We start from the raw sequence: 144,179 nt of genomic DNA on the forward strand, positions 1-144,179 counted from the left end.
ACTTTGTTTGTTTCCTTCAATATTGGTTTGGCTATTCTAGGTCTTTTGGCTACAGACTTTAGAATCAGTTAGTCAATACACACAGAATTTTTGAAATTGCATTGAATCTATACATCAAATTTGAAAGAAATGACATCTTGGCAGTATTGTTTTCCTACTCACAACATGGGATGTTTCTCCACTTTAGTTCTTTGATTTCTTTCATTAGAGTTAAATAACTTTCCTCATATAGATCTTGTATATATTTTGTTAGATTTATACATGAATATTTAATTTTGGGGGGTGCTAATGTAAACAGTATTTTAAATTTCAAATTCCACTAGTTCATTGTTGGCATATTGGAAAGTAACTTTTGTATACTAACCTAGAATCCTGTAATCTTGCTATTCACTTATTAATTCCATTCATTTTGTCAAGTCTTTTAGATTTTCTAGACTATCATGTCATCTGCAAAGACAGTTTTATCTTTTTTCCCCATCTGTATACCATTTATTTCATTTTCTTGTCTCACTGCATTAGCTAGGACTTCCAGTACAATGTTGAAAGGAATGGTAATAGAGGACATCCCTGTCTTATTCCTGATCTTACCTGGGAAGCTTTTAGTTTCTATTAAGTATGGTATTTAGGTGTAGGTTTTTGTAGAAATTCTTTATCAAGTTGGTCTCCTCTATTCCTACTTTGCTGCAAATATTTACCTTGAATTGGTGGATTTTCTCAAATGCTTTTTCTGTATCATGTTCTATGATCATATGATTTTTTTTCAGCTTTCATCTGTTGATGTGCCTGATTACACTGATTTTCTAATGTTAAACCAATCTAGCATACTTGAGATAAATTCCACTTGGTCATGGTATATGTCTTTTTATAAAGTGTTGGATTTGATTTGCTAATATTTTATTGAAGATTTTTATATCTATGTTCATGAGAGATAATTGGTTTTTTTTCCTTGTAAATGTCTTTGTCTGGTTTTATTGTTAGGGTAATGCTGGCCTCAGAAGAGTTAAATAGCATTCCCTCTGCTCCTATCATTTGGAAGAGATTATTTTAAAAATTGGTATCATTTCTTCCTTAAATGTTTTATAGAATTCACCAGTGAACCCATGTGGGCAGTTGTTCATCTTTTTATTGTTAAGTTATAAGAGTTCCCTATATACTCCCTATATAAGTACCTTAACATACATAATTTCCAAATATTTTACCCCAGTCTGTGAGTTGTCTTTTCACTTTCTAGATGGTGTCTTTTGAAGTGTGAATGTTTTTAATTTGATTAAGTCAAATTTATCAAATTTTTCTTCTATCATTTGTACTTTTGGTATTGTACCTAAGAAACCATTGCTTAACCAAGATCATGAAGATTTATTCCTGTTTTCTTCTAGCAGTTCTACATTTAGTTCTTACATTTAGATATGTGATATATTTTGAGTTGATTTTCATATAGTAACAAAGGTTCTGTGCATTTGAGAGTTGGAAAGTGAAAAAACAATAGAGCTGCTACTGAGGTCTCTCACCCCACCAAACTCCAAACACACACAGTAAGATGTTGATTTCATCCTCACACTCACTGAATGCTTATGGGGAACTGGTCCTGTACCAAGTAGTTCTGGGTACTGAGGACAGTGGTAAGCCAAGCATACACTGATCCCTTTCATACTTCCTCCGTTGCACCCCACTTCCCTTCCCCTGGGCTGGGCCAGAGCAGGGAAGGCTTTAGGCTCTGACACCAGACTCCCTGGCTTTGAGCTCAGGGTCCTCCATTAGTGATTTTGTTGGCCTTGTGCCTATTGCTACAAACTTGCCAGGGAGCAAAGGACATTATCAATAAAACAAAAAGGCATCCTGCAGTATGGGAGAATATATTTGTAAATGACATATCTGACAAGGGGTTGACATCCAAAATATATAAAGAACTTATACACCTCGGCACCCAAAGAGCAAATAACCCAATTAACAAATGGGCAGAGGATATGAAGAGACAGTTCTCCAAAGAAGAAATTCGGATGGCCAACAGACACATGAAAATATGCTCCACATCACTAATCATCAGGGAAATGCAAATTAAAACCACAATGAGATATCACCTCACACCAGTAAGGATGGCCAGCATCGAAAAGACTAACAACAAATGTTGGCAAAGATGCGGAGAAAGGGGAACCCTCCTACACTGCTGGTGGGAATGTAAGCTAGTTCAACCATTGTGGAAAGTGATATGGAGGTTCCTCAAAAAACTAAAAATAGAAATACCATTTGACCCTGGAATCCCACTCCTTGGAATATACCCAAAGAATACATCTCAGATTCAAAAAGACATATGCACCCCTATGTTTATCACAGAACTTTTTACAATAGCCAAGATATGGAAGCAACCTAAGTGTCCATCTGTAGATGAATGGATAAAGAAGATGTGGTACATATATACAATGGAATACTATTCAGCCATAAGAAAGAAACAAATCCTGCCATTTGCAACAACATGGATGGAGCTGGAAGACATTATGCTCAGTGAAATAAGCCAGGCAGAGAAAGACAAATGCCAAATGATTTCCCTCATTTGTGGAGTATAACAATGAGGCAAAACTGAAGGAACAAAATGGCAGCAGACTCAAGAGACTCCAAGAATGAACTAGTGGTTGCCAAAGGGGAGGGGTGTGGGAGGGTGGGTGGGGAGGGAGGGAGAAGGGGACTGAGGGGTGTTGTGTTTAGTACACATGGTGTAGGGGATCACAGGGAGAACAGTGTATCACAGAGAAGGGACATAGTGGATCTCTGGCAACTTGCTGCACTGACGGACAGTGACTGCATTGGGGTATGGGTAGGGACTTGATAATATGGGTAAATGTAGTAAGCACATTGTTTTTTCATGTGAAACCTTCATAAGAGTGTATATCAATCATACCTTAGTAAAAAAAAAAAAAAAACTTGCCAGGGAGGTATCATCAAGCCCACCTTACAGAGGAGCAAGGTGAAATACAATTATTTGCTAAGTCTGTTAACTTAGTATGTTTAATGAACTCACAACCATCTATGTGTGTAGCAATGAGGAGCTTTACAACTACCCCATAGTCGTTCTCAGGACTGAGGAATACTCTTTGTACTCCAAAAGAAGGATATCACTACTTCCTGCTAGTAGATACCAGAGTGATATCTTTAATCATAGTATATAACACAACCCAGACTTGTGGAGTATAACTGAGACCCTTCTCCCTAGAGCTGTGGTAAAGATACCAAGCCCACTTGCCAGATAGATATAGGAAAGGTCCCAAGGCTGTGTGGCTTTTAGGTGATGAGCACTTTGCAGCAAGTATGGTAACTATTTGGAAAATTCAAAATTACAGTTTTGGTTCTAAAACGTCCTGCTGCAAAGAGCTCAATCTCCCTAGAAAAGGGCTCTGAGTAAGCAGGACATAATTAATTCGGGTCTTACTCCTACCTGCATGGGGCCCTCGAGGCCCACCGGTGTCCATAGGCTACCTCCTCAGGATGCCTGGATACAGGTTAAAACAATCCAGACTCCTCAGGAAGATACAACTGAAGACAGGGTTCCTCAGCTTTTTTAAACTCATGCCTGCTTCTGAAAAATGAAAAGCAAGCCCTTCTCCTTACCTGAAATTTTGAAATTTCAAAATAAATTATAAATGAAAATTCCCCCAAACACAGTAATTTGAGAATGTTCTTTCACAACTCAGCCCCCACTCTGCATTAAGTACCACCTTTAAAGGACTGGTTAAGGGTTTGTCATAGTGCTAGCTCAGAGGAGGGCCAGAGAAGAAAGCACATCAACCAATGACTGCTCCAAGTATTGCGGCCACCAAGCCCAACTTGGGAAATGGCCCTGCCCCAATGCCAGGCAGAACTGGGGTGGGGCAGGGCAAGTCTAGGTGCATAGACTGTGGAGACAGGACCATCAGTCACCCGTGTGAACCCTGCTTGGATACTGATTCAAACAAATCAACTGTAAAAGGCATTTTTGAGACAATCTGGAAGATATGATTACATGTTGACTATTAGCTAACTCCAAAAATGTGTCCACCATGTTAGGTGAATAAAAGGCAACGAGGTTATATAAGAAAACATCCATGTTTTAGAAGCATCTACCTCAGTAGAGGTGAAATTATATGGTATCCGGGATTTACTTTAAAATATTTCAGCAAAGAAAAAAGGGTAAAGCAAATATGACAAAAATCTTTGTAAAACTACTGAATATGGGTGGGTGGGGTTTTGTTGCCTTATAATTAAAAAATGTAAAACAAAGAATCAGTTAAGGTGATCACTATATTCTTTGGCTCCTTGAAGTTAGGAGACAATTGCTTTGGCCACCTTTTGCAACACAAAATGCTTGACGTTCACATACAACAATCACAAGCTGATTTCCAGGTTTGGAAAATGTCACTTTCCTAATTTTACTTCTTGGGGTCATAATCCATTTTGTCGATAAAAATCTTTAAAAGGTATAAAACTCTTAGAAAAGGCATGGAGGGAGGGAGAGAAGAAAAGAAAAAGAAATTATGAAAGGGGACAAAAGTCCTAGTTGCTCACCCACAGCAGCATGGTCTGCTCGAACAGAAAACAGGCACACCACCCTCCCACGGAGGTGTGACACGTCCCCGTGCACAAAGGGGTTCCGGCTGGCCAGGAGGTCAGCTTCTAGAACAAAGCTCTTCACCGTGGTCCACACATCTCTGATACAAAAGTTTCAATGTGCACAGTCTTCTAGAGCGTGTTCAGCTCTCTTTGGATTCTCAAAGGGATCTGTGTCCCAAAAAGTTAAGAACTACTGCTCTTAATTTAAGAGAGTTTGAAAGCCAACTGATTACATTGAATTTATGGCCATGGATTGTTACAAGGAAAGATTTTTATTTGAGAACATCTGAGACTTTTGGAAATGTGCCTGCTGGATCCAAAAACACCTGATGGACCGTCCATGTGCACACCCACAGGTGCCAAACAGCTCCATCCTGCAGATGATGCAGGTTCTGTCCACGGTGGTGCTCCTCCACCACCCACACCTCCGTCCAGCAGCACTGTCTGCACAGCAGGTTGCTCAGCCACTCCAACCCCAGAGCTGCTTCACAGGCACAGGGAGAGCAGATTCTCTACCCCAGGCCAAAGCCCCTGGCGGGAGGTGCTACCAGCAGAACAGGTGAGGCAACATACAGACCAAACATTTAGTTTATTATTTTAACTGTGACCAAAATCAGTAACAGACAACAGAACCTCTGTGCCCCATAAGCCCTCCTGGATTCAATGAACAACTTTAACAGCTGGGAGAAGGGTTGGTATCCCTTTATGGAATCTTCTCCTGGTCTCTCATCTTCCCAGAACAGGAGGGTGCCTCTGGGCCACATGAATCTTTGATACCATCTCATTCTGTCATCCTTTAAGTTAGGACAGATTCCCTCCCCTCCCACAAAGCGTATCAGTGTAACTACTCTTTTATTCTTACAAACTGTCGGGTGGAAGGAGGACATGGCATCTTTCAGTTTTGGTTCACTGTGGAGTCCCAAGCTATGGCTGAAGAGAGGACTGGACAGTGATTTGCCAAAGGGCTGCTCATGCCTCATCCCACTGCCCAATGCTGTTCTCATCTCAGGTGAGAGAGGCGGAATGAAGGGCTAACTGCAGAGAAGATGAGAACACACAGTGAAAGGAGCAACTGCCTTTAGGTCCCCATGAAGCCCAGTCTGACAGCACGTGTCCTTCCGTGAAGAGTTGTATTCACATCAGCGTCGGAGCCTCAGGAAGAAGGCATGTTTACACTCTGTGCTCTCCAAGGGGTAATATTTGTCATAAAAATCTAAAACATACTCTTCAGTCTTGAATCCAAACTTCTGGTATAGCAGCATAGCGGGGTTGCTTGCCGAGACGTGAAGGGTTACATCCTTGCCCATGCAAGTCTGTCAGGAGTGGAAAAATACAAGATGAAAATGAAAAAGCCTGAGGGAAAATGAGTAGGTGAAGAAACTCTTTTAAGTGTAGGTAGCTAGTTATGGAAGCTGGAGAAATCAGGACCGGAGCTGAGACATTGCAACACCTAGCAACAGCTAGTAACTGAATGATATTCTGCTGATCCAAACAGTCACTAACATGCTCATCAAGACTAAGTTGATGGTATTCTGGGTGATTTTCTCTCTATGAAGCAAGGGCCAAGGGGGTATTTTATCGTCAACTGCATTATTTATAATGCAATTATGCTTAAATAAGTCAAACATATCAACACCAAGCACTATGGCAATCTTGAAGATACAGAACAAAATGAGAAGCTCTGCTTTTTAAACTGCATCCACAAACTTATAAAAATTCCCTCCGTAGACCTACTAAAAAAGATGATAAATTATGTGGCCAGATATGAAATATTATGACTTTTGCTTCATTATAATCCTGAAGAACCTGTATAGACCTTCTGAATCCTAAAGCTTAGCTTCCAACCGTCCAAACTGACATAATTAGCATCTCAAAACTGGGATTTCTGTATTTATCATTGATCTAATCCTAGGGGAAAGAGTAACAGTTCTATCAACACAGGTTCTTAGATTCTTTAATTACCTACACAGAATAAAGCACCCCCAAAGTCATATAAACTAAGAATTTGCTTTTTAATGAGGAAGGCACTGAATCTGAAGTGAATAGGGTCCTGGAGATTTTATAATCCATGGTTCCCGAAGGCCTCTATTTAAGGGGCCTCTGTCAAAGTTAAACAGCTACCTGCTTTTCTCTGCTTAATTTACATACTGCATCCAAAGGCATTTTCAGGACAACAAAAAAATACTAGTATACCTAGGACAAGAGTGTGTTTTGAGCGTATAAAATGCATTTCATGCAGTGACACTAATGTTCTTTACACTGCAGACATGCAGGGCCTGACCACGGCCATCACCGGGTGCCACTGCCTGAGCAGCACTGTGTCTTGGCTGGTTTGTGGTCTGGCTGGGGGCCAGGCACCGCATACACAGATGAGGCTCCACCACCCACATGGTGAGTGCTCAGGAAGGGCGACTCCTGCCTTGTATCATGCACACACATCAAAATGTCATCCCTGCCCTGCCCTCAGGCCCTTGCCGATGAAGGAAAAGGCAGAAATCCTGTGGCAATCCTGTGGGTGTTCTGATAGGCTGGAAGATGAACACAGGTCACTTCTGAGAGCCAGGGAGGGGTGGGACAGAGAAAGAGAGATGTCTGAATAACTGAGAAGGTCTCATCTGCAGACAACACAAGGTAGCACATATGTTAATTGGCAAGGGAGGAGACAAGAAAGCAATTTCAAGGAAAATGATTTTAAGGTTCTAACATTTGGGAATTGCTGAGCAAGTTTCTTTAAAAACTGGAGAAACAACATTTTGCCATCTTGATCCTCTGTTTGAAAGGAATCTTGTGCACATCACATAATCTTCCACAGCAAACAGTTTCTAAAGTTACCAGAAAATTCTGGGGGAGGCTGGGGAGGATCACTGCATGTTTTCCTGAGGTTAGTATATAAATATTTGGTGTATTTTCTTCAGGAGAAACAGATATATCAAAGGATGAATTATAATTCAGTATTAGAATCAAGTCTTAGCAAGTCCATAGGAGCTTATACAGTAATAGCAAAATTTAAAACAATCAGGAGTGACACTACATACCACTGATTGATACAGTTTCCCCACAATATTTAAAGCCTTTTTAATAACATGAATGGACATTGAGGGCATTATGAAAAGTGAAATAAGTCAGACAGAGAAAGACAAATACTGTATAATCTCATTTATATGTGGAATCTAAGACCAAAAAACAAAAATCTGAACTAATAGACTCAGACAACAGACTGGTGGTTGTCAGACACAGTGGGTGGGTGAAATGAGCAAAGGAGTTAAAAGGTATAAACTTCTATTCATAGAACCAGTCAGGGAGATGTAAACTATAGTCAATAATACTGTATTCCATACTTGAAAGCTGCTAAGAGAATGGATCTTAAAAGCTCTCATCACAAGAAAAGAAAATTTTTGTGTCTATTATGACAATGGATGTTAACTGGATTACCGTGGCGATCATTATGTGGTATATACAAATACCAAATAGTTATGTTGTACACTTAAAACTAGTAAAATGGTGTTGTCAGTCATAACTCAGTAAAAGCAAAAAACAAAACTAAAAATCAGAGTTCCACTTTCACTTCTCAGAGTCATGCTGTGGCAACTCTAAGAGCAGCTGCAGTTACCAAACAGACGGCACACGGTGCTTCTGGCTCTTGCTTTTGGGTATTTTTTCTCATTTTATCTACTACACATGTTCACCAACTGGTTTCTCTGAAACCTGAGTCTGATGGCAGTCCTATTTTAGAGGGGCAAAAGATTTCTGTCTCTGTGTTTTAATGGCCTCACGCATGATGGCAACTGGCTTTCTTTCATGTGGCTCGAGGCAACGCACACCACTGGGCTGTGCCTGGGAAGCCCAGTGGCTTCATCCCCTCTCCAGGTCTTCAGGGAGCTGAGGCAAACCGGGAGATGATGAGCATGGACGACTTACCTGAATCAGATGATAAATCATGAAAGTCGCGATCCCTGCTCTTCTCCATTCAGGATGGACAAACAGAAATGAAATGTAAGCTTCATTGTACTTCACATCAGGAACCATGAAGCCAAAGGCGATGATGACTTTCTTATACAGGACGACCACACTGAAGTCTGGGTACTGTAGGCACTCAGACAGGTCGACACCTGAGGAAAGAGACAGGGATTCAGAGCATGGCCTTTTGGGATTAATGAACACCGAGCGGTTCAGTTGGTACCTTCAGCTATACCTGTGGCCTAAAAACCAAAACTGAAGACAAAGATACTAGCATAGACACTTCAGATTCAGATCATAAAAATAAAAGTGAATTTTGGAAAATACCAAAATTATCATCTTTGCTAAGTATATATGTTAAAAGAAGAGACGCAGGATAGGGTGGGTAGCAGAGAGCAGCAGGCCCGGGACCAGACACACTGGCCTTGAACTCAGCCTGCACCGGCTGGCTCATTAAGAGTCTCAGCCTTGTAATTCCGCACTGTGTGAGATGAGAGCATACCAAGACTGCGGGGCGGGTAAAGAATCCGAGTGCCCTTATTATTGTGTTCTTTACCTCACACATGTACAATTTATAGGCTCTTTTGTAAAAATGCTACATTTTACAAAAAGGGGTAAATAAAGAGTGGACCCATGCATAATGTACGGAGGCACTTGGCCTAGGGGCAGGAAACAGGCACTCCACAGAATGTCCCTTTCCACTCCCGAAAGAACGAGCCCATCACCACCACCACATGCACTATTACGTGGTGTTCAGAGACAATAAAGATGACCCCGCTCCAATCCTAGGGAATCTCATCTAACATCTGGAAGACAGGCAATAATTCCTTTATTTTTCAAAGCAGGTGGAAAGCAGATCCACAAGGAACATGTTTATACTTAGCAAGGAAAATGTGTTCCTTTAACTGATAGTTTGGTCTTCAGAGAGACAATATAATAAGGCTGATAAAGTGACTCTTACCAGATTTACTTTTATTTTCAATCTGTGATAGGGGTATTTGGCTTTTTAAAAACATATTTGGGCTGTACCAACACTCACTAAGGACTAGCTAAATAAATAAGGCATACACAGTTATTAAGCAAAAATCAAGCACCCAAACACACCCAGGCTACCAGTCTGTATTATTGATAGACATTACCTGGTATCTAAATATATGCAGAAGCAAAACAGGATGAATCTTTTACTCTGGAAACAGAGACAAACAGGAAAGAGAAACAAACAAAAACACTGTTCATTACTTTAATTGTTGGCTTCCTCTTGATCTTAGGAAAGAAAGATGTGCTCATATTTTAATATTTCTTTGTTAGTAGAGACAAACTAAATGCAAACATATGAGTAAAGGGTTTAGAGTCACATGACATACTGTAACTCTAAAAATTATTTAAGTGAACTATACAGAAAACTGATCTGCTTAGTTTGGGAAGGGGAACATACCGGGCCAGAAAAACTCCTGACACATGGAGTTTATTGTGGGGATGTGGTTTGGCCGGACATAGCAGTAATCCAGAGGTGCGTCGGGCTCAGGCATCCAGTGGGGGTCACTCCTGTGCAGGTGGGAGCGGATCTCTGACAGGAGCTGCAGTTTGGGTGGCTTTGTTTCGTAATCACGCCTCCAGGACCACAGAAAGTAAACAAATTCAAGTTAAGAGAGATACCCAGTATTCTTCCCAGCCATATGATTCACACAAACTCTTTGAGATCTGCTTGAAATTTGAAACTAATTTGTGCTCCTTTATATGGCAGCTAGCTTGATAACAGCTACAATTCTTTTCTGGTATCAAATTTAAACTGTTCTAACTGTTCTAACATTCATCAGACCAAACTCGTCTGTACTGGCCAGGAACTCTGCCTGGGGTGGGGAGCCTCAACGAGCAGAGTGAGGACAGAGACAGCATCCCAGCTCAACCCTGAGTGCTCTGACCCGGGACAGAGCCCAGGACAGAAGGTCCAAAACGGCCATGGCAGCTGGAGAGCGCTAGGGACAAGGGGACCTGGAGCAGGGGCCCAGCTGCCTCCCTGTGTCTGCCCCAGAAGGCGGTACCAGGCAAGGGTACCATGGAGCTGCAGACAAGTCTGGTCAACGAGGACAACGTGCTCTCAGTCACAGTGGAAGACAGCACTGGGGCCTCCTAGCCAGCACTGCTTCCACGGCATTGCCTAGTTAACCACCCTCATTAGCCCAGATACTGGCCCTATTAAGACATCTCCAATCTTTTCATTTCAAAGAGACTGTTAAATATATAAACCTTAAATTTTAAAACAAAACAAAGAGTTTAATAATCATAATGAAATCTAACAGTTAACTTTTCCTTCTTTTTTTCATTCTTTTCAAAGGAACATCCTTTCTGCAAAAAAAAGGCAGTTGAAACAACCAAGCATGAGACTGGACAGAGAGCCCGCTCAGTCCTTGCCAATGTCCGCTCACAGGTTTTGAAATTAACTCAACAGGGGAACCAGGCACAGAAACCACGAACATTATTCCTCATCTCTTGACACACATGACATCGTGGCTCTTCCCCACATACCTGATGTAAGGTTTTAAGACCCGAGAAGTGTAAGGGCTGACGATACTCTGGTCCACAGCCGGATCTTCTGATCCCACCAAACGATACAGGAACTTAGTGGTCTGGTGCCGAAATCCTTTCCTGGACGGCAAGGCAGTCTACAAGAAAGAAACGCTGGTTATATAAAAATAAAATTACTCAAAGGATGGGTTTGATTTCCATTAATTAGTACTTATGACATTTTTTGGTATTAGAAAGCAGGTCTTTTTGTATTATTTGGAAAGTTCACGTTTCAAGAGAAGCTTCATAAGTATCTTCACATAAAATTAGCTATAAAAAAAGGGACTGATCCTAGTTTTAACAGTTTAAAAGCAAAATAACTTTAAAAATTTTAAGGCTTTTAAAAAAATTCATAAGTCATTTAAGTGAGTGAAATGCAGAATTGATCACTGGGTTTACAGCTTCCCTAGGTTTCATTTTGTCTATATTATACCTTCAATCCGTTCATCAAATACTAACCAGCACTAGTGTCAATGAGGTAACATACACATGGCCCATGCTTTATTAGTAGTCTCTGATCTCCACAAGATCATAGGAGCCAGTTATCACTACACCTGTGTATAGATTTATTAAAATGTCTCTATTCCAACGAGTAAACTGACAAAAGTAGGACTAATGTCAATTCTCACCCCTAAAACAAATCACGGTAGCAGAGAGACCCTGCCAGAGGTTCAGCGAGGAGGTGGTTTTTGTTCTTGAGGTGGGTGTCCTAACAGAAGGGTGCGTTTCACCCTGGGAGCCCGACGGGAAATGTCAGCACCAGAGAGTGCTGCTCCAGGGCCCTCAGTCATGTAGTAACAGAACAGGTGCAATTAGGGTTTTATAGCAAAGAGTTCGGATGGAAGATTAAAAATCACGTTTGTAAGTAGCTTGCCAAGGGTTGGATGGAGTTGAGAAACCTGAGTTGTTTTGTGGAATTAGTGTACTGGTAGCCTAGAAAGTAACTGTTGGAAGAAAAGCAAGAATTCCTTCTTTTATAATTTGCTTTCATTACTCTCCCAAACTGGACACCAAAACTTTCAAAGGACAACTTTGAAATTCTTCCTTGACTTTAAAGTAAGTTTCAAAGTGAAACTCAGAGCTGTGGTGTACAGTTTACAAATGTGGCCCATTCCTTCAATGCCTGTGGGTACACACGGCCCCTCATATCAACAAGCAGAGTTCACTTCTCCTCCCCTAGAATTGGCGCCAGGCCTGCGACAGGATCTGACCAACCAGAAAGTGGCAGACGTCATGTCTTGCCAATGGGTTTCAGCCCCAGGCAAGTTCACTATGGATTCAATGTGACCAAAGAAATGACGGCAGAACTGTTCCTGGGGAGAAAGGGTTTATTACCCGGCTTGTTCTCATGGCAGTAGGTCAAGCACTAGTGTCTCTGCCTCCGCCCAAAGCACTGGGCTGAGCTCTTTATAGAGTGACTCTGTTCATAATAGCTTATAGCCTATGGGTGTGGAAGCAGTAGCCTAGCAACAGGCCAGTTACATCATGAAGTGGTTTAGGTTCAGTGAGGATCCTGGCCATAGGAACCTTCACTTTCCCCGCACGTCACATTCTGGGACTTTTGAGCCCAGGCCGTAGAGAACAGGCAGCTTTTGCTTCTCCCTCTTCCAGTCTGGCTGCACGGTGTCCAGGCTAGACAGAAGAATGACTACAGGCAACATGGAGATGGCCTCTGCCAGAGAGAGGCCATCCTCCTCAGGCCAGTCCTGACCCTGTTCCCAGCTGAGGCAACCAAAAGCAACCCCAGCCTTCAGTGCATGGAGTAGAACTACTATGCACTTGAGCCTAGTCAACTCCCAGAATCAGAAGAAATATGAAATAGATACTGTTTTAAGTCGCTTAACTTTTGGGGTGGTTTGAAATATAGAAACAGACAACTGAAAAACCAACCCCTATGCCATTGGCTAATGACTCAAGGGCAGTTCTGTGGATGCCACAGATGTTGCACAGTACCCCAACTTCCTCCCCTCCCCGCTTTCATCCTACTCTAAACATGCTCGACCTCTGCCTGGACCACTGCCATTGGTCTCCCTGCTGCCACCCTCCCCCCATATCAGCCACTCTCCACTGACAGCTGGATTCCTTTCTTAAAAACAAATTCACTTCTCTTGATCACAACTTCTACTTGGCTTCTATATAGTTGACCCTTGAATAGCATGGGCTCAAGTGCACAGGTCCACTTCAATAAATATGTTGGAAAAATTTTTGGAGATTTGGGACAATTTTAAAACATGTTCTTTTCTCTGGCTTACTTTATTGTAAGTATACATATAAGACATACAACATACAAAACTTGTGAATCTACTGTTTATGTTACTGGTAAGGCTTCCCATCATCAGTAGACTATTAGTACAGTTTTTGAGGAGTCAATGGTTACATGTGGATTTCTGCCTATGTGGATGGTTGGTGTCCTAACCCCTCCATTGTTCAAGGGTCAACTGTATTCAGAATACAGTTCAAACTCTTTACCAGTAACCTGCAGGATCTGGCCCCCAGCACCTGTGTGGCCTCACCTTCCACCACCCACTATGCTCCAGCCCCAAACACCAAACCAACTCCTGCCTTAGGGCCTGGCTGGACTTCTGCCCTGAACCTTCTTCATCCTGGCTCCTCCTGTGGATCAGGACTTAGCTCAAGTGTTACCTCTACAGAAAGGCTGCCTTGACCACCCCAACCAGAATAGTACTGCTGTCCCCTACCCCCTTCAGTCCCCTAGACTCCCCTCGCAGGAAATGATCCTGCTGGTTCAATGAGTTAGTACTGTCATCTTGCTATTCATGGAGTCAGCTCTACAAGGCATGGGCATTTTAATTCACTGCTAATACAGTGCTTAGCACATATATATTAAGTACTCAACTTAGTTGTGTTGAGTGACAAAATGGTGGGGGGAAAAGCATTCCAAAGTCAAATAACTTTGAAAAATGTTAACTGAGTTTCTTCAAACTTCTACTTGTCAATGAAATGGAGTATTAGGTGGGTTGCTGGGTCTGTTGCTCACACCTAACTTGGGAGATGCCACAAAAATGAGAGTGAAGATGGAAACCCAAGGCTTAGAGAAGTCCCAAGGGAGACCAGATGCCTGGGAATAGGCGAGGCACAAAAGGGTGGCTAAAAGTAGAGGCAGGCTCTGCACCACAGATGGGGATGGGGGAGCTCCCTGGTTAGGCCACTTCCTCTCCCAACCTCTGTTCTGGGTAGATCTCTGCCAACTGACTTTGCCAGCAAGCATCAGCTAGAGGGGTAGTATTAAGAGCAGAGATGAAGCTTTCCTGTGGTGGAGGGTACATACCATGCACAGCCTCTGGGCACTCCATGACTTCAGGCAATAAGAGCAGAGGGAGGGAAAAAGTAGCACTGGGCCCAGAAGTCCTGAGAGGTGAACTTACCTGATTATGGGAAAAGGTGAGAGTGGGAAGTGGCTGAACCCAGAAGCTCACATTTTACAAAACTTGCCAAGAGGGTGAAAAGTAGGAACCAGGCTTTTGCCCTATTCCCACAGGTGTAAACTACAAGACTAAGGGACTATGTATTCACAGGGAAAGAAAATCAAGACTGTACATAAGAAACACAAAAAACAAAGATAACAAAGTAAACAAACTCTACTGGAAAAGGTAGAATTAATTTACCAGACAGCCAAGAATTTTTAAAAAGAACAATAAATAGGGGAGGTGGAACCAAGATGGTGGCATGAGTAGGGCAGTGGAAATCTCCTCCCAAAACCATATATATATTTGAAAATACAACAAATACAACTATTCCTAAAAAAGAAACCAGTGGATACAGTACAACAGCCAGGCTGCATCTATATCTCCAAGAAATCAGCATCTCATGAAGGGGGTAAGAAACAAGCCACAGCCCAGTGGGACCCAAGCACTCCCCCAACCCCAGCTCCCTGATGGGAGGAAAGGAGTTGGAGCGGGGAGAGAGTGAAAGCCCAGGACTGCTAAACAACTAGCTCTAGTAATTTGCACCGGGAACACAGACACACAGTGCACAGTGTGCTGGATATTAGAATGGAAAAGCAAAATCTGCAAGCGGGTCCCCCACAAACAGCTCCCCTGGGACAAAAGAAAAGTGAATGCTTTTTGAAAGTATTAAAGGGACAGGGACCTCACAGCTGGATGAAATCGTCTCGGCACACTCAGCCCAGCAATTGGGAACCCTGGGGAACTCCAGGCACCCTAACCCACTGGACAGCAGTGCAGCTCTGAAGCCCCTCACAGTGATAAGCAGCCTGCCAGTCATTCCCCCAGCCACGTGGACCCCGACACAGCGGCCCAGTAGCTTGAGAGTGGCCGCACGCCCTTGAGGTGGCGGCAGAGCGGCCCAGGAGTGGCTGCACGAGCCGGCGGTGGAGCGGCCTGGGAGCAGTGCCTGGCGGCCGAGGGGCCCGGGAGTGGCCGCGCCCCCAGCAGCTGCCCAGAATCTCCTCCCAGCATGCAGCTACCCAGGCCAGACCCAAAGGCTGCTACCAGTATGCAGCTGCCCAGTGCAGGCAGAAGAAACTGGGGCAAGGTGCGAAGGGGTGCCGCTCTTGAAGGAGAGCATACCCGGCACGCCTGCCACTCCCCACAGGGCTCTGGGCTACCCTGACGGCAACCCCGCCCACGGCAGCATAGGGGATTAATCCAGAGGCTGTTCCATGAGTGCGGGTAACTGACACAGGCAGCAGAGAAGGGCAAGGCGACCAGCAAAACAGGAAAGGACTTTGTTCTCCCAGCTGACACACGTGCTACCTGCCTACAGCTACCTCTATCGCCATGGAAAGACAGAAGAATTTGGTCCAGTCCAGAATTACCCAGGCAACCCCTGAGAGAGGGCCTGGGGAGATACACTTAACAAATCTTCCTGAAAAAGAATTCAAAATAAAGGTCATAACCACACTGATGGAGTTGCACAGAAATATACAATATGTAAAGGACCAAGTAGGGAGGGAGAATACAGAAATAAAACAATCTCTGGAAGGACTTAAGAGAAGACTGGATGAGGTGCAAGAGGCCGTTAATGGAATAGAAATCAGAGAACAGGAATACAGAGAAGCTGAGGAAGAGAGAGATAAAAGGATCTCCAGGAATGAAAAAATATTAAGAGAACTGTGCGACTAATCCAAACAGAACAATATTCGCATTATAGGAGTACCAGAAGAAGAAGAGAAACAAAAAGGAACAGAAAGTGTCTTTGAAATAATAATTGCTGAAAACTTCCCCAAACTGGGGGAGGAAATAGTCTCTCAGACCATGGAGGCCCAAAGAACTCCCAACACAAGGGTCCCAAGGAGGACAACACCAAGACATATCATTATTAAAATGGCAAAGATCAAAGACAAGGACAGAATATTAAAGGCAGCCAGAGAGAGAAAAAAGGTCACCTACAAAGGAAAACCCATCAGGCTATCATCATTCTTCTTAACAGAAACATTACAGGCCAGAAGAGAATGGCATGATATATTTAATGCAATGAAACAGAAGGACCTCGAACCAAGAATATTTGTATCCAGCACGATTACCGTTTAAATATGAAGGAGGGATTAAACAATTTCCAGACAAACAGAAGGTGAGGGAATTTGCCTCCCACAAACCACTTCTATAGGTTATTTTAAAGGGACTGCTCTAGATGGAAGCACTCCTAAGGCTAAATAGATGTCAACAGAGAAAATAAAATCACACCAAAGAAAGCAGACCAACCAAATACTAACTAAAGGCAAAAAATAAAATCAACTACCCACAAAATCAAAGGACACACAAAAGAGTACAGAATAGAACACCTAACATATAAAGAATGGAGGAGGAGGAAGAAGAAGGGAGGGAAATAAAGAATCATCAGACTGTGTTTATAATAGCTTAATAAGAGAGTTAAGTTAGATGGCTAGATAGTAATGAAGCTACCCTTGAACCTCTGGTAACCACAAACCTAAAGCCTGCAATGGCAATAAGTACATATCTTTCAATAATCACCCTAAATGTAAATGGACTGAATGCGCCAATCAAAAGACACAGAGTAACAGAATGGATAAGAAACCAAGACCCATCTATATGCTGCTTACAAGAGACTCACCTCAAACCCAAAGACATACACAGACTAAAAGTCAAGGGATGGAAAAAGATATTTCATGCAAAAAATAGGGAGAAAAAAGCAGGTGTTGCAGTACTTTTATGAGACAAAATAAGACTTCAAAACAAAAAAGTAATAAGAGATAAAGAAGGACATTACATAATGATAAAGGGGTCAGTCCAACAAGAGGATATAACCATTATAAATATATATGCACCCAATACAGGAGCACCAACATATGTGAAACAAATACTAACAGAATTAAAGGAGGAAATAGAATGCAATGCATTCATTCTAGGAGACTTCAACACACCATTCACTCCAAAGGACAGATCCACAAGATGGAAAATAAGTAAGGACAAAGAAGCACTGAACAACAAACTAGAACACATGGACTTAACAGACATCTACAGAACTCTACACCCAAAAGCAGCAGGATACACATTCTTCTCAAGTGCACATGGAACATTCTCCAGAACAGACCACATACTAGGCCACAAAAAGAGCCTCAGTAAATTAAAAAAGACTGAAATTCTACTAACCAACTTCTCAGACCACAAAGGCAAAAAACTAGAAATAAATTGTACAAAGAAAACAAAAAGCCCCACAAACACATGGAGGCTTAACAACACGCTTCTAAATAATCAATGGATCAATGACCAAATTAAAACAGAGATCAAGCAATATATGGGGACAAATGACAATGACAGCATAAAGCCCCAACTTCTGTGGGATGCAGCAAAGGCAGTTCTAAGAGGAAAGTATATAGCAATCCAGGCCTATTTAAAGAAGGAAAAACAATACCAAATGAATAGTCTAAAGTCGCAATTAGAAACTGGAAAAAGAAGAACAAATGAGGCCCAAAGTCAGCAGAAGGAGGGATAAAATAAAGATGAGAGAAAATGAAGAACTAACAGAAAGAGAAATCAGGAAAACAATTCCATTCATAACTGCATCAAAAAGAATAAAATACCTAGGAATAAATCTAACCAAGGAGTGAAAGTCCTATACCATGAAAACTATAAGACACTCTTAAGAGAAATTAAAGAGGACACTAACAAATGGAAACTCATCCCATGCTCTTGGATAGGAAGAATTAATATTGTCAAAATGGCCATCCTGCCTAAAGCAATCTACAGATTCAATGCAATGCTTATCAAAATACCAATAACATTATTCAACAAACTGAAACAAATAGTTTTAAAATTCATATGGAACCGCAAAAGACCCTGAATAGCCAAGGCAATCCTGAGAAGGAAGAATAAAGCAGGGGGCATCTCGCTTCCCAACTTCAAGCTCTACTACAAAGCCACAGTAATCAAGACAATTTGGTAAAGGCACAAGAACAGACCCACAGACAATTGGAACAGAATAGAGACTCCAAACATTAACCCAAACATATACAGTCAATTAATATATGATAAAGGAGCCATGGACATACAATGGGGAAATGACAGCCTCTTCAACAGCTGGTGTTGGCAAAACTGGACAGCTACATGTAAGAGAATAAAACTGGATCATTGTCTAACCCCATACACAAAAGTAAATTTGAAATGGATCAAAGACCTGAATGTAAGTCATGGAACCATAAAACTCTTAGAAAAAAACATAGGCAAAAATCTCTTGGACATAAACATGAACAACTGCTTCATGAACGTATCTCCCGGAGCAAGGGAAACAAAAGCAAAAATGAACAAGTGGGACTATATCAAACTAAAAAGCTTCTATACAGCAAAGGACACATTAGTAGAACAAAAAGACATCTTAAAGTATGGGAGAATATATTCCTAAATGATATATCTCATAAGGGCTTGACATCCAAATTATATAAAGAGCTTACACACCTCAACAAACAAAAAGCAAATAATCCAATTAAAAAATGGGCAGAGGAGCTGAACAGACACTTCACCAAAGAAGAAATTCAGATGGCCAACAAATATATGAAAAGATCCTACACATTAATAGTCATCAGAGAAATACAAATTAAAACCACAATGAGATATCACCTACCAGTAAGGATCGCCACCATCCAAAAGACAAACAACAACTGTTGGCCAGGTTGTGGGGAAAGGGGAACCCTCCTACACTGCTGATGGGAATGTAAACTAGTTCAACCATTGTGGAAAGCAGTATGGAGCTTCCTCAAAAAGCTCAAAATAGAAAGACCATTTGACCCAGGAATCCCAGAATCCCACTTTCAGGAATTTACCCTAAGAATGCAGCAGCCCAGTTTGAAAAAGACATATGCACCCTTATGTTTATTGCAGCACTATTTACAATAGCCTAGAAATGAAAGCAACCTAAGTGTCCATCAGTAGTTGAATGGATAAAGAAGATGTGGTACATATACACAATGGAATATTATTCAGCCATAAGAAGTAAACAAATCCTACCATTTGCAACAACATGGATGGAGCTAGAGGGTATTACGCTCAGTGAAATAAGCCAGGTGAAGAAAGACAAGTACCAGATGATTTCACTCATCTGTGGAGTATAAGAACAAAGAAAAAACTGAAGGAACAAAACAGCAGCAGAATCACAGAACCCAAGAATGGACTAACAGTTACCAAAGGGAAAGGGACTGGGGAGGGTGGGTGGGAAGGGAGGGATAAGAGGGGAGAAAAAGAAAGGGGGCATTACGATTAGCATGTATAATGTGGGGGGAGAGCATGGGGTGGGCTGTGCAACACAGAGAAGACAAGTAGTGATTCTACAGCATCTCACTACGCTGATGGACAGTGACTGTAATGGGTTTGTTGGGGGGACTTGGTGAAGGGGGGAGTCTAGTAAACATAATGTTCCTCATGTAATTGTAGATTAATGATACCAAAAAAAGTATAATAAATTGTCATCAGGGAAATGCAAATCAAAACTGCAATGAGATACCATTTGACACCCACTAAGATGGCTATCATCAAAAAGACAGACAATAACAAGTATTGGTCAGGATGTGTGGAGAAATGAGAATCTTCATACAGTACTGGTGGGAATGCAAAATAGTGCAGCAATCATCCTGGAAAGCAGCTTTCAAGTAGTTAAACATTATGCTACCATTTGACTGGGCAAATTCCACTCTTAAGGATATACCCAACAGAAATGAAAACACATCCACACAAAAACTTGTACTTGAATGTTCACAGCAGTGTTATCCATAACAACCAACAGATAGAAAGAACCCAAATGTCCATAAGCTTACAAGCAGATAAACACAGTGTGGTATATCCATAATCAGGTATTATTTAGCAATAAAGAGAAATTAAGAATTAACACATGCTACAACAAGGCTGCATCCTAAAAACATTATGCTAACAGAGAGAAAGCAGTCAGAAAAAACCACATATTATGTTGATTCCATCTATGTGAAATGCCCAGAATAGGCAAATCTACAGAGACTGAAAGTAGATTAATGGGGTGGGCATGGGGGGTGGGGGGGTTGTGCAGGAACCACTGAACAGTTCACGATTTCTTTTGAGGGTGATGAAAAATGTTCTGAAATTGATTGTAGTGATGGTCACACAACCTGAATATACTAGAAACCACTTCATTGCACATTTTAAATGGGTAAAATGTATGGTACACGAAGTGTACCTCAATCAAACTGTTTTAAAAAAGACAAATAAATAAATACATAGGCTGTAAGGTAATAAGGGTGCCTGGAAACAAGACTGAGTCATTACAAAGCCTCTCATTTGTTACTAGATATTAAATACATGGTCACTTAAAGCACTGAATGAATGATGTTAGGGTCAGGTTGAAAATCTCTTCAAAAAGGCAAAGATAAAAGAAATAATGGTGTCAGGAGAGGAATATATTTGAAGAAGAAATGGAGAATTTCCCAAACTAAACAAGCATGTAAGAGGCCTTCCGGTTTCTAGTCTGGCATATAAGGAGTCTGGAAGTTGTCACTGCATCTTAACAAATAAAAAGCTGAACTGAAAATCAACAACTCTTCTTAGATGCAGCAGAGAACTGAAGTCACAGGGCAAACCACTACCCCAAAAACTGAGAGACAGACAGGCAGACACAGAAAATCATAATTTACTGGGATAGAAAACCATGAACACAAACTCCAAGGAATCAATGTTGAGGCAGGAAAACATAAACTGCAACTGACAGGGAGGCTCAGTGTGGGCCAGTCTGAGAGAAAACACTCCAGGGAACCCCACACTTCTGTTGAGCTTGACCTCCCAGAGCTCTACCAGGTTCTCATGATAAAGGGACAAGAAAAATCCCCTCAAGCTCCCAGCAGTGGGAGGGAACTAGCAGGCATTGTGAAATGTGCCAGAGCACTTCTGTTCTTAACAAGGCCTGCCCTCGGGGAAACTATTTGCTAGAGTCTAACATGCTGGGGTTTTATCAGAGCCTAACCAACATGTGGAAAGGCAAACACCTAACTTCAGCTCCCTCTAGTCATCCTGGCCCACCTCAGTGCAGGTTAACACTGGGAAGCACCTGTGAAGTTCCCAGCCCAGGGGCACAGATACTAAAGACTATCGGACATTTCCCACCACACCACAGAAGGCCTCCTCAGTTCCCTTAACCCAGTACACTGTGTCTAGCTTTCAACAAAAATGACAAGGCATAGTAAAACACAAAAAACACAGTGGGAAGAGACAAAGCAAACATCAGAACCAGACTCAGGCATGGCAGAGATGCTAGAATACTGGACAGGGAATTTAAAACAACTGTGATTAAAATGTTACGGTCTCAAATAGACAAAGCAGACCACATGTAAGAAGAGATGGGCAATTTAAGCAGACAGATGGAGAGTCTAATGAAGAATAAAAAAGAAATGCCAGAGATCAGAACAGTAATAGAAATGAAAAACTGTTTTGATAAATTCATTATTCAACTGGACAGAGCTGAGGAAAAAGTCTCTGAGCTTGAGGATATATTTATAGAAACTTCCAAAACTAAAAAGCAGAGAGAAAAAAAGAATAAATAACCAGAATGGAACAGAATATCCAGAAACAGTTACAACTACAAAAGGTTGATGTAACATATTCATAATGGGAATACCAGATGGGGAAGACAGGAACAGAAAAACTATCTGAAGCAATAATGACCTTCCTCAGTTTCCTCATTTTGAGGAAAAATTTCCTCAAATTAATTAGACACCAAACAAAAACCACAGATCCAGGAAACTCAGGGAACAAGTAGGATAAATGTCAAGAACACACAGGATACCCACAGTCCAAAATGAAAAGTTGTTAAGCAAGATAAATGAGAGCAAAAAACACTTTAAATGCACAAATATAATTAAAGACCAAAGACAAAGAGAAAATTCTGAAAGCATCACAGGCATGGGAGAATAAAAAAGAAGGCCACCTACAAAGAAACAAGAATGACACTGAGGCTCTCAGGAGCAGCACTATATGCAAGACAATAATGGAGCAATAATTTCAAAATGCTGAAAAGAAAACACTAAATTGCAATTTTATACCCAGCTATACTATCATTTAAGTGCAAGAGTGAAATGAAAATATTCATAGGCATACAGATCTTGAAAACTAACCTCAAAAAGACCATATTTTAAAGAACTCTTAGAAGTAGTAATCTAGAGGTCTGGAGCCAAGATGGTGGTGTGAGTAGAGCAGCAGAAATCTCCTCCCAAAACCACATATATCTATGAAAATATAACAAAGACAACTCTACCTAGAATAAAGACCAGAAGACACAGGACACCATCCAGACCACATCCACACCTGCGAGAACCCAGTGCCTCGTAAAGGGGGTAAGATACAAGCCCCGCCCCGCGGGACCCGAGCGCCCCTCCCCCCAGCCCTCGGCAGGAGAAGAGTAGGCAGAGCGGGAGGGAGACGGAGCCCAGGACTGCTGAACACCCAGCCCCAGCCATCCGGGCCAGAGTGCAGACACAGTGCGTGCGCGGGGGACCCTGGATACTAGGGAAACAGGGCAGCAAGAACAGTGAGAGGGTACCGGAGACCTGGCGCCAGAGGACATAAGAAAAGCGAGCGGCCATTTTTTTTTCTTTTTTTTGCTGTTTTGTTTTGGCGAGCGCTTTTTGGAAGTCTTAAAGGGATAGGGACCCCAATACAAGGGAAACAGGGCAGCAAGACCGGTGAGCAGATGCCTGAGGCTGGCGCCAGAGAACAAAGAAAAACGAGCAGCCATTTTTTATTTATATTTTTATTTTCTCAATTTTGAAAATTTTTTTTTTTTTTTTTTTGTGGTCGTTGTTTTGTTTTGGTGGGTGCTTTCTGGAAGTCTGAAAGGGGCAGGGCAGGACACTTAATCCAGAGGTAGAGAATCTGGGGATCTCTGGGCACCCTAATCCCCTGGGCTGCAGGGAGCTTGGAGGCCCCTTACGGAGATAAATGGCCTCCAGGCCGCTCCCCCTCCAACGGGACTCCACCATTTTGGAGCAGCAGACTGAGCCAGACCACGCTCACAGCAACAGCAGAGATAAACTCCATAGCAGCCGGGCAGGAAGCAGAAGCCCTGTCTGCGTGCAGCTGCCCAGCACAAGCCACTAGAGGTCGCTGTTCTCCTAGGAGAGGAGGGCCACAAACCAACAAAAAGGGAAGTTCTTCCAGCCGTCACTCGTCCCAGCTCTGCAAACTATTCCTATCACCATGAAAAGGCAAAACTACAGGCAAACAAAGATCACAGAGACAACACCAGAGAAGGAGACAGACCTAACAAGTCTTCCTGACAAAGAATTCAAAATAAGAATCATAAACATGCTGACAGAGATGCAGAGAAATACGCAAGAGATATGGGATGAAGTCTGGAGGGAGATCACAGATGCCAGAAAGGAGATCGCAGAAATGAAACAGACTCTGGAAGGGTTTATAAGCAGAATGGATAGGATGCAAGAGGCCATTGATGGAACTGAAACCAGAGAACAGGAACACATAGAAGCTGACAGAGAGAGAGATAAAAGGATCTACAGGAATGAAACAATGTTAAGAGAACTGTGTGACCAATCAAAAAGGAACAATATCCGTATTATAGGGGTACCAGAAGAAGAAGAGAGAGGAAAAGGGATGGAAAGTATCTTCGAAGAAATAATTGCTGGAAACTTCCCCACACTGGGGGAGGAAATAATCGAACAGACCACGGAAATACACAGAACCCCCAACAGAAAGGATCCAAGAAGGGCAACACCAAGACACATAATAATTAAAATGGCAAAGATCAAGGACAAGGAAAGAGTTTTAAAGGCAGGTAGAGAGAAAAAGGTCACCTATAAAGGAAAACCCATCAGGCTAACATCAGACTTCTTGACAGAAACCTTACAGGCCAGAAGAGAATGGCATGACATATTAAATGCAATGAAACAGAAGGGCCTTGAACCAAGGATACAGTATCCAGCAGGAGTATCATTCAAATATGATGGTGGGATTAAACAATTCCCAGACAAACAAAAGCTGAGGGAATTTGCTTCCCACAAACCACCTCTACAGGACATCTTACAGGGACTGCTCTAGATGGGAGCACTCCTAGAAAGAGCACAGAACAAAACACCCAACATATGAAGAATCGAGGAGGAGGAATAAGAAGGGAGAGAAGAAAAGAATCTCCAGACAGTGTATATAACAGCTCAATAAGCAAGCTAAGTTAGGCAGTAAGATACTAAAGAGGCTAACCTTGAACCTTTGGTAACCACAAATTTAAAGCCTGCAATGGCAATAAGTACATATCTCTCAATAGTCACCCTAAATGTTAATGGACTGAATGCACCAATCAAAAGACACAGAGTAATAGAATGGATAAAAAAGCAAGACCCGGAGGGGCGGAAGATGGCGGCGTGAGTAGAGCAGCGGAAATCTCCTCCCAAAACAACATATATCTATGAAAATATAACAAAGACAACCCTTCCTAGAATAAAGACCAGAGGACACAGGACAATATCCAGACCACATCCACACCTGAGAGAACCCAGCGCCTCGCGAAGGGGGTAAGATACAAGCCCCGGCCCCGCGGGAGCCGAGCGCCCCTCCCCCCAGCTCCCGGCGGGAGAAGAATAGGCAGAGCGGGAGGGAGACGGAGCCCAGGGCTGCCGAACACCCAGCCCCAGCCATCCGGGCCAGAGTGCAGGGCCCTCGATACTGGGAAAACAGGGCAGCAAGAACAGTGAGCGGGCACTGGAGGCTGGGCGACAGAGGACATAAGAAAAGCGCGCGACCATTTTTTTTTTTTTTTGCTTTTTTGCTGCTTTGTTTTGGCGAGCGCTTTTTGGAAGTCTTAAAGGGACAGGGACCCCAATATTAGGGAAACAGGGCAGAAAGACCGGTGAGCAGAGGCCTGAGGCTGGCACCGGAGAATAAAGAAAAACGAACGACCACCTTTTTTTTTTTTAATTAAAAAAATTTTTTTTTTTTTTTAATTAAAAAAATTTTTTTTTCTTGTTTTTTTTTTTGCGGTCATTGTTTTGTTTTGGCGGGTGCTTTTTGGAAGTCTTAAAGGGGCAGGGCGGGCCACTTAATCCAGAGGTAGGGAATCCGGGATCTCTGGGCACCCTAACCCCTGGGCTGCAGGGAGCAGGGAGGCCCCTTACGGAGATAAATAGCCTCCCAGCAGCTCCTGCTCCAACGCGACTCCACCATTTTGGAGAAGCTGCCCGAGCCAGGCCACGCCCACAGCAACAGCGGAGATTAACTCCATAGCAGCCGGGCAGGAAGCAGAAACCCTGTCTGCGCGCAGCTGCGCAGCACAAGCCACTAGAGGCCGCTGTTCTCCCAGGAGAGGAGGGCCACAAACCAACAAGAAAGGAAGTCCTTCCAGCCGTCACTCGTCCCAGCTCCACAAACTATTCCTATCACCATGAAAAGGCAAAGCTACAGGCAGACAAAGATCACAGAGACAACACCAGAGAAGGAGACAGACCTAACCAGTCTTCCTGACAAAGAATTCAAAATAAGAATCATAAACATGCTGACAGAGATGCAGAGAAATACGCAAGAAAAATGGGATGAAGTCCGGAAAGAGATCACAGATGCCAGAAAGGAGATCGCAGAAATGAAACAAACTCTGGAAGGGTTTATAAGCAGAATGGATAGAATGCAAGAGGCCATTGATGGAATTGAAATCAGAGAACAGGAACGCATGGAAGCTGACATAGAGAGAGACAAAAGGATCTCCAGGAATGAAACAATATTAAGAGAACTGTGTGACCAATCTAAAAGGAGCAATATCCGTATTATAGGGGTCCCAGAAGAAGAAGAGAGAGGCAAAGAGATGGAAAGTATCTTAGAAGAAATAATTGCTGAAAACTTCCCCACACTGGGGGAGGAAGTAATCAAACAGACCACGGAAATACACAGAACCCCCAACAGAAAGGATCCAAGAAGGGCAACACCAAGACACATAATAATTAAAATGGCAAAGATCAAGGACAAGGAAAGAGTGTTAAAGGCAGCTAGAGAGAAAAAGGTCACCTATAAAGGGAAACCCATCAGGCTAACGTCAGATTTCTCAACAGAAACCCTACAGGCCAGAAGAGAATGGCATGATATATTTAATACAATGAAACAGAAGGGCCTTGAACCAAGGATACTGTATCCAGCACGACTATCATTCAAATATGACTGTGGGATTAAACAATTCCCAGACAAACAAAAGCTGAGGGAATTTGCTTTCCACAAACCACCTCTACAGAACATCTTACAGGGACTGCTCTAGATGGGAGCACTCCTAGAAAGAGCACAGCACAAAACACCCAACATATGAAGAATCGAGGAGGAGGAACAAGAAGGGAGAGAAGAAAAGAATCTCCAGACAGTGTATATAACAGCTCAATAAGCGAGCTAAGTTAGGCAGTAAGATACTAAAGAGGCTAACCTTGAACCTTTGGTAACCACGAATTTAAAGCCTGCAATGGCAATAAGTACATATCTTTCAATAGTCACCCTAAATGTTAATGGGTTGAATGCACCAATCAAAAGACACAGAGTAACAGAATGGATAAAAAAGCAAGACCCATCTATATGCTGCTTACAAGAAACTCACCTCAAACCCAAAGACATGTACAGACTAAAAGTCAAGGGATGGAAAAACATATTTCAAGCAAACAACAGTGAGAAGAAAGCAGGGGTTGCAGTACTAATATCAGACAAAATAGACTTCAAAACAAAGAAAGTAACAAGAGATAAAGAAGGACACTACATAATGATAAAGGGCTCAGTCCAACAAGAGGATATAACCATTCTAAATATATATGCACCCAACACAGGAGCACCAGCATATGTGAAACAAATACTAACAGAACTAAAGGGGGATATAGACTGCAATGCATTCATTCTAGGAGACTTCAACACACCACTCACCCCAAAGGATAGATCCACTGGGCAGAAAATAAGTAAGGACACGGAAGCACTGAACAACACAGTAGAGCAGATGGACCTAATAGACATCTATAGAACTCTACATCCAAAAGCAGCGGGATATACATTCTTCTCAAGTGCACATGGAACATTCTCCAGAACAGACCACATACTAGGCCACAAAAAGAGCCTCAGAAAATTCCAAAAGATTGAAATCCTACCAACCAACTTTTCAGACCACAAAGGCATAAAACTAGAAATAAACTGTACAAAGAAAGCAAAGAGGCTCACAAACACATGGAGGCTTAACAACACGCTCCTAAATAATCAATGGATCAATGACCAAATCAAAATGGAGATCCAGCAATATATGGAAACAAATGACAACAACAACACTAAGCCCCAACTTCTGTGGGACACAGCAAAAGCAGTCTTAAGAGGAAAGTATATAGCAATCCAAGCATATTTAAAAAAGGAAGAGCAATCCCAAATGAATGGTCTAATGTCACAATTATCGAAATTGGAAAAAGAAGAACAGATGAGGCCTAAGGTCAGCAGAAGGAGAGACATAATAAAGATCAGAGAAGAAATAAATAAAATTGAGAAGAATAAAACAATAGAAAAAATCAATGAAACCAAGAGCTGGTTCTTCGAGAAAATAAACAAAATAGATAAGCCTCTAGCCAGACTTATTAAGAAGAAAAGAGAGTCAACACAAATCAACAGTATCAGAAACGAGAAAGGAAAAATCACGACGGACCCCACGGAAATGCAAAGAATTATTGGAGAATACTATGAAAACCTATATGCTAACAAGCTGGGAAACCTAGGAGAAATGGACAACTTCCTAGAAAAATACAACCTTCCAAGACTGACCCAGAAAGAAACAGAAAATCTAAACAGACCAATTACCAGCAACGAAATTGAAGAGGTAATCAAAAAACTACCAAAGAACAAAACCCCCGGGCCAGATGGATTTACCTCGGAATTTTATCAGACATACAGGGAAGACATAATACCCATTCTCCTTAAAGTTTTCCAAAAAAATAGAGGAGGAGGGGATACTCCCAAACTCATTCTATGAAGCTAACATCACCCTAATACCAAAACCAGGCAAAGACCCCACCAAAAAAGAAAACTACAGACCAATATCCCTGATGAACGTAGATGCAAAAATACTCAACAAAATATTAGCAAACCGAATTCAAAAATACATCAAAAGGATCATACACCATGACCAAGTGGGATTCATTCCAGGGATGCAAGGATGGTACAACATTCGAAAGTCCATCAACATCATCCACCACATCAACAAAAAGAAAGACAAAAACCACATGATCATCTCCATAGATGCTGAAAAAGCATTTGACAAAGTTCAACATCCATTCATGTTAAAAACTCTCAGCAAAATGGGAATAGAGGGCAAGTACCTCAACATAATAAAGGCCATCTATGATAAACCCACAGCCAACATTATATTGAACAGCGAGAAGCTGAAAGCATTTCCTCTGAGATCGGGAACTAGACAGGGATGCCCACTCTCTCCACTGTTATTTAACATAGTACTGGAGGTCCTAGCCACGGCAATCAGACAAAATAAAGAAATACAAGGAATCCAGATTGGTAAAGAAGAAGTTAAACTGTCACTATTTGCAGATGACATGATACTGTACATAAAAAACCCTAAAGACTCCACCCCAAAACTACTAGAACTGATATCGGAATACAGCAAAGTTGCAGGATACAAAATCAACACACAGAAATCTGTGGATTTCCTATATACTAACAATGAACCAACAGAGAGAGAAATCAGGAAAACAACTCCATTCACAATTGCATCAAAAAAAATAAAATACCTAGGAATAAACCTAACCAAAGAAGTGAAAGACTTATACTCTGAAAACTACAAGTCACTCTTAAGAGAAATTAAAGGGGACACTAACAGATGGAAACTCATCCCATGCTCGTGGCTAGGAAGAATTAATATCGTTAAAATGGCCATCCTGCCCAAAGCAATATACAGATTTGATGCAATCCCTATGAAACTACCAGCAACATTCTTCAATGAACTGGAACAAATAATTCAAAAATTCATATGGAAACACCAAAGACCCCGAATAGCCAAAGCAATCCTGAGAAAGAAGAATAAAGTAGGGGGGATCTCACTCCCCAACTTCAAGCTCTACTATAAAGCCATAGTAATCAAGACAATTTGGTACTGGCACAAGAGCAGAGCCACAGACCAATGGAACAGACTAGAGAATCCAGACATTAACCCAGACATATATGGTCAATTAATATTTGATAAAGGAGCCATGGACATACAATGGCGAAATGACAGTCTCTTCAACAGGTGGTGCTGGCAAAACTGGACAGCTACATGTAGGAGAATGAAACTGGACCATTGTCTAACCCCATATACAAAAGTAAACTCAAAATGGATCAAAGACCTGAATGTAAGCCATGAAACCATTAAAATCCTGGAAGAAAACATAGGCGAAAACCTCTTAGACATAAACATGAGTGACCTCTTCTTGAACATATCTCCCCGGGCAAGGAAAACAACAGCAAAAATGAGTAAGTGGGACTATATTAAGCTGAAAAGCTTCTGGACAGCAAAAGACACCATCAATAGAACAAGAAGGATCCCTACAGTATGGGAGAATATATTTGAAAATGACACATCCGATAAAGGCTTGACGTCCAGAATATATAAGGAGCTCACACGCCTCAACAAACAAAAAACAAATAAACCAATTAAAAAATGGGCAGAGGAACTGAACAGACAGTTCTCCAAAAAAGAAATACAGATGGCCAACAGACACATGAAAAGATGCTCCACATCGCTAATTATCAGAGAAATGCAAATTAAAACTACAATGAGGTATCACCTCACACCAGTAAGGATGGCTGCCATCCAAAAGACAAACAACAACAAATGTTGGCGAGGCTGTGGAGAAAGGGGAACCCTCCTACACTGCTGGTGGGAATGTAAGTTAGTTCAACCATTGTGGAAAGCAGTATGGAGGTACATCAAAATGCTCAAAACAGACTTACCATTTGACCCAGGAATTGCACTCCTAGGAATTTACCCTAAGAATGCAGCAATCAAGTTTGAGAAAGACAGATGCACCCCTATGTTTATTGCAGCACTATTTACAATAGCCAAGAATTGGAAGCAACCTAAATGTCCATCAATAGATGAATGGATAAAGAAGATGTGGTACATATACACAATGGAATACTACTCAGCTATAAGAAAAGGGCAAATCCAATCATTTGCAGCAACATGGATGGAGCTGGAGGGTATTATGCTCAGTGAAACAAGCCAAGCGGAGAAAGAGAAATACCAAATGATTTCACTTATCTGTGGAATATAAGAACAAAGGAAAAACTGAAGGAACAAAACAGCAGCAGAATCACAGAACTCAAGAATGGACTAACAGGTACCAAAGGGAAAGGGACTGGGGAGGATGGGTGGGTAGGGAGGGATAAGGGGGGGAGAAGTAGGGGGGTATTAAGATTAACATGCATGGGGGGGTAGGAGAAAAGGGAGGGCTGTACAACACAGAGAAGGCAAGTAGTGATTCTACAACATTTTGCTATGCTGATGGACACTGACTGTATAGGGGTTTATAGGGGAGACCTGGTATAGGGGAGAGCCTAGTAAACATAATATTCGTCATGTAAGTGTAGATTAGTGATAGCAAAAAAAAAAAAAAAAAAAAAGGGCAGTTCCTGTGTGGTAACCTCCAACGAGTTCTACACAAGGGTATAAAGGGCATATAAAAGTGTAGGCAAAGGGTCTGTTTGTGTTTATACAGAGGATCAAAGCCTAATTGGGCTACCCCGAAAATGAACTAAGATATGATATGAAAAAGAACTTCCAACATCTGCACCCTCTGGAAGACTCATGCCAGAAGATGATCATCAAAAAACCCCAACAAAGATCCACGCACTGCTACAGCTGTAGATGCACTCATCCCACCAGTTCCTGGACCTGCCATGGGAATGAGGAAGGAGATATCTAAGCTGGCCTGTGCATACAGTAAAACAACAAAATTGGACTGGATCTATACTGTTGGAACTCAACCAAGAATTTGGAGAAGTGCAAATTGTAGCGCTCCAAAGTCTTACAACTACAAACTATTTATTGTTAAAAGAACATATGGCATGTGAACAGTCCCCAGGAATGGGTTGTTTTAATTTGTCTGATTTCTCTCAGACTGTTCAAGTTCATTTGGACAATATCCACCATATCATAGATAAGTTTTCACAAATGCCTAAGGTGCCTAACTGGTTTTCTTGGTTTCACTGCAGATGGCTGGTAATTACAGATATGCTTTGGTTATGTAACTATACTCCTATTATGTTAATGTGTGTGTGCAATTTAAGTAGTAGCTTAAAACATATACATGCTGAAGTTACTCTACAAGAAGATATATCAAAGAAATAATCAATCTTCCCATGTTTTCTTCCGCCTGCTACTTCTATAGCTTTTCTTCTTCCTTCCTAATTACAACCCTTAAATAGAATTCGTGCCTCATATCAAATTTACCGAGTATCATAATTCTTCCAAGTGGTAAAGATACCTCAAGACAAATGCTGGGCATAGAAGCCACAGGGCATAAATATGCAAAGAAGTAAAAAGCTAACTTTTTCAAACAATAAGGCTTCTCTCTCACTTACCAACTTCACATTTCCCTGTATGGCCCCGGAAGATGACTGGTTAGCCAGAGACGGGTAAGATTCCTCAAGGGAGGAACAACCTAAGACAGGCACAGTCGCAGGGGGGCCATCAGGTGAGAAATTGGGGATCAACAGAGGTGAGGCTTAGAACCTCACCCCCCCGTTCTGAGAGAAATCTTCTGCATACGTGGATGTTTTATTGCCCTGGTCTAGCTTGGATTAACACATAGTCTACAGGCACACACCTGATCATCTACATGTGCTCTCTTACAACACTAAACTATGTTTTCTACCTTTATCTTGTATCTACCTACCACTTCAGCATTTTATTAAAAATAATAATAATAAAGAGAGAAATGTGGTATCCACATATAAATCAAGTATAAAAACCAAATCAGTATTCATATTTGAACTGACTGTTTATAGTTCATAATGTATGAGCAAAACCGAAAGTTTCTGTGATGACTGCCCTTGTACTGTTCACTATGTAACTTATTCATTATGTAAGAATTTGTTCTCCATGTAAAAACTTGTTTGTTATGCCTCAGAAGATTGGAGACTGACAAAAATTAGGCTTGGGGTGGAATAATGATTGTGCATTGAGCATTGACTCCCCTATACAGAATTTTATTGTCGTGAACAACCATTTGATCAATAAATAAGAGAGATGCCCTCACAAAAAAAAAAAAAAAAAAAAAAAAAAGGACAGACTTCCAATGGTAAAATAAATTAGTAACCGGGATGTAATGTATAGCATAAGGAATATAGTCAAGATATTGTAACAGCCTAGTAGGGTGATAGCTGGAACCTAGAATTATGTATATAAATGTTCTACCACTGTGTTGTACACTTGAAACTCATGTAATGTAATACTGTGTGTCAACTACCCTTCAATAAAAAATAATTATTAAAAAAAAAAAAAAAAAAAAAAAAAAAAAGCAAGACCCATCTATATGCTACTTACAAGAAACTCACCTCAAACCCAAAGACATGTACAGACTAAAAGTCAAGAGATGGAAAAACATATTTCAGGCAAACAACAGCGAGAAGAAACCAGGGGTTGCAGGACTACTATCAGACAAAATAGACATCAAAACAAAGAAAGTAACAAGAGATAAAGAAGGACACTACATAATGATAATGGGCTCAGTCCAACAAGAGGACATAACCATTCTAAATATATATGTACCCAACAAAGGAGCACCAGCATACGTGAAACAAATACTAACAGAACTAAAGGGGGAAATAGACTGCAATGCATTCATTCTAGGAGACTTCAACACACCACTCACCCCAAAGGATAGATTCACCGGGCAGAAAATAAGTAAGGACACAGAGGCACTGAACAACACACCAGAATAGATGGACCTAATAGACATACACAGAACTCTACATCCAAAAGCAACAGAATATACATTCTTCTCAAGTGCACATGGAACATTCTCCAGAACAGACCACATACTAGGCCACAAAAAGAGCCTCAGTAAATTCCAAAAGATTGAAATCCTACCAACCAACTTTTCAGACCACAAAGGCATAAAACTAGAAATAAACTGTACAAAGAAAGCAAAGAGGCTCACAAACACATGGAGGCTTAACAACACGCTCCTAAATAATCAATGGATCAATGACCAAATCAAAATAGAGATCCAGCAATATATGGAAACAAATGACAACAACAACACTAAGCCCCAACTTCTGTGGGACACAGCAAAAGCAGTCTTAAGAGGAAAGTATATAGCAATCCAAGCATATTTAAAAAAGGAAGAGCAATCCCAAATGAATGGTCTAATGTCACAATTATTGAAATTGGAAAAAGAAGAACAAATGAGGCCTAAGGTCAGCAGAAGGAGGGACATAATAAAGATCAGAGAAGAAATAAATAAATTTGAGAAGAATAAAACAATAGCAAAAATCAATGAAACCAAGAGCTGGTTCTTCGAGAAAATAAACAAAATAGATAAGCCTCTAGCCAGACTTATTAAGAAGAAAAGAGAGTCAACACAAATCAACAGTATCAGAAACAAGAAAGGAAAAATCACGACGGACCCCCACAGAAATACAAAGAATTATTAGAGAATACTATGAAAACCTATATGCTAACAAGCTGGGAAACCTAGGAGAAATGGACAACTTCCTAGAAAAATACAACCTTCCAAGACTGACCCAGAAAGAAACAGAAAATCTAAACAGACCAATTACCAGCAACGACATTGAAGCGGTAATCAAAAAACTACCAAAGAACAAAACCCCCGGGCCAGATGGATTTACCTCAGAATTTTATCAGACATACAGGGAAGACATAATACCCATTCTCCTTAAAGTTTTCCAAAAAATAGAAGAGGAGGGGATACTCCCAAACTCATTCTATGAAGCCAACATCACCCTAATACCAAAACCAGGCAAAGACCCCACCAAAAAAGAAAACTACAGACCAATATCCCTGATGAACATAGATGCAAAAAACTCAACAAAATATTAGCAAACCGAATTCAAAAATACATCAAAAGGATCGTACACCATGACCAAGTGGGATTCATCCCAGGGATGCAAGGATGGTACAACATTCGAAAGTCCATCAACATCATCCACCACATCAACAAAAAGAAAGACAAAAACCACATGATCATCTCCATAGATGCTGAAAAAGCATTTGACAAAGTTCAACATCCATTCATGATAAAAACTCTCAGCAAAATGGGAATAGAGGGCAAGTACCTCAACATAATAAAGGCCATCTATGATAAACCCACAGCCAACATTATATTGAACAGCGAGAAGCTGAAAGCATTTCCTCTGAGATCGAGAACTAGACAGGGATGCCCACTCTCCCCACTGTTATTTAACATAGTACTGGACGTCCTAGCCACGGCAATCAGACAAAACAAAAAAATACAAGGAATCCAGATTGGTAAAGAAGAAGTTAAACTGTCACTATTTGCAGATGACATGATACAGTACATAAAAAACCCTAAAGACTCCACCCCAAAACTACTAGAACTGATATCGGAATACAGCAAAGTTGCAGGATACAAAATCAACACACAGAAATCTGTGGCTTTCCTATACACTAGCAATGAACCAACAGAAAAGAAATCAGGAAAACAACTCCATTCACAATTGCATCAAAAAAAATAAAATACCTAGGAATAAACTTAACCAAAGAAGTGAAAGACTTATACTCTGAAAACTACAAGTCACCCTTAAGAGAAATTAAAGGGGACACTAACAGATGGAAACTCATCCCATGCTCGTGTCTAGGAAGAATTAATATTGTCAAAATGGCCATCCTGCCCAAAGCAATATACAGATTTGATGCAATCCCTATGAAACTACCAGCAACATTCTTCAATGAACTAGAACAAATAATTCAAAAATTCATATGGAAACACCAAAAACCCCGAATAGCCAAAGCAATCCTGAGAAAGAAGAATAAAGTAGGGGGGATCTCACTCCCCAACTTCAAGCTCTACTATAAAGCCACAGTATTCAAGACAATTTGGTACTGGCACAAGAACAGAGCCACAGACCAATGGAAAAGACTAGAGAATCCAGACATTAACCCAGACATATATGGTCAATTAATATTTGATAAAGGAGCCATGGACATAAAATGGCGAAATGACAGTCTCCTCAACAGATGGTGCTGGCAAAATTGGACAGCTACATGTAGGAGAATGAAACTGGACCATTGTCTAACCCCATATACAAAAGTAAACTCAAAATGGATCAAAGACCTGAATGTAAGCCATGAAACCATTAAACTCTTGGAAGAAAACATAGGCAAAAACCTCTTAGACATAAACATGAGTGACCTCTTCTTGAACATATCTCCCCGGGCAAGGAAAACAACAGCAAAAATGAACAAGTGGGACTATATTAGGCTGTAAAGCTTCTGTACAGCAAAAGACACCATCAATAGAACAAGAAGGATCCCTACAGTATGGGAGAATATATTTGAAAATGACAGATCCAATAAAGGCTTGACCTCCAGAATATATAAAGAGCTTACACGCCTCAACAAACAAAAAACAAATAACCCAATTAAAAAATGGGCAGAGGAACTGAACAGACAGTTCTCCAAAAAAGAAATACAGATGGCCAACAGACACATGAAAAGATGCTCCACATTGCTAATTATCAGAGAAATGCAAATTAAAACTACAATGAGGTATCACCTCACACCAGTAAGGATGGCTGCCATCCAAAAGACAAACAACAACAAATGTTGGCGAGGCTGTGGAGAAAGGGGAACCCTCCTACACTGCTGGTGGGAATGTAAACTAGTTCACCCATTGTGGAAAACAGTATGGAGGTTCATCAAAATGCTCAAAATAGACTTACCATTTGACCCAGGAATTCCACTCCTGGGAATTTACCCTAAGAACGCAGCAATCAAGTTTGAGAAAGACCAATGCACCCCTATGTTTATCGCAGCACTATTTACAATAGGCAAGAATTGGAAACAACCTAAATGTCCATCGGTAGATGAATGGATAAAGAAGATGTGGTACATATACACAATGGAATACTACTCAGCCATAAGAAGAGGGCAAATCCTACCATTTGCAGCAACATGGATGGAGCTGGAGGGTATTATGCTCAGTGAAACAAGCCAAGCGGAGAAAGAACACAGATATTCATCTGTGGAATAGAAGAACAAAGGAAAAACTGAAGGAACAAAACAGCAGCAGAATCACAGAACTCAAGAATGGACTAACAGGTACCAAAGGTAAAGGGACTGGGAAGATGGGTGGGTAGGGAGGGATAAGGAGGGGGAGAAGAAGGGGGGTATTAAGATTAGCATGCATGGAGGGGTGGGAGAAAGGGGAAGGCTGTACAACACAGAGAAGGCAAGTAGTGATTCTACATTTGTTATGCTAATGGACAGTGACTGTAAAGGGATTTATAGGGGGGACCTGGTATAGGGGAGAGCCTAGTAAACATAATATTTGCCATGTAAGTGTAGATTAATGACACCAAAAAAAAAAAAAAAAAAAAGGCAGTTCCTGTGTGGAGACCTCCAATGAGTTCTACACAAGGGTATAAAGGGCATATAAAAGTGTAGGCTAAGGGTCTGTTTGTGTTTATACAGAGGATCAAAGCCTAGTTGGGCTACCCCGAAAATGAACTAAGATACGATATGAAAAAGAACTTCCAACATCAGCACTCTCTGGAAGACTCATGCCAGAAGTTGATCATCAAAAAACCCCAACAAAGATCCAGGCACTGCTACAGCTGTAGATGCACTCATCCCACCAGTTCCTGGACTTGCCATGGGAATGAGGAAGGAGATATCTAAGCTGGCCTGTGCATACAGTAAAACAACAAATTTGACTGGATCTATACTGTTGGAACTCAACCAAGAATTAGGAGAAGTGCAAGTTGTAGCGCTCCAAAATCTTACAACTACAGACTATCTACTGTTAAAAGAACATATGGGATGTGAACAGTCCCCAGGAATGGGTTGTTTTAATTTGTCTGATTTCTCTCAGACTGTTCAAGTTCAGTTGGAGATTATCCACCATATCATAGATAAGTTTTCACAAATGCCTAAGGTGCCTAACTGGTTTTCTTGGTTTCACTGGAGATGGATGGTAATTACAGGTATGCTTTGGTTATGTAACTATACTCCTATTATGTTAATGTGTGTGTGCAATTTAATTAGTAGTTTAAAACCTATACATGCTGAAGTTACTCTACAAGAAGATATGTCAAAGAAATAATCAATCTTCCCATGTTTTCTTCCGCCTGCTACTTCTATAGCTTTTCTTCTTCCTTCCTAATTACAACCCTTAAATAGAATTCGTGCCTCATATCAAATTTACCGAGTATCATAATTCTTCCAAGTGGTAAAGACACCTCAAGACAAATGCTGGGCATAGAAGCCACAGGGCATAAATTTGCAAAGAAGTAAAAGGTTAACCTTTTCAAACAATAAGGCTTCTCTCTCACTTACCAACTTTACATTTCCCTGTATGACCCCGGAAGATGACTGGTTAGCCAGAGACGGGTAAGATTCCCCAAGGGAGGAACAACCTAAGACAGGCACAGTCGCAGGGGGGCCATCAGGTGAGAAAAAGGGGGATCAACAGAGGTGAGGCTTAGAACCTCACCCCCCCTGTTCTGAGAGAAATCTTCTGCATACGTGGATGTTTTATTGCCCTGGTCTAGCTTGGATTAACACATAGTCTACAGGCACACACCTGATCATCTACATTTGCTCTCTTACAACACTAAACTATGTTTTCTACCTTTATCTTGTATCTACCTACCACTTCAGCATTTTATTAAAAATAATAATAATAAAGAGAGAAATGTGGTATCCACATATAAATCAAGTATAAAAATCAAATGAGTATTCATATTTGAACTGACTGTTTATAGTTCATAATGCATGAGCAAAACCAAAAGTTTCTGTGATGACTGCCCTTGTACTGCTCACCACGTAACTTATTCAATATGTAAGAATTTGTTCTCCATGTAAGAACTTGTTCATTATGCTTCAGAAGATTGGAGACTGATGAAAATTAGGCTTGGGGTGGATTAATGATTGTGCATTGAGCATTGACTCCCCTATACAGAATTTTATTGTTGTTAACAACCATTTGATCAATAAATATGAGAGATGCCCTCACACACACACAAAAAAGTACACACTTCCAATTGTAAAATAAATAAGTAACTGGGATGTAATGTATAGCATAAGGAATATAGTCAAAATATGGTAACAACTTGGTATGGTGATAGCTGGTACCTAGAATTATCAGGTATATAAATGTTGAATCACTGTGTTGTCCACCTGAAACTAATGTAATGTAATACTGTGTGTCAACTACCCTTCAATAAAAAATAATTATCTACAAAAAAAAAAAAAAAAAAAAGTAGTAGTAATCTAGCAAAAAAATTAATCTTGGAAGAAACAATGGGAAACAAGAGTAAATAAATAATTTAGTGTGGTTAACTGTTCTCTAAATAAGCAACATAAATGAAAAAAGACAGATGAGCACATTACAAAGGTATTCTGTTTAGAGGGAAGACCACACAGTTATAATAAAAAATGAACAGAGAAAAAAATATATGTCTTAAGTTAGGACCTATAAAAAGACTAAAAACAGAATCAACATCATATATACTTATTTTCTCTGACCACAATATAATTTGACTATAAATTAAATGAATTACTAACAGATACCTTAAAAATTACTATATATCTAAAAACTAAAAAGTAGCACTAAATAACTGGTTAAAGAGGAAATAATTAGAAAAATTACAAAATGCTAAGTACTGACCAATAGTAAAATCACATCATTTCAAAAGTCGCCAGTTACAGTTAAAGCAGTACTATAGGGATGTTTACAGCTATTGACTATATTTATCAGAAAATAAGAAAGAGAATGGGTTGAACAAATGCATCTACAGCTGCTTCACTGTGTAACTGCATTAAAATGATACTAAAATTCCAGGTTAACACGGAGGATTAAACATCACATACAATTTTACTCCCTCCCCAAACCCACTGTAACTACAGAAATCAGACATAATGAGAAAAAAAAGCACAAAGGAACAGAAAGATCAGAAGAAACAACAGCAACTGGGAAGCAGATTGACAAATAGTTAATGATTTAAAGCCAAAATCCCAAGCGGTTTTTGGGTAAAGTGAGAACCAGCCCAATCTGCACTGTAGAATCCTCCTAAAATCCAGATGGCAGTGCCAGACTCCTCTGGAGCTGGGAATAAATGGGGCAGTATATAAGGGCCAAGTAAAAGCTGCAGCACAGCAGTGAGATCCCCAAATCCCACCTCAATTCCCTGAGGCCAGGTGGCTGCCCTCCCCACAGGTCTGGAGGCCTCATCTCCAGAGCAGGTGTAACAGGGGCTCTAGGGTGCCTCACATAGTGCTGAGCTGTGTTTTCGTACAAGGTGAAGGCTCAGGTCCCTTCCCCTATGTGGCAACCAGGGTTCTGAGACAGGAAGACTCCTCTAAAGGGTCTCTGAAGAGGACCACCTAGATGATGGTCTGTGTACAGAATGCCAGTTCAAGCTCATTTTCCCTCAGAATTTGAGCACACTGCTCCACTGTCTGCTTGCTTCAGTATTGCTGTTAAGTTGGCTCTGAGCTGTACCCAGTGCTGGCCTGGGATTCTGGCTGTAAGTTCAAGGCTTTTTCAGACACGTAAAGTCTCAAATTTTACTTCCCAGGGGGCTTTCCTCAGTAAGCCATTAAGGATGTGCTCCACTAAAACAATGGGGTACACCTACAAAAAGGTAAAGATGAGGCACAGGAAGCAGAAGGTTCAAAACTAAGGAGGCAGATGAGTCCTCAGTAAAGAGAGAGCTGAGGACAACTGCTGAGTATCACAGATGCAGAGCAGCTGGTACAGTGACGAGTGTCACTCAAGAGGCAGACATACTGAGGCTGTTATTAAGCCCAGGCCACACCATGCCATCTTTTAAACTCAGGCACTATGGCCTAGAATCTCATCTGTGCTCAGCTTAGCTTCCCCACCCACTCCAAGATCCTCTTACTCTCTCACCTGCTCCCTGGACCAGTTGAGAAGACCCACCCCACAAACAACTGCTCTGACTTCCAGCAACCTGGAGGGAAGGATGTCACCCCCGAGGCAAGAAGTAGAGGCCACCACTCCCCTTCCTGGATTTCTTCTACCCTGCCAGTATACACTGCAGCCCTGCCTGATGCACAGGAGGGCCGTGGTAAGCCTGTGTTTGCCAGGGACTCGCTAAGGACCTTGACCACTGACTTCCCCAAGAGGGGTAATGGACACTGAGGCCAGAACATGACCATAAGAGTTTCCTGGGGCTGCTGTATCAATGTTCCACAAACTGGGCAGCTTAAGACAACCAAAATGGATTCTTTCACAGTTCTACAGGCCAGAAGTCAGGCGTCAGCTGGGCTATGCTCTCTCTGAAGCTCCAGAGGAGAACACATTCCATGCTTTCTCTTGACTTCTGGTGTCACTGGCAATTGTTGGTATCCCCTAGTATATAGACACATCACTCTGATTGGTGCCTCAGTCTTCATGCAGTCTTCTCCTATGTGTCTCTGTGTCACTTCTTCTAAGGGCACCAGTCATATTGGAAGGGCCTACCCTACTCCAGTATGACCTCATCTTAAACTAAATACATCAGCCAAAGGTCCTATTTCCAAACGAGGTCATAGTCACAGGTACCACTATTATCTTTTTGAGGAACACAATTCAATCACAACAATGATCCAGAAAGACTGTCCAGCTTATCTTCTGGAAGCCTTCATCTAATAGTGGCGATTTCCTTACATAGCTAGATTTGTACTTCCTACTTAGTTTTTTAAAAAACTGAAAGTATATTACTTAGGGGAATAGACATAAAGTCAGACAGTGGATCCCTCTGGGGGAGTAGACAGTGCAGAGAACTTCTAACGTGTTTGTAATGCTCTGTTCCTTAACCCAAGAAACAGATACATAGGTATTTACTTTATTAATCTCTGAACTATATGCATATATTCTATGCATTCTTCTATAGTTATGAATCATTTCATAATTTAAAAAGGAAAGCATAGGGATTAAAAAGACAAACCCACAAGAACAAAGAACAAGTGAACAGACGACTGGAGCAAAAGCAGTTGAATAAACGGCAAACGGCTTAAACCAGAGAGCTGAACCTGAGCATGAGGAACAGGCCACGAGCAGGACGACTTACTCACCAGGGCCTCAGGAGCTACAGCAGTCAGAAGCATCAGGTCCTGGAGACAATGAAGGTGGGCAGGAAGACTAAGGAGTGAGACTCTTTATTTATGGGGTGAAAACCTTCAATTATACCTCCACTGCTCATACCCAGAAACAATAGTTTCCTCCATGGGCAGAAGACTCGACTGTTTAGAGACTCATCACAGAGGTTCTGGACACAGAGGCACCTCATAGAGTCAAGGATGAGAGTACTGTCCTGAAAACAACGGGATTCAGTGCAAGCTTACCAGCTAAATGGTTGGCTCCTGGGCCCTCTCCACATGCTCCTAGGATGCAGGCAGGCAGGTTATTACTTCCCAGGAAAGGCAAGATGGGAAATAGGAGAAAAAAAGAAAATTACTGGGAACCACCTAGAGTAGGGGTCCTTGGGAAACTATAGCCCACAGGCCAAACATGGCCTGTTTTAGTAAAAAGTGTTAGTGAAAGGTAGCCATGCCTGTTCATCATGACTTATCTAAGACTGCTTTCACATAACAGCAGAACTGAGTAGATGCAACTTAGACTGTGTGGCCTGCAAAGCTGAAACTATTTATTATCTAACCCTTACAGAAAAGGTTTGCCATCCCTTGGTCTATAAAGTCCAATTCAAATCACAGGGAGCCCTAAAAAGACAGAACAGAGAAAACAGAAGACAGGAAATTAAGACTCTCCAGACCTCAAGCAGGAGAGTTTTAAAACGAAAGGGCCCACACACCAAAGGTCCGGCACAATGAAAGTACACCATACCTCACACCTCATAGAATAATATCAGAACACTGGCAATAGAGAAAGGAGCCCACTAGTTTCCAAAGAAGAAGACAGAAAAATGTGCAGAGGATTCAGGCAATTCACAGACAGAGAAACTACCAAGAAACATGAAAAATGTAACCTTATCTGTAATCAAAGAAATGCAAATAAAAACCAAGATTTCACTTAACAGCCATCACATTAGCAAAACAGTTAGAAGCAAGTCAGCAAAGATACAGGGAACTAATAAGACCTCTTGTTCCTGCTGTGGGAAGGTGTATTCTGGCAGCTCTGACAGGAATTAATTGTTCCCAGGAGCACTCACAAATTTGGGTCCACTGAACACCCTTCAGTAACACTGACACCACAATGATCCCTTGGCTGCTATTTCTACGTGTCTCCTACCTACACAGAAGTTTACAAGTCTTTAGATCCTGCTCAGCACCAGGTCTGATGCAGTCTCAAATCTGACAATCAAAGCTATGACACAAAGCATGTACAGCTAATGCCAAGGACTAAGATACAGAGAAAATGTCTAGGTTCTGTCTTCAATGCCCTTCTCTCTTCCAAAACCACTTTCTCTCTCCCCAGATCACTTTTCTTCTCTCTCCCCAAATCACTCAGGTTTTTAAAAGTCACAGCACAACCGTGTTCCTTCCCTGCTGCTGTCTGCCCCAGCTCCACTCCACACCCAGGAGTCTGAGAACACAGCTAAGGCTCACCTGGTATCGGTCAAGGATTCTGAAGTCCTGACAGGTCGTTCTGTATGTAGCTTGTCCAGCTGGAAGCCTGGAAACTCCCCCTTCTTTGGCTCCATAAATTCCATCAACTAACAGAAGAGCAGCGTTGACAACCTGATCCAAGTCAAAGAGTGGTAATCCCCGATCCCTTTTCACTTGTCTGACAATCAGTTTCCGCTTCAGTCTCTGAGCTTCTGGTGTCATGGCCACAGCACTGGGACAAGCCTCCAGCCTCCTGAGCAGCAGCTTCTCCTCGTAGATGCTCACAGGTGTGTACCTGGGCCCTTTGGGTCGCCTGTCCTTCTCCAGCTGAGGTTTCCTCTTCTCTCGAGCCCTGGTTTGCAGAGATGTGTTGGAATCCGTGTCTTCGCTGTCAATGTCCATCCTGTCGGGTTTTTCCTCCTCGCTCTCCACCTCCTGCTTTATCTGTTCAGGGGCCCTGACCTTCTTTCTGCCCCCGACCACTGTTCCAGAAGTGGCTGAGCCCGCTGGGGGTGGGATGTACTCCATCCCTGGGTCTATGACTCCATCGCCTTCCATCTCCTCATCATCTGTGCAAAAGAGTGTAATCAAGACACAGGCTGGAATGCAGAGCATGCCACCCACAGGGTGACACACACACATATCTGGGCCCACAGGTAAAATAAGACCCCAGCGGGTCAGCCTTACCGTGAAACAAGGCTTGCGGTGGCATCAGGTCTGGGATCAGGTCAGCCTCTGAAAGCAGGCTAGGCGTGGCTGAGTGCGATGCTGGGGTCCCGGGGGCAGAGAAGTCCAGGGAAGGGGAAGGGGATGGGCTTGTCAGCGGGGTGCGGTCGGAGGAGCTCAGGGATGAAAAGTCAATCACCTCCCCTTTCTCTAGGATCACATCTGGCCTGCGGCCTCTGCTTAGGAACTTGACAGGGGTCGAGGACGTGCTCCTGTCCAGAAAGCCTGCTGCTTCCTTCTGGGCTCTTCTGATGTCTTTCGCTTCTTGAGTACGGCACCTTTTCTCTTTTAACTCCATGGCAGATTCCACGGGATTACGACCTGCCCGTTTTCTCAGTCCCTCAACCGTAATGATGGGATCTAAAGTTGGTTTTGAGGCTGCCAGAAAAGAATATGCAAATTTTAAAATAATTATTCAACTTGATTTTCTTTTGCTAATTTATTGTGTACCTACCACCATGCTCAAAATAGATAAATGTTTGATGAATGCCCTCAACTAGGATTTAGCACTCTCTTAAGAGAAAAGAGGTTACAATGCAAATTTCAACAATTAAGTACTATCTTTCACCTATCAGAATTGATAAACATTATAAAAGTCTGATAATACTCAGGAAAAGTATAGGGAAATGAATATTTTCATGCTTCTGTTAAGGGATATACATTTTATTATAACTTTTTGGGGGTAATTTGGCAATACCAATTAAATTTTTGAATTACTATACCCTTTGATACTACAGCCTGTTTCCAGGAATTTATCACAAAAAATTTGCACATATACACACATGTGTACAATTGCAGTATTGTTTAAAACAACAGAAAAAGGTTAAAAATAACCAAAATGTCCACCAACAGGGGACAGGATTAGTTATATTATCATAACATTCAATGGAATGCAATGAAATAAAAGAAAACAGCGTACATCTATATGTACTGCTATGGAAAGATGTCCAAGGTAGCCTGAAAGGTGAAAAGAAAGAAGATGTATTATAGTGTGAGTTCATTTATGTTGTTGTTTTAAGTAAAAATGTTTAAATATACAGAGATAATTTCTAAAAGCATTCACAAGAGACAACAGTAGTTACTCTGGGAGCAGAACTGCAGCAAGAGGGTGGGTTCAGTGGGGGAATTTACAGGCTTTGTACTTTTCAATACTATTTGATTTTTTTCTAATTGTATTTTTAAAAATTTAGAAGTGCATTCAAACTTTATAGACAAAAAAGTCAGATCAATGTTGATAATAAGGAGTTAGTTAATTTTTGTGAAATGTGAAAATAGCACCATGATCAGACTTAAAAAAAAAAGGAGTCCTTATCTCTCAGAAATACATACTGAGATACTTAGGAATGAAAGTTTGAAGCCTGGGATTTCCTTCTACATAATCCAAGGGAAAAAGGACTGGGGGAAAGTACCCAGGGAGGGGTCTAGATAAAATGAGATTGCAAGAAGTTAATTGCAAGAAGAAATGCCAAAAAAAAGCATTTCAAGCTAACTACACAAGAATGTATTTATAAAATGATATGTAAAGTGTTTTATGTTTTCAACAGGTTCCTGTTGAAAATTCTTTTAAAGGGAATTGTTCTATTTCCACCTTGAAAACACAAATTAATTGCTGAAGTGAAGTAAAAGGTAAATGGGGATTCACCATATTACCCTCTTCATATTTGTATGTTTAAAATTTTCCATAATAAAAAGTTTAAAAAGAAAATCAGATTGAAAATAAAGAACCTTTCTGATACCAAAGGAAATTCATAAAACTGGTAACTTGATTAGGAAATAGTATCTTTTGTATAGTATGTATTGATAGCACACTAAATTAAAAATACATCATGATAAAATTGACCAGCAGAACAGCTCCAGAGCAGCAGACAAGCTCTGCCTGGTAAGAGCAGGGCCATCCCCTAAGATCACGCTGCCTTGCCTTCCATCTGGCTAGCACCTCTTGTACTGACGCTCTCACAACAGTACCTTTTACTTTCAAAGTAGAGGCAGACAACTTCTCTCCTTCAGGTTTCATTGTTGGGGGCTTGTTGTGAACAAGTTTCCACCATCCTGGTTCTCCAAATTCCTGGGCACCTGAACGGAAGTACATCGGACTTCCCACGCTAAGGCAACCTGCTACAGTGCTCCACCAGGTCGAAGTCTTTTTTCTGAAGAGTCCAAGAATTTAAAAATTAATGGCTTTCCAGTTCTATCATTACACAGAAAAAACATTCTACATATACTCTGTGACTCCAAGCCTGTGATATGCTATGGAACTTCCAATCTTTAAAGGAACAGCCTGAGTTAATAGAGGCTCTGGAGTCTTGTCTGGCTTCAAACCCTGCCTCTACAACCTTCGAGCTGCCTCTGTTTCATCTTTAAAATCAGGATAAGAGCATTTACCTCACAACATTGATGTGGGAACTGAATTAAGTAATTCAAACAAAGTTCATAAAACCCTTCTCACAATAATGATTACAGAGTTCTGCAGGCTAATTTTAGTTGACTTGAGTTGTTTTCATATGTGAAAACAGCTCACAAGAAAGCAAGCAAGAGAATCATTAGCGCCCTGGTAAATAGTTCATTTTACCCAAGGAGTTGGAGGTATGCTCCTGTTTGCCTTTACATAGCAAAAGAGAGTTGAACCTTGGAGGAATAACCAACTTTGTCCAAAAAATAGCATTTCAAGATAACTACATGTGAAACCTTCATAAGAGTGTGTATCAATCATTTAATAAAAATTCAAAAAAAGATAACTACACAAGAATGTATTTATAAAATGATATGTAAAGTGTTTTATGCTTTCAACAGCTTCCTGTTGAAAATTCTTTTAAAGGGAATTGTTCTATTTCCACCTTGAAAACATAAATTATTACCAGAAATCCTAAAAAAACAGTCTTTCATAAGAAGTAAAGTCTAGCACAGTTGAAATATATCCCTAAGAAGGCAAAATAAAAAAGCATTTTTGAGGTAAAGATGTATTAGAAAACACAAATACAGAAAAATAAACAGACATCAAAACTGAGACTCCTGGGATGACACCTTAGCTTTCAACCCCAATGTCTAGGTCTCAGATTACCTCTACCACATTCTCCCCTTTTCTGACCTTTCCAAGCCCCACTCCTCTTGCCCAAAGAGTGTGACCAAGGGGGACCCTTCCACATGCTTTATCCTATCATGTGCATGTTGGTCTGGCTGACAGGGTCCCACAGGCCCCGCAGGCTCTGCTCACTTTTCTTCAATCTTTTCTTCTCTTCCTCATTGTAATTCCCACAGACTTATCCTCAAGTTCACTTAATCTTTCTCTGCCTGCTCAAATCTGCATTTGAATCTCTCTGATCAAGTTTTCCATTTGTTACTGTACTTTGCAATTCCAGGTTCTCCTTTGGTTTCTTTTTAAGTTTTCTATCTCTGTTGTTATTTCTGTTTTGTTCACACATCATTTTCTTGACTTTCTCCACATCTTGCCTATTTCTCTGGGCATCTTTAAGACAGTTGTTTTGAAGTCTTTGTCTAATAGATTCACCATTAGGTCTTTTCAGAGGTAGTTAGGGTTTTTGTTTTCCTTTGAATAGACCATACTTTCCTGTTCCTTTGTATGCCTTGTAATTTTTTTGTTGTTGAAAATTGAACATGTGAATTTAATGTAATAACTCTAGATATCAGATTATTTTCCTTCCCCAAGGTTTATAAGTTTTGCTTTTTTGATTGTTGCAGGCTATCTCTGTGCCAAAGATCAGCCTGAGGTATAAACCCAGTCTTCTCAGGTCATTTTTGAGCCTGTGCCTTCCCCTGGGAATGCACAGTGACTTTCTAATTTCCCCTTCCTTTAGAGTTCCTGGACCCAGTTCCAATGTATGTGTGTTGGGGTTGGGGTGGGGATGTTTCCCCATGCACAACACCAAGCAATTCTATTTCTTGGACACCAGTGGGGTGTTAGAGAATTCAACTCAATTCTGATACTATCTGCCAGAGACAGCATCAGATTGCCCAGGTTAAGGGCTCCACCCTACAAGCCTGCCCTCCACCACCCACTCCAGATGCTGATCACAAGCCCCAGGCTGGTCTTGTGCTTCTGACCCACCTACTGCACATAGGAAACCCAAAGACATCCTCTTGGATTTGATTAATTTGCTAGAGTAGCTCACAGAACTCAGGGAAATGTTTACATTTACCAGTTTAATAAAGGATACTATAAAGGATACAAGTCAACAGCCAGATAAAGAAATACACATGGTAAGGTCCCACATAAAGGAGTTTCTATCCTCATGCAGCTTGGGGCCTGCCTCAGTGGCATGTGGTGGAGTTCTGGCTCCTCAAATGTGGAAGCACTCCAAACAGGAAAACAAGATTAAAAAAATAGGGCCCAAATGCTGTTCTCATGGGTTTTTATGAAGGCTTCATTGAATAATCATGGTTGACCAGGTCACTGGCCATTGGCTGATTCAACTTCCAGCCCCCATTCCCTCTTCCCTCTGTGGAGGTTGAGGAGGTGGCGGCTGAAAGTTCCTACCCTCTAATGATGTGGTTGGTCCTCCTGGCAACAAGCCCTTGCCCTTGGGTTACCAAAAGTCACCTTATTAACATAACAAGACATCCATTTCACCTTTATGACTCTGAAGCATTTTCAGGAACTGCAGATGAAGACCAAATATATCACAGAAATACATTTTGGTTCTCTGAATGACCAAATATGTATTTCATATAAATCATTATTTTGTACCCTATATATGTCGTTCCTTTTGAATGTCTTAGTTTTCAATGTCTGGCTCCAAAAAAGGAGGCAAGGAGAATGAAGAAGGGGTTAGGAAAGTAGGGACCCTTTAAGTCCCCTTAATGTTATTTCAGCCAGAAGGGGAGAGACTTGCAACAGTACGTGGTGTGTGTGTGTACTTCTGTGTTCAGATGTGTGTGTGTGTGAACTTCTGTGTTCAGAGGCAGCCAGCAGTGATCAGAGTAGATTCCTGCTATTTGGAGGACAAGGCCCTCTTGTCTATCCTGGCTCCCATAGCTGTGTGCAAAGTGCTCAGGGAACATGGGCACAGCTGCCTGCTACCAAGCTGAAGGGAGTGGGACTAGCAGAAGCTACTGTGCTAGTGCTGAAATTGACCAAAATTAACTGCAATTTAACTTCTAAGCCTTCCCCCTGGAAGTTGAAAGCCTTCAGAAGACTCTAGAGATTCAAAATTATTACATCAAACAGATTCTGCCTTTGCAGTTATTGTCTAGGTAAGGAAACAGATTTCTGATTCTTCCTACTCTGCCATCTTCCTAGGATCCTTGTCATACAGTTAAAAAATTTTAAATACTATGAATGTGTTTTGTTATATTTTATCAAATGTAAGATCCACTGATATTAAGATAACCATTTTATGAACAAGAAAGAAAACTAGCTATCAATTAAATTATAACACACCATCACTTGCAAGTTGTATCCAGCCATCAGAGATGTCAAAATTTGAAAAACTGTCATCTTAAAGTCAATGAAATACGGTAATAGCCAAAAGTATTCAAACTATTCTTCACTAATCAAAGCTATACCTTCTGGAAGAATTCAAGGCCAGGATTATAAGGGCAGATTAAATGATCACACAGGCAAAGGCAATTAAACCACAGCAGTTAATTAAACTTTTATACACTCTTTAACTTGTTTCTACAGTAGGTACATAACATTATTTAGATTAGCCCTATGTAAACCTCCACAGGTCTAAACTTAAATAAAACATTAGAGGCAAAAAGAAAACCCTTAAAAAATCTGAAAGAAGATGTATTCAAATTTAGAACTTCATTACACAGTATAGCATTCTTAGATCCTGTGACAAATGAGAAATGGTTATCACTGTTAAGAATTTAAAGTCTGTTTTATGGAGAGCAGAATTAAAATCTACTAGCAATGAAAACAGTTTAACAGTGTGTGCTATTTGCAGGCCGCTTCTCTGGGATGTGGTGTGTCTGTGTATCTTCGTACAAGAGGTGTCTGAGCACAAGGTGACCACCTCAGGAGAGTGGTTTCAGGTGGCTTTTCTAAATCACTGATGTTTAAAGCAGTTCCCAAAGTGAAGATTAGCACTGAGGCAGGAAACTGAAGGACAAGGAGTCAAAGAATAATTTTTAATTTTATTTTGCTCCTTCTGGTCAGATAAAGGAGAAAGTTTGTTGCCCTAAATACTCATTAACACATGTAGTCCCCCTCTGTGATCAAGAAAGAGGGCCTTGGATTGCCTTCATAGGTCATAGGATTGGGCTGTAATTTATAGCATTGTTTTATTTAATTAATTAATTTATTTATTTTTATATCATTAATCTACAATTACATGAGGAACATTATGTTTACTAGACTCCCCCCATCACCAAGTTCCCCCCACATGCCCCATTACAGTCACTGTTCATCAGTGTAGTAAGATGTTGTAGAATCACTACTTGTCTTCTCTGTGTTGTACAGCCCTCCCTGTGCACCCCCCACATTATACATGCTAACCATAAGGTCCCCTTTCTTTTCTCCCCCCTCTTATCCCTCCCTTCCCACCCATCCTCCCCAGTCCCATTCCCTTTGGTAACTGTTAGTCCATTCTTGGGTTCTGTGAGTCTGCTGCTGTTTTGCTCCTTCAGTTTTTGCTTTGTTCTTATACTCCACAGATGAGTGAAATCATTTGGTACTTGTCTTTCTCCACCCAGCTTATTTCACTGAGCATAATACCCTCTAGCTCCATCCATGTTGTTGCAAATGGTAGGATTTGTTTTCTTCTTATGGCTGAATAATATTCCATTGTGTATAGGTACCACATCTTCTTTATCCATTCTTCTACTGATGGACACTTAGGTTGCATTGTTTTATTTTTAATGCACTTATTTCTATAGTTTAATTCTATTTATGGCAAATGATATGGATTTTCCATTTACCATGGTGGTGTGAAGTTTCTTTTTAAAATGAATGATTTTTTTTAAAGCGACGATTTAAGTAAGTAAATGATAATTCAAGTGATATACTAATATGGCCAAAACCCACTAGTTTAATGGTTAAAATTAAACTACATAAAAGCTGGAAAGTAATTAATGCCTTTCAGTAGAAGTATTAAAAAGAAAAGAGCCTTAGCTGATTATTCTCATAACATGCTCTGGAAATGAACAAATGAAACAACTGCACAACTTGTGTTAAAATACAGCAAAACCCTTAAAAATGGGCAACTTAAATCCAATTTCTTCCAGACAATCCACTAAACAGAACAGCACAGGGAGATCATTAAAACATTCCAAGATCTAATTTTATCAGTTTTTTCTCTTTCTTCTCCCTTATAAATGGGGTATAATAAGTTCTATAAATAGTGCTAAATCATTGCACTAAGACAACAGCTTTCCTTTCTTCAAGAAAATGAACCAGTTATACTGTCAATTCTTTTCTTAGTACCACTAAATAAATCAAGAACAAAAATAACCCTTTGTAAAAAAGCACTGAACTATCCTATTTATTCCTCACAGCCAGCCTTCAGAAGGTCACACCTCCTGTCCACTGTCCCTGAGCCCTCAGCATTGCTGGCAGAGCTGGGACTTGTCAGCACCCAAAGAAAGAGAGGCTGCCGTGAGTTCAGAGTGAGGACAGCCACAAACCCCCAGCTCTGACCCAACATGAGCAGAGCAGCAGCCAAGCCTGCAGCGTGCCTACACTGATGTAATGATGCAAGATTTATGAGCCTCACACAGGACTTCAGATGGCAACTAACACAACAATTAGAATCTCAAACAATTCACCAATGCAGCTGCAAACTCACGAATCCCTAATAGCAGTAAGAGTCATGTTAGATCCACATGGACCTTCAGTTAAAGCATATGGTCTCTATGGCTGTGCACTAGCATCCCAAAGTCTGATGAGCCAAAGAAGCTGCCAAAGAGGTGTGTTCAGCAGTAAAATCAAAACATTATCATGAAAAGAATGAATGAATAAGCCATCTGCATATTAATATGCCTATACTTTGCTAAGTACTATACTACCAAGAAGTAGGAAACGGTTTCTACCTTTCAGTTAATAAAAGAATGGGTGCAGTCAATAGCTGCCATTATTTTTCTTCCTCTGACCTTCTAAAAGGCACTCATTTTAAAATCCTATCTCCTCAAATTAAATAACTTACTCATCCTATTAGAACAGCCTCATTTAATCAAACTCTATTTCTTAACATTCCAAGAATCTCTTCAAAATCTTTTCATGCTCAGTAGAAACCAACCGTTTATTCTGGAAGTCAGAGGAGAGAACTAAGGAAACTAATATTTTAAAAGGAAACATTTCCACTTAGATTTTCCCTAAATTTTTTAACTTAAAAAAGTAACATTTTCTGGAATTAAAAAATTCTTTGTCATTGCCCCAAGTAAATACTCTAATTCTCTAAAGAGCTGTATTGAGCTGTCTTAAATGTCATGTACTTCATTCTTTACATCTTCACTCAAATACAAATTTTTTAAAAATCACATTACCTACTCCCTAGTAAAAAAGTCCAATGTTTCTCAATGAAAGCGCAGATATCTTCTTTCCACCTGAAATACCCTTGACGCCCACTTCCTTCCAGAGACAAGTTGTACATCGCCAACATGACCACCTGAAATACAAATGAACAAGGGCTGTGAGAAGAGCACGACTGGGGTGTTCACTTTTGGGGAAAAAGTTTGCTTTATATTCTAAGCAGGAATGGTGGGGAGCAGAGGGAAAAAGCAAGGATTGCATCTCACTGTATTTTCATATGGAGTTTTACTCCGTTTTTGCTCTTATTAGATGAATATCACGAACGAACTTAACTACATGCAGTTGTCCTTAAGCATCACACATACAGGGCTGATGTGTAGTTGAAACGATTGTGATAAATCACCACTTCCTAAGCAACCTATGCCCGGGTCCCAGGATCCACCCATCCCCACAATGCAGCACTAACTAAAGTATAACCTGTTGGTCATCAGGAGGCCTCCAGGGCCCACTGTAGGCATTTCCTGACTGAAGGTGCCTACCCTTTATTAGATATTTTGAAAGTCACCCTGCATATTTACTTTTCTAAGCTCTTTAGAGGGCAGAAACAAAAAACTCTCAGAATGTCAAAGCTAGAAGATATGTTAGATACCATCTACTCAGTGGTTAACCATTTTTAGCCCTGGAAACCCTTCTTTAAATGAAATCGGCATTAGACAAGGGGCAGGGAACTGGAAAGCCCATTCTCAGAGGGCTCCAACACACCTCCAACCGCTGCCCGTGAAAACCCCTAATCTAGTCCAATGTTGTTATTTTACAAGTAATGAAATCATGGCCCCAAATGAGGAAGTATTTTCTAGGCATATAAATAACACATGCTTACTGTAAGACATTACTAGTGAAGAGAAAAAGCAAAGGAGGTAAAAATCACTTTAAATCTACCATCGAGAAATAATCATTTGTAACATTTTCAGTGACTGTCCTTCCAGCCATTTTTTACATCTATGTGCAATTTTGTTATTTATAATTTTACGTAAATGGACAAAACTGTACAAGCTATGCAAGGCTGTATTTTCAACCTGATAAAAATAATGATTGATTTCAGGCCATTGAAAATGAGAAGGGGACAGAATAATTCTTTCCACAAGGAGTATCACAAAGGTTTATGGAATGCAGTAAACTGGATTCATGCCCCTACCAACTCCTGTGCTCAGTCAGAACTTTTGGTCCAATTGGAAACCTATGACTCAAAAGGGCCCATTAATTCTGATGACTCCACTACCCAAACTTCAATTTCCACCATCCTTAAACTTGTAAAACCTGTAGATGATCTACCAAACAAATGACCTCATCAACAGATTTTTCAAATTCCTCAACTTACTTTTGCACTGATTTGTATGTTTAAAAATAATTAAAATGATAAAATTTATGCTACTTATATTTAAACACTTTTAAAAGTTGTTTGAGAAATACTTTAAGACTGAAATGAGCTTCTGCCTACTCTCAGAGTCCTGAGGTTTCAATCTCAGGGGTAGATACATAAGTATCTGTTAATGCCAGTACCTTTTTGTGTATATGAAATACTTCATGACTTTAAAAAGTTAAGATTCACATATTTACTTGAAAACAACTTTTTCTATTATTAATACTTAATGAGCAAACTACAAATCCAGCTTCATGAAGGACATGGTTTTCTGCCTTTTCTTGAATTTGTGATCTAAAAGAATCTCCCACTACCAGACCAAGCCCATCAGAAGCAAGCCAGCTCTGTGAACCAGATGTGCCCCCAGGCCTAGCTCAGGGCTGGCCCAGCAGAGCAGGGACTTCCCAGGCAACTGTGGAAGAACACTTAGGAACCGAATGAGCACAGATCATGGTATATTTCTTTACACGCAATGTGAGAAAGAGCATCCAGGACAAGAATGTAAAAAATACCCTATCCTTCCCAAATGCATGAAGTTCTTCCTACATTTCAACTTGATCACAAGTCACTGAGGAGAGGACAGAGAAAGGGGCCTTGGAAGAAAGAGACCTTTTAGTCAGGAACCAGACCTCTTTGCTATTTGTATTTTGTAATACAACAAGCATGTCTACTTTTTACTTTGGTAAATTACCAAATACAAAATTAAAGATGTCGGGAGACAGAAACTCACATTTCAATATTTTAAGTATTTGGTGACATCAATGGAATCTATGCAAGACCAACTGATTGTCTTTCATGAGACTGAGTTTTTCAGATGCAACAAAAAACACTTGTCAGTACTTTTAACGAGAACCAGATGTATCAGATCTAAGTTATCACTTCATCACACCAGCGTATTATCCACCATTAATATATCTTTTGGAAGTGAAAAAATAATTTTCAAGTAGTGGTAGTCCATTAAATGTGCAAACTGAGCCAATATTACATATTCAGAGCAATATAATCAAAAGCCAGTTTTTCTACTAAAAAGAGCCTCCACACAAAACTCATATTCTTAAAAATAGATTATGTATTTTCTCTTCTTCCATTTTACAGCTTTATGAGAAACTGCTTGCAGGCAGAATGCAAACCTGCCTGTGTATGTATGCATCAGAATAATCTATTAATATTAACCTGACCTTGCCTAGACACAGTATATCCCATGTACACTTTGAGAAAAATAGCCCAATTACAACATTCGTTTCATTTTCTACTTGTTATCTTTCCAGGTAAGTCAAGAAAGGCCCCCTCAATTCACCACTGACAGATATCATTAGGACATCTCCTAATAAAGCATAGATAATTAAAATAATAGGCTGAGACTGCTAAAGCCACTATAATTTACACAAAACACCTTAAATGACTAAACTCGGATAATCTAAAATCTTCTTCTCATTACCCTGTTTATTTCCTTCATAACAAAAAAGTGCTATGGGTAACTAACTTGTTTACTTATCTGCTTATTGTCTAAAATAAATGTCTGGAAGGTCAGCTGCCTGGAGCTGGGGTCGTAACTGTTGTGTTCATCAGAGTAAATCTCTAGACCTGGATCAGTGCCTACTTCATCACAGACACTCATTTTTTGTTGAATAAATAAACACAAAAACTGAGTAATGTGTAATTCATTTTTAAAGACTGCATAAACATTAGTGCCATGTTATAGATATATTAATATAAAACAAAATTTAAAAATTAACGCAACCTGAAAATTGGTAAAAAGCTATTGTTCAGACTACACATGGCTTGGATGAAGGCACTGGTACTGGAGATGGTTAAATGTGGACACAAATATCCATCAAGCAGAAGATACTCAAACATGTCAGAGTTCAAAGGCAGAAAAGCTGGATTATGTTGGTTTCTGCAATTAACCACATCCTCCAAGTCTATTTCCAATGTGATCATCTTTACATTTTTGACAATGGTTTTATTATTCTATAAACAGCTGCTAGAAAAATGTGAGCCTCATTTTCAATGAAAATCAGTTTGGTATTATATATCAATGAAATCGTGTGTGTGAGAGTTTCAAGAATCTCAAACCCAATTCACTAAGTTAGTGAGTATTTTTACTCCTTTCTCCATATTTTCAGTATATAATTTTCACTGCAAAATAAAAAGTGACCCTCAGAACAACTCAAAAGCTCATACATAAGCTCCTCATTCTTCAGATATTTATTCCAATAAATTCCTTGGGGGCCCAACCTCAACAATTCTAGAGAAAGACCTTTTACTCACTTGCTGCCATGTCAGCTTCAGCCTTTCATACAGCTCCTTGCCATCTTCTGAGCAATCACAGCAAGTGAACCTAAAAAAATTATCACCCTTAAGGTAACTGAGCTGTTCCCTCAGCTGACCTAGGAGAGAAACAGAAACAAAATAATAGGTTTACTAGAGCACCCAAAGGTTTACTCAGATATCAACCAGATTTTCCAAGTTTCCCATGTGTTTTTCCTCTTTTTTGGCCAACCCAAGAGAGCATGGGGAGTAGAGGAGAGATTATTATTTTTCTAACAGCAAGTACATGCCCACTGTTCTATGGTCCCTTAGGAAAGAGACTGGGAAAGCAGGTATTGCTCTCATTGGATTTTCCAACTGTTAACATTCCTGACTCCTATAGGTCTCTTCAGTCTCTCAAAAAGTATCTGAGCTCTCATCACATAAGGCACTGAGCTAGGAACCAAGAATAGACTGCCCAAGACAGACTATGTCTGCTCTCAGCTGTTTATAGATTCTGAGAGCTAGGTATGAGGGAAAAAGTCACAACAGCACAGGGGTTTTCTATCCTCACTGTGTATCAATCACCAGGAAGTTTTTTAAAAATATGCCTGAGTACACCCACATGAAATGAACCAATCCCTGGAAGTGGGGCCTAGGTCTCTGCATTTTTTAAAGTTCCAGGTGCTGCTGATGCTCTGGGAGACATGACAATCACTGCGGAGAAATATGATGTGTGCCATAGATCAGTGTGAAGGTACGTAAAGGGTGCCCAGCCCCTATCAGAAAGGTAGGAAAGGGGACCTGAAGGGTATCTGGGATTGGCCAGGGAAGAGGGGTGCTTATGTGTATGGGAGAGGGTACAGTGGCCACAGAGGTACATATTCTAAAAAATTAAAATATGCAAAGACCCAGGGATAAAAAAAGAATTTGTGGAGGATTAAAATCTAACTGCAAAGCTCTGTTTATGTGTGTGGTTTAGGAAGACACTAAGAAGAGAGGCTGGAAAAGTTAGGAGGGCCTGATCATGGAGGAGAGTTTAAAATGCATCCTGCAAGAACAAGGGGAAAAACACTGAGATTTTCAGGCTGGACCCTGAATCAACAAGCAAAGAGACAGCCCAAAGCAAAAACTAGCTAGTACATAGTTAAGTTCTAGGTTTTGTTTTTTGTGAAAGTGTTACAGATTAATTTGTTAGTAGTAACCATTAATCTGAACAGTTGAATGTCTTAAAAACATTTGCACACACCAGTAAACAACCCACTTCATAATTATAAAATTATGTATAAATAAAAATTTCTCTGACCTAGTTACAAATCTCTTACACAAAGAATTCCTCCAGTATATATGTCTTCACTTTCCATTAGTCTCTGACTAATGGAAAATTCTTTGTTTTGATACACTCATGATGGCTGGCAAAGCATACCCCTTGAGAGCAAGGAAGCTGGCAGTTGAAAACACTGAACTGAAAGACTGAAATATCGCGGGGATATGTGTGTATGTATTTCTTGCTAGCAGATCAAGGAGGCCAGCAAGTAGAACACACGAACAGTCCTAGAAAGGGGGCACAGAACACTTCTAATCTGCTAATTCCAATTTACTTCAGCATATAACAGCAATAGTTTTCTGTGTAAGTTAAATATTAACAGAGTAATTTTTATGAACTTGAACTTTAATTCTACACTGGACAGAGTATTTGGTCCCAAATCCACAACATGATATTGGTAGAAAAACATGGCTAATTCTTTAAGGAACACAGGATTTCCAATTTTCTAATTTTTATTGTGTCAACACTAAAAACATTAATTTTACAACATGGCAGAGATTGACAGTAATTTTTATTAGCATAAATGTGTGTTTCATATAAATCTGTAATCAACTAAACTAATTAAAATATATAATAAATAGAATAATTATCTTTTTATCAAAGTCTATTTTACATTCATGATTCATTCACAGGTTAGAAAAACAAACCTTCACATAGCAATTGACAAATAAAGGAATCGAAAAACTCCTTACTGGCTGGTATCCACTTCTGGCACTTATCACAGAAGTAGGACAGCTGCTCCTCCATCCAGGACACATCGCCTTCATCACTGTTGAGGGAGTCTCCACTCTGATCATGAGACAAGTCCACAGATGCCTGGTCCTCCGATTCAACAATCAGGAGCGTCTCCCCCTCCACTTCACCCTCCTCCAGTCCTTCTGAGGCAGACGTTCTTGTGGCTTCATCATCATGTCGGCTTATCAAACTACTCAGGTGAATGTTACTATCCATCCTTTCTTTCTCACAGGGTCACAGTGCTTTTCAGTAATAATCCTAAACTCTGCACCAAGCTTGAAGAGGTTCCTATCAGGATCACACAAAAATAGAAACTCTTCAAAAGAGTGTGTGCCCACTTCTTCAGAAAGACACAAGAGACTTTTAAAGCAATAACTCAAGAGTATATGATTCACTGTCCTTTCATTTGTTCAGGTTTAAAAGGACAGTAACAAAACAAGTCTGAAAATCCCACTAAGCTATTCTCCATCAAAACACACACGCATACAGACTCAATACTATCTGTCCCACTGATATTTCACATTCACTTCAAGTCAACGTTTTAGAGATCCTTTTGCCAATAATGTCTTCTCTCTTTCTGCTTCAAGTTGCTCAGTCAAAATAATCTGTTCTCCCAAAAGACGAATGTTTTCTTTTTTCCGATTTTGCCTCTCAATGTCTCTGATCACTCCATCATGAAGCCTCTAAAAATGTAAGAAACAGATTTTAGGTAACTCCCAGAAAAGGCAGCTCCCATCCTTGGGCCATTCAAGTCTAACAGTGTTACCTACATATACTCAAAACTTTAAGATTCCAAATACCCAATTACTATTTTAACTTTCTGTATCAATGTAAAATATAATAAAGAAACCATCAAATTAATTTGGTAGTGTATTATAGTGTTATTACTAAAATGAATTCTTACCATACTCTTAAATTCCTGAAATTAAGCATAGAAAAGTTAATGGGAAATAACAATTAAAAAAGAAAAAACTCCCACTATGTTGAATTTTAAATTTAAATGACATATGGGAATCTAGTAACCACAATGTTGCTCATGTGACTGTATATTAATGATACCAAAATAAAAAATAAACAAAAGGCAAATAAATAAATAAATAGATTAATGGTGCTAACAAAGGTGAAAGCCAGTAAGCTATTTTTGGGAGCATGGCAAACAGTTTTCACGTTGTTGAAGGGTAGCATTACAAATATTTCTGAGAATCTTTTTATAGGCACTTGAGATGGCAAAAGTTCTTTCCTATCCTCATCCTGTTATAATATTGTTAAATTCAAGTAAGAATTTAGTAAATACAGTCAAAATGTGGAGAAAATAAAGCTCTATTTCTTTAAAAAAATTTTTTAATGACATATGAGGCTTTAAATACTTGACGAGTTACTATAGTAACACTATGAACAAACTACCATCCCTTTAGCAATTATCCTAGCTGAATAATAAACATCAAAGAGAAAAGATTACTAAAATATGAACAAACTGTAAAGATGCAAGAAAATAAGCTGGCTACTTCTGGTATGTAAAGAAAAAAAAGTAAAAATTATATACAGAACTACCAGTCAATTACATAATAGTAAGAGAAGGGAAAAAAGATGGCTACTACTAGAGGAAGAACTAAAGGCCCCATCTGTAGTCATTACTTGGATAAGCACAAAAGACAGAAAATTCCACACCGTGGAGTTGGCACCTAAGATGAGACTTTTTAAAGCAATCAACCCAGTCATTACTAATAATTAACATTTTATAGTTTATAGGTCACTAAATACTCTAGTAAGTTTTTAACAGTGGCCTTGTGAAGTAAAATTAATGGAAATGGGGGCCCAGAGCCTGGGTATTTTAAAAAATTTATTATTGTATCTATTTTAAAAACTCACCAAGTACCTAATTGCTGGACCTCCTCCAGGCCTAGAACTTTGTTTGCTATTATGAGGAAGTTGGGAAATTCAGGAGTCCTGGGATTGGTAACCCAACTGAAAACCAACTTTCCTGAACCCTGCACCCTTGGAAAGATCTCCAGAGGCAGAAATGGGGATGCTCATTCCTCTCCTCCCTCCCTAGCTGTTCCAGTCCTGCGTGCCTTACACCATGACACCCCTACACCATGACCCCACACCATCCCCTGGAACCACTCCTTCCACACCTGCTGAGATCCCACCTTTCCTTTCTCAGACTTCAGCACAGGTGGAGGGACTTGCTCTGCATCCATCACTGACTCTATCTCCAAGTTTCATGTTTATGCTGATTGCCTCACACATCCCTTCTGTAACTGTCTTCCTGACTAAACACCAAGACCTCTTCACTATCACAACTCTAACACCTAGACCCTAGCTCCTCGTGCAGTACTACTGGCTTTGCTGGATTTCTATGAGGACTAAAGACCATGTATATAAAGTGCCACGTACAGTCACTGGTACATGGTAGACAGTCAAGAAATGATGGGAAGCAATACTCTTTGCTTTATTTCTAACTACCTTGAACATTCAGAGACACCTGCCCTGTCAATCATTTGTTCTGTTTCTTTCCCACTGTTTCAAAGTAAGTCCAAAATGAATGATTGGATGTAAAATAAACAAGTTATTTTGGTCAACCCCTTCTTTATCTCTAATTTCCAAATATCTAAAGCTATCTGCTCTTCCACCCTAACACAATGATTCAATTCTCAACACTGGCAGCTTGTTAGAATCCCTTGAGTAGCTTTTAAAACATACCTAAGTCTGACTCCCCAACTAAGAGACTCTGATTTAATAGATCTGGAGTAGGGCCCAGACTGTTAAATTGCAAAACCTCCCAGGAGCATAAGATGGGTAGCTAGTGTTCAGAACCAAGCAAGCTCTTAACCATTCCTACCCCATACTCTGAAAATCTCTGCCTTCACTGACCTCAGAGCTACATCTGAGATACCACGCTCTACTCCATCTTAATTTTTTTCTGGATCACCATCTTTTCTTTCTCTTTCTTAGAGGAGTTAACTCTCGGGCCTCTATTCCAAAAGCTACCCCTGGGAACCCATACTTTATTCATCACTACCATGCCCTGTCATCATCAGTCATCCCACCCCACCCCCCAAAAATTTCTGTACCATCACACCTTCTCCAATTTCCACAGGTTGTGAACAAACACAAAGACCTCATCTGTTTCTTCTCTGTATACCGGGCACACAGCACAGTCCAAATGCAAGAAACCACTGTTACTGATCCACCCAGTTCCTTTCCTCCTTTGGCAAAATAGACTCAACCCTGCTACCTGCACCGACCTAGTTAACAGTTCTCACACTCAACATTCAGCATTAATGTGAATCAATTACAGATTCAGGAAGGGCTATGCTTCCTTATGTTTGTTTCTCAAAGTGCCTAGTGTGGGGCCTGGCACACAGATCAGTCATTAAACGTTTGCCAATTTGAGTAAGAAAGAGAACATGAACTGAGACAAAGAGCCGGCCGTTCGGTCCACTGATGAAGTAAATCACGGATATTTCCACAAATTAAAGCACCGAAAAAAGAAAATCTGGAGGCTGGTTTTCAGAATCCAGTTTCCAGAGCAACGAATTCCTCTCATTTAAAAAAAAGCATCCACCAAATTACCTTGGCCAGAGACACGAAATGAGTGCAGGGAAGCGTCCTTTATCCTGGGAGATAAAATCTCAGCATTTAAACACATTAGAATTGAGACCCAACCTTGGGCCTGGCGTTGTGGAGCGGTCAACTTGCTGGATGCACCCCAAGGAAACCCCTTCCCGCCTCCCCTTTCTAACGGCCAGGAGACATGCTGAGAGATCCTTGTCACCGCAAGGTGGCTGTGACTCGAAAACCGAACCGTGATCACCCCTGGGCGTGCGCTCGCGGGAGCCGGGCAACTGCCGCGCGGAGGGTCTTAGCCCCCCCGACCCCAGTTCACGCGGCGCGGGGACAGCGGCGCGGAGCCGCGGAGCGAGGGGAAAGACCATGGACCCACGCCGCGAGGGGCCACAGGGCTCAAGACGCCGCGCAGCCCCGAATGTGCGGTCACGTGACACCAACCTGCCGGTCCTGCCGCTGCTTCCGGTGCACGCCGGCCACGGTGGCCGCCGTCAGCACCACCGACAAACCCAGCACCGCCTTCGAGCTCCTCGACATCCCAGCGCCTGCCGAAGCGGCCGGCTCACGACCGCCAGGGGCCACCAACCGCCTCCGACCGCGCGCTTCTGCCTGCGCGGGCAGGCTCGACCCCTCGAGCTCAGAACCCTAGCCACCGGTTACACCGCCCGCCGCCGCCAGGCAGGAGCAGTCGAGAGCCGAGCAGCGAGCGGCATCACTACCCGGCCGACAGCGGGCGTCGCGCGCGCGCTCCCTGCCCTGCGGGCTTCAGGGCTAGAGCACCTCCAGTTTAATTTCTAAAGAGCCCGGGCCCGGAGCTGGCCCTAACACATTTCCAGGGTGGGGAGTTCCAAGCCGAACCTTGGCATTCTAACCCCCAAAACCCCAGGGGCGGGAGCGTCCCGGGGGTGGGATTCCCACTGCAGTGCTTTGCGGAGCGCTGTCTGGCACCTGCCTCTTCTGAGCGCGGTGCTGACCCGGTATTGACCAAAAAGAAAAAAAACAGCATGGAGGTTTGCTCCATACCAACTTCACTGAGCACAGCCCTCAGTGTCCCTTTGGCGGGGCAGGTGCCACCAGGAGATGGAGTTTTTGCTTGAAGATACACAACTAAACGTAGACACAGTCGCCGGCTTGTTTCTTGACGCCGTGGGATGCTTGGTCAGGCTCTGATTTTTCTTAGAATCGAAAAGCCTTTTGGCTTAAAGAGCATACAAACTAGGAAGCGACGCCTCTTTGTCTCTTGATAGGAAAGGCGCTGGTCAGCCTGATTCCCGTGTGATTGATCCTTAGATCACCTTCACATCCTGGACCCTCAGTTCCTGCATCAGTAAGATAGAATTCCTGATTCCCACGTTATTAGGAAAACACATGATAGAATGAAAAAGGCCGTCGGGAATAGCGAATAGCATTGTGCAAGGCGTAATTCTCACTTTTCCCTACGGGAGAAAGAGGTTTGACTTTTCCAGAAACTGTAAAGTATATAACAGAGCAGCCAGTGAAGAGGTGTTAATGGCAAACACTTAGCACGTTAAGGTGCTACACACATTTTAAAGCTGTTTATCCTTTGACGGACAGCTTGTCATCTCTCCCATTTCTAGCCCCTGTCAACCACCATTCCTCTCTCTGCTTCTGAGAATTCACCTTTTTTAGATTTCACATGTAAGTGAGATCATGCAGTATTTGTCTTTCAGTGTCTGGCTTATTTCACTTAGCATAATACCCTCCAGGTTCATCCATGTTGTCGAAAATAGCAGGATTTCCATCTTTGTTATGTCTGAATAATATTCTGTTGTGTATATGTGCCACATCTTTACCCATTCATCTGTCAATAGACATTTAGGTTATTCCCATGTCTTGGCTATTGTGAATAATGCTGCAATGAACATAGCGGTGCAGATACCTCTTCAAGACCCTGATTTCATTCCCTTTGGATATATACCCAGAAGTAGGATTGCTGGATCATGTGGTAGTTCTATCTTTAATATTTTGAGGGACCTCCATGCTGTTCTCTATAACAGCTGCACCAATTTACATTCCCACCAACAGTGACAAGGATTCCCCTTTCTCCACATCTTTGCCAACACTTGTTACCTCTTGTCTTTTTGATGACAGCCATTCTAACAAGTGTGAAGTGATAGCTCCTTGTGGTAGTGGTTTGTATTTCCCTTATGATTAGTGAGGTTGGGTACTTTTCATATACATGTTGATTATTTCAGTTGTAAGATGAGTAAGTTCTGGGATCTAATGTATAGCATGGTGACTACAGTTAATAATATTGTATTGTATACTTGAAACTTGTCAAGAGAGTAGATCTTAGTTGTTCTCCCCACACACAGAAAAAGTATTATGTCCATTTGTTGTTTGTTGTTTCAAAATACGAAGAATCTTCACTATGTGAAGTGATGGAGGTGTTAATTAGCTTGATTGTAGTAATTATTTCACAATGTAGAGGTTATCAAGTTATCGCATTGTACACCTGAAATATATACAGTTTTTATGTGTAAATTACGGTTCAAAATGCTAGAGAAAAAAGGCATCTTAGGAAAACTTTTTAAAGCACCAAGAATAAAAAATAAATTGTATACACATATACTCACACTCAAAAAAACCTGAAAATCCACAGAAGTGGAAGTAGTGATCCATGCTACAAACATGGCCAAACCTTAAAACCTTGAAAATGTTATAGTGAGTGTAAGAAGCTAGTCACAAAAGACCAGGTGTTGTATGGTTCCATTTACATAAAATGTTTAGCATAGAGACAGAAAGTGGATTACGTTTGCCAAGGGCTGGGGGCTGGGAAATGGGGAGTGACTGCTAACAAGTTTCTTTATGGGAAAATGAGAATGTTTAGAATTAGGTCATGGTAACAGGTGCATAACTCTGCATCTACTAAAACCCACTGAAGTGTACATTTTAAAAGGCTGAATTTTATGATATATTTATTATTTCAATAAAGTTATTAAAAGAAGGTAAAAAAAACTGTCTATATGTATCAACTCACTTCTTCACAATGACAGCATGAAATAGGTGCTGTTAGTATCCCCATTTTAGAGGTGAGTAATTTGCTCAGAGCCCACAGCCAGAAACTCACTGGGTGACCAAATTGGTTTTTAGTTTTCAAAAGACCTAAAAGATTAAATCCGCCTTATTTAAAAGTTTAAAACAGAACACATATCTTCAGTTAGATACAAGGCGAATGTGTATATCTAGAATCTTCCAATTCCATATGTTAGCTTCTTAAAAAAATGGGAGGAAAGAGACTAGCACGGGAGGGAGGAGAGGAAAGGGGAGGGAGTTATAACTAGACATAGATATGGGAGAGAGGGAAACACAAGGGAACAGAGAAATGGACAGGGACTTGAGTAGGTTCTGAGGTCTTAGCATTCACCTCACGGGGATGTTCACTTGGAAATGAACTTCTGAGAGAAATGCCCCACTCAGTGGCCCTTTGGAATTCTGTTTTTGGGTCTTCCATTCCTCCCTTTGATAGCGGAGCCCTGCAGCCCTCCAGTGGGGGATTGTTTGCAGAAGCTGGCCTTTGTGAACAAAGTTCTACAGCCATGAAGAGGTGAGAAGCAGGGATTCTGGCCTACACAGGGGACAGTCCCTTAGCTTTTGGGGCCTCAGTTGCCTCCTCTGTGCTTTGGAGGCAATGATGTGTCTGCTAGTTCCCTGGCTTTCTGGTGGAGACATTAGCTAGGAGCATGTAAATTAAAAGTCAGGCACTTGCCTATCATGCAAGTCGGAGCATCCCAGCCAGTGAGCCTCCAGGGGTCCCCTGTGAGTCATAAGACAGGGATCCCCTGGCCCTGGAGGGACAGGGAGGGCTCCTGTGACTGCTGCTGGCAGTGGCCCTGAATCCTCATCTTCACATATATAGGAAGGGTCTGTTCATTTGCAGCCCAGTGGGCCTTTCAGTGACATCCCAGCTGATGTCGCCTTGAGCATTCTCACCATGTGCCCAAGCTGTGGATTAGAGTTTGTTATTTGTTGTTTCAAAATACTAGGCATGATTGAGATTTTAGATTCAAAATCTAGTCACATTATCAGAAAAAAATGTCAATATTACCATTGTTCATGAAAGAACCGCTAGAATCTTTAAATATAATTTTAACTGCTGTAAATTTATGAATCATTGTTAAAAATAATGACACCACAAGTTGGCCAAGACATGGAACAGCTGGAGTGCTCTGCACTCCGGGTGGGACTGGGAAGTGGGACAACTGCAGCTGCAGCTGCTGGAGCTGAATGGTGTGAACCCCATGGCCAGCAAGTTCACCCCCCAGTGTAGATAGACCCAGCGGAATTGCATGTGTGTGGGCGCCAAATGACACATGCAAGTATCTGTACAAATCCCACTTGCAGAAGTTAGCGTAGCATGTTGGTTACTTTATTGGGAGGCTGGAGAGAATGTTTGCTGGGAGAAAACATGAATGGGCGTCTGGGAGGCTGGGTTCATGCTGTTTCTTGATCTGGTTGCTGTTACTGGGTGTTTGTGCAAATTAATCAAGTGGCACAGAGATTTTGTGCTCATGCATGACCTATTTCTATGCAAAATCTTCTGTGAAATTATGAACTTTATAAAAATGGCTTTATATTTTGTAAATCACATCACTTTTTGTACCAAGAAAGTTTTTTCTCCATGATGACTATCAAGAACTGAAAAGGTTATCATTTAAAATGTCTTGATTGGGAATCATTTTAAACACAAATTGATAAAAAAAAGTTAGACACAGAGAAGCAAGCTCTAGTTTTTTATTTTAAAAAATCACAGACATGTTATCAGGAAAGTGTATATAGATTCAATATTTAAATCTGCCCTAATACTTTGTTTTAATTTTCCTTCTCATAATTACATAGTGTCATAGATTTTTTATCCACAAAGCTCAAGTTGACCCCAGTGAGCTATACAAATATCCTTTTTTGTTTATTACAACGGAGAAAAGGGAAGTTTGGCTAATTTAATACTATTTGCTTTGTAGGTCAGGACTTTGGTTTTGATTTACATTTCCTTACTGAACCCTGTGTATCTGCCTTTATTCTGGTGTCTTGGTATCCTGAGATCATATCAGCTCCTGCCCCCTTAACTTGGGACTGACCCCACTGTGCCCAGAGGGACCACTGCTCTTCTGGAGGGGACGATCATCATTCAGCTCCTGTCCCTTCAGCATCAGCTCTGATGGGAGCTGGAGAAGGGGCTGGTGGTGACATTAAAACAGGAAACCGCAGGAGTAAATCAGCTCAAACTCAGGTATATTGGAAGATTGAGAGCTTCAAGATGCCCCACCCTCCCTGAGTTGTTTTCAAACCATGAAGTCCCTTTGAAGTTCATTGTTTGTACAATCAATCCTCCCATGTAAGATCTCTAGGAGACATAACCACTGCCATCAGATTGGACTTACTTTCTAAGACAAAACTTTGAATCTGACCTTACAACCTCTCAGCGGTTCCGCATTCCTATAGGATAAAGTTCCGAACTCTTTGGAATAGCATATTATCCTCTGCCCTCCCCTTCAGCCCTTTCTAAGTAAGAGGAAACAGCAAAAAGAAGTACAGTTGGAAATTAGGGGCTTGGAGAAGAACCAAGAAGTGAAAATTAATTGGAGGGGAGTACAGTCATCTCCACGTGTTTGAACAATGGGGTCACACAATGCTTGTTCCACCCGAACTCATAAAGGGGCGGGCTTTCAGAAAATGCCTTCACCACTGAGTGTGTAATTTGGCTTGTGTTATGTGGGCTTGAATCAGGGCCAGGTCCTCACAGCTATTATGGGAGAGCTGGATTTCCAAGCCACTTCTGTCTTAGGGAGTATTAATCATAGTTCTCTAGTGGAAGGTATTAACAAAGAGCCATAGGTGAAAAGTGGAATAGAGGCACACACATAACAGGGGAAGGCAGAGGCATAAGGCTGTGAGTTAGAAGGTTGTATGAGGCTAAGAGAGAAAGAGATAGGGAGGGAATGGTTTGTTTAGGAAGAAGGTGGAGGGTGTTGGCTGAATTGGCACTGGTGTCCTGCTTGTGTGTAAACGTTGCAATCTCATCACCAAATGATTGCGGAAACATGAAACACCTCACCATGTGGCACCCCATAAAGCACCACTGTGATTATTTAAAAAGTAAATGCAGAGCCCTGCCTCATGTATGGCCCTGTAGTGAGCTGTAACAGGTAGTTAATATCCCTGTTGGGAAAATATATATATATATATATATATATATATATCCCTGTTGGGCCCTATCTGCTCAAGGTTTAGGTTCTAAAATCAGCCATTAGCACGTAGGGCAAAAGGTAATCAAGTCAAAACTGCTTTTGCAAATTCCTTAGGAAGGTGACAACTGACTTTCTCCTATTTTTTCATAATGGCCATCTTAATGAGTTTGAAGTGCTTTCTCATTGGTTTTGATTTACATTTCCTTAATTATTAATGAAGTCACACAGAATTTTATGGTGCATACAAATTTTCAGTGTTAATCATGTCTAATTTATCTACTTTTTGTTTTGTTGTCACTTTTCTGTGCTTTTGATGTCACATATTCAGGAGATCATCACCAAATCCAATGTCATGAAGATTTTCCCGTAGGTTTTTTTTGAAGAATTTTTGCAATATTAGTTCTTACACTGAAGTCTTTAATCCATTTTGACTTAATTCTTGATTGTGATACAGGGTAATGTTACTACTTTATTCTTTTGCATGTGGATATCCAATATTCTCAGAATCTTTTGTTGAAAAGATTCTCCTTTCCCCCAATTTTCCCAACATCATTTGTTGTGAACTTGACACGCTTCTTCTTGAAAATCATTGACTGTATATGTGAGGGGTTACTTCTGAGTTCTCTATTCTATTCCATTGATCTATATGTCTGTCCTTATGCCAGCCATAACTGTTTTGATTAATGTAGGTTTATAGGGAGTTTTGAAATCAAAACATCTGAGCACTCCAACTTTGTTCTTCTTTTTCAATATTGTTTTGGCTGTTCCAGGTCCCTTGAGATCACACGTGAATATTAGGATTGGTGTTTCTATTTCTGCAAAGAATGTTACTGGATTTTGATGGAATTACATAGAATCTGCAGACCACTTTGGGTAATATCATTTTAACAATATTAGGTCTTCCAATTTATCGAGATGTTTTTCCATTTTTTTTAAATGTCCTCTTTAATTTATTTGGCAATGTTTTGAGTTTCCAGTGTACAAGATTTTCTCCTCCTTTGTTAAATTTCTTCCTAAATATTTGATTGTTTCTGATGCTATTGTAAATGGAATTGTTTTCTTAATTCCTTTATTGGATTGTTCATTGTTTGTGTATAGAAACTAACTGATTTTTGTACATTGATTTTGTATCTTACACCTTTGATGAATTTATTAGCTGTTTTATTATGTGTGGAATTTTTAGGGGCTTCTACATATAAAATTATGTTATCAGTAAATAGAGATAATTTTATTCCTTCCTTTCCATTTTAGGTGGCTTTTCTTTTCTTAATTGCTCTGGCCAGTAATTCAAAAGAATAGAAGTGGCAAAAGTGAACATCTTTGTCTTGTTTTCGATCTTAGGGGAAAAGCTTTCAGTTTTTCACCTTTGAGTATGATGTTATCTCTGGATTTTTCATATATGGGCTTTGTTTTGTTGAGGAAATGGCCTTCTATTCCTAGCATACTAAGTGTTTTTTTAAATCAACAAAAGGTGTTAAATTTTGTCAAGTGCTTTTTCTGTATCAGTTGAGTTGATCACGTTGGTTTTTCTTTCATTCTATTAATGTGGTGTGTTACATTGATTGATTTTTGCATATTGAACCAAGCTTTCATTTCCTGAATGAATCCCACTTGGTCAAAGTATATAATCTCTTTAAATACACTCCTGAATTCAGTTTGCTAATATTTTATTGGGAATTTTTACATTGATATTCATTAGGGATATTAGTCTGTAAATTTCTTTTCCTGTAATGTCTTTGTCTGGTTTTGGTATCATGATAATACTGGCCTCATAAAATGAGTTAGGAAGTGATCCCTCTTCAGTATTTAGAAGAGTTTGGGAAGAATTAGTGTTCATTCTTCTTTAAATATTTGATAGAATCCACCAGTTAAACTATTTGGTCCAGGTATTGCTTTGTTGGAAGGCTTTTGATTACTGATTAATCTCCTTTTTTAGGTTTATTCAGATTTTCTATTTCTTCATTACTTAGTTTTGTTAGATTGTGTGTTTCTTGGATTAGATTGTCCATTTCAGCTCGGTTAGGACATCTGATCAATTGTATATGAATATTCATAGTATTCTTTATAATCATTTTTATTTCTGTAAAATTTGTAGTAATGGCTCCACTTTCATTTCTAATTTTAGTGATTTGAGTCTTAGTCTGTCTAACTAAGGGTATGTCTATTTTGTTGACCTTTTTGAAGAACCAACTTTTGGTTTCATTGATTTTTTTGTATTGTTTTTCTGCTCTCTATCTTATCTATCTCTGCTCTAATCTTTATTATTTCCTTTTTTTCTGCTAGGTTTGGGTTTACTTTGCCCTTCTTTTTAATGTGAGTTTAGGTTATTAATTTGAGATCTTTCTTCTTTTTTAATGTATGCATTTACAGCTATAAATATACCTCTTTTTATTACTTTCACTCAATCTCACTTGTTTTGGCATGTTGTGTTTCTGTTTTCACTTGTCTCAAGGTATTTTCTTATTTCCCTTGTGATTTCTTCTTTCACCCATTGGTTAAGAGCATGTTGTTCCATATATACATATTTGTGAATTTTCCTGTTTTCCTTCTATTATTATTTCCTGCTTTATTCCATTATGACCAGAAAAGATATTTTATATGATTCCAATCTCTTAAAATTCATTAAGACTTGTTTTATAGCCTAATATATGGTATCCCTGGAGAATGTTCAGGAAGTCACTTGAGAAAAATGTGTATTCTGCTATTGTTGAGCGGAGTATTTTGTATATGTCTCTTAGGTCTAATTGATTCATGGCATTTTTGTAGTCATTTATTTCCTTATTGATCTATTGTTTTTAAAAGTTGAAGTCTCTTATTGTAGAAATGTCTCTTTCTCTCTAACCAATAATTTGTTCCAATATTTCCATCTTATATTTGGAAGTTTGGTGCACATATATTTATAACTGTTATGTTTTCTTGGAGAATTGAGCCTTTTATCATTATGTCCTTCTTTGTCTCTTGTAACAGTTTTTGACTTAAAATCTATCTTGTCTGACATTAATACAGCCACTACTGCTTTTTTTGGATATTATTTGCATCAAATATCTTTTTCCATTGTTATACTTTTAATTTATTTGTCTTTAGATCTAGAGTGAATCTCATAGACAGCATAGTTTGATTATGTCTTTTATCCATTTTGTCAACCTATGCCTTTTGATTTGAGTTTAATCCATTTACATTTAAAGTAATTACTGATAAGTAAGGGCTTACTTCTGTCATTTTGCTATTCATTTCCTGTGAGCCTCATAATTTTTTTCCTTAATTTCTTCAATTACTACCTTCTTTTTATGTTTAGTTAATTTTTTTGTGATTGTAATGACATATTTTTATTCCCTTTTTATTTCCTTTGGTGTATATTATATGAATATTTTCCTTGTGGTACCCTGGGGACTACATCATATACTTATAACTATTTAATTTGACTTGATACCAACTTAACCTAATTGCACATAAAATTTCTATTCCTATAAAGCTCTATCCCCCCTCTTTATGTTCTTGATATTACAAATTACATTTTTACATTATTTTATAACTATTAACATGGGTTTATAATTATTTTTATGCATTTGTCTCTTAAATTCTATAGAAAATAAAAACTGGAGTTATAGTATTATGATTATAAAACATGAAATACTATAGTTTAATATAATTATAAAATAGAACATATTGCACTATAATGCTAACTTTATATTTGCTCATGTATTTACCTATTCCATAAAATTTTCCCACCATTTAGAAGATGGCTTTTTCTTGATTGGATGTTTGCTGGGTTGCTGTTAACCTTTGATTGTTTTCTAGAGCTCCTATGAAGTTTATTCAGACAGCTTCTGGCTGTTTTCTCAATGTTTCTGTGGTTAAGTCAGATTCCTGAAGTAAGAAGTAAAATTCCTAAGGTAGAGCTTCCTAGTCTACCAATTTACTGATGTCAGTCTCTTCATTTTCTTTTGCTGTTTAATTATAGCCTCCTTAATCTCTTGTGGCTCTACTTTGTATTCTTAACTTTTAGAAGAGATTTCTTCATTGAGGGTTACAAGTCATGACAATATGAATGGTCAAATTTTCATCTACTCCTGGATAACATTTTTCTGGAGAGAGCTCTTCATCTGCCTTGTTGTTTTTTCTGTGATTTTCATCCTTTTTTCTTGTATTTGTGATCCTTTCTCATTTCTTCTTTTATTGTTATTAGTTTTAAGTTTTTCATTATTCATCTTTGAATGAAGTGAGTTCTCTGTGGTGGTATTTGTGGGAGAACTATATTGAAAAAGCATCAGGACATAATATTGGACATCAGGAGTTCTCATGACATGAGGATCATGGTTAGTGAACTGTTTGAGCTTTTTCCTCTCCTTAGATTGACACTGCTCACAAATGGGAGTCTTCATCCTCTCATATTTCCCAACCTCATGGATAGACTGATTCTACAAATAAGAATTCCCTGGTGATTTCCCACTCAGCCCTGACTTCATTCACTCACTCATTCATTCATTTATTCATTCAACAAATATTTGGTGCCACTATGTGCCAGGTACTGTTTTAGGTACTTGGGATATATGTATATGAGCAAAATAGATAAAAGTCTTGCCTTAAGGGACTCCTGTGGAGAAAAGAGACAATGCATATAGACATGAATAGAGAGCTTGCATTTTGTGTTTGAAAGTGATGGGAAAAGCAGAGCAGGGTAGGAGGATTAGGAATGACAGTGGGGAGAGGCACTCAGATCACAATCATCAATATGATTACCAGGGTTGCCTCATTGGGCATGTGATATTTGAGCAAAGATGTGAAAGAGCTAAGAGGAGCCCTATGGGCATCTGGGAAAAGAGTGTTCCAGACAGAGGAAACAGCAGTTACAAAGGCTTTGAGAAGGGCCTGATATGTTTGGAGCATAACAAGGAGGGCAGTGAGGCTAGGGTGGAGTGGTCAGGGTAGAGAATGAAAAGAAAGGGGATCAGAGAAGTAATGGTAGACCAAATCATGTGGTGCCCTGCAGAATACAGGAAGGATTTTGATTTTTACTCTGAATGGAATGGGATCCACTGCAAGGTTTTCAGAAGTGAGCTGGCACAATCTAATTTACCATTTAAAAGCATCACTCTGGCAGCGGGGTTGATACTAAACTGTAGGGGGCAAGGGTGGAAGCAAAAGCTGGGTCAGAAGGCTATTGCTGTAATCCAGACAAGAAACGGTGGTTGCTTGCTCTTGGGATGCAGCAGCAGAGATGATGAGATGTAGGTGAGTTCTAGGTAGGTTTTGAGGATGGAACCAACAAGATTTGCTGAAGGGTTAGGTTTGGGGTATAAGAGGAGGCCATCAAGTATGGCTCCTGGGTTTTTGCTTGAGCAATTGGATGAGGTCACCATTTAGTGAGATGGGAAAAGCTGTGGATACAGGACCTTGCAGGCAAAGGTCAGTGGTTCAGTTTGTACACAGTAAGATGAGGAATGTACTAGATAAATGGAGATGTTGAACAAACATTTGGAGACACAACTCTGGAATTTGACATTCAAATCTGTTTGGAGATATAAATTTGGGAATTTTTATATACATGGAGTTTGAGGTCAGTGATTGGATGCCATCAACAAGGAAATAAGTATAAATAAAGAAGACCGAGGACAGAGTCTTAGGACACTCCAGCAAAACATGGTTGAAGATGAAGAACCAGCAAAGGTGACTGAGAGACAATGGCCAATGAAGCAGAAAGGAAACCAGATGTCCCAAGGTGCAGTGAAGGAGAAGAGAGTGACCAGTTCAGCCCAATGTTAATAGTTCAAGGAAGAAAAGGACTAAGTCTGGGTTTCTCCATATGGAGGTTATATGGGCAATCACAAAAAGAATTGCATCCAGGGTTTTCTCTGGGGGTGTGAAAGTCAAATTGGAGTGGGTTCCAGAGAGAGTGAAGAAGGAGACAGATGATGGTAACACAGACAACCTATCAGAGGCGTCTAGCTGCTAAGTAAAGACAGGGTGGCAAGTAATGGTTAAAGTGCAATTAAGAGAAGTTTTTGTTTCATTTTGTTTTTAAAGGTGTGAGCAACAGCAGCTTCCTTGTGTCCAGATGAGAATGACCCACAGAGAGACATTGATGGTGTGGGAAGAAAGGGCAAAATTGTTTGGGTGATTTCTTTGGCTGAGCAAGAGAGGATGGGGTCTGATGTACAAGGCGGAGGGATTGGCCTTAGAGAAGAGCATGAAGAGTGATTGCAGCATCCATGGAAACAGAGTATGTGGGTGCAGACATAAATGTGGGTAGATGGGGCAGTAGGACAGTGTAGAAGCTACACTCTAAGATTCCTGAAGTAGGAAGCAAGGTGTCCATTGAGAGTGAAGATAGAGAAGGAGGGGTTGGCTGCGTGAGGAGAAAGGAGAAAGTGTGAATTAGCTACCTAGGAGAACAGGGGAGGGAACGGACAAGGAAAGGATAATAAGAATCCTGGGAAGCCTCAGGGATCCACCAGAAGCTCTTGACATGCATTTAAAGTGTTTTCCTTCAGCTTATTCGGCTCCACGGGCACAAACCAGAACAGGAAGAGAGGTGGATTTCATCAGTTTTGAGGTTTTTGCCAAATGAGTGTGATGAAGTTGAGGAGGGATATGGAGGAGAGGGTGTGATAATCATTACTGGTCATGAACAGTAAGCCAGATGGAGATTCAACAAAGGGTGAGAGATGGTGAAGAAGGGACAGGATTAATGGATTAGGGGCTCTGGTGGGTTAAATGATTGTTGGAGATATGATAGGGTTGGTAGTCAGAAATGGAATGCATGAAAGCAGAGACTATGTCACGGAAGCAGTTACTGGTAAGGACAAGGTCTAGGCAGGGCCTCTCAAGCCTGTGGTGATGGACCAGATCTTTTTTTCTTTCCCTTACCCAATATGTCACACACACACACACACACACACACACACTCTCTCTCTCTCTCTCTCTCTCTCTCTCTCTCTCTCTCTCTCTCTCTCTCTCTCCTAGAACAAATGGAAAAAATTTTGAAAACACATTGATCAAAAAGCACTGATCACGTGGTTGGATGTCACAGCCAGGTTAACATGCTATAGAATATTGGAATTCACCCACTAGCACTGGTCCATGACCCACCCTAAGAAGTGCTGGTTGAGGATGCGACCACAGGAAAAAAAGTGGCTGAAGTGGGATTAAAGGTCAAACTCACTGGAAAAGTTCAGGAAAGTGAAAGGCCAGAGGCTGGAAAGGTCATCTGCACGTGTATTGACATCACCCAGAATTAAGATAGAAATAATACTAGAGACAGTGATTCTGAGCCAAGAGCTAGAAGTGTCTAGAAATAAGGTGGCAGGGTGCTTCAGGGGGAATAGATGGTAATAACAGTGGGGTCATGGGTGACACAAACTCATAGAGGATATCTAAAGTTGAGGCTTTAGGAGGAGAGTGGAGAATGATCTGGAAGCAGCAAAGAGGAGCAGGGAGGACGCTTACCTCACCTCCAGCCCAGTGTAGGAGAAAGAACAGCCACTCTTAAGAGGGTTACAGGGGATACCATGTCCTCAGAGGAGAGTCAGATTTCCACCAGAGCAGGAAGGGAAGGACTGTTCACACACATTGAGAATACAGGGGAAGATAAGTTTCATGAGTGGCTGGGGAAAGAACAGAACAAGGGATGGGCAGAGTTTTTAAGAGATTGGAGTGCAGGAAATGAGGGGTGAGCTGGGCCCCTGGGGCTTCTTAACCATGAGGAAAGGGCACAGTGACCTAAGTCCTGGAATTGAGGCAGGTAGTCAAAGCATGGCTGAGTTTTGGGTCTAGATATGGATGGGGTCTGGGCATCTCTCCCAATCCCGGTCCATGGAGCCAAGGAGGTCTAAGGAAGGTGGATCCCCTCTTGATCCCCATGATGGGGATAAAAGGCCTAAGGAATATGACTCAAGACTTCTATCAAAAGGGTCTAGGCAAGCTGCCACCGGGAGTGGAGCCAAGATGGTGGCATGAATAGAACAGCAGAAATCTCCTCCCAAAAACATACATATTTTTGAAAATACAACAAATACAACTATTCTTAAAAGAGAGATCAGAAGATCCAGGACAACAGCCAGGCTACATCTACACCTGCGAGAACCCAGTGCCTCGCGAAGTGGGTAAGATACAAGCCATGGCCGGGCGGGACCAGAGCGCCCCCACCCCACCTCCCTGGTGGGAGGAGAGGAGTTGGAGCGGGGAGGGAGAGGGAGCCCAGGACTGCTAAATACTCAGCCCTAGCCATCTGCACCGGGAGCGCAGACACACAGTGCGCAGTATGCTGGATACTAGGGAAACAGGACAGTAAAATCTGCGAGCGGGTGCCTGCAGCCGGCACCCCTGGGACAAAACAAAAGCGAGTGCTTTTTGAAAGTCTTAAAAGAACAGGGGCCTCACATCTGGATGGAAGCATCCAGGCACACTCAGCCTAGCAATTGGGAATCTTGGGGAACTCCGGGCACCCTAACCCCCTGGGCGGCAGTGCAGCTTCGAGGCCTCTCATAGCGGTAAACAGCCTCCTGCCCATTCCCCCTCCGGCGCAGCCCTGCCATAGCAGAGCAGCAGCCTGAAAGCGGCCACGAGCACAGCAACCACGGAGCTTAACTCCACAGCAGCAGGGCAAGAATCAGAGACCCCGTCTGCGTGCAGCTGCCCAGCGCAAGCCACTAGGTGTTGCCGTTCTCCCACGAGAGGAATGCCAGGAGCAACTGGAAAGGGTCTTGGTCCTCCCAGCTGACACACATGCCAACTGCTTACGACTACCTCTATCAGCATGAAAAGGCAGAAGAATTTGATACAGACCAGACTAACCCAGACATCCTACCCTGAGAGGGAATCTGGGGAGATAGATTTAACCAATCTTCCTGAAAAAGAATTCAAAATAAAGGTCATAACCATACTGATGGACTTGCACAGAAATATGCAAGATCTTAGGAGGGAGAATACAGAAATAAAACAATTTCTGGAAGGACTTAAAAGCAGAATGGATGAGATGCAAGAGGCCATTAATGGAATAGAAATCAGAGAACAGGAACGCAGAGAAGCTGATGCAGAGAGAGATAAAAGGATCTCCAGGAAAGAAAAAATATTAAGAGAACTGTGTGACCAATCGAAATGGAACAATATCTGCATTATAGGGGTACTAGAAGAAGAAGAAGAGAGAGAAAAAGGGATAGAAAGTGTCTTTGAAGAAATAATTGCTGAAAACTTCCCCAAACTGGGGGAGGAAATAGCCTCTCAGACCACGGAAATACACAGAACTCCCAACACAAGGGACCCAAGGAGGGCAACACCAAGACACACAATAATTAAAATGGCAAAGGTCAAGGACAAGGACAGAGTATTAAAGGCAGCCAGAGAGAGAAAAAAGGTCACCTACAAAGGAAAACGCATCAGGTTATCATCAGACTTCTCAACAGAAACTTTACAGGCCAGAAGAGAATGGCATGATATATTTACTGCAATGAAACAGAACAGCCTTGAACCAAGGACACTGTATCCAGCATGATTATCATTTAAATATGAAGGAGGGATTAAACAATTCCCAGACAAGCAAAAGTTGAGGGAATTTGCCTCCTACAAACCACCTCTACAGGATATTTTAGAGGGACTGCTCTAGATGGAAGCACTCCTAAGGCTAAACAGATGTCACCAGAGAAAATGAAATCACAGCAAAGAAAGTGGAACAATCAAATACTAACAAAAGGGAAAAAATAAAATCAACAACCCACAAAAGCAGTCAAAGGAAACACAAAAGGGCACAAAAACAAACAAACAAACAAAAAATGCAACATACAAAGAATGGTAGAGGAGTAAGAAGGGAGAGAAATAAAGAATCATCAGACTGTGTTTATAATAGATCAATAAGTGAGTTAAGTTAGACAGTAAGGTAGTAAAGAAGCTAACCTTGAACCTTTGGTAACCATGAACCTAAAGCCTGCAATGGCAATAAATACATATCTTACAAAAATCACAATAAATGTAAATGGACTAAATACACCAATCAAAAGACACAGAGTAATAGAATGGATAAAAAAGCAAGACCCATCTATATGCTGCTTACAAGAGACTCACCTTAAACCCAAAGACATGCACAGATTAAAAGTCAAGGGATGGAAAAAGATATTTCATGCAAACAACAGAGAGAAAAAAGCAGGTGTTGCAATGCTAGTATCAGACAAAATAGACTTCAAAATAAAGAAAGTAACAAGAGATAAGGAAGGACATTACATGATGATAAAGGGCTCAGTCCAACAAGAGGATATAACCATTATAAACATATATGCACCCAATACAGGAGCACCAATATATGTGAAACAAATACTAAGAGAATTAAAGGAGAAAACAGAATGCAATGCATTCATTATGGGAGACGTTAACACACCACTCACTCCAAAGGACAGATCCACCAGACAGATAATAAGTAAGCACACAGAGGCACTGAACAACACGTTAGAACAGATGGACCTAATAGACATCTATAGAACTCTACACCCAAGAGCAGCAGGATACACATTCTTCTCAAGTGCACATGGAACATTCTCCAAAATAGACCACATACTAGGCCACAAAAAGAGCCTCAGTAAATTCCAAAAGATTGAAATACTACCAACCAACTTCTCAGACCACAAATGCATAAAACTAGAAATAAATTGTACAAAGAAAGCAAAAAGGCCCACAAACACATGGAGGCTTAACAACATGCTCCTAAATAATCAATGGATCAATAACAAAATCAACATAGAGATCAAGCAATATATGGAAACAAATGACAACAACAACACAAAGCCCCAACTTCTTTGGGATGCAGCAAAAGCAGTCTTAAGAGGAAAGTATATAGCAATCCAGGCATATTAAAAGAAGGAAGAATAATTCCAAATGAATAGTCTAAAGACACAATTATCAAAATTGGAAAAAGAAGAACAAATGAGGCCTAAAATCAGCAGAAAGACGGACATAATAAAGATCAGAGAAGAAATAAATAAAATTGAGAAGAATAAAACAATAGAAAAAAATCAATGAAACCAAGAGCTGGTTCCTTGAGAAAATAAACAAAATAGATAAGCCCCTAGCCAGACTTATAAAAAGAAAAAGAGAATCTACACACATCAACAGAATCAGAAATGAGAAAGGAAAAATCATGACAGACCCCACAGAAATACAAAGAATCATTAGAGAATACTACAAAAAACTATATGCTAACAAGCTGGAAAACCTAGAAGAAATGAACAACTTCCTAGAAGAATACAACCTTCCAAGACTGACCAAGGAAGAAACAGAAAATCTAAACAGACCAATTACCAGCAACAAAATTGAATCAGTAATAAAAAAACTACCCAAGAGCAAAACCCCCAGGCCAGATGGATTTACCTCAGAATTTTATCAGACATACAGAGAAGACATAATACCCATTCTCCTTAAAGTTTTCCAAAAAATAGAAGAGGAGGGAATACTCCCACACTCATTCTATGAAGCCAACATCACCCTCATACCAAAACCAGGCAAAGACCCCACCAAAAAAGAAAACTACAGACCAATATCCCTGATGAACGTAGATGCAAAAATACTCAACAAAATATTAGCAAACCGAATTCAGAAGTACATCAAGAGGATCATACACCATGATCAAGTGGGATTCATCTCAAGGATGCAAAGATGGTACAACATTCAAAAATCCATCAACATCATCCACCACATCAACAAAGAGAAGGACAAAAACCACATGATCATCTCCATAGACGCTGAAAAAGCTTTCGACAAAATTCAACATCCATTCATGATAAAAACTCTCAGCAAAATGGGTATAGAGGGCACGAACCTCAACATAATAAAGGCCATATATGATAAACCCACAGCCAACATCATACTGAACAGCAAGAAGCTGAAAGCATTTCCTCTAAGATTGGGAACAAGACAGGGATGCCCACTCTCCCCACTGTGATTCAACATAGTACTGGAGGTCCTAGCCACGGCAATTAGACAAAACAAAGAAATACGAGGAATCCAGATTGGTCAAGAAGAAGTCAAACTGCCACTGTTTGCAGATGACATGATATTGTACATAAAAAACCCTAAAGACTCCACTCCAAAACTACTAGAACTAATATCGGAATACAGCAAAGTTGCAGGATACAAAATTAACACACAGAAATCTGTGACTTTACTACATACTAACAATGAACTAATAAAAAGAGAAACCAGGAAAACAATTCCATTCACAACTGCATCAAAAAAAAAAAAAACCTAGGAACAAACCTAACCAAGGAAGTGAAAGACCTATACCCCCAAAACTACAAGACATTCTTAAGAGAGATTAAAGAGTACCCTAACAAATGGAAACTCATCCCATGCTCTTGGCTAAGAAGAATTAATATGGTCAAAATGGCTATCCTGCCCAAAGCAATAGACAGATTCAGTGCAATCCCTATCAAATTACCAACAGCATTCTTCAACAAACTGGAACAAATAGTTCTAAAATTCATATGGAATGCCCAAAGACCGAATAGCCAAAGCAATCCTGAGAAAGAAGAATAAAGTGGGAGGGATCTTGCTCCCCAAGTTCAAGCTCTACTATAAAGCCACAGTAATCAAGACAATTTGGTACTGGCACAAGAACAGAGTCACAGACCAGTGGAACAGAATAGAGTCTCCAGATATTAACCCAAACATATATGGTCAATTAATATATGATAAAGGAGTCATGGACATACAATGGGGAAATGACAGCCTCTTCAACAGCTGGTGTTGGCAAAACTGGACAGCTACATGTAAAAGAATGAAACTGGATCATTGTCTAACCCCATACACAAAAGTAAATTTGAAATGGATCAAAGACCTGAATGTAAGTCATGGAACCATAAAACTCTTAGGAAAAGCATAGGCAAAAATCTCTTGGACATAAACATGAGTGACTTCTTCATAAACATATTGCCCCAGGCAAGGGAAACAAAAGCAAAAATGAACAAGTGGGACTACATCAAGCTGAAAAGCTTCTGTACAGCAAAGGACACCATCATTAGAACAAAAAGGTATCCTACAGTGTGGGAGAATATATTCATAAATGACAGATCCGATAAAGGGTTGACATCCAAAATATATAAAGAGCTCATGCACCTCAACAAATAAAAAGCAATCAATCAAATTTTTAAATGGGCAGAGTTGCTGAACAGACAGATCTCCAAAGAAGAAATTCAGATGGCCAACAGACACATGAAAAGATGCTCCACATCGCTTGTCATCAGAGAAATGCAAATTAAAACCACAATGAGATATCACCTCACACCAGTAAGGATAGCTACCATCCAAAAGATAAACAACAACAAATGTTGGTGAGGTTGTGGAGAAAGGGGAACCCTCCTACACTGCTGGTGGGAATGTAAATTAGTTCAACCATTGTGGAAAGCAGTATGGAGATTCCTCAAAAAGCTCAAAATAGAAATACCATTTGACCCATGAATTCCACTTCTAGGAATTTACCCTAAGAATGCAGCAGCCCAATTTGAAAAAGACAGATGCACCCCTATGTTTATCGCAGCACTATTTGCAATAGCCAAGATATGGAAGCAACCTAAGTGTCCATCAGTAGAGGAATGGATAAAGAAGATGTGGTACATATACACAATGGAATATTATTCAGCCATAAGAAGAAAACCAATCCTATCACTGCAATAACATGGATGGAGCTAGAGGGTATTATGCTCAGTGAAATTAGCCAGCCAGAGAAAGACAAGTACCAAATGATTTCCCTCATTTGCAGAGTGTAACAATGAAGCAAAACTGAAGCAACAAAACAGCAGCCGACTCACAGACTCCAAGAAGGAATTAGGAGTTAAAAAAGGGGAGGGATGAGAGAAGGTGAGTGGGGAGGGAGGGAGAAGGAGATTGAAGGATATTATGATTAGTTCACATGGTGTTGGGGGGATCATGGGGAAAACAGTGTAGCATAAAGACAAGTAGTGACTCTGTGGCATCTTAATACCCTGATGGACCATGACTTCAATGGGGTATGGGGGCGACTTGATAATACATGTGAATGTAGTAACCACAGTGTTTATCATGTGAAGTTTTTGTAATAGTGTTTATCAATGATACCTTAATTAAAAAATACATATATATATAAAAAGATGCCGCCAACAGCCTAAACAACCCTTTGCTGCTGTTGCAAGCAGGAGGGTGTTGGCTTCATTATCTCTGGGTGCACCACTTCTTTTGGGAAAGTGTTCTATGGTGACTGTTTTCCATCTCTGCAGTTGCAGGGATCCTCTGTCCATACTTTTTTGGGGATTGACCCCTGGCTCTTCTGTCTTAGTATTTTGGTTTAAGTTTTCAGAACAGTCTTAGCTTTTCTGACAATGAATTTGAATTTCGGTTTCTTGTATCTCCTGGTTGATTTTGGGTATTTCCTATCAGAAAGAAGAAATGTTGACTCTACTTCATCATTTTAGAACTGAAATTCCCTTTTCAATCTGTGGACAATTATTTTTACAAGACCTCATTCTTCATTTTATTGTAGTCCCTGAATGTGTATCTCTATAGGTATTTTCTCTTATGCTGACAATTTCTTCAGAAAAGAATCCTCTAACATCCTGCTTTTGAGAAAATATGACTGGAAGTCAACATCCAGCAGGAGAAGGATGCCAGGAATCCCCCCATTAGCAGGCAGACTTTTGCTCAATTCCCCCATTTCCAGTAAGGCTTCTTCAGTGCCTGGTGTACCTGAGCAGAAAGAATCTTGGGTTTAGATGCTCCCTTCCAGGGGATGGGCAGAAGTTGCAGGACAGGAAGGGACAGGTTTGAGGCCTTAGGCCTTTCCTTATATGTAATATGCCCCACCTCTTACACCTGGCAAATTATATTCTCCCAAATGCCCCCACCAACATACATCCCACCTGACAAACACCTTTCACAAACTGATGTTGACACACCTCCACTGAGAGGCAGGGGTCTGTGTTCCTTTCTCATAAATCTGGATTGAACTTTGCACCTGCCTTCACCAACAGAATGCAGCAGAAGTGATGCTCGGTGCCTTCCAAGCTAGGCCACAGGTGATATGACTTCATCTTGGCCCTTTCTTCTTCTTATCTTCAGGATACTCACTGCTGCATGCAGCTGGAGGAAGCCCAGGACACAGAGAGAGGCCACATGTGGTGTTCTGCCAGACTGCCCCAGCTAAGGCCCCAGCTAAAATCTGGCATTAACCACCAGACAGGTAAGTGAATGAAGTCACAGGCTACTCCAGCCCCTACCTTTCAGTCTTTCGACTGAGCCCAGACAGTGTGGAGCAGACACTAGCCAACCTGTGTGAATTCCTGACCCACAGGATCCATGACAAATAATAAATGGTTATATTTGCTTTAAGCCAGTAAGCTTTTGGGGATAATCTGTTACTCAGCAGTAGCTAACTAATACACCCTGCCTCCAGCAGTCTCTTGTACTTCTAACTTGTGAGCTGTTCCAGTATTCTAACACAAAACATCAGCTTCCTTTCTTTTTATGCCAGTGGAACTTCCCCCAAAACCCTGCCCCCTCATTGCAGCAAATCACTTTTCTCTGATGGACTAAGTCCATTCCTGTTTGTCCATCTACTTTGCATTTATTCAAAACTCTGTTGGCATCTCTTACCTGCATCTTGTCACTCTTCCTGTTCTCCAAGTCCTAATAGAGTACTCTTATTTTAAAGAAAAATCCCTGTGTGATTATTTTAGTGGAGTCAGGGATGAGTAGGGATAAATATGTGTGTTCAATCCACATGTTTAATTCTTGGTCCCCCCGTCTACAATCAGGTTGAACCCAAGGTGATTTTATCCTTTCCTGAACCCTTGCAACATCATATGATTTAATTTCGGCAATAGAAATGAACTCTGGCTAGCTCACACACACACACACACACACACACACACACACAGAAACACTAAGCATTATGAAGTTTTCAGGTAATGGAAGGAAGAGTTGAATGACCAGGACGTGGGGAGGGAAAATCTTTACTGAATGTTCACAGATCTCTTTGTCTTGAGTAATGTTATCCAAGAAACAGAACATGAGCCACACATGTCATTTTACACTTTCTATTTCCATATCAACAATCCAAAAAAGTGAAATTCATTTTCATATATTTTATCTTGCCCAATATATCCAAAATACTTTCCTTTCAACATGAAATCAATATAAAAACTTGTTAATGAGATATTTTACATTTTGTTTTTTCTGCTGGGTCTTCAAAATCTGGTACGCAATTTACAGTATGTCTCAGGGCCGACTTGCCACATCTCAAGTGCTCCAGAGGCACATATGACTAGAGGCTACCATATTGCAGAGTCAAGTGTGGAAAACAGTTGTTACTGCCCCTGAAGGATCTCAGCTCCTGAAATTTTCCTGCCTTTGTCTCTATGTTTCAAGTATCAAATTTTCAGGAGAAAGAATTTCACTGGTCCATCTTGGGCCCCTTCTAGACCAATCAGCCATGGCAGAGGGCCATCATGTAATACTGAAGACCTGGGCACTGGGGGCCATCATGGGCATCAGAGAAGGTGGAGTGTCTTGCCAATGGGTTTCAGCCCTGGACAAGTTCACTATGGAGTCAGTGAGACCAAGAAAATGCCAATGGAATGTTCTTAGAGTGACAGGGTTTATACCCAACTTTATTCACACAGTGGCAGGTCAAGCGCTAGAATCCTGTCCACTCAGAGTGAGTCTGCATGCAGCAAGCTGGTCTCTGCCTCTGGGCCTCTCTCTCCCCACAGTTGTCTCAGTCTCTATCATGGGCGCTGCCACCACTCCAGTCCCTGCTCTCCTGCAGCCTTGGGTAGAATTCTTTATATAGAGTAGTTAACAATGTATTGCCACACGTGTGTAGTGAGCAAGCCAGACAAGGCCAGGTGAGAATCCTGGCCATAGGAGCTCTCACTTTCTCCACATGTAGCTATAAGCTCTTCCAAGAGGGAGCACATCACTCTATGCTAATATTTAAAGCATTTCACATGCAATATCATAGGAATCTTTCTTTAGAATTTTCTGTATTTCCTGATGTGTTGACCTCTGGGGGGTCTGGCTGAACATAGAGATTCTTCCTCTCCCAGAGTTGGCCAATTCCTAGAGACAGTAAAGGACTCACCTGTGAGTGTGTCTTTCATATAAAAACCACCAGTCCAGAGTCCATACCCCAATCAGCAGCTCTGGTACTCAGGTCAGGTACCAGGAAATTAGGGACAGCCCCTGTGGCCCAAAGTGCATTTAAGTGATCAAACTAGCCACCCCTAAGCCAGCTTACCCTGCCTCACCTATCCCTTTCCTTGGAAACTTCAGTAAGGACTCTTGCCTACATTTCCCCCTCTTTCCCTCTGCCTCCTGTCGAACCCTGGTGCTTCCCTGAGGGGTCCTGCATGCTGTTTGCAGGGAACCCTGAGCATAAATGTCTTACTTCCTGAGTCATTTTCATATCTGTGTGTCTTACCATACCTAATTAAAACAAGTTCTGGGTATATTTTAAAACAAATTTACTCATTTCACAAGGTTTCCAAAGCACTCAGTGAAAATTCTTCTTCCCATTTGTCCAGTTCTCCCTCTGCCCCAGGTAACCTCTGTCCTAGTTGTTACCGAAGCTTTCCAGAGTTGACGTATATGTAAGCAAATATAAATATCTTCCCTCCTTTCCACCAAAAAGGCAGCATAATATACACAGCAATAGCTTTAATCATCATGTGTCCACTGATATCACTTCTGCTCTTGATGTCCTCGTAGGAATTTTTTTCTAATTCTAATATAGTCACGTACAGTTTATTTAATTCTTGTATTATTAGTAGTATTTAATTTGCCATACCTATAGATTTCTTCACTGGTGTCGTATTTTAAATTTCTGTAGGGTAAAGCTGTATGTTATTTATGTTTGACAGCCTGTCACCTACTGCAGTGCTTCCCACATGGTCAGTAAAAATAAACCAAATTTAAAGATGATGAACAGATCTTTGTGGAATAAATGAGTTAACATCAGGAAAATGTATATAATATCTATCCTTTTCTAACAGTAACCACTTTCATAAACACTGTGCTTTTTAAGTCACTTTTAAAAAAACACAGTCGTCTCAATTTTTTTCTGCCTGGAATGATTTTTTTGCATTTTAAGGATAGGCTTATAGAATTTAGGGGCTTGGAAGAAGATAAGTGTCACAATCATACCAGAATGCCATTCAAAACTTAATGTGGGAAAAACCTCCTCACGTGAATGAGTCAAAGTTTAGTATTCTTTTTATAAGGAACAGACTTACATTTTTCTTTAAGTTTTTGTGAGGAGCATGAAAGCATAAAACAAAGCAAGCATCAACCAAACTAACATGGGTCAAAAGGAAAGAACGGTATGTTCCCAGGAAGCTCTGTTAGAAGCTAAATGGTGCACAAAAACCCACGCTCCTCTGATCATTCTGGTATGAATTCTGCTTCGTGCTTTATAGTCCATGGCAAGTTTTTCCTTTAGAAGTGGTCTGGAGTAAGTAAGGTCTAATCACCTTCCAACCCCTTGGTGGCATTATAAGTACTTTTAAAAACCTTTTTTCCTCTTGAGGAAATGGTCATTTATTCTCATGCAGCTGCATTTTTAACAAGCAGGACACAGTGAAATCCTGAACTTGGCATTCCCAGTCATCATACCCTTTGTCACCCACAGCACATAGTCATCAAGGGCAAAAACGGCATCTCTGCTCTGCGTACCTCCAGAGCTGGCACAATGCCCTGCCTGTATTTAAGTGGAGATAAGAAGCCTGCTGTCAAGGAACGAATAGCTAACAGTGAAGTTTAGCACTTTGTACACCATCTAGACAGACAAATCAGATTAAAGTAATTTTAAAATGTCAACATTTAAAACACTGGGATATTATCCAGGTAAAAGTAAAAATCTTAAGTACACAGCTTTTACTAATGCAGAAGTTCATGGATCCACTACCAGATCAAGAGGGATCACATTTCTAGCACCCCTGAAGCGTCCTTTATGTCCCCTGCAGTCATGATCCTGACTTGTATCATCCTAGATCAATTCTCCTGTCTTTTGACATGATGTAAGTAGAATCATGCAATAACTTCTCTTTTGTGTCTGGCCGCTTTCACATAACATTATGTGAGATTTGTCCATTCTACTGCACATACCACTAATTTGTTCTTTTCAGCTCTGGACGGTGTTTGTAATATAAACATGGCACAGTTTACATACCCATTCTCCTGAATGGCCTCTTGAGAGGCTCCCAGTTTAGGCCATCATAAATAAAGTGCTATAAATACTCCTGCATAATAATTTTTAAACGTTCTTTTTATTTATTTATTGACTTTTTTGGTGTGACATTTTATGAGTTTTAACATGTGTGTTACACAACCACCAAACAATCAAGATTCAGTCCCATCACCCCAGAGAACTTTCTGCTACCCCTCACCCTGAATTCCCGACCACCATTAAACTACTCCGCACCACCATAGTTTGATCCTTTCTAGAATGTCAAATAGATGGAATTATGTAGTATGCAACGGTTGGAGACTGGCTTCTTTCACTCAGATAATTCCTGTGATATCCAGCAACAGTGGAGTTGAGCCTTCAACAACACGGATTTGAACTGCACAGGTCCATTTATATTTGCTTTTTTCCAATAAATGTATTGGAAAAGTGTTTGGAGATGTAGCATAATTTTAAAAAACATTCTTTTTTCTCTAGTTTACTTTATTGTAACAATACAGAATATAATACATATAATGTACAAAATAGGTGTTAATCTACTGTTTATGTTATTGGTATGGCATCCAGTCACTTGTAGGCTCTTAGTAGTTCTTAGGGTTGAAAATTATACGTGGGTTTTTGACATTCAGGGGGTGAACTCTGAACACCTGTGTTGTTCAAGGGTCAACTGTACAATCCTTTTTATTGGCATTGTTACATGTCTTTTGATGGACATAAGCACTCACTCACTTTTATTGGGTATATTTGTCAGCATGGAATTGCTTGATCATAGTTTCTTCTTATATTTATTTTTGTACGTGCAGCCAAATATTCTTCCAAAGTGATTGGGCCAACAGTGTAATACAGTTCTAATTGCTCTCTGTCTTCTCCAGCATTTGGAAAACATTCTGGTCCATGTGTATGTAACATTTTACCCATTCTTATAGATGTGTACGTATTAAAATTTTAAGGTTTGTCATAAATCATGGAAAGAATTAGTCATCTTCTGTAACAGATGCTGTTGGTGCCCTGCCCAGCTCCCCTGGGATCCCTTCAAGGTCCCACACCCCTGCAGGTGTGTTACAAACCGGCTCACACCTGCAACTTTATCCAGCACTTGCCCTTGGGCCATTAGAGCTGCCACACAGTCTCCGTCCCCTGGCCCCCACCCCCAACACACACACACACTGGGGTGGTCCCAGCAATGACTGGTTATTATGGGGTGCAAAAGCCCAGGTCCCTTGCCTCAAGGTACACAGATGCACAGAGTTGCAATTTATACTTCAGAGTTTCCCCCAAAATCAGGCTGAGACTGGCTTCACCTGAGACCACATCAGTGTTTGGCTTTTCCTCTGGCCAAGTCCTGCTCCCCTCACTTCCTTACAAGGCTTTCCTGTGAGCACCCCCCAAATAAAGCACCTGTACACAAACCCCTGCTTTTGGCTCTGCTTCTAGGAAACATGCTCCAAGACAGTTTTGTGGCATCCATTTCTCCATCATCCTCCCCAAAGGCTCCATTTTCTGTGCATACTGTCTAGTGAGAAAAACTAGACATTTGACTGAAACTAACAGAAAGCCTGCTAAGCAGTAGCTTAAACAAGCATTTGTTTTTCTCAAGCAAGTCTAGTCTCAATGTGACAAGTGCCAGGTAAGCTGCAGGCTTCTGGGCAGAACTGTAAGATAAATGAAACTACCCTTGGCCATCCCACTTGCTCTTCAGGACCCTCCCACCTGTGTTGGTCCCTCTTTCTACTTGCTTCCCCCCAAGTGTCCCAGTGATCTTGGAATGCATACCCCCATCATTTCCAAACAGTACCCCCTGAGAACTTTCAGGTTCCCAGGGTGCTGCAAGGAGTCTGCACATATATATTAATATTTCATGTTAAATAATAGGAAATTTTAAATCCTGAGATTTTTATCATGAGGCAAATTAATAATTAGGCAGAGAATTTCATTAAACTTTTCAAGATATCCCTCTAGTTACTTCTCTTCATGATAAAGTTAACTCTTCCATGCTCAGTAGTTAATGACATTCATTCATTCTTTGATTCAATTAGTTTTTATAGAGGGTCTGACCCAGGTTCTGAATTAGGTGTGCTACATATATGAACAATTTATTGGCCTTTTTATAAAAGACTCTGAGATGTACACAGATTCCTTTTTTTTTTTACTCTATTGTGATTGTTAGTTTGCTGGTTTAGCTTTTCCATTAGAATGTAAGCCTCTTGATGTCCTTGTTTTATCTCCATGCTCCTATAACCAGAATAGAGATGGGAACACCGGGTAGTGTGTAGAAAGCAGAGTGGCAGAGAGGGATGAGGGAAGACAGAGAAACAGGCAGGAAAGAGAGGAGGGTGGCCACCCAGAAGCAGAGTTTATTTCCACTTCCCTTGGATCTAGGCTGATCCTGTGACTTGCCTTGACCAGCAGAATGCAGCAGACACAACGCAATTCCAGGCCTAAGCTTTAAGAAGGTCTGGCAGCTTCTGTTTTTGCTCCCTGGGGGAAGTCAGCCCCCTGGAAGAAATCCAGTGCTCTTGAGATTCCCATACTGTGAGGAAGCCCAAGACACCCTTGTAGAGAGTCCACACAGAGGAGAGCTGAGGAACCCAGCCAACGACAAGGACTGAAACTTACACATATGACTCCAGGTGGATTGTTCCAATCAGACCTCAGCTATTTAAGCCATTCCAGCTGAGACCCTCAGACATCACAGAGCAGAGACGAGCTATTCCCACTGTGTTCTGATCAAGTTACTGACTGCGGATTAAGTGAAGGTTCCTGCGGCAGGATTCTCACCTGGCCCTGGCTGGCTAGTTCACTACACACATGTGGGCAATACGTTGTTATTGACTCTATGTAAAGAGCTCCGCCCAGTGCTCTGGGTGACACGGTGGCACGGCTGCAAGGTTGCAGGAGAGCAGAGATGATACTGGAGTGGTGGCAGCACTGAGGACAGAGACTGAGATGGCTACAGGGGCAGAGAGGCCCAGAGGCAGACCAGCTTGCTGCATGCAGACTCACTCTGAGTGGATGGATTCTAGTGATTCACCTGCCACCGTGGGAATAAAGTTGGGTATAAACCCTTTCACCCCAAGAACATTTTAATGTCATTTCTTTGGTCTCATTGAATCCATAGTGAACTTGCCCAGGGCTGAAACCCATTGGCAAGACACTGACATACAAAATAATGTCCAAATAAAATGTTGTTTTCAGCCACTAAGTTTTGGGATGGTTTGTTACACAGCAAAAGATATCTGAAACTGGAGGTATTCACCATCAAAAGGACAATTTACTATTTCATTATGCCCGATAGTTTTTATTCCATTGAAGATATGCCTGTGGGAAGAGAGCAATTTCTAATACAAAGTAAAAGTTGTAATAGTGGAAATATTTGGGGGCAGAGGAAATATTTATGACACAATTCCTCATGCCCTATCAAGGTTATGGCGTGCCTTGGTCCCTCATGTTGAATGCCTTGATTAGGACTAGGAGGGAAGCTGGGGAATCCACTATGTGTTGAAACTCAATTATCTACTGTGGTCAGGGAGCCATGGCAAAAGAGTGAAGTGGGTCAGTCATGGCAGGTGTAGGGAATGATGGGAATGGTGGAGTGGGAGCTACCAGAACTTAGCCGCAGCCAATTATAATCATGAGGGAATATGGACTTTCTGTTGCTGGATCTTCCATTTATTCCAGAAGCAAAAGAGCCATATTTTTTATATGAAATCCCCAGGCTATGGTGTGGAGACAGAGCCTGGAGCAGAGGAAGTGTCTGAGGCAAAGGCTGGAGCAGAGGCAGATAGAGAGATGGACTTGCTATTTGTCCACTGCCCTGGAGGTGGATGAGATCCTAGCACTCAACCTAAAAAAAAAAAAGTAAAAGAAAAAGAAATCTCCCAAGCTATAAAATTTGTTGGGCTGCCAATCTGAGTTCCCTGATCCAGGGAATGAGAGCGCTGGATGAGGTGTGACACTCATTGTAAGCATGTGTATCTCTCCAGGCATCCTGTGGCTTTTGAAAATGAAAGTTGGTTATCTATGGGCTTTCCAGTGAAGTCCAGCTAGATCAGACTCAGCGTTTGAAGTTCTAAGTGTTGGTAGGGATGTGGAGCAACTAGGACTCCCCTTGCACCTCTAATGGGTGTGTGAACTGATACAACCATTTTGGAGAACTATTTGGCAATAAATACCAAGACCAAACATGTACTACCCTATCCCTATAACCCCGCAATGCCACTCAGAGTAAATACCCAAGAGAAATGTAAAATATGTTTACCAAGAGACATGCATTAGAATGTGCATAGAAGCACTGTTGGTAAGGGTCAGATACTGGAAAATAGTGTCCAATGGTGGAATGGATAAATAAAGCATTTGTCAATGGAATATAACACAGCAATGCAAAAAACCCACACAATAGAAATGTATTGCTCGCTTTCTACATGCAACAGCATAGATAAATCTCCCAAACAAAAGGCTGAGTGAAAGAACTGGAGGTGGAAGAGTCCATATGGTGTAGTCATATATGGTGTATGAGGCTTATGGTTGCTCTGCATCTCCAACGCTCGGTATATAACGTTCAGAAATAGGCAAAACTAACCTATGGTTAGGCGTGATGATGGCCACCCCTGCAGGGGTGGTAAATCAAGGGGTTATAAAGCTTCTGACACACTGGTCATGTTTCGTTCCTTGTCTGGTTACATGGGTGTACTGGTTTTGTGAAAACATTCACTAAGCTATACACTTTCGATTTGTGCACTTTTCTATATGAATGTCATATTTCAATGCAAAATTTTAAAAAGCAAGATTTGAAAAATGTAGCACTTCCTCAACCTAGGTCCTAAAGGTGAGGATAACACCAACTGGGAGCAAGCATCAAGCTACCTGGCATGGACATGTAGCATGAGAGAGAGCTAAGCTTTTGTTTTCCTAAGTCACTAGAAAATGGAGCAATGCTCTAGAGAACCCTGCTAGTTGTCCTCTCAAATCTTTTCTCCATCTTCCTAGGCAGGACTGCCTAACAAGGTGCATCACCCAGCCTCTCATTTGGGCCAATGGGAAACAGGCAGAAGTGAATAGTATGAACAACTTTCTGGTTATCCCCAACTTTAAATGAGCCACTTGCCATAGACTTTTGCATTTACTCTTTCTCAGGTGCCTAATGTGATGGAAGGACCAGTGTTGGACCAAGCAGAGAAGAATAACACCTGAGGGAATGGCAGGGCCAATGCAAAGAAAGCAGATTTCTGAATGACCATGTGACCCAGAATCACCCTGTCATCCTGGATCATCTGGAATGTTGACATGAGAGAAACAAACCTCTTTCTTACTTAAGCTGCTGCATGTTGGAGTCTCTCTGTTACAGCAGCTAAGTCTCTGCCTTTTCTGGAATGTGTCACTGAGCAGCTGTCATCATGTACCCCAAGCAGCAGAGACAGGGGGCTTATAGGCTGCAGATGTGGAATGACCTAATGGGCTGACGTCAGACAGGATGACCATGTAGTCTGGGGCCTTTGTAGCCATGTAGATGGAGAACTGAAGGAAACGGCAATGTGTTAAGTGTTGATATAGTGAGATGAACAGCAGTGTTCTCAAAGCCTGGCCCCAGGAACAGCTGGAACTCACTGGGAGCTTGTTAGAAATGCAAACTCTTGGGTCCCACCCTAGAGGGAATGAATCAGAGACTCTGGGGATGGAGCTCAGCAATACGTCTGCTAGCAAGTCCTCTGGGGGATTCTATCGTACACTCATTTGAGAACCACTGGCTTAGAAGGGTCAGCAAAACTCTTCTGTAAAGTGCCAAATAGTACATAGTTCTGAAGGTCTGCAGGTCAGACAGTTTCCACTGCAGGAGTAGTAGACGCCAAAGCAACCCTAGGTGATATGTAAATGGCTGGGAGTGGCTGGATTTGGCTTAAGGTGGGCCTTAGAGAATCAGGTAAATGCAGGACAAAATGATTTTCTTATTTTTGAGAAAGGGACTGTCCCTGAGTCTCCGTCTCTTGTCTGGTCAGTCTTACAGTCTCCACTAGGCACCGTCTTTCTCTTAGTTCAGAGTCCTTTATCCTCTGTGGCTGAGGCCCTCTCTCCAGGTACCTTGTTTCACTCCCTTCCTGCCCCCCTGAAAAAATCTGCTCCCTGTGAAATTCCGTAATAAATAATTCTCAGATAAGAATTAAAGTCTGACAGTGACTGTGAACGGGTATGTGGGGGGGACTTAGTGAAGGGGGGAGCCTAGTAAACATAATGTCCTTCATGTAATTGTAGATTAATGATACCAAAATAAAATAAAAAAAAAAAGAATTAAAGTCTGATAGCAGTTAATTGTGCCATCTCTCCCAGGGGTATTTGCATCTTGAGTTGGGACAATACTAGTGGTGGTGAGAAAAGTACTTTGTCTGAATATTGCAGAGGCCAATCGGTAGATGGGTGTTTTTGGAGTGGGGGAAGCCTTCCTGTTTCCCTGCAGTCACCAACAGAAGACAGACTCTGCTTTCACGTGAATCCTGATCTGTGTTGGGCTCGGACATTCCTGGAAGAAAAGCAAAAATCTGCTGTCCTAGTCCTCCCTGTGTATTGTAAGGTAAAATCGAGCCGAAATGACCAGGCGAGGAGGCAACAAAGGAGCCAAAAGTTTAATAGGGCGCAATCCCGGGCGATGTTCGGAGAAGTCGCGCCCAGCAGGGCAGGCAGTGAATTTATAAAGAAGTTATGGGGAGGGAGAGCATAGGTCTACAGTGGCGTGAAGTTTGGCTAGCCTAAGGCACGTGTCATTGGCCTTTACAGTAGACAAAGGACTAGAAAGTTACTACTCCTTTTCCAGGTTGGGAGGGGGCAGCAGCTGGGGATTTTGGCACGTCATCAGGCCGGAATCTGTAGGTCTCTTTCACTTACTAGGCCGGGGTTGGGACTTTGCTGCCCCCTTTCCTTATTTGGTGAGGGCTGAGCTCGTCTGACATGCTCACCCCTCCCTCCGGTGCCTCCAGCCTTACAGGTATGGGCTGCAGAGTGTGCCTCGGGACCTGCCGGCAGCTGATTTTGTTCTGAGTTCAGAGTGCCTGGAGGGAGGAACATGCTGGCCATGCCTCCTTCCTGTAGGCTGGCCCCCTGGGCTGGGGTGTCCAGCCCCTCAGGGATCAGAGCAGCCCATGTAGGTTTTCCCTCCTATGTAAGCAGAGAACAATTTTCACCCGTGTCTTTCTGCACCCACCTGCTAATGTCATAGAGCCAAGGTAGGCAAACATCTCCGTCTCTCAGAAAGGAGACCCAGGGGAAGGCCCCCCTTTCTCTATCTTGTCTTCATTAGGAATCTTTGTCTCAATTTGAATTGGTTTTAAACTAAATAGGAAATTCCTGGTTCATTTAACTGAAAATGAGGAATAATCTGGGCTTGAAGCAGTTTGATTCAGGCACATATCTGTATCTATATATAAAGAGAAAGATCGACTTATTATAGGAATTGGCTCACATAGTTATGGAGGCTGAGAAGACTCACAGTCTGCCGTCTGCAGCTGGAGAACCAGAAAAACTTGCGGTATCATACAGCCTGAGTCTGAAGGCCTAAGAAGAAGCAAGTTGGATGTCTGAGGGCAGAAGAGGATGATGTCCCATCTCAAGAAGAGAGAATTCACTCTTCCTTCGCCTTTCTGTTCTGTCCAAGCCCCCAGTGGATGGGATGACACTGCCCACAGTGGAGAGGGAGGAACTCTTAGTCCATGAACAAATGCTGGTCGCTTCCAGAAATCCCCCCACAGACATACCCAGAAGTAATATTTCACCAGCTCTCTGGTATCCCTGGCCCCATCAGGTTGACACATACAAGAACCATCACAGGCTCTGTCAGGAAGACTTCTCCAACTGTGAAAGTCTCATGCATTTCATTGGCTCTGAGTGTGTCACATGCTGCCCTCCGGCCAATCACATGACTGCTGAGAAATCAGTGCTGATTGGCTAGGTTGGATCCACGTGCTCTCAGCGGGAGCTGGGATGGAGCCACTATAGAAACAGAGGGAAAGTTGCGGGTGGGCATGAGGGGTTTCAAGGAAATCAAACCCAGATGCTGTTTCTTAGTGCGGGTTCCCCCAGAATCACACCCTGAATCAATATTCAGATGCAAGTAGGTTATTTGCAAAGCAAGATAAAAAAGAGAAGAGAATAATAAAGAGAGGCTTGTGTTATGAGGCAAGTTTCTTCTGTGGGCAGCTGGAGCCCAATCCCACTGGGGAACTCCGGGATACAGTGTGGACTCTGCCTCGAAGTTATCCCAACAGAGACACAAGGAAGCGGGGCTATTTATCCACCAGCCCCTCATCTACCGTAGCTATTTCCAGAGGCATTCATTCTCCAGAACTTTCAGCTTGTCCTGCACACAGTTTGAAAGCTTGCTTTTATGCACCACTCCATGCCCCCCTGAAAAACCTCTCAGGCAGAAGACTTGGAGGTGCTCACAGCAGGGGGCCACAATGTGTGGAGGTGAATGCCGAGAGAATGTGTTGGCGTATCAGCACACCTGCCATAGGATTCCAGGCAGCAAATGTCTATCCTATCGGCTGTGGATCCTTTCCCTCAGCAGGGGTTAGATACCACTCCTCCTCCTGATAAATGAAGGAGAACTTCAAGCCTATAACAAAGAAATAAATTAGTACCCAGAGCTCCCTTTGACATTAAAGAGCCCTAATTTCGCAGGTATGTCCTGTGTAAGAAAAGGTTTGCAGGCAGAGTTCTGAGCCACAAGAAAATGCTCTCAAAAGTATGTGGTTGACTCAGTTGAACCAATGAAGCTAGTTAGAGGCACATGGACCAGGACTGCAGAGTGTGGATATCCAAAGACAGACAACTCAGAGAGGGGTGGATGGATGCTGGACCACCCAAACTCCCCACCCATACTGGCTGTGATTAGAACTATTCTATTTGTTGATGTACCAGAATGAGCAGCAGTTCTCAGATCCCCAAAACGAATATGACAGTTAAGCATCTTGAAGTGCCCTTCTTCCCCCCCTCCTCCCATTAGCTTATTTTTAAAATATCTGTTCATTACCTTTGTAACTTTAAAAAGAGGACTTATGCTTCTTTACTTTATTCCTTAACTATGGTGGAGTTTTTTTGTTTGCTTTTTAAAAATTTTGCTACGGTCTGTTTACTTTGTGGTTCAGGTTTTTCTGACCTCTTGGGGGTAGGGAAGCTTTAGAAAATGTCTTTTTTTCTTTTTCCTTCTTTTCTCCCCCCCCTTTTTTTTGTACAGTAATTTGTATAACGTGGGAATTAGTTGATCCTTATAACTTGGACACCAGAATGGTCCCACTAATAAATTGTTTGGCCCTAACTCATTTTTAAGAAATATTTTAAACTTAAAAAAATTTTTTCTTTAGATGTGTCTTTTTGTACGGAGTTTATAATTGAGTTGGAAACAAAAAGTACTTACTTTAAAATGGGAGATTAAATTTTAATTCTTTTTTTTAATAATTTTTATTTTTTAGAGCAGTTTTAGATTTACAGAAAAATACAAAGGTAGTACACAGACTTCCCATATACCCTCCACCATCTGCCATTTTACCATCACTTTTGATGTGTGGTACATTTGTTACAACTAATTCATCAATATTGACACATGATTATTAACTAAAGTTCATGCTCTAGGCAGATTTCCTTAGTTTCCCTTAATGTCCTTTTTCTGTCCAGGATCCCATGCAGGACACCACATTACATTTAGTCCTCGTGACTCCTTAGACTCCTCTTAACTGTGACAGTTTCTCAGGCTTCCCTTGTTTTTGATGACATTGGGAGTTTTGAGGAGTCCAGGCAGGTATTTTGTAGAATGTTCCTCAACAGGAACTTATCTGGGGCTTTTCTCATGGTTAGGCTGGGGTAAGGGTTTTTCGGAGGAAGGCCCCGGGAGTAAAGTGCCTTCTCTTCTCATCAAGAGTGCATGTTACCCATGTGACTTTTCACTGTGGATGTTGACCTCCATCTCCACTATAAAGTTCGTCTCTTGTTCCCCTTTCTATCCTGTCCACTTTGGAAGGAGTCATTGTGCAAACCACCCTCGGGGAGTGGAGAATTAGGCTTCACTGCCAAGATGCTTAATGCAGGGGACAGAGTAACATCCTCCCAATATTTCGGCCCTAATGCCAGCACCTGCCAGGGTGTTCTACGGCAAAGAGGGGTTAGGGATGTGGAGAGTGATGAGAGAAAGAATCAAGGATGACCTTCAGGTTTCTTGCTGAGACCACTAAATGAATGCCGTTTATTGAGATAAAGAAGCCTGGGGCAGGGATACAGGGAAGGAGAGATTAAGGAGAAGCATCAGGATTTTTTTCAGACTTAGTGGAATGTTTAGAAGACATTCAGATGGAAATACCAAGTAAACAGCCGTATCAAGGGAAATCTGAAACTTGCACGTGTGGGTTGCACATACGACTTTGGAGGTCATGGAATTTAACGCTAAGGAATGGGCGCGATCTCCTTGGGGAAGAATGCAGATAAGGAAGATGAAAGGAGCCAGACCGAGCCTTAAGAAGAAGTCGAGAACAGAAGCCAGGCTGGAGGGGGTTTCGTGGGAAGATGGGTGAACAGAAAACAAAAAGAAGTGGGTACATACTGTGGTTCTCACACTCAGGCGGTTATCAGAATCTGCCTGGAGGGCTTGAAAAACCCAGATTTCTGGGCTCAGAGTTTCTGGTCTAGGCAAGTGCCTGGAAATTTGCATTTTGAACAAATTCCCAGATGATGCTGATGCTGCTAGACTGGGGACCAGTTTGAGAACCACTGTCAGAATGAACACTTTCATATACTTGTCTGTGAATGGGCATCAGAGAACTGGAGCAGTGTGGAGAGAATAGATGATTTCTAAAGACAAAAGATGACAGCGTATGTGCTTGCTGGGAGAGTGAGCCAGTGGAGTGGGTGCTGCAGAAGGGAAGGGGGTAAATGATGGGACCACACCCTGGGAATCTCAAAGGGGGCTGGATTTGGAGCACCACAGGGGCTTTGACTTATGGTAGGAGAATAGACTTTCCTAGAGTACCAACTGTGCACAGATTGAGATTACCAGTCATACAGACTGAGCAGGCTTGCATCAGGGAGCCTCTATATTCTTAGTAAAGAATGGGAAGTTTATGTGGAAGCTTCTATATTCTGTGTTCTCAAGGAAGAATGAAAGGGGCATAGATGATGATAGAGAGACAATGATGAAGAAGGTTTGAGGCAAAGGGAGCGATATGAACTAGTCATCTTGAGGAATGGAAAGCCAAGTCTCCCAGACCAATAGAACTTTCTGTAAACAGGGAAATGTATCATCTACATTGCCCAATATGGTAGCCACTAACTACATGAGACAGTTTATATTTAAATTAGTTAAAATTAAATAAAAAAATAGAAATCAGTTCCTCAAACTCACTAGTCACATCTCAAGTATCAGTGCTAAAATCAAAGAGAAACAGTTGGGTTGTGAAGCTGTGTTGAAGATGTGCCTGTGATTCACAGAACTGGCCAGCCCCAGTATGTAATTTTTCTCCAGAAATGCTCACCAGGCCCAGAGAAGGTGTATGACACAGATCTTTCAGGGTAGAGTTTTTCCAGATAGGTAGGGCAAAGAGCAGGGGGGCCAAAGTGTCACAGGTATTGGGGATGGAGTGATTATAATGCTGGACTATGGAAATGTCTGGTTCAGGACTCTGGACAAGAAGAGCAATGAAGAGGACTCTCAAGTTTGTCTTCAAAGCAAACACGACCCTTCCAGAATAAATTATCTTACCTTTTCTATGAACTCTATCTCAGATAAATTATTGACAAGGGGAAATTTCTCTTTATATAACATTCCACCTAATAAAGAAAGAACAATAGAATTAGACCAACAATAATCTACAAGTTCCTAATGAAGTAATAGTTAGAGGCAATGCTTGTCAGTGGCTGCAAAACCACCCCAGAAGAGGACAGGGTATTGTGTGCCTTTTGATAGAAAACTCAATGCCACCTGCTGTATACTTGCCGAAAGAAATCAACCCTAGGTCTGATCAAGCTTCTAGATCCAACGACCAATAGACAGAACATGTCAGCACCATGGCAACAGAATTAGTCAAATATAGACTGTGGGAAATTCTACCAGATAAACGACTCATTTTCTTCAACAAATTAATTGCAAAGGAAAGAAAAGAGATGGAGAGGGAACCTACAGATATTTATGAGACCCATCAGCAGTAATGACAATGTGGTCATGTATTTTAGGTATCCTATATTTTAGCAATACATGCTGAAATATTAACAGGTGGAATTACATATCCCAGAAGTATTTCAAAATAATCCTGGTGGGGGCATAAATAAAAGAAGAAGGGGGTATTTGATAATAACAGTATCTTCCTGTCCTGGGTAGTTATTGCTATGTAACAATCCACCCCAAAATTGAGGAATCTGAAACATTATTTATAGTCTCTGATGGTTCTGAGGATTGATAACCTCAGCTAGGCAGCTGTTGCTTGGTGTCCTGCCAGTGGTTGCAGTTAAATGGTGCCCACTGCTTCGGCTGACTGAAGTTAACCTGACTGGCCCTCGCCTGGGGTGGCTGGAGCAGCTGAAGTTGTTCAGGTTTCTCTCTCCCTCTCTCCATGTGGCCTCACCCTAAAGCTAGCCTGGGCTTCCTTCTCAGGCTACTTGAACTTTTTACATGGCAGCTGGCTTCCTCTAGAGTGGCATTCAATGAGTCAGAAGGTGGAAACTTCTGATCTCTTAAAGCCTGGAACCAAGCACATCACTTCCACCATATTCTTTTGGTCAAAGCTGTCACAGAGCCTGCCAGGATCCCAAAGGAGGAGATTTAGTAAAGTACCAGAAAGTCTCAAAAGTCATTTAGATATGAAGTAAACCCTACACCTTGTTATAAAAGCCCATTCCTTTTCTCTTTCTCTCTCTTGCTCCCTTTCTTCCAACACCTTCTAAATCAGAAATTTTCAAAATATTAATGTTCTACATATTAATTTGACTGCAAGAAACAGCAGTGGCTTAAATTATAGCCACTCTCATTATAAGGAATATGAGAATAGACAAAAGCAGGCATCGCTTTAGCTGCTCAAGATTGCTTTCAAAGGTGCATGCTGTTTTTTTCTGTTCTATCAACTTTTTTGGCACCTGGACTATCTATCATCATGCCAGTATTCTCATGGTCACAAGATGGCTGCTACATCTCCGGACCTGAGATCCAAGCAGAGTTCTACTTACGATTCACTGGATAAAACTATGGCCATAGTTGGTACATTATTATACAACCTAAAATTGGAGGTTTGTTATCAAGGAAAAAGTGGGGAATGAATATTTAGTAGGCAAAAAAACTGTTTGCCAGATTATGTCAGCCTCATTTACATGCGTAGCTCATTGCTCAGTATTTGGTAGGTAGTAAAATATGACACTATGTTTCATGGATGGTGGCCCCTGTGGGTTGGGAAGTTAGGACTCCAGGTCACTGTCTGTAAGGGAGAGTCCTTACTCCTCATCCTACATTAGGATTAACAGCTACATCTCTGACCAACAATACCCACAGAAACTTTTATCAAAGCACTTAAAAGATGTTGGATGCTTTTAAATTTACATTTTTGTCTCCTTCTACATTGTGGTCCTTTGGGCTCAGGAACCAAGATTTGTTCACCTTTGTGCCCACATCACCTAATACATGTTGTGAAAATGAATGTGATAGTAAGTTATAGGTTTGGTGAAAGTTTTGATGGCAGAAGTTCCTCTTAAAAAAAGTGAGGGAGGTCAGAAAACAGAAATATTCAGTACCAGTCACAGAACATAAGAAACATTTATTAGCAAGTAAAGTTACTGTTGCTGATTCAGTAAAGTAAAAAAAAAAAAAATACAGAAGGTGGTTAAAGAGAACAGAATTGAATTAGAAGCACAAAAGGAAGGGAGGAAAGAAGGAAGAGAAGGAAAAGGAGGAAGGGCAGTTGGATATACTAGTTTCCTGGGGCTGCTATAACAATTTGCCACAGACCCGGGGGCTTAAATGCCAGTGATTTGTTCTCTCACTGGTCTGGACTCAGTTTCCCTGGGCTGAAATCAAGGTGTTGGCAGGGCCACGCTCCCTCTGGAGACTCAAGAGGAGAATCAGTTCCCACCTCTCACATGTTCTGCAGCTGCCAGCATCCTTGGCTTATAGCCACATCACTCTGGTCTTGGCCTCTGCGGCCAGGGGGCCTCCTCTACCTCTGTGTAATCTCCCTCTGTCTTTCTCTCATAGGGACACTTGTATGGCATTTAGCCCTTCCACCCCCAATAAACTAAGATAATCTCATCTCAAGATCCCTAATTACACCTGCAAAGACTCTTTTTCCAAATGACATCACATTCCCAGTGTCCCAGGATTAGGGCACGACTGTCTTTGGGGGAGGAAGCATTTTTTCAGCATACCGCAGCTGGAGAGGATGGAGGAAGAGGAGAGGACACCAACTGTGTCAGCCTCCCCCACTTGAAAGTTACCTTCCTCTGTAACAGCATTGCCCCCTGACCATCTGACATCACCCTCAGGGTTTTTCACTCCATGTGTGCACCACCCAGTCTACCCTACTGTGGCCCTGAGAATGTGGTGTGACTGCCAAGACAGGTATGGTTCTCCCTGGGCCCTGGCTGCTGCCCTCTGAAGCCCACCACTGAGTAGGGGGCAAGGCCGTACCGCCCATGGATTCTCTGACCAGGGACTGAGCACAGCAGGGATACTGAGGCAGGTCCCCTCTGGGAGACATGAAGGCCTTGATGAAGCTTCTTCAGATCTTTCCAGCTTGTCTACAGGTTTCTGTGCAACCACCCTCCCTCCCTGCTCCCTTCCCCACCCCCTTTCAGAAGTCTACCCTGGCCTGGCAGCTTTCCAAACTGCTCCCAGCTCTCTCTCCATTTCCCCCTCACAGGCCTGACCTCTAATGAAGTTCTTGAACATTTCATCCCTTCTTGGTATCTGCTTCTTGGACAGTCTAGAAGAACACACACTACCTACACAATTCTCATCTTTAAAAATGTCATCATTAAAGTAAATATATTTTAGGTGGAGCCAAAATGGCAGCCTGAGTAGAGCAGCGGAAATCTCCTCCCAAAACCACATACATTTTTGAAAATACAGCAAATACAACTCTTCCTAAAAGAGAGACCAGAAGACACAGGACAACAGCCAGACTACATCCCCACCTGTGAGAACCCAGCGCCTGGTGAAAGGGGTAAGATACAAGCCGCGGCCCGGCGGGACCCGAGGCCCCTCACCCCACCTCCTGGCGAGAGGAGAGGAGTCAGAGTGGGGAGGGAGAGGGAGCCCAGGACTGCTAAACACCCAGCCCTAACCATCAGCACCAGAGCGCAGACACACAGTGCATGGGGTGCTGCAAACTAGGGAAACAGGACAGTAAGACCTGTGAGAGGGTCCCTGCAGCCGGCGCCCCCAGGACAAAGAAAAGCAAGTGCTTTTTGAAAGTCTTAAAGGGACAGGGACCCCACTGCTGGATGGAAGCATCCCGGGAAACTTAGCCGAGCAACTGGGAATCCCGGGGAACTCTGGGCACCCTAACCCCCTGGGCAGCAAGGCAGCTTGGAGGCCCCTCACGGAGATAAACGGCCTCCTGGCCGTTTCCCCTCCTAAGCAGCTATGCCATATTGGAGCAGCTGCCCGAGGCAGGCCATGCCCACAGCAAACACGGAGCTGAACTCCATAGTGGCTGGGCAAGAATAAGAAGCCCCGTCTGCGCAAAGCTGCCCAGCACAAGCTGCGAGAGGTTGCTGTTCTCCCAGGAAAGGAAGGCCACAAACCAACAAGAAGGGAAGTTCTTCCAGCCATCACTTGCGCCAGCTCCGCAAACTGTCTCTATCGCTATGAAAAGGCAGAAAAATTTGATACAGACCAAAATCACAATCCCTGAGGAGATAGACCTAACCAGTCTTCCTGAAAAAGAATTCAAAATAAATATCATAAACATGCTGAAGGAGCTGCAGAGAAATATACAAGAGCTAAGGGATGACGCCCAGAGGGAGATTACAGAAGTGAAACAATCTCTGGAAGGATTTATGAGCAGAATGCATAAGATGCAAGAGGCCATTGATGGAGTAGAAACCAGAGAACAGGAACACATAGAAGCTGATGCAGAGAGAGATGAAAGGATCACCAAGAATGAAACAATATTAAGAGAACTGTGTGACCAATCCAAAAGGAACAATATCTGCATTATAGTGGTACCAGAAGAAGAAGAGAGATAAAAAGGGATAGAAAGTGTCTTTGAAGAAATAATTGCTGAGAACTTCCCCAAACTGGGGGAGGAAATAGTTACTCAGACTACAGAGGCACACAGAAATCCCAACAGAAGGGACCCAAAGAGGACAACACCAAGACACATAATAATTAAAATGGCAAAGATCAAGGACAAGGACAGAGGATTAAAGGCAGACAGAGAGAGAAAAAAGGTCAATCACCTACAAAGGAAAACCCATCAGGCTATCATCAGACTTCTCAACAGAAACCTTACAAACCAGAAGAGAATGGCATGATATATTAAATGCAATGAAACAGAAGGGCCTTGAACCAAGGATACTGTATCTAGCATGATTATCATTTAAATATGAAGGAGGGATTAAGCGATTCCCAGACAGGCAAAAGTTGGAATTTGCTTCCCACAAACCACCTCTACAGGGTATTTTAGAGGGAATGCTCTAGATGGGAGCACTCCCAAAAGGAGCACTGAACAAAACACCCAACATATGAAGAATGGAGGAGGAATAAGAAGAGAGAGAAATTATCATCAGACTGCGTTTATAGTAGCTCAATAAGTGAGTTAAGTTAGACAGTAAGGTAGTAAAGAAGCTAACCTTGAACCTTTGGTAACCACGAATCTAAAGCCTGCAATGGCAATAAGTACATATCTTTCAATAATCACCCTAAATGTAAATGGACTGAATGCACCAATCAAAAGACACAGAGTAATAGAATGGATAAAAAAGCAAGACCCATCTATATGCTGCTTACAAGAGACTCACCTCAAACCCAAAGACATGCACAGATTAAAAGTCAAGGGATGGAAAAAGATATTTCATGCAAACAACAGGGAGAAAAAAGCAGGTGTTGCAGTACTAGTATCAGACAAAATAGACTTCAAAACAAAGAAAGTAACAAGAGATAAAGAAGGACACTACATAAAGATAAAGGGCTCAGTCCAACAAGAGGATATAACCACTATAAACCTATATGCACCCAATACAGGAGCACCAATATACGTGAAACAAATACTAACAGAATTAAAGGAGGAAACAGAATGCAATGCATTCATTATGGGAGATGTTAACACACCACTTACTCCAAAGGACCGAACCACCAGACAGAAAATAAGTAAGCACACAGAGGCACTGAACAACACAGTAGAACAGATAGACCTAATAGACATCTATAGAATTCTACATCCAAAAGCAACAGGATACACATTCTTCTCAAGTGCACATGGAACATTCTCCAGAATAGACCACATATTAGGCCACAAAAAGAGCCTCAGTAAATTCAGAAACATTGAAATTCTACCAACCAACTTTTCAGACCACAAAGGTATAAAACTAGAAATAAATTGTACAAAGAACGCAAAAAGTCTCACAAACACATGGAGGCTTAACAACATCCTCCTAAATAATCAATGGATCAACAACCAAATTAAAATGGAGATCCAGCAAAATGTGGAAACAAATGACAACAACAACACAAAGCCCCAACTTCTGTGAGACCAAGCAAAAGCAGTCTTAAGAGGAAAGTATATAGCAATCCAGGCATATTTAAAGAAGGAAGATCAATCCCAAATGAATAGTCTAATGTCACAATTATTGAAATTGGAAAAAGAAGAACAAATGAGGCCTAAGGTCAGCAGATGGAGGGACATAATAAATATCAGAGAAGAAATAAATAAAATAGAGAAGAATAAAACAATAGCAAAAATCAATGAAACCAAGAGCTGGTTCTTCGATAAAATAAACAAAATAGATAAGCCTCTAGCCAGACTTATTAAGAGAAAAAGAGTCAACACACATCAACAGAATCAGAAACGAGAGAGGAAAAATCACGATGGACCCCACAGAAATGCAAAGAATTATTAGAGAATACTATGAAAACCTATATGCTAACAAGCTGGAAAACCTAAGAGAAATGGCCAACTTCCTAGAAAAATACAACCTCCCAAGACTGACCCAGAACGAAATAGAAAATCTAAACAGACCAATTACCAGCAAAAAATTGAAGCGGTAATCAAAAAACTACACAAGAACAAAACCCCTGGGCCAGATGGATTTACCTCGGAATTTTATCAGACATACAGAGAAGACATAATACCCATTCTCCTTAAAGTTTTCCAAAAAATAGAAGAGGAGGAAATACTCCCAAACTCATTCTACAAAGCCAACATCACCCTAATACCAAAACTAGGCAAAGACCCCACCAAAAAAGAAAACTACAGACCAATATCCCTGATGAACATAGATGCAAAAATACTCAACAAAATATTAGCAAACCGCATTAAAAAATACATCAAGAGGATCATACACCACAACCAAGTGGGATTCATCCCAGGGATGCAAGGATAGTACAGCATTTGAAAATCCATCAACATCATCCACCACATCAACAAAAAGGACAAAAACCACATGATCATCTCCATAGATGCTGAAAAAGCATTCGACAAAATTCAACATCCGTTCATGATAAAAACTCTCAACAAAATGGGCATAGAGGGCAAATACTTCAACATAATAAAGACCATATATGATAAACCCACAGCTAACATGGTACTGAACAGCGAGAGGCTGAAAGCTTTTCCTCTGAGATTGGGAACAAGACAGGGATGCCCACTCTCCCCACTGTTATTCAACATAGTACTGGAGGTCCTAGCCACGACAATTAGACAAAACAAAGAAATACAAGGAATCCAGATTGGTAAAGAAGAAGTCAAACTGTCACTATTTGCAGATGACATGGTATTGTACATAAAAAACCCTAAAGACTCCACTGCAAAACTACTAGAACTAATATTGAATTCGGCAAAGTTGCAGGATACAAAATTAACACACAGAAATCTGTGGCTTTCCTATACACCAACAATGAACTAATAGAAAGAGAAATCAGGAAAACAATTCCATTCACAGTAGCATCAAAAAGAATAAAATACCTAGGAATAAACCTAACCAAGGAAGTGAAAGACCTATACCCTGAAAACTATAAGACACTCTTAAGAGAAATTAAAGAGGGCACTAACCAACGGAAACTCATCCCATGCTCCTGGCTAGGAAGAACTAATATAATATGGTCAAAATAGCCATCCTGCCCAAAGCAATATATGTATTTGATGCAATCCCTATCAAATTACCAACAGCATTCTTCAATGAACTGGAACAAATAGTTCAAAAATTCATATGGAACCACCAAAGACCCCAAATAGTCAAAGCAATCCTGAGAAAGAATAATAAAGTGGGGGTGATCTCGCTCCCCAACTTCAAGCTCTACTACAAAGCCACAGTAATCAATACAATTTGGTACTGGCACAAGAACAGAGCCACAGACCAGTGGAGCAGAATTAGAGATTCCAAACATTAACAAAAAACATATGTGGCCAATTAATATATGATAAAGGAGCCACGAACATACAATGGGGAAATGACAGTCTCTTCAACAGATGGTGCTGGCAAAACTGGACAGCTACATGTAAGAGAATGAAACTGGATCACTGTCTAATCCCATACACAAAAGTAAATTCAAAATGGATCAAAGACTTGAATGTAAGTCATGAAACCATAAAACTCTTAGAAAAAAACATAGGCAAAAATGTCTTGGACATAAACATGAGTGACTTCTTCATGAACATATCTCCCCAGGCAAGGGAAACAAAAGCAAAAATGAACAAGTGGGACTATATCAAGCTAAAAAGCTTCTGTACAGCAAAGGATACCATCAGTAGAACAAAAAGGTATCCTACAGTATGGGAGAATATATTCATAAATGACAGTTCTGATAAAAGGTTGATATCCAAAATATATAAAGAGCTCACACACCTCAACAAACAAAAAGCAAACAATCCAATTAAAAATGGGCAGAGGAGCTGAATAGACAGTTCTCTAAAGAAGAAATTCAAACGGCCAACAGACACATGAAAAGATGCTCCACATCACTTGTCCTCAGAGAAATGCAAATTAAAACCACAATGAGATATCACCTCACACCAGTAAGGATTGCCATCATTGAAAAGACAAACAACAACAAATGTTGGCCAGGATGTGGAGAAAGGGGAACCCTCCTATACTGCTGGTGGGAATGTAAATTAATTCAACCATTGTGGAAAGCAGTATGGAGATTCCTCAAAAAACTCAAAATAGAAATACCATTTGACCCATGAATTCCACTTCTAGGAATTTACCCTAAGAATGCAGCACTCCAGTTTGAAAAAGACAGATGCACCCCTATGTTTATTGCTGCACTATTTACAATAGCCAATATATGGAAGCAACCTAAATGTCCATCAGTAGATGAATGGATAAAGAAGATGTGGTACATATACAGAATGGAATATTACTCAGCCATAAGAAAAAACAGATCCTACCATTTGCAACAACATGGATGAAGCTAGAGGGTATTATGCTCAGTGAAATAAGCCAGGTGGAGAAAGACAAGTACCAAATGATTTCACTCATATGTGGAGTATAAGAACAAAGGAAAACTGAAGGAACAAAACAGCAGCAGAATCACAGAACCGAAGAATGGACTAATAGTTATCAAAGGGAAAGGGACTGGGGAGGATGGGTGGGAAGGGAGGGACAAGGGTGGGGAAAAAGAAAGGGGGCATTACGATTAGCATGTATAGTATCGGGGGTGCACGGGGAGGGCTGTGCAACACAGAGAAGTAGTGATTTTACAGCATCTTACTACGCTGATGGACAGTGACAGTGAAGGGGTATGTGGGGGGGAGTTGGTGAAGGGTGGAGCCTAGTAAACATAATGTTCTTCATGTGATTGTAGATTAATGATACCAAAATAAATAAATAAATAAATAATAAATATAAATATAAATATATTTTAATTAAGGAAATGTTACATTCACTAACAGAAACGGAAGCCAATATTACTTGCCATAAACAGTGGGAAAGTTGAGAATATAGATAGAGATTTATTAAATTTTAGGCAGATACTCATCACTGTCTGCAAAGGATCAAAGTCTGAGGTTGTCTTGCTCATTAAGGGGAGTCTAGCCAGTGTTACTTAGGTGTTAAAGACCTATTAGCACCAAGCTAAGACTTTCTCCTGGACCTAATCAGAAAGATCAAAAGAATTAAAAAGAGAATTACTTTCTCACTTGGAGCTTACTTGTTACTGTTTCCCATAGCCTAGTAAATGTGCCTCAAACAGTCTCAGAGCTTTGCCCATGACTGACAGGCAACAATGATTTCATTGTCAGGAAGCCTTGCGGTAGGAAAATGGCTGAGAAATGTATGTGTGTTTTTTTCTAGCAGTAATTTTTCCTCCATCAGCACCACTCAGGTAGATGTTCCCTCATGCTTTGTTGTCTTTGGAGAGGTCTGTGTTGAAAGAGCAAAATCTTTTGAAGTCACCTGTCTTGCAGTTGTTAAAGAAAGCCTAAAGTCATGAGTACGGAAGAGAGAAGAGTGGATGCAGGAGCACAGAGGGAGAGAGGAGATGTTGTTCAAGCTGAAGAGGTGAACAGATGTCCTAGATCTAGAGGGCGATGAGGACCTCATGCCCCTTGTAGGGGCAAGATTTAGAAGGGAAAGGTGGCTCCATAGTTCAGGGATTAGAGCACTGGTCTTGTAGAGGGGAGAGAGCTGAAGGTGGCTTTGTGGCAAATCCACCACATTGGGATGGGACCTTGCATAAAGTTAAAGAAAATAGCACCATGTGACATTATCCACCCACCCAGGTTTGTGGATCTGGATTCATATACACCTATAAGTATCTTAAGAATATGAGGTTAATAACTCCTATCATGATAATCAACTCACTTTCACACCATTTGTCTATTTACATTTGTATTTTTATGGTACTGAAAATGATGGAGATTTGTTGTTTCACATGTATGTCCTTAATTTACAGAATCAAATACTCTGTCCCATAGGAGTAAGGGAAAAAGTAATTGTGGTCTGGTGGCCTTTGGAGAACCAGCTTGTAGTTCACTGGGAAAGGCCACACCGCTTTTTCCATGAGTCACGGGAGAGATAACAGAGAAGTGAGTAATTGTCATTTTAATAGGTATTTATTTGAAACTCTTAGCAGCAAACAAACAAAGAAACAAACAACAAAAAACACAACTCCAACTGGCTTAAGCAAAAGAGAGAGAGAGAGAGAGAGAGAATTTCTTCGATTACTCCAGGGGCAGACCACTTCAGACAGAGTGAGATCCAGTAGTGTCATGAAGGTGCAGTCTTGCTCTCTCCTTCTACTGGCTCTGCTTTCCTCGTGTTGCCTTCTTCCCCAGCAGCTGCTGCTGGGGAAGAAGGCTGGTCGCTCCAGGCTTGTATTGCATCCTCTCTCAACCTCTGGGGAAAAGGGAGTCCACAGCAGCTCCTCTGCAGTGCTGGCTTAGTTTAGATCTCATGTCTGTCTTTGAAGCAATCGTTGCAGCCACGTTGAAGGCTCTAATTAGGCAGATTAAGTGCCCGCCTTCCCAGGAGGAGTGGAGCCAGCCTTTCTGGAACTGCATGCTCAGTTACTGGAAGATGGTGGAATGGATGCCGGAGGGCAGGTGAAAGCACCAGGTGTCCTCCTCAGGTAAACTCTTCCCTTTCCCACCCTTCCCCAGACACAGGTGCACCCAGGAGGAGGGAGAGCTCATTAGTGCAGAAGAGACACTGAAATCTTATTCTTGGAAAATTCTGAGATCATTTACAGACTGAATTATCCTCAGGTGAGGGGGCCTCCCACATGGCACACCCCAGGCCAGCTGGAGACCCTGATGGGTACACTGCTGGTTTCTGCTGAACTCCAGATGCACATTCTTGGCATCCTGTGCATCCCTAACAAGGGGCTTAAGAGCAGGGGTTCTTGACCTCTCTAAACCTTTTTTTTCTTGCTTGTAAAATGGATATAAAAAGAGTATTTCTCTCCCACAGAGGATTACTTAGGGTGAAACAATGTGTCCAGGGCTTATTACCCAATGTCTAGATCAAAGAAGGCATTTGATTAACATTGGTCATTGTTATTTGAACAATAGAAAGTTGCTTCCTATAAGCACATTCATAAATATGGTCCCGTATGATTCTCATAGTAATCCTATGAGGTGGTTAAGAGGCACATTGTTGTCCACATTTTAGGGATGAAGACACTGAGGCTCAGAGAATTTAAATGTTTTTGCCACATTCTTGGGGCTTATAGGTCAAGGTACAATGCCAAGTCATTGGTCTCTCAATGCTACCTCCCTGTGAGCCCCCAAATCACAATGCTGACCAGGAAAGCATGGGGATGCCTGAGGACAGACTTCCAGAACAATGCAGACCCTTCATGCCATCATTAATAGTCCAGACCAGTACTATCTGGTAGAAATACAATGAGAACCATAGATTGTTATATTTTTAGTAGCTACATAAAAAATTTAAAAAAACAAAAAACAGACAACCTGAAATTGATTTTAATACTGTATACTATATTTTATTTAACCCAAGATACCCCAAATATTATCATTTCAACATGTATATCAATATACAAAACTATTAACAAAATATTTTAAGATTTTTTTTTGTAGTAAGTCTTTAAAATCCAGCGTGTATGTATACTTAAGGCCGTCTCAGTTGTCACCAACCACCTTTCCAGTGCTCAATAGCCACCAGTGACCAACTGGCGATTCTTGTTTTGGACAGTGCAGGCCTAGAGGCTGATTAGGCATAAATCTAGGGCTGCAGGACAGCAAGAAGGTGAAAGAAAGGGACTAAGGGAAGAGAGATTTTGCTTCTATGAGTTTAACCAGAACCTTGTGAATTATTCTAGAAAGGAGAAATCTAAAATGCATATTTCATGGTTTAGTATTGTTTTTATTTTGAATTACAGTAAAATGGGTAGGCTGAGACACTGTAAATCTCATTCTTGATCAGTAGCTGAAGTTCCTGATGCAGTCCTGGGGACAAGGCCACTTGCATAATAGATAACCCAAGATATGGCAACAGAACCCACCCTAGGTAGTTTAATCAGAAAGGAATTCATTAGAGGATGGTAGGCAGGTCGTGGAATCTCCAGAAGATCATAGAGTCGGTCTCATATCACAGAAGCCTCAGAGGAGCCAAATGCAGTTCCTGTCTTATCCAGTAGGGGCTCTGTTGCTTCCACCCCTGGGTCAGGACACAGCCCCTACCAGCAACCTGAGCACAGAACACCACCGCCAGGACCTGACCAGGGCCTCCTTCCTAAATGGAGCCTGTGGCTGTATCCCAGTCCTAGAACCATAAAAAATTATTATGAAATATATCATACAGACAAGAGTATATATAATATGTCTACATGATTAAATAATAATAGCAATTATTCCTACCCTCCAGGTTAAGAAATACAAGCTTACCAGTTCTTCAGAAACCCTGCCCCCATTTGTCCCTCTTTAATTTCATACTTGTTCCTCTCCCCAAGTGATCACCACTATCCTGACTTTTGTGTCAAGCCATTTTCTTGCTTTCCTTAATGTTTTTTTAAAAAACTGAGATATAATTGGCGTATAACATTATATTAATTTTAGGTATATAGCAATGATTTAATGTATTTATATATTGCAAAATGATTACCACAGTAAGTTTAGTTAATATTCATCACCACAAAATTACAGTTAAAAAAATTTTTTTATTATAGTTGAATACAGTATTATATTAGTTTCAGGTGTGTAACATAGTGATTTGACAATTATATACATTATAAAATGCTCACCAGGATAGTTACCATCTGTCACCATACAAAGTTTTTACAATATTATTGACTATATTCCCTATGCTGCACTTTTCATTGGTGTGAGTATTCATCATGGGAAGTCTGTACCTCTTTATCCCCTTCACCTATTTCACCTATCCTCCCAACTCTCCTCACAATTCTTTTTCTTGTGATAAGAACTTTCAAGACCTCCTCTCTTAGCAACTTTGAATGATCTTTTTAATTAAATTTTTTGTTTTGAGATCATGTAGATTTACATGCCACTGTGTGCCTTTCATCCAGTTTCCCCCAATGGTAAAGTTTACGGAACTAAAGTACAATGTCACCAACACGGTATCAACATTGACATAATCCACAGGTCATATTCAGATTTATCCAGTTTTACTTGTACTCTTGAGTGTGTGTTTAGTTCTATACAGTTTTCACATGTCCAGGTTCATATTCAGCTTTCAACTATCACAGGTACTGAATGGTTCCAAACTTTCTGTTGCCCTTTTACAAATCCTTAACTCCTGACAGCCACCAATCTTTTCTCCATTTTCATAATTTTGTCACTTCAAGAATGTTATATAAATGGAAACATATAATACAGAACTTTTGAGATTGCTTTTCTTACTCAACATAGCTCTTTAGCAATTCTTCAAAAGTGTTGCTTGTTACCTATTGGTTTTAACATATGGGTTTGTATTCCTAAGCAAGATATTGTCTACTTTGATCTGTTTTCAAAAATATTTGAGTCTCATAGTATAATTCTTCTTAACTTGATTTTATTCATACAACAGTAGTTTTTGAAGTTTACTTTTGTTAATGTGAGCAGTGTGGCCATTTATTTTCACTGCATGAATTTATCCAATATATTAATCCAATCAATGATTGATGGATATTTGGGTTGTGTTTGGGTTTTTATTTTGTTCATCATGATGAATAATGCTACTACAAATATTTTTGGTGACTCCTGGTGCAAAAGCTCAAGACTTTTTCTAGATTAAAAAAATGGAGTGGAATTTCTGGCTTATACAATATGTGTATGTTCACTTTTATTAGAGAAAGTCAAACTCCCAAAATGTTTGAATCAATCTACCCATTAGCAATATCTCATTGATCCATATCCTCTTCAACACTTAGTGTTGTTAGACTTTTTAATTTTGACAGTCTGGTAAACATGAAATAGCATTTCATTGTCATTTCAATTTGCATTTTCCTGTTTACCAATAAGATTGGGCATCTTTTCATATGTTGATGGATCATTCATGTTTTATCTTCTGGGAAATGCCTGTTCAGGTCTTTTTGCCATTTTTCTATTGAGTTTGTCTATTTCTTCTTCATAAGAGTTCTTTATGTAATCTGGATTCTAATCATTTATAAGATAAGTGTGTTGCAAAAAGTTCTCTCAATTTGTGGCTTAATTTATTATTCTCCTAATTTTGTCTTGGATAAGCAGTCATTCTTAACTTTTCTGCAGATTTACAAATTATTTTCTTTTAAGGTTTGTTTTTCATGTCTTAAGAAATTCTGTTCTAGTCTGTGGTCATAAAGATATTCTACATTATCTAGCTATAGGTATACACATACATATTTGAATGCTTAACCCACCAGAAGTTGATGATGTGTGTGTACATTATTCACTTTCCTTTATTTTTCCCCAAATGGATAGCCAGTTGTTCGAATTCCACATAGTGAAGAGCATATTTTTCCCCACTAGTGTGCAGTGCTCTCTCATGAATCAGAAGTTCACACATGTGTGGGTCTATTTCTGGGCTTCCTATTCTCTGCTGCAGGTCTGTCTGTGCACCAATGCTGCACTATTTTAATTACTATTGCTACCTGATATAGTGAATCTATACACTTTGTTCTTATTCAAGAGTGTTTATTCTTTCATATAAATTTTAAAACAGGTTTGTCACTTCCTACACAAAGATCTTTTTTCAAGTATTTTAAAGAACTATTAAATCTACAGATGAATTTGAGGGAGTTTTGACCTCTTTTTCATTTGGAGCCTTCTAACCCATTAGTATGGTGACTCTTCCCACTGGTTAATGTCTTCCAATAAAATATTTTCTAGTTTTATCCACAGAAAGCTTGCACAACATCTAAAAAAAATATTTCAGGGCACTTTATATTTTAGTTGCAAGTCATTTCTTTCATTAGACTTAATTTTTTGAACTGTTACTGATGTTTAGAAATGCAACTGACACACACACACACACACACACACACAGATTTTTCCATAAAACAACCTTGCTTAACTCTTTTTAATTCTAATAATTTATCTGTAGATTCTTTCGAGTTTTCTACATTGACAATCATACTGACTACTAATACTGATAGTTTTTTCTTTCTCTTATAATCCCCTTATTTTTTCTTTTTTGTCTTACTATGCCTGCAAGGAAGCTGGTCTAGTGGTAAATGGAGTGTTGAGAGCAGGTAGCTTTGTCTTGTTGCAGACTGCTGACTCCATAAGTGAATTCAGTTTGTGAAAATTTCTCAAACTGCATACTTTAAATTCTGCATTTTTGCTAACACTATGTTATACTTGAACGAAAAAAAAGTAAAAAAATAAAATAAAGTTTTAGGACCATTTCTACAACATCCTAAACCTTTCCTTATAAGTGTTTGTTCTAAGGATGCCAGGGAGTAGGTTTGTGCTTGTCCATTTTCAGCCTGACTATACATTACTAGAGAAAGACAGTGAGAGTACAGATGGTTGCTTTCATGCATTTGAAGAACTGGGGTGGGGGGGCAATGCAAGCATAGTTTGGCTGGTCAGTGAGGTGGGGAGGCGTGCATGGAATGGGGATGGGAGAGGGCAATGCAGGGAAACAGACTTCCCTAAAGCCTAAGCCTTCTAACATTATTGTCTAACCAAAAAATAGACTGCTTTTTGAAAAAGTGAGTTCCCCAGCACTGGAAGTATTCAAGCAAGGCTGGATACACACGTACCAAAGACACTATGCAGAGCCACCCCTCCTCCCATATTGGATGTGGTGTGGACCATCTCATGTCTTCTGCTTTGAGATTTTTAAAGAATTAGGGTCATTTCTTATCCTACTTTTAGGAGATGCTCTATCAAACCCTCTCGTAAGACTTAGAAAACTGACCTTACAGGACACAAAACTGTTATTTGAAAATATTATATTGATAAAACCTTCTCAATATTATTAGTGATAATAATGGTCAAGAAAAAAGAGGGAGAAAAAAAGAAAAAGAGAGGGAGAAAGATAACACATTGGAATTGTTTTCTCCCCAAGAAACATCCAGCAAATATCATAATAGGTGTGCATTCAGCAACTGCTGAATAAAAGTGTAGTTCTTCCTGTTACTTTTCATCCTCAATCCCATAAATGTTGCATTGCTTCTGGAGTTTTTTAGCTTTATATCCCATTCTTCTATAATCTTTTCAAATTATTGTCAGAGAGGTTCAGGCACTCATTGCTCTGAAATCCAGTAAAAGTCACACACATAAAAAAGCTGTTAGTGAGATTGACTGCCTTTTTTGTAACATAAAGGACTTTGAACAAAATGAAATTTTTAAAGTTTTTATGAGGGAGAATAATTTTGTGATTTCATAGTTTTACTTTATTTTACTTTCATTCAGCCAAACTGCATTCTAGCAAATCTCCAGTTTGTTGGCAGACAAAATACATTCGCTGCGTCTCCCAGAAGCTGCGCCATCCGCCTGCAAGATTAAAAAGAAGCTTCGTTTCCTTGAGCTGCTATAGAAATGTCTTCCTTCTCCACCCCCGGCTGACTTGGATCAAAGTCTTTCTCATTCTTTCTTGCTTATTCTCAGAGAAAATCTGGAGTGCAGAAAGGGTTGAGCCAAGAGAGGGTGGCCCCTTGAGGGCAGACCCTGAGGCAGGGCGCTCTGTTCTCTCCCAAGACCCAGGAGAGCTGCGCCCCCTCTCCGTGCGCGAGTGAGTACTCCAGCCAAGCCGAGAAATCCGTTACCAGGCTGTTGTGTCCCCAAGGGCCATTCCAAGGCGGAAGAGGACCGGGAAAACCGCTGTGTTGATTCCCCGGCCCTGTGGGCTGGGCGGGCTGCGGATCAGGTTACAGACAGGTGAGTCTGGCGGATGGGCGAGCTGCGGGCGCCAGGGGAGCCCTGACCAGATGAGCCCCCACATTCCCCGGAGCTGGCACACATCTGATCACCCATTGGAGGGTGCGCCCACCGCAGCCGTGGAAGCAGTACTATGCGTCCCCGGGCGTACCAGAGCAGGGGTCGTGGGAGGGGCAGCGCTCCCCGCATTGTGGGCACAGCTGCTCTTAGAAATTTGGCGTGTTTCTCTTACCAACTTCCCTCCCTTCCCTCCCGCCCCTCTCCAGGTATAAAGGTAGATAAGAGAAACCAGAACCAAAAATAAACATAAAACTCTTCAGTCATTCCAAGTAGGGGCAGTAAGGGGATGTACCCTTATTTACTTTATTTGGAAAGATACTTCCCAGCCTCAGAATTTGGGGATTTTACTTTGATTCAGCCAAACTGCATTCTAGCAAATCTCCAGAATTTGGGGAGCGGGCTGTTAGGGGAGGCAATGGGTGTGGGATAGGATAGGAAATTTTTATCGAAGCTGCGTTTGCATCACATTCGCTTGGCTTTTGTTTCCATTGTGCGTTCAATTAGGGTGAGAGGGCTGTTGTGGGTGTAAGGTCTTGGGGCAGAGGGTGGTTTGGTGGAGCCAGCCGACCTTTTTTAGACTTGAATCAGTAATAACAGTGTGTGCTAAAGACGCAGAATTAAAAATTATTACTACTGTGTTTATTTGGGGTACTGGTGTAGATGATGGGGAGCTTAAGCCCCCAAGTTTCCGCTTTACCAGATCTGAGTCAGGGGAGTCTCCCCGCTACCTCCTTCCTCCATCCGAGATTTCGACAAGCCCGGGAACGATCCACTAAGTCCAGAGGAACTGAGCCATTTTCTGGCTCGCTCGTCGGAGACAAATACGTTCGGGGGGTGGGGTGGGGGCAACTCGCAGAAATCCTCAAATTTGGGGAGCGATGCTTTGGTAAACCTGGGGTTTAACTCAAAGAGTTCGCTCTAAGGTCCCTGTGATGGGGAATGAGGCGGCGGGTTGATTTAAAAGCGTTCTTCCCTTTTTAAAAAGGGGAGGGGGGAAGAATCAGACGTTAAATTCTTTTGCACACATTCATGCCTAAGGAAGGGCTGGAACAGGCAGCCCCGGCCGACGAAACCGGTCGGACAGGTAGCGAGCTTGTTGACACCGTTATGTTGCAGGGCGCATGCTCACTCCCAAGTTTCCTGGTGCTTTTCTATTCCACCTTATGAAACTTTTTCCTCGGCGTGGTCTTACCCGCGATTTAAGGCATAGGTGTCGCCAAGCCGGCAGGCTGGGAGTCGCGGGCGTGCGGGGCAGAGGCCCGGGCCGCGCCGCGGCGGGGGGCGGAGGGAGAGGGCAGGTTAGGCGGGAAGGTGGGCTGCGGCCGCCGGGAGCCGGGGACCGAGCCGCCGCCGCCGCCCCTAGCGGGGAGCAGCAAGGAGGAGGGGGCCGCAGCCTGGGGAGGGAGGCCCCACCATGCCCAAAGTCTTCCTGGTGAAGAGGAGGACCCCGGAGGTCTCCGTCCGCAGCTGGGATGAGCTCCCGGATGAGAAAAGAGCAGACACCTACATCCCAGGTGAGCGCCGCTCGGGGCCGGGCCTGGGCGTGGGGTTCCGGGGTGGGGGCGGGGGCGGCCGGGTCCGCTTGGTTTCTCGGCCCGGGCTGGGCTCCCCACCACAGGCCCCCTCTTGGGGGTTGGGAGGGAGGTCAGTGAGGCGCGGAAAGACCGAGAGCGAGAGGCTGGGAAAGCCGGACGCTCCTCGCCCCCTTCCCCCTAGTGGGCGCCTCCAATTGCCCGGCGGCCGGACCGTTGGCTGCCGCGCTGGCCAAGGTGGCTCAAGAGGGAAGATTGAAGGCAGTAAGGGCTCCCCCCAATCCCACATCCTCATGGGGTCACACGAGGATTCGTCAACTCCCCTGGGGCTAGGTGGGTTGAGGGTCAGATCCTTCCTCCGATTCCCAGGGAAAGGAAACTTGGCGCACCGGGTTCCCAGCAGCGCGAGGCCCTGATTCCCTCGTGGGCACGGGGACTGGGACGGAGACGCGGCCCTCAAGCCCCAACGTCGCTCAGGGGGCCGAGCCGGGGGCACTCTCGTCCACCCCCGTGAGGTGCCACTTGGCGAAGTGCCCAGGTCCGGGGCGGGGCGGCGGCGGGGCGGCGGCGGCGGCACCGCCCGCAGGTCAAACTGCTGCGGGCGCCCGGGCCTGCCTGACGCCGCGTGTCTGCCTCGGGGCGCGGCCCCTCCCTCCTCAGTGGGCCTGGGCAGCCTGCTGCACGACCCCCCAGAGGACTGCCGCAGCGACGGGGGCAGCAGCAGCGCGGGAGAACCTGGAAGCGCCGAGAGCAGCGTGTCCCCGCGCGCCCCGGAGCACGGAACCCTGGAGCCCGGTGACGCCGAGGGCTCGGGTGGACACCTGGAGGCAATACGGCGACCTGTTGCCAGGTCGAAAATCAAGGTACGGTGTCGACTCTGCCCCCGCCGCCACTTGCACCACGCCCTGGCGTCGGGCTCGCGGGGCCAGCGCTGCTCCCTGCCGCGCCCGCCGCGCACCCGGGCACCCGTGCACCGAGCGCGCCCGCCGCGCCGCTCTTGCACCTGCCTCTGGGCCGCGGCCAGGGCGCCTCAGCGCGCCCTCCCGCCTGCTGGGTAGCCAGCCGCCCGCGGCCCTGCGCCCCGGGGGCCAGCTCCCCGAGCCGGCAGTGTACCCGAATGGGTTCTGGAGCTGCCTGGAAGGCTCAGACTCCGCTTCTTCCCTCCACCAGCCCATTCGGTGCGCAGGGTCTGAAAAATAACTAGGCCGTCGGGGTTTCCAGGGTCGGATAAGAGAGATCCAGGCTCTCAGGAATTTCAACCTCTGGGGTTGTTTGAATTCTGAGTCTCACACCCCTTCCCATGCGTTCTGGAGACAGTGGTGTCAACTGAACACACTGTGGACCTCTCACAGTAACAGCTGTTCTCAGTGCCAATTATGGAGTGCCCGTTAGACACGAGGTCGGTGCTGGGCACTTGAAATTTGTCATGGCCCTCAAATCTTGCATTAAATTAATGGGTAAAAGGGTTCCTTACAGACTGACTTAGGGTCCTGCCCCCTGTGGGTTGGAGTATTTGTTCTCCTCTATTATCGCTCTTCAGCCACCAACCCCCACCCAACCCAGTCTTCTGGAATTGTAGGTGACATCAATACGATGCGCATCTGGCTTTTCCAGGTAGAACGTCCATGATTATTTGCTCAAGGATATCTGATACCTCCAAAATAAAGGAATCCTATTCCACTGGCTCACAGCCAGCTGGAGCCAGGGAGTGGTGTTATAGGTGGGCCGCCGTATGACCCTTTGCAGGCTTCCGGCACTGGATGTAGGCGGTATTTCTTGGGCGGTCCCGCAGCCCGTAGCCCTGGCTGGAGTGAGGGGATTGGGGGAGGAGCCCTAGCGTTTGCCCTGGATTGGGAGAGACTAGGTTACTTTTTCTGTAAGAGGCCACCCCTCCCCTATGCATATTCCTGGCTCCTGGGGTTTGCCTAGGGGAGGGCTGGGGAGCATTTGGTTAAGAATTGAGGCTAGCAGCTTGAGCTAGAATCCTTTAGGAAAGATACCTTTAAAAGGATGCTGCCGACTAAGTGCGGGCCTGCCACTTGATGTTCAGTGGGCTGCTGAGGTTCAACGTCAGCTGGCCAAAAGCTTTTCTGGGCCAGATGGGGTTAAGTGGGAGGGGACAGTTTGCCGGAGGCTGGTAGCTCTGCCCTCCAGGAAATTCTACAAAGTGCCCCACTTGCATATTTATCACTGGGCTGGAAGGACAATTGCAACGTTGTTTGGGGACTGACTGCAGCTAATTTGCCCCTCTGTCCCCCAGTTGCCCAAATTACCCTGGGAAAAAAGTGGCAGAGGAGGAAGATCTAGTCCCTTAACCAACAGTTTAGGAGATCTCTCTTGTACCAGGCAAACAGAAACATTGGAGCCTGGGATTAATGGAATCAGTTAATCAAACTTACTTCCATGATCTTGTCCTTGTGCTGCCCCCAAGCCTGGGAGAAGGGGTGTACCGGGCTCCTCAACCATTAATGTAGTTTCTGGAGGAATTTTTGTTTACTGAGAACATTCAGCATCCTTCTCCCTCTCAGCTTCTAGATGCAAATAGGAGACATCCTGCTGTTAAGATGACCAAGTTTCCAGAAACAGTATTAGCTGTTTTCAAATGACTGACCAAATTGCCCATGATTTAGCATGGTGTGTAATTCTGGAGTTCTATGCAAAGCAGGATGAGCTAAGAATTAGTTTCTTAACCAGAAGAGGAAAGCCACTAAAGGATGAGGCCCATACATGATGCATTGTTTGAATGACTTAGTTTGAGTGAATTGAAGACACTCACTAGGTAGTTGGCTCATATAGACCTGAGGAAGGGCAAGTTTGAGCCAGTGACCCTGCAGAGAGGTGACATTCTATTAACATGAAGTGCCTTCTGTGTACAAAGCAGCCAGGAGATAAAAGTGCCCCATTCTGGTCTTCCAGGATGTCCTGAGAGTAACAGTTAAGCCCCTAGACTCTGGCTTTGTCACTTATCTGTATGACCTTGGACAAGTTTCTACCCTTGGGCCTCAGTTTCCTTGTCTGTAAATTGGGGATAATAATGAAACTTATCTCACAGAGCTGTGAGGATAAATGAGTTAAGAGTGGGACATAGTACGTGCCTAATAACTCTAGCTAGAATTATTTGGGTTGTTGGGGAGACACAAATATTAATTATTAACTCTGTTACAGCAAAATGAATGCTAAGCCAGAATCACAAATAAATATGTGATAAATTTTGAGCAGGGGAAGGTTTCTTGATGTGGAAAGAGTTGTGGAGATAGGGGAGCAGCAGACGTTAGGATAGTATGGGCTGAGCCCAACGCTTGAGTGAGGAAAGAACTCAAAAGGTATCATGACTAGAGGATGGAAAACGGGCCTGCTGGGGTCAGGGAAAGAATGGGAGGTGAGGAGCTAGGATAGGGTGAGGTGGTGAAGGGGCCAAACCAAGAGGCATGGGCAGAGGAGGGGCTCTCAACATTTTTGAGAGGGAAAACCTCAGTTGGGTCCACCTTACCAGCTGGGTTGGGATACATTATCTGTCCTGAGTCTTAGTTCTCTGATCTGTCAAATGGAGAAACAATAGGATGGGCCTCTCAGTAGTGTTGCATAGATTAAATGAGATAATGAGTGCAAATGTGTGGAACTCCTGTGCTTGTATAAACTGCCCAATAGGAAGTTAGCTGACGTGACAAATAACAAGTTTTGTTAATATCCAATATTTCGTTGCCTGCAGTAAGGACAACTATTTGCCAACCTGATTCTCTCATAAATGGATCTAGAAAAGAGTCACCCCTGCTGGTTAGGAAATAAGGCCTTTCCCAGCCTGTCTGTAGCCTTTGACTGTGTGAGCCAGGGCAGGTTACTAAATTGTCTCTACTACTGAGGATCTGTCATTTACAAAACAGATGGGGTGGGCAGATTATATATTTCTGGAAAAGTGTTGGTCCCAGATCCACACAGCTTTAAGTCCCTTTTGTGCTGGATCCATTTGCAGGTCTCCAGCTGTGGAACAAACCCCCAGAAACCCAGATCAACATTGTCCTTCTGAAGGCTTATCAGAAACAAAGTAACTCTGAAGTTAAATCGGTTAGTTGACTGATGTTATTTATTCCTGACTCACAGTGGCTCGTGGGACCCAGGAGCAAGTATGGACTTGCAAGTGAATTTGTCTCCTCGCCTCATCCCATTCTGTTCCCTTTTCCTTTGGCCTCTCCCAAGGATTCTTCAGAAGGGATTGAGTATAGTATCCCTTCAAAAGTATTCTTGGTGTTTTACCTGGCTCTGAGTCCACATCTTCTAGTAGTGACAGATGTGTGAACATGGAGCAGTCTGTCTTCCTTTTTTTTTACATCATTTTTATTATGGAGAGTGTCACAGGCAGAGCACTTGTCACCTGGCCCAGCAACCATTAATCTGTGGCAGCCCTGCCCATCCACCCCCAACAAATGATTTTGAAGCAAATCTCACATATCATACTATTTCAACCATAAATTTATCAGAAAGTGCCTTTAATAATAAAGACCAAAATACATGATCACACCATATTAACATGGTATTCACATTGCCAGTTGTCTCATAAATTCATACTTTATTTTTTCAGTTTGCAGAATCAGGTCCATCTGATGTCCACACATTGTAATTATTGACATGTCTTTCAAGTCTGTTTTAATTTATACATTTCCCCTCCATCTTTTTTCCATGTCCTTACAAGTTAACTGTTGAAGAGATGGGGAACTTGCTTTGGACAGTTTCTGGCAATCTGGAGTTTGTAAAAGGCATCACTGTAGTGTCTCTCATCCTTAGTCCCCTATGTCTTCTCTAAATGGGTGTTTGGATCTGTAGCTGCACTGTCCAGTATGGTAGCTATAGTCACATGTGATTATTTAAATTTAAATTAAGTAAAATTAAAAATTAAGTTCCCCATTGATGAGTAGAATTTCAAGTGGATAATAGCCATGTGTGACTAGTGGCCACTATACTGGACAGTCTAGGTTAGAACATTAACATCATCACAGTAAATTCTACTGGACAACACTGCCCTAGGTGCTTGATAGCTAAATGCTTGATTAGCATTTTTTTTAGCTAAAATGTTTCACAGTGGGGGGTATCTGTTTCCATCAAGAGGCACATAATGCTTGGTTGTTTCTTTGTGATGTTAGCAGGTCTTGATGCTCAGGGTCTATATATTTTAGATTAGTAGGGGTCACTAAACAGTAGTCTTCTAAGTCTGTCCTTCATTTATTAGCCATCATTTTATATAGATACTCACCCTCACCTGCTATTTGGTTTCCCAATGAGACAGGAAATTCATTGAGGAAAGGCACAATAAGATTCCCTTTATTTACCAGTTTCCAAGATAATCAGTTGGTTTACCAGAATTCCATAGTGATGGCCAATTAGTTTATTTTTAAGTATTGTTGTGAATCATGGACTTAAGTAGTTTTTTAGAAAACACCCATTTGATATTTGAAAGGGAACATAAACTCCATCCCTAACTCCTTGCCTATTGTCTTCTGTCTCCCAAGACAGAATTGGGTGCTTCTCTTCCCTGTCCCCTTTGTAACCTACTAACCATCTCCCTGGCTGTGCAGCTGACTGATCAGACTTGACTCCAGAAATAGCAAAGGTAGGGACATTCCTACTGGGCTTGTATCCCCAGCACCTGGTACAGTTAATGCCTGACTCATAGGAGGACAGAAATCAACATAAATAAGAACTACAGTCAGGAAAGAAGGAGTCAAGAGCCCCCAAATGTAAATGACAGCATTTGGAGGAAAACAGGAAGCAAGAAGAAAAGGGAGATATGGGAAAATGTTTGGAATTGATGCTCAAAAACAGACAAATTAATTAAAAGGGGGAAAAGATAGGAGAACAACATAAGTGTTAAATGCACCAGCCTTTAATTTGAATCTAGGTGAAGGGGTTTTTATTGTTGGACAGGATTGCACCAGTTAGGTTGCAAACAACGGAATCCACTGTAGCTTAAGCAGAGAGTGGTTAATTATTGGGACTAAAGAAAGATCAGACTGAGCTCCCAGGAATATCTTGCAGAGCCACACTGCAGAACTTGGCTACCTAGGGAGCTACAGCTGCTGCGTCTGGCTGCCTGCTCTTGCTGATGGAAAGTATGAAATAATTTCCACAGATTTGCCTCTGCCCAATTAACTCAGGCGAGAACTCAAATCTCCTGATAATGCATATAAGTGGTGGAACCCAAGCCACATCTAAAAACTGCAGCTGCAAGAGAGTCTGGGAAATGTAGTTTCTAGCTTTCTAGCTTCTGTAGTACAGGAAGGCCCACCTGAGAAGTAGGAATCGGTGCTGAGAATGTCCATCCATGGGATCCACTACAGGGACCTTTAAAACTTACGTGGCATAATCCCCTCATTTTCAAGGAGAGAAAGGTTTCGTTGAATATCCCACAGTAGTTAGTGGCAAAGCCCAGGATCCTTATTTTTAGCATTGTTGTGTTGCATTGGGGGAGGTATCTTTGACACTTTGGCCATTAGTGTTGACAGTGTGACATGAAGGAATCTGCAGCTATTTCTCACCATGATAGGAGACAAACAGCAGGATTCATTCCCCTGCTTCTCTCCCACATTATGCCCAGACCCACAGGCCTACAAGTCACATGGCCATGGTCAGGTTACAGCTCTTCCGGTCTCAGTTTATTCTGGGTTATGAGGATATATTCCCTTCATCATCTACATTTGAGAAGGTTCTTTATTCTGCCATATGGCAGAATTGTGAAGCCTAAAGAAAGGGTACATAGAACCAGCAAGGGAATTTTTATCTAAAAAGAATTGGGGCAGTATGCTTAGCATGCTTTGAATGCCTGAGCCTGGCAAATGTGTCAGTGGAAATCTTGTCCAAATGGCCACCAAAAGGTGGCCTGGACTCACAGTACCCTCCCATGGGAAATAGACCATTGATTTGATGAACGTGTTTGGTGGAAGCATCAAAAGAAAGTAAAGGATTTTGTTTTGTTTTTCCTTTAGAAGTTTGACAGGTAAGTGACCTTAACCAGCTCTGAAATTGGTCAGAGGGCCAGCCAATGTCCCTACCTCCCTGGATGCTCCTGAAGTTTTTAGCAGCCCTAATAACAATGGTCAGTTTGTTTTGGCTGCAGAGGTGCATGTTTTAGAAGGACTAGAAGGGAACTTTGTCTGTTTTTTAAAATGAAAGCCGAGATCCTGCAAAAAACAGGGCAGCAAGCAAAAAGCACCATGCCCTGCAGTTGGAGAATTGCTCACTCTTTGTCTTCCTTGCTCTGAATTAATCTCCAGACTGATGTCATCTCTTACCTCTGTGGTAGCTTCCCCACTTCATTAATAAGCCTTTTGCACTTGTTCATTTTGGATTCAGGGGAGACTATTAAGCTTTTTCCAAAGGTAGCATGGTGTAAATATCACCCCCAGTAGGGCTGGAGCAATCCCTGTAATTAAACACATTAGTAATTTACATAGCAAAAAACACATGAATGTTGACACCAAGCAGGATGAAGTCTGCATATCTTCATGTCTGCTCTGGTTGGGTTTTATTGTCAAGGGAGATATGTGAGAATGTTGGTTTTTCAGGGCTTTTTGGATTTCAGATTTGCAGGTGAAGGACTGAGGGCTGGGGTGGGGTGGGGGGCACTGCAGGCTGGTTCCCTTTTGTTCCCATCAGAAAGAGAAAAATTCAAAAGCCCAGTAGCTAAACAAGGGATTTTGACCAATTACCTTAAAGGATCAGAGTTTTGGAGCTGGTCAAACTTTCAGAGTTAGGACTTACTGAGCACAAACCTTTTCAAGCAGCTTTTTAAATTTAATTCCCTAACAACCCCAGGAGGCAGATATCCTTATAGTACGTATTTCCAGGTGATGAAATTAAGCCTTAGTGAGGTCAAGTAACTTGCCTACATCCCAAAGATTAAGTGGGGTGTTTGAACTTAGGAATTTGGAAAAGAGACTCTGCTCTTCGATTCTCATGATGTTGAAGAATTCATCTAATAACCACTTTATCATTTTTACCTGTGGGAAATTGTGGCCCAGGGATGGATATTAAATAACATCACACAACTAGCCTGGTCTAGGTTTTTATTTGATATTCATGATTTCTTGTCTCTCCTTTCCACTCCCATTTTGTAACTAACAGATAATGTGTAACTAGTTTGGATTTAGCACTTGCAGAGTGGAATAACAAGGTAATGTTGGTTAGCCCTGTTTTGAACTTTTAGCGGGTAGAGTGTTAGGTATAAACCCGTGTAAACATTGTAAAGCTGGCCCAGGGACCCAGGGACAGATTGCCAGTCCTCTGGCCCATGGGATGTCGTCCTAGGAGTCGGATGTGTCTTGTGTCATGCAGCCCATCCTGGGGGAGAACATTCCAAAATGTGGCAGATCTGGTGTTCTGGACATAATGTGATACATCTACTACTATTATCTACTGCTGCTTCACAAATAACCCAAATTTGGTAGCCCCCACTAATTTATTATTCTGTCTTCCAGTTCTGTGGAATGCCTCAGCTCCGCTGGTGGTTCTTGCTTGAGGTTTCTCTTGCTGTTGAAGGCAGATGACTGCTGGGGCTAGAGTCTTCTGGGGGCTCACTCACGTGGCTGGCCTTGACACTTGTCCTTTTTCTAGCTGCTTCAATTATATGGTTCTACAACCTTTTTTTTTAAACAAGTCCTTACTGACGGATGTATATGAAGGTAGTTCCCAGTCTTTTGCTATTATCATGTGCCAAATTTCAAGGCACATGATGTGTGAACTATACTCTGTGGGATACATTTCTTGTTCAGGAACTTATCCTACAAATATTTCTTCCTTTCTGAGAAGTGAACTAGTCTGGCAGAAGCTGGCTTCATTAGCCAAGGCATTTAATTAGCCTTACATCTTCTTTCAACAAGGCTCTCTTCTGGCTTCACAAAGAATTTGTTGATGTCTGGGGGCTGGATTGGTCATATATATATATACAGGTGGCAAGCAGTGCTTCATGAATTGGAGGAATTGGTGCCTCAGGGGAATTCCCTAAATGAACCATTGTGTGATAACTCAGTTTTCCATGTTGTGAAATGGGGATGTATATGAAGGGGGAGAAATAGAAAGACTGCCTTTGCTGAAGCATACTTAGAGGGCTTCTGTTTTTGCATCCCTTGGGAATGGGGTACCCTCAGTCTTCAATCCCCTCCCCTATTCCAGTTTCTCCCTGGTGTTAAAAAGATTTATGTTCATTGACTCTGCGCTCCCTTAAATTGTCACCAATCTCCTTTCCCTCTGCCCTTCAAGATTTTATTCTTTTCAAACAAAATAATGCCATTGATTTGAGATTTTCATCCTGGATTGTAATAGAAGGTATCCATGTTACATGCAGAACATTTTAGAAATAGGAATTTACTAAAAGGATTAAAATAAACAAAGAATTCAGATTTAACTGTAGTTGATGAGTCCTTAGGCATTTTGTGCTGCACTTTCAAAAGATAGTTCTAGCTTTCTACATGTTTTTTATAGGAATTACCAGGGTCAGTTGTCTATGTTCTATTTTATTAGCCTCTCACTACCTCTCAAATGACCTCTGTCTTGTGTAGCTTTGGCCTTGAGAAGCTCCAAGTATTCAGTTTGTCAAGACTTGGGCCTTTTCACACCCTTTAAGGGAAGCAATGACCAGAATGGGGACTGTTGGACAGGAAGGAGACCATGACGTGTCCTTGTGATGAATAGGAAAGCCTTGAGCAGAGATGGGTCTCCCTCAGGACGAGTGCCAGGCCCTTCCTGCTTTGGGGGGGATGCAGGGCAGGGCAGGGGGGTGCAAGGCTGTTAGAGGCTTAGGACAGCCACTTAACTGGATCATCACACTCAACCCCTGTGGTTGTCCTGTATTAATGCTACCCCACCACTTGCCCTCTAGATAGAGTTGAACTCCTTTCGGCCCCCGACGGAGAGCTGCAAGGGTGCCCTGCCCTGCTCTGTTACCACAGCTTTCAGGGCTCAGGCTAGCCATGGAGAACCACACACAGTTCCCCCCCTTCCCTCCACCCTCTCCTGGAATTTTCTGTCATCGTTCCCCTGCTCTTTCTTCTCATCTTTGCCTGGCTGCGGAGCTCACTTCTCAAGCTCTACCTCAGGGTAGATGCCCCTCCAAGGTGCCCCTTTTACCTGGGGCTTCCCAGATAGCAGTGGCCTTTTGACTCGTCTTCTCCTCCACTAGACTGGAGCTTCTTGGGGACAAGCCATTCTGGTGACTGTATTCCCACCAGCTCTAAGCGAGGCCTATTGGAGACTGGGCACCAATTGGTGCCAGCTGACACAAATTAAGCTTGAAGCAGATGAGAATGAACTGGTTCAGAGGAGGCTGATGGGAAAACCTCGTTCTGGGGTCTTGTGCCTCCCTGGAGTCTCTTTGTATCTTGCTACCTGCCAGGTCGTTGGTACTTTCTGACTGTGCACTGGCGTGAGTCTGGGCTTGGAGCCCAGGGGCAGGGACACTGATGACTTCTGCAAACATTTAGTTGAGGAAACCAGATGAACTATAAGAAAACATTTGAGCATAAGAGAATCCTCTCTAGTGATTTGGAACAAAGTACTGGACTGAGTGAGGGCCACTGCCCTTAGCCTCATGGTCTGTGGACCATCACAGTGGCATCTGGATGCTGGTTAGAAATACAGTAGCTAGACCTGACCAGGCCCCCGAACCAGAACCTGCATTTTAACCAGACCCTGGGGAGTCGTGCACACGAGTTTGTGAGGCCCTGGTCTTGTACAGAGAACAATTTGGACAGCGGCAATTTGGAGAACTGCACCAGGGAGGGCACAGTTGAGCAGGGTCTTGGAGGATGGTGCCCAGGGTGGATGAAAGGAGGGCACTGGAGGCTTGGAGGATGCTGAGCTGGGAAAGGACCAGCTCTTCTTGTTGATAATATTTGTATGAAAATAAGTATTTTAGGCCCTATATGGATAGAATTTTGGCTGAGCAATTGGATCAGTCTTTCAAAGATCTGATTCATTAACTAGGAAACTTTAATGAATATGTCAGATCTCATGTTTTTCACCACCTAATTATAGATTCAGGTTTCTTCCTCAGAAGCTGCAAACACAACTGAGAGAACAGAGGACAGGGAGCCCAGAGCTGGGGTTTGTTGTGGTTCTGCTGGTGGAAAAGCTGTGGGATCCTGACCAAGTCACTCCCCAAGTCATTGTTATATTTGTTGACAGTTTTGTGGGTCAGGAACCAAGCAAGACATGGCTGGGTTAGGCACTTCTACCCTGGGTAGCACTGACTGGAGTCACTCAGCCATGGGCTGGGCAAGGGGGTCCAGTGAGGCTTATTCATATCTGGCTCCTTAGTGCTCCTGCATGGGGCCTCTCATGCTCCACATGACTGCTTGGGCTTCCTCACAATGTGGTGGGCTTGCACTTCTTATGTGGCTTCCAAGAGGGAGGACGTGGAAGCTGCCAGGTCTCTTAAGACCTGGAACTCAAACCTGGTCTCCATTTCTTGATGGGTGGAGCAGTCTCATGGCACAGGGAGGAAGGATTTGATTGTGGCTATCTTTGGAGACTCTTCACAGGCTCCATGATGTCAGGACCTGGACTCCTTTTGTTCTGCTCTTTTCCCTCAGCACTGGCTTCCCCCTTCTTCCAGGGGGCTCTCGGAGCTCTAGCCAGCAGGAAGGGGTAAAGGAGGAAGAGGGCGCCATCCTTCCCACTTAGAGACAGTATATTTCATCAGCCAGCTAATCAGTAAGGCTGGGAAATGTAGGCATTTAGCTGAGGGGATGTGCCCAGCTGGAAACCAGAGGTCTGTTCTAAGGAAGAAGGAGGAATGAATGCTGGGAGGAGTTGCCAATTATTTCACCGTCCCCAAAGCCAAAACCGGCCTGGAATTCTAGTGGTCAGCCCCCGGGTGTGCCGCCTGCGCCAGGGCCCTCACAGCCTCTCTCTCTATCCCAGTTCACCACAGGCACATGCAGCGATGCGGCGGTTCACAGCTGTGACCTGTGCGGCAAGGGCTTCCGCCTGCAGCGCATGCTCAACCGGCACCTCAAGTGTCACAACCAGGTGAAGAGGCACCTATGCACCTTCTGTGGTAAGGGCTTCAATGACACCTTTGACCTCAAGAGGCATGTCCGCACACATACAGGTGAGAAGGGGCGCAGCCTTTGCTTTCGGTTTTGTTTTTCTGGCCAAGTCCTGTTCTTCCCCACCAAAGATCAAAGTCACGAGATGGGAGCAGTATTGGGTTTTCTCGTTTGTTAGTTTTTAGGATGGTACTCTTAATTAATCTGCTGGCGTTGGTGCATGCAGTGTTGTATTTCTGGAAATACAATAGGATGGGGCACTTGGGGCCAGCCCGCCTGGGTTCAGCCCCCCTGGCTGGGCCACCTACTAGCTGTGCCATCTTGGGCCAGGCAAGCCCTCGCTCCATCAGTGTGTTTTCTTCTCTGTGTGAGGGAAAAATATACCAGCTCTGTGAGTCTCAAGACAATTCACTGACTGGAAGCATCCTGAGAATTGGGCTGCCTGACATGGCGCTAGGGGTGCCATAGTTTAGTCCTTGTCCGGTTGACCTCTAGAATGTTTCTTAAGGTACCCCCAGTGGTATTTTATGCTCCTTTCTTGGGAGGTAAACCTACTCAGAATAGCTTCATATTTTTCCTGAGAGCTCGAGAAGAGAAGAAAACGCTTAGCTCACTTTGAGTTGCTTAAGCTTCCTGCTTGAGCCTGACAGGCAGGTGGCTTCCTTCCTTGGACCTGCCTCTGTTTCCCTACTTAGGAAGTGTGGTTGTAGTCCTCATCATTTCATTTCACAGAGAATCCTGCGGCTGCCCATTGGCACCTCTCCCAGCCCTTCTGATTTGTTATGGCCTCGTTAGTTTTAATTTAGAAACATCTGCTGCCCAGCTTCTGCTTGTGTTCAGCAGGCCACACCTTTGCCATGGTGATCCCTTGAGGAGAAGTCTAAGGTTGCCTCTTCCCTGCTAAAAAATCCCCATCTCTGGGCAGGATGAAGTCTGAACTTCATCTTGATGGGCTGCATATAAAGCCCCTCACAATCTGGTCCCATCTTCAGATCCCCATCCTAGCCCAGCTAGCCCATTCCAGTGCCAATCCCAACCCATTCAACCCCATCCTGGTCACCACTCATGCTCCCTATATAGTTTCCCTGATCCCGCAAGTCCTCTCAGGGTCTAGGGTTTCCTTGGGCACTTTGGTGGAGGTGGGACAATAGATGGGACTCCCAGATCCTCAGCCCCCACACAGGGCCCCTCTCAGATCCTTCATATTCCGATTTTTTTCATAGCCCTTATCCCACTTGTGTTCTTAGAGGGCTGGCATGACTATTTCCCTCACTCAGGGAGAGCGTCCTCCACCTTAGAGAGCACATACTAAAAGATTTCTTCTTTTTCCCTTTAAAAAACCTTTTCTAAAGTGAAGTTTTCATTTAAACATAATGGACATCCCAGAAAGTACACAGTTGTACAGATATAGGTTAATGAAGTTAGGAATTTGTACAAAGCGAACACACCCATATAACTAGCACCCAGACCAAGAAAAAGAGTATTTCCAGCCCCTAGAAGTCACTGTCCCTCCCTCAGGCCTCCTCCCAGTCTCTATCCTCTTCCCTCCAGAAGGCACCACTAGCAATGCTTCTGACAAAATTAATTACCATTGCAGCATTTTGAATGTGAAGGAAATGGAATCCCATAGTGTGGAGTGGACTCTTTTGGGTCTGGCTACAAGACTTCTCTGTTTTAGTCCCTAGCGTCAGTGCAGCAGTAAAATTTGGCCTCTCTGTGACCAGGCTGGCACCTTAGATTGGGGTGGGGAGGTTGCTTAGGGAGTGGCTTGGTGGTGGGGCTTCCTGGGGGGTGGTGAGAGCTCCTGGAGGATGGTGGAGGTTCCGGAGGATGGTGGGGGTCCTGGAGGATGGTGGAGGTCCTAGAGGATGGTGGAGCAGAGTCTCCAAGCTATCAGCGGACCCACAAGGTGGTTGCAAAGCTGGGCTCATAGACAACTGACCCAAGGGGTTGGAGAAGATGGGACCACTCACTCAGTCATTTGTCATTGGTTGTCCTGGAGAGTTTCTCAGCGTTTCATCTCTGTCTGAGGATGTCCTTGAGGACATGGCCTGTTTCTTCTGAAACTCCTTGCCTGGTGGGCTCTGTGGCCACTCGCCCACCCTGGCCTTTAAGACAAAGTGAAGGGGGCTCAGAGCATTGCTGGCAGTTGGTAACTTCAGTTGGAATGAACATTGAGCTGGAGGAGCTGCCTCATGTGTAACTATTAATTCTCCATTAATGGAAATATAAGGGACTGACTGCTTCTCCCAGAAGAGTTTGCAAGTTGAGTCAGTCACACAGGAGTTAAGAACTCCAGATCTGAGCTAGCTGACTGTGTGGCCTTGCCTAAATTACTTGTCTTTTTGCCTTAGTTTGTCCATCTTTAAAATGGGCATGGTTTTAATACCTCTCACCTAAAGTGATGGGTATGAGTTTTCAGGACAGTAATTACATACAAAGTGCTTTACATATTGTAAGCATTTATAAATGCTATTAGTAGTAGTGAAAGTTCAAGTAATTGGCAGAGGTTTCCAAAGACCTATTATGTGACAGGCCCTCAGACTCACCTGCGTGCTCATGGAAAGCTAAGCCAACATAGGGAGAAATAACTCAAACATCTGACTGTGACACAGGAAAAACCGCATGTGCCAGACAGAAGAAATGTGGGTGGCCTGGAAAGTACATTGTTTCTGACAGGACACCAGGGAGGCTTCTCAGAGGAGGTGTCCTTTTGGCTGGGCCTTGAAGGATGACTAAGATTTCCACAGCTGGAGAGAGGGAGGATGGGCATTGCAGATGTGGAGTGTCTTGGTTTGGGTTCCCCCAGGAGGGGACCCTGACACAGGGACTCTAGTGTAAGCGGTTTATTTGGGGGGAGATTCCAGGGGGCACAGAGACTGGGGTGGGGAGGGGGCAAGAGAGGGGAAGACAGCCAAGAAAAGCAAGTGAATGAGCAGATGACCACTGTGCACTATGGGGGACAGCCCTACTGGGGACCCTCTGAAGAGCCACATGGAATGCACCCCAGGATAGTTGCAGGGGCACAGAAACTAGGGTATTTTTCAACTCCCACCTCTCTGTGTTTGGGGGTCCATCTTGGGACCCTCAACTCTGAGGCGGTTTCCCCCCCACCAGCCTGTTGCAGGCTTCCTGTGTTTCTCTGGGACCATCCTCATGCAGAGAGATGCAGGAAGGGGCAGAGAGTTACATTGCCACCTTAGGGGGCAGCAAGCCACAAACGGTCCCTTTCCTTCATGCCAGGCCCTCAGCACCTACCCTGTTATTTCAAACAACCCTACAGAGCCGGTGTTGTTGATACACACCCATTTGACAGGTGAGGAGAATGGGCTCAGGGAGGTCAGATGACCACAGCTGGTGGAGTTGGGGACCAGACGGGCAGGGCCTGATGTTCATGACCTTCTATCTGCCACAGAGTCCCTTTCTCTGCCCCCTTTTCCTCCTGTGCCTTCCTCACTCAGCATTCTCCCAAGGCCGGGGTGTCCTCCATTTCAGCTTCTAGAAGCCCGCTTGCTCTATAGGAAGGTGAGATCAGGGGAAACTCAGGCCTGGCACAAGCCGCACACTCCAGCCTGGGGTGTAGCAGGTTGCAGAGGAGCTTAAGCATGTGTGTTCAGTGGTGCCTTCTGTCCACAGACTGAGCAAGAATGGGGTGGCCTGTACCCCCCAGACTCCCAGCTGCTCTACGTCCTGTTTTTCAGCAGTGATACTTCCAGTGACTCTTATAGGAGGGGCTGAAAATCACAGAAGTTGGTGAATAAAAATGCCTTCTCCCTGATGCTTTCCCAAAGAGGGTCGCACGTTTATCCCACAAGGGGAGAGGCTAGTGCTCAGGAGCGTGTAGGAGTTGAGAACACTTGTGGCTGTACTGGTCACTATGGCTGCCACTGGCCACGTGTAGCTGCTGAGCCCTGAATGTGGCTGGTTCGACTGAGATGTGTCATTAAGTGTAAAACAGACACACTGGATTTAAAAGACTTAATGCAAAATAAAAATGTAAAATGTCCCAATTTTTAATCTTGATTTCCCCATTGAAATACTAATATTTTGAATATATTGGGTTAAACAATATATTTCATTAAAATTAATTTCACCTGTTTCTTTTTATTTATTTTAATGAGGCCACTAGACATGTTTATATTAAAAAGTGGCTTGCATTTTCTCTTGGACAGCACTTAAGATCACTGCATCTACAGATAACTATACAGTTTTTAACATTATAATTTTGACTCTTAAAGTGACCAACACATAGAATTACAAAAAAGTCTTGAATGGACCAGTAATGATGGACCAGAAAGAGGAGTTGAGGGCTTACTGACACATCAGGGGGTAGTGAACTGGAAAAGGCATGCCTGCACTGCGGATGGTCCTGGACCCAGGGTGAGAGGAACAGGCCTGTCTCTAGGGTGAGAGGCCTGCCCTGCCATCTCTTGAGTGCTGTGCAAAAGGGATAATAGTGAAAAAGAGCAAAAATCTGGGGCTCTCAGACATTTTTTAAGTTCATGTGAACGACCCCACATGAGCTTCCAAAAGATTTCCCCAGAATTCTGCAAATTCAGTCTTGCCTTTGATTGAGATGTGAATGTTGGGTCTTTGCTACTAAAGAAGTGTATTAGGACCAGAAGCAAAGATAGGGACACTGTTAACACAGGTACATAAAGTTGAGTGAAAGGTGTTTGCCTACAGTCCGATTAGAACAGTTCATCTGGGATCCTAGGAAGCTTCTTTTGACAATTATAGTTGCAGTATTTATGAGGTGGGCAAAGGTAGTAGATTTGATCAATCAGGATTAACTCCCCCCTACGCCATCTCTCTTTCTGTCCCCTGCAACTGCTGAGAGAGCAGGGCATCCAAGGGGAGATGCCAGACACAAGGGAACATCTTGGGAAAGATCCAGGCAACCAGAGCCTGAAAATGTCCTAATACCCTTAGTTAATATCCAGCAGATGATAGAAAAGATTAAGATGTCTTTTTTTGGATAAGACTTAACCAAGAAAAGAGTAAATCAGAGGTGTGTGTAAGAGAGATAGGGAAGGGGGTGTTAGTCAAATAACATCTGATTCAAGATTAGAAGAGAGAAACTGGTGCAGAAAAAAACTTCGTAACATTTTATGAAATATCAGCAAACAAGTGGGTATTTTCAGCCCAAATTGTTTTAGGTCGGGTTCCCTGGAAGCAGATTCTGAGATGGTAATTCTTAACCGAATATCCTTGTAAGTCCGGGAAAGGAAATCCCGGGGCAAAATACCTCTAAAAACCGAAATCAGTCAAAGGGAGAAATAAAGTTTAAAATCCGTTTATTGCTTACAAACTGCAGTCCAGGGCCTTTTCTCTCCTCTGCTCCAGAAGGAAGCAAGCCAGCGAGCAAGCCAGCCCCTCCTCTTAACCTCTCAGGTTCAGACACGCCCTCGGTTGCCCAGGTAATTACCCATTGACATGGAGATGAGCTTCTCTCCACCCCTGAGGGTATGCAAATGTACTAAAGCCAGGCGAGATACTCTGGAAATGTTACAATTTTACCCACAGTTCTCTTGGAGGAGAACCCTCAGGAGAGGCCTGTAAGGGAGGAGGGTGAGCAGGGTGAGCAGGGTGAGCAGGGATTGGCCTCAGCCTGCCCCTGTTGGGTCTGGAGCGTGAGGGCACTACAGGCTTGCCCTGTCTACCGACAAGTGATGGACATTTCTACACCCATGTCATGCACATAGTGGCCACAGGCTGCCTCTCCCTGCAGCGGGGAGGTCAGTTGCCACGCGTCATTCCTTGGAGAAAGGGACAGCCAGGAGCTATTGCTGTGAGCACGCAGGATAACTGGGGAGTGAAGTACTGGTCCGGGAAAGAGGGTCTGGACGCGGGACCCCCAGCATCTACTGCACACGTAGCAGAGGGACTTGCTCTGTGTAAGTGAAGTTAAACAAGATCAGTGAGGCCCACGTGGGAATTATGGGTGTTGACCCACCTTTGGTCAAAATAGACCAAGGCAGGCCATGAGCTTTAAAGAAATGAATGTATATTCATTTCTCAGCCCGTGAAAAATATCATGGGTTTTTCTTTAGAGAATATTCTTTTGGTTTTTTTTTAAATGTTCAGATTGGATTACCTGGGATGCACCCTAAGAATGGCCATTCTTGGAAAGAAGTGATTAGTTTTTGTACGCTGGGGGTTAGGTCTGTATTTTAGAGTAAATAATCACCACCACTTGCAGTGGCAGACCCGGGGCTAAGTGCCTGGACTCCGGCTTCTCTTGGACAAGCACCACCTGGGAGCATGGTGGGAAGGCAGAGTCACGTTTCTTGAAGGCCAGCTGGGTCAGGTGTGGTCTGGGCATTGTTTACCAGGATGGCCAGAGGTGCCAGCTCATCAGACAGATACAACGTTTATTGTAAGTATTTTATGTTTCTCAGTTGTAAAATGACTACTTATTCTGTATGAGACTTCAGCCGATATAAAAGCGGTGGAGAAGAAAGCGTAAGCCACTATAAACAGTTGAAAAGGGCCCACACATCTGTGGGGTCCCCAGCTCAGTCTTTGTGGGGAGGTGCCAGGGGGTGTAACCCCTATTTGTTGCAACTGTAGGGCTCTGACTAGAATAAAGGAGTCAGTTCAAGGCACCTGCCATTCCTGTAGAGGCTTGTGAGATCCAGAGAGAAGTGGAGGAATTCAGACTGGAGGTCAGGGGAAGCAGGGGGTGGAGGGCACCGTCAAAGCTGCGGTTATCTCCCCCCACCCCCAGCGCCCTCTGGCCTTATCTTCTGTCAGGGCCGCACTGAGAGGGATGAGAAGGCAAACAAATCCCATCTTGATTGAAGAAGAGGAAACAATGGTGTCTTTGTTTGGAGTCTCAAGGGAAGGATTGACTGGATTGGGAAAAATGCAGATTGGGAGAAGTTTGGGGTTGGGGCAGACCGGAGGGAAAGAACAAAGTGACCCCTACCCCCTGTGGGTTGAGGGCTGCCGTGGGGGATTGCTCCCATCACTTATTAAATTCTCTCACTTCTGTTTTACTTTGACTCACTTTTTAACTAAAAAAGTCATAGGAAAGGGGGAAAAAAATGAAAGAAAGAAAGAAAAAAATAAGCCTCCCTCTCCATGCCAAGCCCATTTCCACTCTGAATGCAGACCACCATTTTTTTTTCCTGGAAGTTCTTAATACCTGTTACTTCTTTAATGTAATCTGTATCTTGGGGATGTGTCCTGTACCTGGGTGGGGAGACACCTCATTTCTTTCCACAGTTGTCAGAGTGTTTCTTAATACAAGATGATGACATGATTTCAGATATGGAGGCCCCATCATTTTCCCGTGTCCAGCTGATGGCACTTTACTTCCACTTTGGGTTTTTTCCCTGTTATTTCTCTTCTTAAAATTTCAGACAGTTATCCTTACAGATCCTCTGCTTACCTGTGTGAGGCTTTCGGTAGAGAATTTCCCTGAAGTGGGCTAAAGGGTAATAAACACGTTGTGATTTTTTAGGCATAGCCACATCGCTTCTGAGGAGGTTGCCCTAAATACTCCCACAGAGGCCTGTGAAAAGCTGCTTGCTGAAGTTCATGTGTGGATAAAGTTCAAAAAGGAGCACTTAGCTACAGCAAGGGAATCCTGCAAGCAGAAAGTGCCAGTAACAAAGAATTTTCTTTGGAATTGTGGGATATGAAGTTTGATTTCAGTAGTGGGCATAGAAAATTTGAAAAGAAGCCCTTTTTGATAACCCAATATAAAATATTTTTTGGATGGTACTTCAGGCCTGTGGCCCAGTGTTTAAAAAGGGTGGTTAGTGAAGGTCTCATTCTCTCTCCCCCAGACACCTAGGAAACAGATTTGTAAAGATTACCCTTTTTCTGTGAAATAAATAATACATCGTCTGAAATAAATAACACATCCAAAAATGCATGCAAATACAACAAGTGTACATATAGGTACAATTTAAAGACAAATGCTAAATACCCACCGGCCAGTTCATGAGTAGAGCATACTTGGCATTTCCTGGAGCTGGACTGTAAACTCTGGAAGCTGTCTGTATCCCACTGAGTACTTAGTGTGTGCCTGCTCCTTTGAATGTGATGTCTCAGTTAATCCTCAGAGCAGCCTTACAAGTGGGTGTGAATATTATCCCCATTTTACAGGTGGGGAAACTGAGGCGTGAAGGGGTTCCACGAGCTAACCATGGCCTCAGTTAATGAGTAGCAGATGTGTGTGCGATGCTGGGCCTTTCGTGGCCTTGGACTCTGTTACTGTGTGGGTGTCAGCAGTTAATTATGGCTGGTGGGGGTGGGGTCAGGGGTGGTTTTCAGTTCCATTATTCTACTGTAGACACAGACACGGACAAGATTGGCCTTTGCTCAAGAACACCAAGTGGAGTTCATGGCGGGTGGGGCTCCAGGAGGGAGGGGCTTCTTCCCCAGCCCAGAAAGGGTCACCAGGGGGCTGCTACATGACTATGTCTGCCTGCACCAATGAGTGAGGGATGAACGTGGTTATTTTCAGAGAGAGGAGGGGAAGCAGGTTTGCTTAAAATCGAATTGCCGTAACTAGAGCTTTGAGAGCCTACTGTCTTCTAACTTCGTGTCTGCAGGTCACCCGTTCTCCAAGCCAGGCTCAAATCCCACTCCAACCTGGGGAAAAAAAAAAACAAAACCCAACAGTCATCCCCGTTTTCCCCATTGTCTGGACGACGCAGAGCTCTGGCGTCATCAAGCCTTTGCTGCCCGGCTGCCCTGCCCACAGAAGACGCTTGGCCAACCTGCCCAGTGTGAAGAGAGGAGGGAGCTTGACATTTGGTCCTGGCACCCCGGCCTCTGGGCAGAGGGCGGGGAGGGGGCTGGGATCAGGCGGAGCAACGCCTCGCCTCCACTTCCTGTTACCTTTTCGGGTCCCCGCTGGGGGTGGGGACCTCTGTAGGACTGGAAACAATCCCTTTCCGGGATCCTGGGCTAACTTCTGGTGAAGTGTGCTGGTTGCCACGTGCTTAGTTTGGATGTTGTAAAACCGGTTATTTCCAATAACCGGTCTCCCGGTGACGTTCTGTTGATGAGCTGCGGGTTTGAAATGATGTTTGTCGCTTCATCTGCCAGAGGTGGTTGGGGGAAGCCGGCTGCCATATGAGCCAGAAGGCCTGAAAAACACAAAGCCCTCTACGGCACAAATGTGAAACCTAAAGGAGGCAAATTCCTTAAATTTGTAGAAACCTTGCCCTAAAGATGTGAGCACACTTTCCCTGTGCCAGTAGGGTTCATTCAGTCGTTCATTTAAAAATTACTTACTGTGCACCTATTATATGCCAAGTATGAGTTTATAAAGGAGTTTCTTAACTTGGGGCAGTTTTTCTAGAATGGAATATAAGGTAGGCCTGCGTTCTGCTTGAGGAGGCTGGAGTAACATCTGACAGCTCACCATCACATTGATCCAACAGTTTTTTATCACAGGATTTGCCTCACATGTGTACTTCTGGACTTGACCTGGAAGAAAAATGAAAGTGGTTGATTGGTTCAGGTGGTTGGGTGGGGGAATGTTTTCCTCCATTTTGACTCCTTCATCATCTGTGTACTTAAAGACTTCATGAATGGAAGTGGTTCTTTTGACCCCTCTCCATGAGCCACCATTGAGGGACTGGGGACATTTAGCCTCGAAGGGAAGATGTGGAATACATGGCTGCCTTCAGACCCCCGAAGTGCCTCCATCTGCTTACTTTGGCGTTGTTTTAGACCTATGACTCTCAAAAGAGGTCCTGGTAGGAGCAGCCTCAGCCTCACCCGGGAGCATGTTAGAAATGCACTCTCAGCCCACCCCAGAACCAGAAACACTAGGGGTGGGGCCTGAAACTGCATTCCAACAGGCTCCCAGGTGAGGGGATATAATGTAACTGCTGCTCTGTGACCCGCCCGTTGGTACCAGGTTGTCCAGGGCAGGGTGATGTGATGTGATGTGAGGGTGCATGCTTGAGTTGTGCTCCCTCCATCTCTGGTTTTTAAAGGATAGGATTTGGGTGCATCTGCAAATGGTGCCACTTGCAATCACCTGGATGGACCCTGAGGGCATGATGCCATGGTGTGGTTGCAAAGGAGTGACAGGGAACTGTAAGCACCAATATGGAAAAATCCCCAGGAATGTTGGTAAATTAAAAAAAGTTGATTTTGAAAATGTCTTTGGATATGTTTGCTTCCATTAAAGCAGGGATAGTAAAATCATAATAAATTCTTATTTTTGTATAAATAAAATATTTAAACATTTTAAGGTGTGAGTTTTAATACACCTACTTTTCAATACTTTTCAACAACTAGAACATTCTGGGGAAAATACAACCATTAAAAAAAAATACGAAAACATTTACATAGGGGCACACATTTTTCCTCTCGCCTCAAGCCCCAGGATGGTGCAACGTGGGACTCTCGGATCCTGTCCTTATTTAAAATCTTGATAAACTATTCATCATGGATTTGTTTGGTATGTATTTTGATTTTTAAAATATTATTAATCTTGACTGATGAGGTTTTGGCTTACTCTTAAATTTTGTGCCTGAGGCTTTGACGATTCCCCTAGGCAGTGGTCCTCCTGGCCTCTGGGCCCTAAGATGGTCTGAGGGTGGTGGCAACGCCTCTCTGCTCTGTGTACTCCCAGCACAATATTCACCCTCCCCGGTGCTTCTGTGCTTATGGGACACTGTGCTTCCTTTACAGCCTAGATCACCTCCTTTAGAGCCTGAGTTAGGTCTTACTTGCACCTCTCTATCTGACATTGCAACCTCACATCAGGGTGAGCACCAATAGTGGAAACAGGAATGAGAGCTCTGATTAGGCTGAGCTCCCTGGATCATGTGACACAGTGAACTCTCCATCTAGAAGACAGGCTCCACTAGGATTAGCCCGATTCTAAAGCCTGCCTGAGATCTGGATTGGAAATGCTTTCCTAACTAGCAGGTGTCATCAGTGTCCTGCCCATGACTCCTGCCATCTTTGGGCACACCTGTCCATGTTGCAGCTGCCCGCACCTGCGACCCTGCTGGAACAGGTGGATGGAGACCCCAACTCCCGAGGGGCAGGATTACGGGGGGGTGCATCATCTGTGCTCTGCCCCCACTTTGCCCAGTGGAATTGGACTCTGGGGGCCCACAGCAGTGATTGGCTTGCTGAATGTCCCCTGTAGGGGCACCTTCCAGTGCCTGCCTCGCTTTACTCCCCTGCAGGTGCTGCCTGGGGTCCTCTCCCATATAACTCTTTGTACTGGAATCTTTGTTGCAGTGTCCGTTTCCAGGAAAGGCCAAACTAAAATAGAAACTAGATTACTTTACCCACCATAAAATCAAAACATGGAGGCATAAAGTGGGGAGAATAAAACTCCCCTCCCAAAGCCAGGTAGTGGTTTTTTTCTTTTTGCTGTTTGCATCCATTTTTGTTGTTTGCTCACATGGATGTTGTGAACCTTTGCATAGTTTTGTCTCCTGCCTTAATCATCTTTCTCATGTTGGATCCCCGGTTAGGATGATTTTGTTTTTCTCTCTATTTCTTCCACCCCTCAGCCCCTGGCAACCATTTTTCTTCTGTTTCCTATGAGTTTGACTTTTCTGCAAAGAAGTGATACCATGCAGGATTTGTCTTACTCTGTTGGCTTATTTCACTCGGCATCGTGCCCACAGGGTCCATCCATGTTATTGCAAATGGCAGGATTTCCTTCTTTCTTGTTGCTGAATAACATTCCATTGTATTTATGTACCACATCTTTCCATTCATTTGATGATGGACACTTGGGTTGTTTCCTTATCTTGGCTGTAGTGAATAGAATAAAGCTGCAGTTAACATTCCTTCAGGTACATACCCAGGAGTGGGATTTCTGGGTCATATGGTAGTTCTACTTTTAAGGCATCTCCATACTGTTTCCCATAGTGGCTGCACCAATTTACATTCCCACCAACAGTGCACCAGGATTTTCCCCATATCCTCACTGGCACTTGCTACTTGTCTTTTTGATGAAGGCGTTCTAACAGGTGTGAGGTCATAAGCAACTCCCTGATGAGTGGTGTTGAGCACCTTTTCATGTACCTGTTGGCCCTTTGTGTATCTTGGAAAATTGTGTATTCAGTTCCTTGGTCTGTTTTTGAATCAGGTTTTTTTTTTGCTATGGGGTTGTGCAGGATCTGTTTAAATGGCTTCCTAGTTGGGAGGCTCTGGTGTGGCCGTGACCATCTGCTGACATCTGCCCATCGCCCTTGCAGGCATCCGCCCCTACAAATGTGACATCTGCAGCAAAGCCTTCACCCAGCGCTGCTCCCTGGAGTCCCACCTGAAGAAGATCCACGGCGTACAGCAGCAGTATGCGTATAAGCAGCGCCGGGACAAGCTCTATGTCTGTGAGGATTGTGGCTACACGGGCCCCACCCAGGAGGACCTGTATCTGCACGTGGACAGTGCCCACCCAGGCAGCGCGTTTCTCAAAAAGACATCCAAAAAGCTCGCGGCTCTTTTGCAGAATAAGCTGACGTCCACGCTCCCAGGGAATGCCAGCCTGAGCGAGGAGGAGGAGAAGTGAGGGGGCTGGGGAGACGCCAGTATGGCCACGTTTACACCGAGCTTTGGTTTTGAAGGTCCCCCCCTCAGCTTTCTAATTGCAAGTGTTTGGTTCATCTCTGTCCTTTTGGGGCCTCAGCAGGGGGATCTGCTCCAAGGCTTTCAGGCCCCTTGAAACTCATGTCCTGTTGAATGCAGTAACAGTAATGAGAGTCTGCGGATGGCCGAGATCACCATGCAGGACTTGTTTCTTTGTTTTTTTTGGATTTTCACATGTGGAGGCAGAGGTGTTCTTAGACCATCATTTTAGGTGCCTTGAAATAAAAGTACTCCCACTTGAAATGCTACTCAAGCAAGGAAAATGAATTTTACTGTTCTGAGAGTTTATAGGAATTATTTTAATAAACAAAATGTTCTTGTGAAACAGGAGAGCGTTGAGCTATAGCTCCATGTTTAAAGCTTGTTGTGTGACGTTCAACCTCAGATTATTTCGAATTAGTGGGTGGGTTTGAAGAAGCAAGTCTTGAGCATTGGGTAGGAGAACAGATGGCGTATGAAAAGTTACTGCTGACCAGCTGCCCCTGCTGCTGATGGGCAGAGCCACCCGGGGTCAACGGGGCAGACAACTTGCCATCGCTTTGGCTGCTTTCTGTGGCCCTGGGCTTCCTGCAGAGCTGCCTCTGGCTTTCTGGGGCTGGGACTCGTGGGCTAAAGGCCCTTCTCCCTCCAGGAGGCCGGCACTGGGGCAGACGTGGACAGCAAGGAGTGCTCACCGGTGCAGGCGGTGCTCTTGGGTGTGGGACAGTGGTGTCAGCAGGCTCCTTCAGGGCATGTGACCGCTGAGCACAGTGACCTTTGGCCACCTGCATCTCCCCCTGGGAGGCCTGGGAGGTTAGCAATAAAGCCAACTTGAGATGGAGACAGGGCAAAAGGGGGGCAGCAGACCATGGGGGAGAGGGGTGGTGACCGGTCTCAGGGTCCTAGCATGAGGGGGGCAGCAGGCCACAGGGGGAGAGGGATGGTGACTGGTCTCAGGGTCCTCACATGAGGGGGGCAGCAGGAAAGGCCCAGAACCCTCAGGGCACCAGTGACCAGGAGATTCACCCCAGTCCCACGAGTGGCCTCCTGAGCTGAGGGAAGAGCTGGGCAACTACCACATTGTGCTCTGGCCGCTTGCCCCTATCCCTGGTGCTGCCTGGGCTGAGTGCCTCAGGTCAATTTCCACCCTGGAAAACCTGGAAAATCTTGCTTTGGGACCAGCTTCTCCTTAGTCTAGGGAAATGTTTGGATGATGGGCCATGTTCTTATTACTTCCTCCCTCATTGTCCCCTCTGCCTCCTGTCCTGTCTTCCCCCGCCACCCCACTTGTCTTCCTGCTTTGCTCTTCACACTGTGGGCCAGACATTAAGCCAGAGCCAGACAGTTTAAGTAGCATATCCTATAACTTGACTTAACATTTCTCTCCCAGGTCAGCACTTCTCTTTCAGAAGGAAGGAAATGAACCCTTTTGTTGGGCATCTGTGGCGTGCTGGGCACTGAGCTGGGCATTCCTTGCACTGCGTTCTCTGGAGCACCCCCCAGGGGTCAGCATCCCCATGCCCGTGAGCAGATGAGGCAGCTTCAGGGGCCAGCAGAGTGACCAGAGGAAGGGGCTAGGGATTCTAATCTGGTCAAACGCTGTTTTCCCTGTCTTTCCCCATCCTCCATTCAAAATGCAAAGAAAAGACCTCTTTTCGACTTGGACCACCAAAAGGCAGGCCTGATACTGAACAGTCTTTCAGGGCTCCTCACCCACCCAGCACCAGCCTGAAGGGCTGACCTGGGTCCACCTCTGCCTCATCTGAAGCTCAGGGTGCTTGGGCTAAGGCTTCAGCACCACATGATCCGCATGGCCACACTCGAGCATCAGCGATGGCAAGTGTTGAACTTGGGGCCTGTGGCAGCAC

The 144,179-nt window shown here is 42.4% G+C and overlaps 3 protein-coding genes across 4 annotated transcripts; 1 reads left to right on the forward strand and 2 right to left on the reverse strand.

The window, feature by feature from the left end:
- Positions 1–5,148: 5,148 nt before the first annotated feature.
- On the reverse strand, positions 5,149–58,427 carry KAT14 (lysine acetyltransferase 14). The gene is made up of 10 exons (XM_036892172.2): positions 58,167–58,427; positions 56,169–56,287; positions 52,492–52,613; positions 46,015–46,196; positions 44,011–44,427; positions 43,324–43,892; positions 11,062–11,198; positions 9,971–10,146; positions 8,497–8,687; positions 5,149–5,891 (listed from the first exon to the last, which is right to left on the reverse strand). Exons 1-10 carry the CDS (start codon positions 58,423–58,425, stop codon positions 5,718–5,720), a joined length of 2,346 nt encoding a protein of 781 aa, XP_036748067.1. The 5' UTR covers positions 58,426–58,427; the 3' UTR covers positions 5,149–5,717.
- A 287-nt stretch (positions 58,428–58,714) lies between these two features.
- On the reverse strand, positions 58,715–62,431 carry LOC118915838 (protein PET117 homolog, mitochondrial). The gene is made up of 2 exons (XM_036892173.2): positions 62,221–62,431; positions 58,715–58,892 (listed from the first exon to the last, which is right to left on the reverse strand). The coding sequence occupies exons 1-2, from the start codon at positions 62,314–62,316 to the stop codon at positions 58,743–58,745; spliced, it is 246 nt and encodes an 81-aa protein (XP_036748068.1). The 5' UTR covers positions 62,317–62,431; the 3' UTR covers positions 58,715–58,742.
- A 54,839-nt stretch (positions 62,432–117,270) lies between these two features.
- Positions 117,271–142,663, forward strand: OVOL2 (ovo like zinc finger 2). Of its 2 annotated transcripts, XM_036892252.2 has the most exons (4): positions 117,274–117,688; positions 118,367–118,569; positions 129,614–129,803; positions 141,942–142,660. In XM_036892252.2, exons 1-4 carry the CDS (start codon positions 117,589–117,591, stop codon positions 142,253–142,255), a joined length of 807 nt encoding a protein of 268 aa, XP_036748147.2. In that variant the 5' UTR covers positions 117,274–117,588; the 3' UTR covers positions 142,256–142,660. The 2 variants fall into 2 exon arrangements, with proteins under 2 accessions (XP_057358682.1, XP_036748147.2); XM_057502699.1 differs by lacking the exon at positions 118,367–118,569 and having other exon boundaries at positions 117,271–117,688; positions 141,942–142,663.
- Positions 142,664–144,179: the final 1,516 nt, after the last annotated feature.

The sequence above is a fragment of the Manis pentadactyla genome, chromosome 5 (assembly GCF_030020395.1).
Source record: "Manis pentadactyla isolate mManPen7 chromosome 5, mManPen7.hap1, whole genome shotgun sequence".
In the NCBI taxonomy this organism is placed as follows: domain Eukaryota; kingdom Metazoa; phylum Chordata; class Mammalia; order Pholidota; family Manidae; genus Manis; species Manis pentadactyla.

Excerpts from the sequence above, each read along its gene's own strand:
- KAT14 (XM_036892172.2), bottom strand. The coding sequence starts at position 58,425 with ATGGATAGTAACATTCACCTGAGTAGTTTGATAAGCCGACATGATGAT. Across the intron at positions 52,614-56,168 it reads TGAAGCTGACATGGCAGCAA|GTGGTCATGTTGGCGATGTA; the intron begins GTGAGTAAAAGG and ends TTTGTATTTCAG. Across the intron at positions 44,428-46,014 it reads CTCTACTTTGAAAGTAAAAG|CCTCAAAACCAACTTTAGAT; the intron begins GTACTGTTGTGA and ends CTTTTCTGGCAG.
- LOC118915838 (XM_036892173.2), bottom strand. The coding sequence starts at position 62,316 with ATGTCGAGGAGCTCGAAGGCGGTGCTGGGTTTGTCGGTGGTGCTGACG. Across the intron at positions 58,893-62,220 it reads AGCAGCGGCAGGACCGGCAG|AGGCTTCATGATGGAGTGAT; the intron begins GTTGGTGTCACG and ends TTACATTTTTAG.
- OVOL2 (XM_036892252.2), top strand. The coding sequence starts at position 117,589 with ATGCCCAAAGTCTTCCTGGTGAAGAGGAGGACCCCGGAGGTCTCCGTC. Across the intron at positions 118,570-129,613 it reads TTGCCAGGTCGAAAATCAAG|TTCACCACAGGCACATGCAG; the intron begins GTACGGTGTCGA and ends TCTCTATCCCAG. Across the intron at positions 129,804-141,941 it reads GCATGTCCGCACACATACAG|GCATCCGCCCCTACAAATGT; the intron begins GTGAGAAGGGGC and ends TCGCCCTTGCAG.